The sequence below is a fragment of the Elaeis guineensis genome, chromosome 13, assembly GCF_000442705.2.
Source record: "Elaeis guineensis isolate ETL-2024a chromosome 13, EG11, whole genome shotgun sequence".
Lineage (NCBI taxonomy): Eukaryota > Viridiplantae > Streptophyta > Magnoliopsida > Arecales > Arecaceae > Elaeis > Elaeis guineensis.
Window position 1 is genome coordinate 3,324,762 of NC_026005.2, and position 144,179 is coordinate 3,468,940.

Genomic DNA, 144,179 nt, shown 5'->3' on the forward strand with positions numbered 1-144,179 from the left:
TATTTATGATGAATTTTTTTTTCATCAAAAAAATAATTTATTTATGATAAAAAATTTCATCATAAATAATGATCAATTTTTGATTTTTTTTTCGATTATTAATTTTTTTAACTATTGGTGACGAAACAAGTTTCGTTGCGAATAATCTCGTATTTATGATAAAATCTTTTTTCATCATAAAAAGAGTAAGTTACAATGAAAATTTTTTATCATAAATAATCTATAATTTTTAAAAATTTTTAATTATTTTTTAAGCTATTTGAGATGAAAATATTTTTGTCATAAATAATTCTATTTATGATGGAAATAGTGTTTTATCGTAAATACTAAAATTATTTATGATGTAATATTTTTATCATAAATAATCCATAATTTTTATATTTTTAAAATTTTTTATTTATTTCAAAATATTGATGATGAATTAATTTCATCATAAATAATTAAGAATTTATGATGAAAAATAATTTTCATCAAAAATACTCATTTATTTATGATGTAACATTTTCATCACAACTAATCTATAATTTTTAAATTTTTGAATTTTTTATTTTTTAAAATATTGATGATGAAAATATTTTCATCATAATTTATCGATTATTTATGATAAAAAATAATTTTTATCATAAATATTTAATTATTTATGATGTAATATTTTTATCATAACTAATCTATAATTTTTAAATTTTTTAAATTTTTTTTTTTAAAAATAGTGATGATAAAAATATTTTTATCATAAATAATCGATTATTTATAATTGTTGGTGCAAAAATCTGCTTGCGCCGGATAAGCTGGAGTCAGGGAAGCCGCGGTCGCCGCCGGGACCTACAAGGAAAGTCTAAACCGGAGGTGGGGTTGCTCCGGCAAGACCCTCCGATGCTCAAGTCAGTTCTCTGCCTCAACAAGAATGGAGTGCTCGAACGGAGAATTTAGCAGAGTTTTGGGATAAGAAAATGAGCTTAAAGAATAACGTATCTGGATCCCCCTTTTATAGGCGGAGGAGGCAATGGATTGATGGCGACGTTTTTAACCGCCTGGTAGTGGGCCGCCCATGGTCAGGGGAATTGATTGTGAAAGATAGTAGAGCAGACACGTGGCCATCACCGCGGCTCGCCACACGGAATCTGTTATGGGGGGTGGAGCAGCGTCCGTTGTCGTGACTTGCCAGCGGATAGGAGAATCGCATGGTATCCGTCGCAGGAGGTGGAGCAGGTTCGTGGCCGTTATTGTGGCCTGCCAGGGGATAGTGGAGCTGTGCGGAATCCGCCACAGGAAGTGGAGTAGGGTCGTGGCCGTTTTGATGGCCTGTCAGGGGGCGCGGATCTGTCGATTGAAGCTCGGCAGCGGCCGGAGCTCGGTTTCTGTAGAGGTCCGGGAGAGGTCCTCCTGGCGGTTGGGGTCATGGGTGGAGCCCGACTTCCGGGGGAGTCCGGGCGGAACCCTCTCGGAGCCGAAGTTGCGGGCGGAACCCGGCTCTCGTAGGAGTGGGCGGAGTCTGCTTGCGGCTGTAGTCGTTGGCGTCGAAGACGAAGCTCGGCTCCTTTAAGAGCACGGGCGAAGTCCTCCTGCAATTTAAAATTAAAGGCGAAGTCCGGCTCTCGTAGGAGTCCGGAGGGAGCTTACCAGCAGTTGATACTGAGAGCGGAGCCCGGCTCCTGTAGGAGTCCGGGCGGAGCTGCACTGCTGTCGGCGGTGGAGCCCGGCTCCCGTAGGAGTCCGGGCGGAGCTGCGTTGCTGTCGGCGGTGGAGCCCGGCTTTCGTAGGAGTCCGGGCGGAGCTGCGTTGCTGTCGGTGGTGGAGCCCGATTCCCGTAGGAGTCCGGGCGGAGCTGCACTGCAATCAAAGTTAAGGGTGAAGTCCGATTCTCGTAGGAGTCCGGATGGAGCTTACCAGCAGTTGATACTGAGAGCGGAGCCCGGCTCCCGTAGGAGTCCGGGCGGAGCTGTGCTGCTGTCGGCGGTGGAGTCCGGCTCCCGTAGGAGTCCGGGCGGAGCTGTTCTGATGTCGGCGGTGGAGCCCGACTCCCGTGGGAGTCCGGGCGGAGCTGTTCTGATGTCGGCGACGGAGCCCGGCTCCCGTAGGAGTCCGGGCGGAGCTGTTCTGATGTCGGCGGTGGAGCCCGGCTCCCGGAGCCCGGCACCCGTAGGAGTTCGGGCGGAGCTGTTCTGATGTCGGCGGCAGAGCCCGGCTCCCGTGGGAGTCCGGGCGGAGCTGTTCTGATGTCGGCGGCGGAGCCCGGCTCCCGTATGAGTCCAGGCGGAGCTGTTCTGATGTCGGCGGTGGAGCCCGGCTCTCGTAGGAGTCCGGGCGGAGCTGTTCTGATGTCGGCGGCGGAGCCCGGCTCCCGTGGGAGTCCGGGCGGAGCTGTTCTGATGTCGGCGGTGGAGCCCGGCTCCCGTAAGAGTCCGGGCGGAGCTGTTCTGATGTCGGCGACGGAGCTCGGCTCCCGTGGGAGTCCGGGCGGAGCTGTTCTGATGTCGGCGGCGGAGCCCGGCTCCCGTAGGAGTCTGGGCGGAGCTGTTCTGATGTCGGCGGCGGAGCCCGGCTCCCGTAGGAGTCCGGGCGGAGCTGTTCTGATATCGGCGGCGGAGCCCGGCTCCCGTAGGAGTCCTGGCGGAGCTGTTCTGATGCCGATTCCGTTGAGGGTTTCGGCTGTGGGTATTTTATACCCAACACCAGTCCCCCTACATCCAAGTTTGAATTTCAAACGAAGGAAGTACTCAGAGAGAGAGAGATGGGTACAGCCAGAACCGTCCCTTCGAATCCTGCGCACTGCTACCCCCAGATATTTTGACATTAAATGAGCGCGTGCCGGAGTCTTTTCGAATTGGAGCGGTACGAGGGGACGCTTCGAAAATCCTGCAGGTACACTGGCCTAGGTACGGTGCAATTATGATCCTGCCAACCGTCAGCCGCCTTTAGCCGTCTGCCACGGGGAGTGGGACACGCGTCAGATGCGGACTGGCCTGGGGGGATTCGCGATCATTATGGCGCCGGATCCTAGGGTCTATTTAAATCCGTCCTCCCCCCTTCAGGCGTCCTACTCCATTTCTGATTTTTTGCTGGTGTCTGTGTTCTCTTCGAGAGCCTGCTCTAGTGAACGTCTTCTCGAGCCGTAGGCGCCTCCCGTTTCTCGCTCCCCAGGTCCCCAGAGCAATATAGGTTAGTGCCAACCTTCTTCTCACCGCCTAGGGGCTTCTTCTCTCTTCATTACTTTTGCGTCTTTTCCGAGTTGGCCTTCGGCGTCTCGTTCCCCTTTCGGTCTGCCTTTTTAGGATCCTTTAGGTTCTCCCTCCAAAACTGCTCAAAATATCTTCCGACTCTTCTGCTCCCGTCAGTTCTGAGAGTTCTTCTGCTTCGAACCCCCAGGTCCCTGTCTCTGCGGACGAACCCGCATCCGGGGCAGGGCCTCGCCCGATTTTTGCACCGGGCGCCATTCCATGTTCGTCGACTCCGGATGAACTCCTTCTGATAAGGGCTCGGTACGGGGTTCCTCCGGAGTACGACCTGGAGCTACCTGGCCCCTCTGACCGGGCCAGCGCTCCTCCTCCTGGTCGCTTTTGTTTGTATCAGGAGGCATTTCGTGCCGGACTCCGGCTTCTGCTTTCTGTCTTCGTTGCCGCCTTCTTTCGCTTCTTAGACATTTCTCTCGCCTCCGTGGCCCCGAATTCTTTTAGGTTTTTGATAGGGTTTCTCTCTCTCTGCCACATAGCCGAGGTCCAGCCATCCCTCTCCTTGTTCAGGCATTTTTACACCTTCAAACGCCATCCTTCAGCGAAGGACTGGTGGTACTTCTCCCCCCAGTTTGGTAAGAAGGGGTTGCTGAAGGGCGCCCCTTCTTCGATTCACAACTGGAAGGAGAAATTTCTCTTCGTCTACTGTCCGACCCTGAAACTGGGCCTGCCCCCTTGGGGTCTCTGAGGGATTCCGTCCGCCGGGCTCCCAGCCTGGGAGAGGACGACCTCCAGGCCGCCCAGAAGCTTCTAAGTTATCCCGCTCCTTCCCTTCCTAATCTTCTGAGGGAGCAGCTTCTTTTCAACATCGGCCTGAGCCCTCAGGATCCAGCAAGTATTTATCTTTCCTTTTCTTGCCTTCTTCTTCTCTTTATTTTTTCCTTCCCGCTCTTTTCTTCCTCTTTCTTTCTCTCTTCTTTTCTCTTCTCTCTTCTTTTTTTTTTTTTTTTTTTTGACTCTGGATTGATCGGTGCCGCTTCTTCTTTCTTCTTTTTTTTTCCTGTTGTTGTTTTTTTTTTTTTTTTTTTTTTAGCAATGGACGCCGAAGCCACGCGGATGCTCTCCAAGGCCATGAGAGCTTAGAAGAGGAAGGGCGCGACGGCCTCCGAATCGGCGAAGAGGGCTAGGGTGGAGGAGACGAGCTTGGCTGCGCCCGTCCAGGCGACCCCGGCCATCGACATTCCTTCGGATGCCGAGCCAGCGGCCCCCCAGGCTTCCTCAAGGAGCCCGCCGACTGGGGCCCCCGTTCTGGGGGCTCGCCCCACGGAGGCGCCCGCCGCGGGGAGGAGGAGGAAATCGGTGGCTCGCAGGGCGAGCAGCCACCGAGCTGCTGCAGACGAGTCCGTCTGCTCCGAGGGGGGATCAGAGAACCCCTTCAACGACAAGGACCTGATCAGGCGGCTGCTTGATGGCGGCATTCTGTCCGACGTCGTGGAGAGGATCGACCGCGCCGATCCCGAGCAGCGGGCTTGGGATTCTTTGGGGTCCTTCCTTGAGGTAAGCAGATGTTTATTTGCATGGTCACTCGGCCTTTGTTGTAATTCTCTATCCGTCCTTGCAGATTGGGCACCAGCTCTTCGTCTATGTCGAGGCGTCGAGCCGCATGAGAAGGGACCTCCTTCAGGCGGAGGAGCGCTGCCAGGCCGAGGTTGCTCGCCTTCAAGCGAAGACGGCCGAAGTAGCCGCCCTCCAGGAGGCCCTGGAGAGAGAGAGGCAAGCCCGGGAAGAGGAGAGACAAGCCCGGGAGGAGGAGAGACGAAGCTTGGAGGAGTCGGTGAGGAAGGCGGAGGCCGAGGTCGCTCATTTGGCTGAGCAAACTCCGGTTCTGGTCTCGGAGGCCAGGGCCCTTGCGGTGGAGGAGTTCAAGGCCTCCGCGGAGATGAGGGAACTGAACGTCCAGTTCGGCCTGGAGGCGTTCACAAAGGGGTTTGAGCTCTGTCGAGAGAAGGTGGCCAGCAGATACCCCGACCTCGATCTCGGCTTTCTGGAGGAGTCTGAAGACGAGGCCGGCCCTTCATCCCCCGCTACCGCAGTCGCACCCCCCGCGCCGAGCTCTCCACCTCCTGCCCCTGAGGTCTGAGACCTCCGATCTTGTGTCTTTATTTTGTCGCCATATTTCTTTCTGTTTGTCTTCAAAATTAATCAATAAAGTCGAATTTCTTGTTGTGGATGGCCTCTCCTTCCCCCTCCTCCTCCTTTTCTGCCTTTCTTCTTGTAATGAGTCGGTCTTTGACGTTTGCACCTTCCGATGGCAGTGCCCTGCTGAAGCACTCCCCTTGCCCCTGGGGGTCCCGCTGAAGTCAACTATCCAACGACTGAAAAAGGAGGTCCTCCACCTGACGAAGAAGTTGAAGAAGTCGGAGGGCGAGCTCCGCAAGTCGAGAAAATGCTATTCCAAGGCCGCCGCTGAGGCCGCCCACTTTAGGAGTCTCCAAGTGAAGACAATCATGGATTACAGCCGGAGGAAGGCGAACTTCACAAAGGAGCTCGAGGAATGTAAGAAGAGTGCCAGCGACCGAACTTGGGCTCAAGAAGCCAGGATCAGCGCCCTTAAGGTGGAGCTGTCAGCTGCGAAGAGGAGGATCAGCCAGCTGGAAGGGAACTCATCCCGGCTCCCAGCGCGGGTTGATGATGAGCAGAAATGGTCGCAGAAGGTCTCCGACCTCCAGAAGCAGCTTCAAGATGCTGAGGTGAGCCACGATGTGCAGCGGGCCAGCTGGCGCCGGCAAGTGGAAGAGTACAAAGGGAGATTCCGTCAGACGGCGGACGAGGTTGTTCGTCTCCAGAGGTAGTTGGTTACTAGGGTGCAGCTTACTAACGCCCAAGATACCGAAGAGCTCCTAGCCCTGAGAGGCACTGTCGAAGGGATTTCCGTCTCCCTTGGGGAGAAGACAGCCGAACTTCAACAAGTGAAAATCCAACTGGCGCTCGAGCGGAAGGCCGTCGCGGATGCAGAGGCGGAGTCCGAAGTTCTGCGGAAGCGGCGTCGAGAAGCGGAGGCAGAGAGCCGACAACTTCGTCAGGCGCTCCAGGATACGCTGCGGAAGAAGGAAGAACTAGAAGAAGCAGTGGAGAACCTGAGACAGTCCTGGTTGAGGGATGGAGGTGATAACCCTAGGTCGGAGGGAGCAGGACCTCCTTAGAGCTCTTTTATCTTCATGTAATTACTTTTTTTTTTTGTCGTTTTGTCCTTCTTTCCCTGGCCGTCCTGGCCCTGTAGTACGCATATTGGAAATGAAAAAAAGAGCGCTTTGTGTTACCTTGTCCACGCATAACACGATATTATCGTCTGTTGACCCTTTCTTGTCGTTTGGCTTGTTCGACGTAGATGTCGTCGTGGGGGGGGGGCTCTTCCCTTTCATCCATCCTTGTTATGTGGCCAAGTTTTGCCACCATTATTAATTCTTGCTGCAGAAGTGGCAAATGGAGCTCGGCTTTCGTAGGAGTCCGGGCGAAGTCTTCCTTGGCGGCAGAACCCGGCTCCCGTAGGAGTCCGGGTGAAGTCTTCTTTAGCGGCAGAACCCGGCTCCCGTAGGAGTCCGAGTGAAGTCTTCCTTGGCGTAGGAACCCGGCTCCCGTAGGAGTCCGGGTGAAGTCTTCTTGGCGGCGGAACCCGGCTCCCGTAGGAGTCCGGGTGAAGTCTTCTTTAGCGGCGGAACCCGGCTCCCGTAGGAGTCGGGTGAAGTCTTCCTTAGCGGCAGAACCCAGCTCCCGTAGGAGTCCGGGTGAAGTCTTCTTGGCGGTGGAACCCGGCTCCCATAGGAGTCTGGGTGAAGTCTTCTTGACGGTGGAACCCGGCTCCCGTAGGAGTCCGGGTGAAGTCTTCTTGGCGGCGGAACCCGGCTCCCGTAGGAGTCCGAGTGAAGTCTTCCTTGGCGTAGGAACCCGGCTCCCGTAGGAGTTCGGACCTTCCACTTTGCTCGAGCCGGCGCGAGGTTCTCTTCTCGTTACCAGCCTGGCTTGTGGGGGTGCGTTAGGGCGCTGTAAGGCCTCTCCCCCCTCCGGTCTAAAAGAACCGGGCCTTCAACTTTGTTCATGTCAGGACGAGGTTCTCCTCCTGTTCCTGACAGGGCTGTGGGGGCACATTAGGACGTTGCCAGGCCTCTCCCCCCATCCGGTCTAAAAGAACCGGACCTTTGACTTTGCTCAAGTTAGGGCGAGGTTCTCCTCCTGTCCCTAACAGGGCTGTGGGGGCACATTAGGGCGTTGCAAGGCCTCTCCCCCCATCCGGTCTAAAAGAACCGGGCCTTTGACTTTGCTCAAGTTAGGGCGAGGTTCTCCTCCTGTCCCTAACAGGACTGTGGGGGCACATTAGGGCGTTGTAAGGCCTCTCTCTCCATCCGGTCTAAAAGAATCGGGCCTTTGACTTTGCTCAAGTTAGGGAGAGGTTCTCCTCCTGTCCCTAACAGGGCTGTGGGGGCACATTAGGGCGTTGTAAGGCCTCTCCCCCCATCCGGTCTAAAAGAACCGGGCCTTTGACTTTGCTCAAGTTAGGGCGAGGTTCTCCTCCTGTCCCTAACAGGGCTGTGGGGGCACATTAGGGCGTTGTAAGGCCTCTCCCCCCATCCGGTCTAAAAGAACCGGGCCTTTGACTTTGCTCATGTCAGGACGAGGTTCTCCTCCTGTTCCTGACATGGCCGTTGTTTTTGGAGGGGTCATATCCAGTCATAATACATCCACGTTGGGTAGGAGGGGCGCGTTAGCTAGAAAGAAAAATAGATTCAAAACGAAATAGTAAGTGATATATTTACAGTTCTCCCGCTCCTCCTTGAGGCCCTCCGACGATGGAGTCGATGGTCCCGATAGGAGGCCGGTCCCCGGGCTGCTTCTCCCTTTTCTGCAGTTCGGGCGGTGGGAGGGCTCTTGGCCGGTCTCCTCTACCCTCAGGCCTGCGGCGGATGAATCTGTCGAGTCGACCTCGCCGGATGAGCTCCTCGATCTCGTCCTGGAGCTGGATGCATTCTTCGGTGTCGTGGCCGTGGTCGCGATGGTAGAGGTAGAACTTGTTGGGGTTGCGCTTCCCGGGGTGCGTGCGCATCCTCTCCGGCCTAGGGAGCTGCTCCCTGACCTCCATCAGCACCTGGGCCTTCGAGGCGTTGAGGGGGGCGTAGTTGCGGAATTTTTCTGGCGGGAAACCCCGTCGAAACCTGTTGTCCGGGCTTCTCTGCCTGCGTGCCCGGGGGGAGTATGGGCGCGCTTATGTCCAGGAGGGGATCGGGAGCGAGGCCGGGCTTCCTTTGGCCTCTTCTCAACTGCGGGCTTACTAGAATCTCCCACCTGACGCTCCCTCGCAGTCTCTTCGTCCTTCATTTTGAAGGCCTCTTCCGTTCGGGCGTATCCTTCAGCCCGAGCCAGTAGATCAGCAAAATCCCTGGGGTACTTCTTCTCCAGGGAGTACAAGAGATCATTCTTCTGAAGGCCACCTTTCAGGGCGGCCATGGCGACTGACTGGTCCAAGTTCCGGACCTCCAATGCCGCGATGTTGAAGCGGTTGACGTAGGCCCGTATGGACTCCCCTTCCCTCTGCTTGATGTTGATGAGGGACTCCGAACCTTTCCGGGGACGTCGGCTGCTGACAAAATGAGCCACGAATTGGTGGCTCATTTGATCGAAGGAGAATATGGTACCCGGCTTCAGAGCCGAGTACCAGTTTCTTGCTGCTCCCTTCAAAGTAGACGGGAAAGCCCGGCACAAGATGGCGTCGGGAGCACCGTGAAGCAGCATCATCGTTCGGAAGGCCTCCAGATGATCAACCGGGTCCGACGTCCCGTCGTAGCTTTCGAACTGGGGAAGCTTGAAATTCGGCGGGATCGGTTCCTGCATAATCATTTGGGAGAAGGGAGGGTCAGTGCAAATATCCTCACCATAAGCGGGAGGCGCGTGGCGGAGTTCTTCGATCCGCCGGTTCATCTCCTGGAGTCTCCGGTCCAGGAAGTCCTTTCGACTTCGAGTCTCGAGGGTCCTTTGGCAGAACGGGGGCAGGGATCTCCCAGGGGTGGAGTCGTGGTCCGATTGAGGGCTCTCTACCCTCGGATTCGCCTTCCCAGGAAGGACGGGGCGGCTGGCCCAGGTGGCCCGCCCCACCGTCGGGTTCTGGCATTCCAGAGATGCCCCCTCCGGATGCGCCGATGCCTGTGGTTGCTGCTGCTGCATTGCTTGTACGGCTTCGACGAGGCCTTTGACCTGCTGCGCCAGCAAGTCAAACTGCTCCGCGCCGACCGCCGCCGCCGGAGGGGGAGGAGGAGGAGGCTGAGAAACGGGAGGGGAGGCCGGAGCTTGAGATCTGGCCGCGGAGGCCATGGACCGCCGGGTGGACGCCTTGCGCGGAGGCATCGGGTGTCGATCTCGCGGGGGAGGATTAGGAGTGGATGACGGAGAAACGGTCGGAGGCAGCTCCGTTGAACACTCCTTTAAGAACAAGGATGCTGCGAAGACACAGCCCTTTTTCTAGCGCCAATCCTGTTGGTGCAAAAATCTGCTTGCGCCGGATAAGCTGGAGTCGGAGAAGCCGCGGTCGCCGCCGGGACCTGCAAGGGAAGTCTAAACCGGAGGTGGGGTTGCTCCGGCAAGACCCTCCAACGCTCAAGTCAGTTCTCTGCCTCAACAAGAATGGAGTGCTCGAACGGAGAATTTAGCAGAGTTTTGGGATAAGAAAATGAGCTTAAAGAATAACGTATCTGGGTCCCCCTTTTATAGGCGGAGGAGGCAACGGATTGATGGCGACGTTTGTAACCGCCTGGTAGTGGGCCGCCCATGGTCAGGGGAATTGATTGCGAAAGATAGTGGAGCAGACACGTGGCCATCACCGCGGCTCGCCACGCGGAATCTGTTATGGGGGGTGGAGCAGCGTCCGTTGTCGTGACTTGCCAGCGGATAGGAGAATCGCATGGTGTCCGTCGTAGGAGGTGGAGCAGGTTCGTGGCCGTTATTGTGGCCTGCCAGGGGATAGTGGAGCTGTGCGAAATCCACCACAGGAAGTGGAGCAGGGTCGTGGCCATTTTGATGGCCTGTCAGGGGGCGCGGATCTGTCGATTGAAGCTCGGCAGCGGCCGGAGCCCGATTTCTGTAGAGGTCCGGGAGAGGTCCTCCTGGCGGTTGGGGTCGTGGGTGGAGCCCGACTTCCGGGGGAGTCCGGGCGGAACCCTCTCGGAGCCGAAGTTGCGGGCGAAACCCGGCTCTCGTAGGAGTGGGCGGAGTCTGCTTGCGGCTGTAGTCGTTGGCGTCGAAGACGAAGCTCGGCTCCCTTAAGAGCACGGGCGAAGTCCTCCTGCAATTTAAAATTAAAGGCGAAGTCCGGCTCTCGTAGGAGTCCGGAGGGAGCTTGCCAGCAGTTGATACTGAGAGCGGAGCCCGGCTCCCGTAGGAGCCCGGGCGGAGCTGTGCTGCTGTCGGCGGTGGAGCCCGGCTCCCGTAGGAGTCCTGGCGGAGCTGCGCTGCTGTCGGCGATGGAGCCCGGCTCCCGTAGGTGTCCGGGCGGAGCTGCGTTGCTGTCGGCGGTGGAGCCCGGCTCCCGTAGGAGTCCGGGCGGAGCTGCGCTGCAATCAAAGTTAAGGGTGAAGTCCGGCTCTCGTAGGAGTCCGGATGGAGCTTACCAGCAGTTGATACTGAGAGCGGAGCCCGGCTCCCGTAGGAGTCCGGGCGGAGCTGTGCTGCTATCGGCGGGGGAGCCCGACTCCCGTGGGAGTCCAGGCGGAGCTGTTCTGATGTCGGCGGTGGAGCCCGACTCCCGTAGGAGTCCGGGCGGAGCTGTTCTGATGTCGGCGGTGGAGCCGGACTCCTACGAGCGGAGCTGTTCTGATGTCGGCGGTGGAGCCCGGCTCCCGTAGGAGTCCGGACGGAGCTGTTCTGATGTCGGCGGCGGAGCCCGGCTCTCGTGGGAGTCCGGGCGGAGCTGTTCTGATGTCGGCGGCGGAGCCCGGCTCCCGTGGGAGTCCGGGCGGAGCTGTTCTGATGTCGGCGGCGGAGCCCGGCTCCCGTGGGAGTCCGGGCGGAGCTGTTCTGATGTCGACGGCGGAGCCCGGCTCCCATAGGAGTCCGGGCGGAGCTGTTCTGATGTCGGCGGCGGAGCCCGGCTCCCGTGGGCGTCCGGGCGGAGCTGTTCTGATGTCGGCGGCGGAGCCCGGCTCCCGTGGGCATCCGGGCGGAGCTGTTCTGATGTCGGCGGCGGAGCCCGGCTCCCGTAGGAGTCCGGGCGGAGCTGTTCTGATGTCGGCGGCGGAGCCCGGCTCCCGTAGGAGTCCGGGCGGAGCTGTTCTGATGTCGGCGGCGGAGCCCGGCTCCCGTGGGAGTCCGGGCGGAGCTGTTCTGATGTCGGCGGCGGAGCCCGGCTCCCGTGGGAGTCCGGGCGGAGCTGTCCTGATGTCGGCGGCGGAGCCCGGCTCCCGTAGGAGTCCGGGCGGAGCTGTTCTGATGTCGGCGGCGGAGCCCGGCTCCCGTAGGAGTCCGGACGGAGCTGTTCTGATGCCGATTTCGTTGAGGGTTTCGGCTGTGGATATTTTATACCCAACAATAACGAAAATCAATTTTCATCATAAATATTCAATTATTTCTGACATAATATTTTTATTGCACATAATCTATAATTTTTAATTTTTTTAATTTTTTTTCAAAATATGGTGGATAAAAATATTTTTATCGTAAATAATCGATTATTTATGATAAAAATTAATTTTTATCATAAATATTTAATTATTTATGATATAATATTTTTTTCATAAATATACAGTAATTTTTAAATTTTTTATTTTTTTTTAAATATTGATAATGAAAATATTTTCATCGTAAATAATCGATTATTTACGATGAAAATTAATTTTTAACATAAATTTTTTATTATTTACAATGTAATATTTTCATCATAAATATTCTATAATTTTTAAACTTTTAAATTTTTTTTATTTTTTTTAAAATATTGATGACTATAAATATTCTATTCAATTATTTATAATGAAAATTAATGTAATATTTTTTTTAAAATTTTTAAAATATTCTATAAATATTCTATTCAATTATTTATAATGAAAATTAATTTTTATTTCAAATAATTAATTATTTATGATGAAATATTTTTATCATAAATAATCTATAGTTTTTAAAATTTTTAAAATTTTTTATTTTTTTTCAAATATTAGCGACAAAATAGTTTCGTTGGGAATATGGTTAATTGCCGATAAAAAAATATTTTTCATCATAAATACTTAAATTATTTATGATGAAAATATTTTTATTGTGAATATTTTAAAATTTAAAATTAAAATAATGATGAATTATTTATAATGAAAATATTCATCGTAAATATTTTATATTTACGATGAAATTTTTTTCTATCGCTGATAGTAAACTATTTGAAATAAAAAAATATTTTTATCATAAATATTTTATTATTTATGATGAATTTAATTTTTTATTATAAATACAATTATTGACGATGAAAATTATTTACATCGTAAATAATTCTATTACAAAAGTATTCCTTTATTGTAGTGATTCATACTCTCACACTTCATTGCACACTCTCTCTCATTCTCACACACCACAATTCTCTACCATCTTTTTTTTTTCTTACATCTCTCTCTTCTTCCTCTCTTGACTAGCCCTAGGGTGGCTTCATCATGCCACATCGTGCTCCCATCCTTATGATAGGAATTAGGGTAGGGTCTCAAATTAAGCATCCACGTGATAATTATCTGAATTTTGACATCTGCTTATGATAAATGACTTAACTCTTCTTGATATATTTTTAAAATTATTTCATAATCTTTACATCAATCTATTAAATGGTCAAGCATATTATGATTTATCCCCGTATAAGAGTTAGATATATATTTTGATATTTTTATAAATAAATTACATTGAATATAAAATATATTTTGAATAATAATTATTTTAAAAAATATAAATAATTTGTAAAAATATTTTTGTATATATTTTATTTAGCTATAATCTGCGTTAGCTTTACCGATAAAGATTATATATTGTCCTATCGGTTTGTAATTTTATAATAGAATAGATGAATGGTTGAGATTGATTGAAGTGATTTGCAATCTATCTAACGTGTGATTCGGCAATTGGTACCATAAAAATAATTTATTATTTTTTTGTATGAAAGGTACAATCCGACCACCAACTTTCAGGGTGTGCTATTATTAGATTTTGGATTTGTATGCGGTGAGTCCTGGAGATTTTTTTCTCTTTTTTCTCAAGTCTTGAGGTTTTCGGGAAGTATTCTTTTATTTTCTCTATGAAAGTAACATCTCTCAGAAATCTGCCGTTTTTGGGTGGAAAAGATTTAAAGGGTATGCTTTATTTCTCCAACAGATCGGCCATCAAATTTGTAATACAAAAGACATGAAGGAGAAAAGTCCAAAAGAAGACTCTTTTTTTTATCCCCCTACATTATTATTATTTTTATTGAGAGTGTGGCTGCACCGGACACGAAGCGTCGGTCGTGCTCTCGTTGAAGGCGGCCTTTGGCACTCTCTCTCCCCACAAACCAAAAAAAAGAAAAAAAGAAAAGAAAAGTTCCAGGGGCCGGTATTGGAAGAACATCAATTGCTTGACCGCTTCTAAATTTCCGCGGCCATGCAAACGAGACGGACCGTTTAAAATCTTCTATTCAAAAGAAGAAACCCCACAAGGGAAAGTCATACGTGCATTTATGAGGCTTTGTTTTTTTTGTCTTAGAATGATTGGTCTAGACGCCATCATAATTGGATCTGACCTCTTACCACTAATCTGCATTGTTATGATTATAAACGTAGTTGGAGCCGCACTAAAAAATAATAAATAAAATTTAAAAGAAATGAGGAACCAATCGGCATCCTCCAATATTAATGGGGGGTGGGTATTTGTCGGCATCATAAATAGCCCCTAGCTAAATGGATCCGGGGTCTAAGTACCATGTCTAGATCATCCGCATGATCTAACCTTCTGGCTCAGTTCTGAGATCGACTTTCTGACTCAATTCTGAGATCGACCTTGTGACTCTTACCCATTCCTCCTCTCGTTGCCTATAAATATAAATCTAGGAATGGATTCTTCATCATACAAAAATTGAAGCCATTAAGCCTCCCTTGGTTCATAGTCTTAACTCTTGAATTGCACAGACCGAGCTTTGTTTGAAGCCCGACAGACAGCTTCATGGGTTCCCTTAGCTTGAGCCTTTCAACCGTCAGCAATGGCACCACCACGCCAAGGTCTCCACCTTCCCTTGGAAAGATGGTTACAGTGCTGAGCATAGATGGCGGGGGTGTGAGAGGCATCATCCCAGGAACTATCCTTGCCTTCCTCGAATCCAAGCTTCAGGTAGGGAAATCCTATTCCATTCAATAGATCAAGAAGTTCTACATGTAATTGATGGGTGCAATTAATATTCTTCCTCGGCAAGCAACAATAACGTTTGTTTGGCTGCATGCATACAGGAGCTTGATGGAGAGGATGCGAGACTTGCGGATTACTTTGATATTATTGCTGGAACAAGCACTTGTGGGTTGGTGACCGCCATGCTCGCTGCTCCAGATGAGAATAATCGTCCACTCTTCACGGTGAAGGAAATCAATGACTTCTACCTTCAAAATTATCCAAAGATTTTTCCCAAGAGTGGGTAAGTATGGGGAGACGTCGTCCAAACTCCTTAAAATACCGAATTTAGAGATGTTGAGAAGAGTGATTCTAGTCATACCTAGGAGTAGAAAAACCAAAAAAAAAAAAAATGAAGACCAGGTCTGATGTGTATATGAAACTCCAGACTATGATACATGCGCATGTTTATACGTAACCAAAGACCGAGGCTTAAGGAATTGAATGAAAATTTGTATATATGATAACTCTGTGATAAGAATTTATAGTTGCCCACTTACATTAAGCAATTCACGATGCTTCTCCATGCAGCAAGGGAATTTTAGGATCAGTGGCGAGCTTATTTGGCAGCATCACGGGTCCAAAGTACGACGGCAAGTATCTCCACTCCAAAGTAGAGCAATTGCTTGGTGGGACTAGACTCCATCAGACTTTAACAAATGTAGTTATTCCCACTTTTGACATCAAGCTTCTTGTAATAACCCAGAAAAAAAAAAAAAAATAGAATGAAGAAGACTCCCGCTGGGAGTCTTCTTCCACCCAAATCACCGGTAGAGAGGTCAAATCCGAGGCGGATTCGACCTCCCCTACACCCTATAAATCTCCTCTTCCTTCCCCTTCTTTCCGTAGCTCGCACACCCTTGCCGGCCGTCGGGATCGTCGGAAAAACTCATGAAAAAGGTAAGACTCTGTTTTTCCCTGTTTGGTCAAGCCCTTTCCTTTTTTTTTCCGACCGCCGGCACCGCCGTTTGCGGCGTCTTATCCCTAGGACAGCACCGCCATCCCTCTATCTCTCTTCCTCGAGAGTTCTCGACCATCGGCGATCGGCCAATGGCCGAAAATCATGAAGAAGGGGACGGATCCCCTGTTTTTCGAAAAAAAAAAAAGGAGAAAGCTCGCCGACCAAACCTAGTCGCCGGCCAGCTTGCATGGTCGGCCGTCGTTGCTGGACCTCCGGCCAAGTCACCCTCTCGCCGAAGCCCGGGCCACCAAGGGAGACCTCACGGTCCTCCCCTGTTTCAGCCAAGGGAGGCCGCGGGAAGAAAAGAAGAAGGAAGAAGAAGAAGAAAAGAAAAGAAAAGAAAAAGGAAAAAGAAAAAGAAAAGAAAAAAAGAAAAAGAAAAAAAAAGGAAAAAAAAGAGAAAGAGAAAAATAAAAATAAAAATAAAAAAAATAAAATAAAAAGAAGAAGAAGAGAGAAAAAATTTTCTCTCTCTCCTCTCTCTACCTTCTCTCTCTATATTTTCTCTCTCTAGATTCTCTCTCTAGACTTTTCTCTCTCTTTACGGATTTTGTCTCTCTAGAATCTTTTTCTACTCTCTTTCTGATTACATCACCGACCCTAGGATATATTTGAATTAAAAATATGATGAATTGAGATTGCTCCGAAATTCGTGCAGTAGGTCTGATTCCAGTTCGATCCTATTCAAAATTTGTAACACTTAATTCATATTGAGTTACCCTGATAGGACCTCTGATGATCTCGATCATGAGTGCCTCATCGGAAGGATACGAAGATTCTCTCTCCACTTTCTCTCTCTACTTTCTCTCTCTAGAATTTTCTCTCTCTTCATGAATTTTTTTTTCTCTAGAAGTCTTATGGATCAATGGAGGATCCTGATACATAGACAAGTCCTAATTTTGATTAATCCTAAGAGAGGTCCTCGATTTGTGTATTAGGATCAATTATCGATAATTTTCTCCATATATGTGATTTTTATATTGATCAGGGTTATGAAGAGATGATTGTCTGCATATGATATCGAGTGGAATATCTTGTTAGAGAAATTCATAAATCAAAGAAGAACATTGATTTCTGTGTTTGGATCAGTCATCGGTAAAGATAAGAATCTCTGTACATGATCACTATTATATATGCTATTTTACTGTTGGTCTTGCATCGTTGGTTTTGCATCGTCGGATTTGAGATCGATGAATTTATTATACTTGAGATACTGTTATTTGATTTTGAGCATGAGTATGTTATGTCAATATATATGTATCAGAGATTGATAGCATGATTATATGGGTATGATATATCTGAATTGATCATAATGCAAGACAGAATTGATTTGATGAAATCAACACAAAATGATTAAATGAAAAGAAAGAGATATATGGTATGGACTAGTCTTGTCATGTGGAACAGCCCGCCAGGAGCTTATGTCTGGGACAGTCCCCACTGGCTTACAGATGGATCAGCCGGCCAGGAGCTCATGCCTGGGACAGCCCGCCAGGAGCTTATGCCTGGGACAGCCTCTCACGGGCTTTCGTACATGGGACAGCCGGCCAGGAGCTCATCTTGGGACAGTCTTGAAAGACTTTTTAAGTGGATTCAATCCGGATGATGACTGAGGTATAGACTTGGATAGTCCAAAGCCAGAAAGAAAATGTTAAAAATCATGTGATTATGAAAAGAGAAATGAAAGATAAGACATGAAACAATTGTTGAACAAAAGTGTTTCACCTGTTAACATATGATGATGCATCTATTTTGACAAGACAGAAAATTTATGAATGTTTGCATTATTCTGGACATTGAACATTAGATTTTATATTTTATTGCTTATCCTTATTTTCAGACTATATTACTATATCAGTGTGATATGGGAATTCTTACTGGGCTGTAAAGCTCACACCCCTTCATCTTTCTTTTTCTTCTCAGAGTTACAGGATGACTTAGATTGGCTATGGCTTGGATTTACGGGTGAGCAGAAGGATAAATAGAGTGTCATAGTATCTGATCAGAGAATTGAAGAAATTTAAATTGTAATTATGCAAGGTTTTATGAATTATATTTGAAATTAATTGTTATGGATGTTAAGATTGTAATGATTTAATTTGGCCTTGCATATTTTTTAGGGCTTGCTCTAAGGAGTGTGCGGCCATCACGTCCGACCCGGATGTTAGGTTCGGGGCGTGACACTTCTCCAGCCTACCATCTTCTCCACCTTTGAGGTATATATTATATATGTTTCCCTCTCCCAAAAACACCATTTAAATTTGGCATGAACTCTTTTTCTTCCTTTGACACTATTAGGCATGCATAACGTTAAATTTACCTCTTCCCCTTCTCTACAGGCTAAGAAGGAAGCTTCAAAAGATGCTCTTCTGTCAGATATATGCATAAGTACTTCTGCAGCCCCGACATACTTCCCGCACACTATTTTCAAACCAAAGACGTCGATGGAAAGTCCCGAAGCTTTAATCTCATTGATGGAGGGGTTGCGGCAAATAATCCAGTAAGTCATCACAAGAACACCATTTCAGTTATTAATTTCTGCATTATTTTATAAAGAAAAACTAACGTGTCGATTGTAATCATCTTAAATGATTGAGAACAGACATTATTGGCCTTGAATGAAGTTACGAAAGAAATTTTCCTACAAAATGCTGACTTCTTGCCAATCAAGCCATTAGACTATGGAAAATTTCTGGTTCTCTCTTTGGGGACTGGATCAGCCAAGCAAGAAGAAAAATTGAATGCATCCAAGGCATCCAAATGGGGCGTCCTTGAATGGCTATACAACAATGGCACGACACCATTGATTGATAGTTTTAGTCAAGCTAGTTCTGATATGGTGGACATCCATGCCTCTGTCGTATTCCAAGCATTGCATTGCGAGGGCAACTATCTTCGGATACAGGTAATAATAACATTCTAGCCGCTAATTAAAGGAATGATAACGAGATTTCATTTTCTAAGTTTCTTATTGATTTGATGGACGATGGATGCATGCGACTGAACTATTTGGTTTGCTTGTAGGATGATACTTTGATCGGTGACACAGCATCTGTAGACGTATCTTCCAAAGAGAATTTAATGAAGCTCGTTCAAATTGGCAAACAACTGCTAAAGAAATCAGTATCGAGGGTGAACTTAGACTCTGGAGTGTCTGAAGCTGTCCAAATGGCAGGAACAAATGAAGAAGAACTGACTCGTTTTGCCAAGATGCTTTCAGATGAAAGACGACTCAGGCTTGGGAAGATGCATTTGAATTGATAGCATCGGCATGGTGCCAAACAAGAGAACGTCAATTAATTCCCTTCGTCTATGGAATAAAATTATTCTTTCATTCTTCTAATTTGTTCATTGAATAAAATGGGGGTAGCTTCCTGCTACTTCCTTTTTACATCAAAAAAAAAAAATCTTTTATTCTTTCTTTTCTGTTACAAAATATTCTTTTATTCTTTTATTATGATCTTTAAATAACATTTCTGAACAAAAAGTTTGGGAGATAATCTGTTCTATAATACATGCATATGATTTCTTTCTTTTGATAGAAGAATCATATCTTGTTGCTTGTCTAAATGAAGAGAGATCGTATGCTCGCACCTATTGCTGAAGAAGATCTTTTCGGAGATTGCACTGAAAAAGCAATCAAACATTTTATTGGAAGGATTGAACTTAATTGGAAAAATATCCAATTAAAGGTCCAGGGATTTATTCCTTAGCATATTCTTGATTATTCTCTAGCATATTCTTGTTATTTCCTATCTATATTTGGGTCTACATATCTGTATTTATAGGTCCTTGTACACACTCTTGATAGTAAGAAGAAAAATAAAAACAAATATCTCCTTCTCTTTTTTTCATCAAGGTATCAGAGCACTCAGGTTCTGATCCATTTTTTTCCCCTTCTTAAAACCCTTCTCTTCCAAAAAAAAAAATGAAAAACTTTTATGGCTAGATACTTAAGAAGACTGCAGTTACGGTGTGTCCGGTGATTCGTGTGTTTGGTGATTCATTGATAGTGTGTCTCCGGTGATTCATGTGTTTGGTGATTCATTGATAGTGTGTCAGTGAGATTATAGTTCGTATTTTGTTTGTCTGGCCAATCCAATTACTATGCAAGATCTTGAAGGTCTACTGGATCGACTTATTACAGTTGCCACTCGATCAGGAGATTCGTCAAGAGATAGTGGATCGCTGAATGCTCTTCAAGTGGCTGTAAAACTTGATAGCCTAGCGACATATTTATAATGGGAGAGGAGCACTCGTCTACTTGTACAAGGACGAGGTTTGGAGGGATATCTCACCGACACAAAGAGGAAACCTGCTAATAATGAGCAGGATATAGCTCAATGGAGAATGGAGAACTCTGCTATTCTGGCATTTCTTCTAAATACCATGACACCGAATGTGGCCAGAAGTATGCAACTGCTGGAGACCGCACAGGAAGTCTGGGAGACGGTGGCCCAAATGTTCTCACAAAAGCAGAATTCTGCTCAAGCATTTGAGATCCATTCTCAATTACGTCAGCTTTGTCAGGGAGATTTATCTATCACTGAATTTACCACCAAGTTGAAACATCTCTGGTCTGAAGATGATCATTATAGAACTTTTGTTCCACAATGCTCCATCGATGTTGATGGATTTCAGAAATATTTAGAAGAAGAACGGGTTCAAGACTTTCTATATGGTCTGAATCCAAAATATGAATATGTCAGAGTTCAGCTTCTCGCCAGAGATATTTTACTTAGTTTAGGTCAAGTCTTCTCTACTGTTTTAAGCGAGGAGACACGGCGACGAGTGACTTCTGACTCCAATAGTTCTATAAGATCAGCTCTTACTGTACAACCACAACAGGTAGGTGAGAAGGTATGTTTTCATTGTAAAAAGCCTGGGCACACTAAGGCATTTTGCTGGGATCTCTATGGCCGCCCAAATCAGCCTGGGCATGATAGTCGGGGCCGTGGTGGTCGTCGTAGTGATAGAAGAATTGAAGGACAGAATTATGTTCGTGGATCTACCCAAGCCAATCTCTCTGAAGAGATCGAGAGTGCTGTACACAGCTTATCTGCAGAGGAGTATCAGACCTTTCGATGAATGATAGAAAAGTATGAATCATCTTCTAACACCACACCTACTCTGGAACAGTCTAGCCATCAGGACGGATATCTTGACTCCTCTCTTTTTGCACACTCAGGTACTCCATATAAATTATCACATGCATTTACTTGCGGAATATCCAACTCTTGGGTAATAGACTCAGGAGCATCCAGTCACATGACAGGGGCACCTAATAGTTTTATTTCATATTCACCATGTTCAGGACATGACAAGGTCCAAATAGCTGATGGATCCTTTACCCCTGTCTCAGGAAAAGGATCCATTGACTGTACTCTTAATTTAAGATTATCATCAGTATTGCATATTCTATCTTTTCTTACAAATTTACTCTCTATCAGCTCTGTTACTAGAGATTTGAATTGCTCTGTCACTTTTTGGCCTTCTCATTGTCTATTTCAGGAGCTGAAAATGGGGAAGATACTTGGGGGTGGTAGACTGCACAATAGACTCTATTATTTATCAACTGATGAGAAAAGTATGAACTCTTCTTTGACGGGGTATGCATTGTCTGCTGAAGGTGCCACTTCAGAACTTATGTTACATCATCGTAGGCTGGGTCACATTCTTTTTCTATTCTTAGTCGCTTATTTCCATCTTTATCAACTAAATACAATAAAAATTTGTTAGTTTGTGATCATTGTGAGTTGGCTAAACACACTAGAGCAGTATTTCCTATATCTGGAATTAGAAGTTCTAAACCTTTTGTTTTAATTCACTCTTATGTATGGGGACCATGTAGTACTAATACTCTCATGGGCCATAGGTGGTTTGTTACCTTCATTGATTGTTTTAGTCGAGTGACTTGGGTCTATTTATTGAAGAAAAAGACAGAAGTTTTAAACTGCTTTAAAGAGTTTCATAAACTTGTAGGTACTCAGTTTGGTGTCAAAATTAAAATTCTATGTTCTGACAATGGCACAGAATATATTAATCAGGAGTTTCATGCGTATCTTCACACTCACAGAATTCTTTATTAAACCACTTGTGTTGATACTCCTGCTCAAAATGGAGTTGCCGAAAGAAAAAATCGGCACTTATTGGAAGTAGCCCGATCCTTACTTTTTACCATGCAAGTTCCTAAATTTTTGTGGGGTGAGGCTATCTTGACCGTGGCTTACTTGATCAATCGTATGCCTCTAAGAACACTCGGATTTAAGTCCCCCATACAATGTTTGAAAGGGTCTACTGATTATGTAGTCACTCCTAGGGTTTTTGGATGTGTTTGTTTTGCTCGTGATCATAGACCTTCAGTAGGAAAACTAAATCCACGAGCATTAAAATGTGTCTTTGTCGGTTATCCTGCTACTCAAAAGGGATAAAAGTGCTATTATCTCCCTGAGCGGCGAATGCTTGTTACTATGGATGTTACTTTTTGAGAAACTGAAGCTTATTATGGAAGTCGTCTATCTGATAATAAGACATCAGAATTACTTCTTTCGGGTGACTTTCTATACACACCAAAAAATTCTGATGCCCAGGAGGAGTATCATAGTAATGATGTTCAGAGAGAGCCTAGTATTGAGAAAGAAGAAGAGTCCAGTGAAGAAGAGTCCAGTGTGCATTCACCACCAACTACCCAGGTGTCTCCACCGCTTGAAGCTTCTTCTCCAGAGTCTCCTAATGGTAACAATATTTCTACTACTCCTTCCATTTCTAATCTTAATATTCCTATTGCAAAACGGAAGGGTACTTGCTCAATTGTTCCTCCTGCTCGTTATCGTTATGATATTGCTAACTATGTTTCATATAAGAATGTGTCTCCATCTTATCAAAGCTTTATAGCTGCATTAGACTCTGTCTATATTCCTAGTACCTAACAAAAGGCTATGGCAGAACCTAAGTGGAAGGAAGCAATGTTAGAAGAGATGACTGCTTTATCCAAAAATCAGACGTGGGATTTAGTCACTCTACCAGCTGGTAAGCATCCTGTAGGATGTAAGTAGGTGTACACTATAAAGCAGACTCCAGAAGGCAAGGTGGAAAGATACAAAGCTCGGTTAGTAGCAAAGGGCTACACTCAAATATATGGAGTAGACTATGATGAAACCTTTGCTCTAGTGGCCAAGATGAACTCTGTTCGAACACTGATATCATGTGCTGCTAATTTTGGCTGGGAATTACATCAGTTAGATGTGAAGAATGTATTTCTTCATGGAGATTTTCAGAAGGAAGTATACATGCAAATACCATCAGGATTTGAGATCAGAGCAACTATTGAAAAAGTCTGCAAGCTAAAGCACTCACTTTATGGCCTTAAACAGTCTCCTCAAACATGGTTTGATCGATTCAGTCGGACTGTAAAAGGAATGGGATATAAACAGAGTAATGCAGATGATACTTTATTCTATAGGCATCTCAAGGGAAAGAAAACTATACTCTTGGTTTATGTTGATGATATTGTAATAACAGGAGATGACCATCATGAGATTAAATAACTCAAAAAAAAACTAAAGCAAGCATTTGAGGTAAAAGATCTGGGTCCACTAAGATATTTTTTGGGCATAGAAGTTAGACGATCATCCAAAGGTATTTTTCTGTCACAACGAAAGTATGTACTAGATTTGCTTTCTGAGACTGGGATGTTGGGGTGTAAGCCTGCTACTACTCCAATAAATCAAAATCATCGAACAGTGACAGATGGTGGAGCTCCTGTTGATCGAGAAAGGTATTAGTGGTTGGTTGGAAGATTGATATATCTTTCACATACAAGACCAGATATAGCCTATGCTGTCAGTGTCATCAGTCAATACATGCATGATCCACGAGAATCACACATGGAGAGAGCTTTCAGAGTATTATGCTACCTGAAAGGATGTTCTGGTTGTGGTTTGTTGTTCTCACAATACAACACCTTCCAGGTAGAGGGATTCACTGATGCAGATTGGACTGGGTCATTAAATGATAGGCGATCTACTTCTGGATATTGTATATATGTAGGGGATAATTTAGTTACCTGGAGAAGTAAGAAACAGTCAATGGTGGCTAGATCATCAGCAGGAGCTAAATATAAAGCAATGGCTCTAGGCATATGTGAACTTTTTTGGCTTCAGAAGTTGCTTCAAGAATTATAACTTCTAAACAAATTTTTTCTTCGGTTGTATTGTGACAACAAAGCAGCAATTGAGATTGTAAGCAATCCGATACAGCATGATTGTACCAAACACATCGAGATTGACCATCATTTTATCAAGAAAAAGATTAATCAGGGCCAGATCTGCATTACCTATATTCGGTCTTCTGATCAGGTGGCAGACATTCTAACCAAAGGGCTTCGCTCGTTGTCTTTTTCTAGATTGATTGACAAGATGAGGCTTCGAGATATCTTCGTCTCATCTTGAGGGGGAGTATTGGAAGGATTGAACTTAATTGAAAAAATATCCAATTAAAGGTCCAGAGATTTATTCCTTAGCATATTCTCGATTATTCTCTGGCATATTCTTGTTATTCCCTATCTATATTTAGGTCTACATATCTGTATTTATAGGTCCTTGTACGCACTCTTGATAGTAAGAAGAAAAATAAAAACAAATATCTCCTTCTCTTTTTTTCATCACATTTGATGCCTAAGTGAACGAATTAGTGATATTGAAAATATTGGAACTTCAATTTCCCACTTGAGGTGTTGTTTGTAGGAGATACTAAGCGTACGTAGTGCTTTTCTAGTAAATGAATTTGGTGAAAAAGATATATAATAGAGTGTTTGGGATATCTTATAAAAATACACTATTTTTCTTTTAGACCCAATTATTCATAATTGTGAGAAGGATCGTGAATATAAATAGACAGCAGACCCCCAAGAAGACCATGGTTAAGTATGCCCGCACCTATTATTGAAGAAGACCGTGGTTAAGTATATGGACACAGTCAAAAAAGCATCCCCTCTATATGAAATAGAAAGATTTGTTTGCACCATCATTGACCTAATCATCCTTAAAAGTATTCTATTCCATCTACCTGCAACATTATTTTGTTATAAAGCTTTAAGAATGGTCAACTGTCAATGTATCTCTATCTCATTGTAGAGCATCTTAAACTGCTCAAATAAATATTCATGCTCTCGTTCAATTCTTAAAATTTTGATTATTTTATCTAGTTGATTTTCAACCAAACTCAAATATCATCAAAAGCAATCTAATACTTCTAACTAATGGGAGATTAGGTAATTAAACATGACCAAAACTTGTGAAGCCATACAGAATCATAAATTTTTAATTATTTACAATGTAATATTTTTATCATAAATATTCTATAATTTTTAAACTTTTAAATTTTTTTTTATTTTTTTTAAAATATTGAGGACTAAAATATTTTTATTATAAATAATCGATTATTTATAATGAAAATTAATTTTTATCTCAAATAATCAATTATTTATGATGAAATATTTTTATCATAAATAATCTATAGTTTTTAAAATTTTTAAAATTTTTAATTTTTTTTTCAAATATTAGCAACAAAATAGTTTCATTGGGAATATGGTTATTGACGATAAAAAAAATATTTTTCACCGTAAATACTTAAATTATTTATGATGAAAATATTTTCATCATAAATATTTTAAAATTTAAAATTAAAATAAATGATAAATTATTTATAATAAAAATATTCATCATAAATATTTTATATTTACGATAGAATTTTTTTCTGTCGCTGATAGTAAACTATTTGAAATGAAAAAATATTTTTATCATAAATATTTTATTATTTATGATGAATTTAATTTTTTATTATAAATATAATTATTGACGACGAAAATTATTTACGTCGTAAATAATTCTATTGCAAAAATATTCTTTTATTGTAGTGATTCATATTCTCACACTTTATTGCACACTCTCTCTCATTCTCACACACCACAATTCTCTGCCATCTTTTTTTTTTCTTACATCTCTCTCTTCTTCCTCTTTTGACTAGCCCTAGGGGGGCTTCATCATGCCACATCCTGCTCCCATCCTTATGATAGGAATTAGGATAGGGTCTCAAATTAAGCATCCATGTGATAATTATCTGAATCTTGACATCTGCTTATGATAAATGGCTTAACTCTTCTTGATATATTTTTAAAATTATTTCATAATCTTTACATCAATCTATTAAATGGTCAAGCATATTATGATTTATCTCCGTATAAGAGTTAGATATATATTTTGATATTTTTATAAATAAATTACATTGGATATAGAATATGTTTTGAATAATAATTATTTTAAAAAATATAAATAATTTGTAAAAATATTTTTGTATATATTTTATTTAGCTATAATCTGCGTTGGCTTTACCGATAAAGATTATATGTTTGTCCTATCAGTTTGTAATTTTATAATAGAATAGATGAATGGATGAGATCGATTGAAGTGATTTGCAATCTATCTAACGTGTGATTCGGCAATTGGTACCATAAAAATAACTTATTATTTTTTTATACGAAAGGTACAATCCAACCACCAACTTTCAGGGGTGTGCTATTATTAGATTTTGGATTTGTATGCGGTGAGTCCTGGAGAATTTTTTCTCTTTTTTTCTCAAGTCTTGAGGTTTTCGGAAAGTATTCTTTTATTTTCTCTATGAAAGTAACATCTCCCAGAAATCTGCCGTTTTTGGGTGGAAAAGATTTAAAGGGTATGCTTTATTTCTCCAACAGATCGGCCATCAAATTTGTAATACAAAAGACATGAAGGCGAAAAGTCCAAAAGAGGCTTTTTTTTTTATCCCCCTACATTATTATTATTTATTGAGAGTGTGGCTGCACCAACAAAAGCGGACACGAAGCGTCTGTCGTGCTCTCGTTGAAGGCGACTCTCTCTCCCCACGAACCAAAAAAAAAGAAAAAAAGAAAAGAAAAGTTCCAGGGGCCGGTATTGGAAGAACATCAATTGCTTGACCGCTTCTAAATTTCCGCGGCCATGCAAACGAGATGGACCGTTTAAAATCTTCTATTCAAAAGAAGAAACCCCACAAGGGGAAGTCATACGTGCATTTATGAGGCTTTGTTTTTTGTCTTAGAATGATTGGTCTAGACGCCATCATAATTGGATCTGACCTCTTACCACTAATCTGCATTGTTATGATTATAAACTTAGTTGGACCCACACTAAAAAACAATTAATAAAATTTAAAAGAAATAAGGAACCAATCGGCATCCTCTAATACTAATGGGGGGTGGTTACTTGTTAGCATCATAAATAGCCCCTAGCTAGATTGACCCGGGCCGGTCTAAGTGCCATGCCTAGATCATCCGCATGGTCTGACTTTCTGGCTCAGTTCTGGGATCGACTTTCTGACTTAGTTTTGGGATCGACCTTCTGACTCTTACCCTTTCCTCCCCATCGTTGCCTATAAATATAAATCTAGGAATGGATTCTTCATCATACGAAAACCGAAGCTATTAAGCATCCCTTGATTCATACTCTTAACTCTTGAATTGCACAGACCTAGCTTTGTTTGAAGCCCGATAGACAGCTTCATGGGTTCTCTTAGCTTGAGCCTTTCAACCGTCAGCAATGGCACCGCCACGCCAAGGTCTCCACCTTCCCTTGGAAAGATGGTTACAGTGCTGAGCATAGATGGCGGGGGTGTGAGAGGCATCATCCCAGGAACTATCCTTGCCTTCCTCGAATCCAAGCTTCAGGTAGGGAAATTCCATTCAATAGATCAAGAAGTTCTACATGTAATTGATAGGTGCAATTAATATTCTTCCTCGGCAAGCAACAATAACGTTTGTTTGGCTACATGCAGGAGCTTGATGGAGAGGATGTGAGACTTGCGGATTACTTTGATGTTATTGCTGGAACAAGCACTGGTGGGTTGGTGACCTCCATGCTCGCTGCTCCAGATGAGAATAATCGTCCACTCTTCGCGGCGAAGGACATCAATGAATTCTACCTTCAAAATTGTCCAAAGATTTTTCCCAAGAGTGGGTAAGTATGGGGAGACATCGTCCAAACTCCTCAAAAAATTGAATTTAGAGATGTTGAGAAGAGTGATTCTAGTCATACCTAGGAGTAGAAAAACCAAAAAAAAAAAAAAAATGAAGACCAGGTCTGATGTGTACATGAAACTCCAGACTATGATACATGCGCATGTTTATACGTAACCAAAGACTGAGGCTTAAGGAATTGAATGAAAATTTGTATATATGATAACTCTGTGATAAGAATTTATAGTTGCCCACTTACATTAAGCAATTCATGATGCTTCTCCATGCAGCAGGGGAATTTTTGGATCAGTGGCGAGCTTATTTGGCAGCATCACGGGTCCAAAGTATGACGGCAAGTATCTCCACTCCAAAGTAGAGCAATTGCTTGGTGGGACTAGACTCCATCGGACTTTAACAAATGTAGTTATTCCCACTTTTGACATCAAGCTTCTCCAGCCTACCATCTTCTCCACCTTTGAGGTATATATTATATATGTTTCCCTCTCCCAAAAACACCATTTAAATTTGGCATGAACTCTTTTTCTTCCTTTGACACAATTAGGCAAGCATAAAGTTAAATTTACCTCTTCCCCTTCTCTACAGGCTAAGAAGGAAGCTTCAAAAGATGCTCTTCTGTCAGATATATGCATAAGTACTTCTGCAGCCCCGACATACCTTCCCGCACACTATTTTCAAACCAAATACGTCGACGGAAAGTCCCGAAGCTTTAATCTCATTGATGGAGGGGTTGCGGCAAATAATCCAATAAGTCATCACAAGAACACCATTTCAGTTATTAATTTCTGCATTATTTTATAAAGAAAAACTAACGCGTCGATTGTAATCATCTTAAATGATTGAGAACAGACATTATTGGCCTTGAATGAAGTTACGAAAGAAATTTTCCTACAAAATGCTGACTTCTTGCCAATCAAGCCAGTAGACTATGGAAAATTTCTGGTTCTCTCGTTGGGGACTGGATCAGCCAAGCAAGAAGAGAAATTGAATGCATCCAAGGCATCCAAGTGGGGCGTCCTTGAATGGCTATACAACAATGGCACGACACCATTGATTGATAGTTTTAGTCAAGCTAGCTCTGATATGGTGGACATCCATGCCTCTGTCGTATTCCAAGCATTGCATTGCGAGGGCAACTATCTTCGGATACAGGTAATAATAACATTCTAGCCGCTAATTAAAGGAATGATAACGAGATTTCATTTTCTAAGTTTCTTATTGATTTGATGGACGATGGATGCATGCGACTGAACTATTTGGTTTGCTTGTAGGATGATACTTTGATGGGTGACACAGCATCTGTAGACGTATCTTCCAAAGAGAATTTAATGAAGCTCGTTCAAATTGGCAAACAACTGCTAAAGAAATCGGTGTCGAGGGAGAACCTAGACTCTGGAGTGTACGAAGCGGTCCCAATGGCAGGAACAAATGAAGAAGAACTGACTCGTTTTGCCAAGATGCTTTCCGATGAAAGACGACTCAGGCTTGGGAAGATGCATTTGAATTGATAGCATCGGCATGGTGCCAAACAAGAGATCGTCAATTAATTCCCTTCTTCTATGGAATAAAGTTATTCTTTCATTCTTCTTTGTTCATTGAATAAAATGGGGTAGCTTCCTGCTACTTCCTTTTTACATCAAAAAAAAAAAAAATCTTTTATTCTTTCTTTTCTGTTACAAAATATTCTTTTATTCTTTTTTTTTTAGGACCAATAGCATTTCTGAAAGTATTGATCTTAAAATAACATTTCTGAACAAAAAGTTTGGGAGATAATCTGTTCTATAATACATGCATATGATTTCTTTCTTTTGATAGAAGAATCATATCTTGTTGCTTGTCTAAATGAAGAGAGATCGTATGCTCGCACCTATTGCTAAAGAAGACCTTTCCGGAGATTGCACTGAAAAAGCAATCAAACATTTGATGCTTAAGTGAACGAATTAGTGATATTGAAAATATTGGAACTTCAATTTCCCACTTGAGGTGTTGTTTGTAGGAGATACTAAACGTACGTAGTGCTTTTCTAGTAAATGAATTTGGTGAAAAAGATATATAATGGAGTGTTTGGGATATCTTATAAAAATACACTATTTTTCTTTTAGACCCAATTATTCGTAATTGTGAGAAGGATCGTGAATATATATAGGCAGCAGACCCCCAAGAAGACCATGGTTAAGTATGCCCGTACCTATTATTGAAGAAGATCATGGTTAAGTATATGGACACAGTCAGAAAAGCATCCCCTCTATATGAAATAGAAAGATTTGTTTGCACCATCATTGACCTAACCATCCTTAAAAGTATTCTATTCCATCTACCTGCAACATTATTTTGTTATGAAGCTTTAAGAATGGTCAACTGTCAATGTATCTCTATCTCATTGTAGAGCATCTTAAACTGCTCAAATAAATATTCATGCTCTCGTTCAATTCTTAAAATTTTGATTATTTTATCTAGTTGATTCTCAACCAAACTCAAATATCATCAAAAGCAATCTAATACTTCTAACTTATGGGAGATTAGGTAATTAAACATGACCAAAACTTGTGAAGCCATACAGAAGGGCAATTACAGAAACCAAGTTTCATTAAATATCTAATACATATAGGACACCATATATGAGCATGTATAGTACGACCATCATTCAGCATTGTGGGTGCCTATACCTTTTATTCCAACTCTAGAATTATCTCCTATATATATCCATCTTGTTTCAAGATTGATTCGATGGTACTATTCTTCCATCCATGGTCAGTAATCATAATATCCTATCTCAACTCGTGGCTGATATGCCACATTTCATGCATGGTGAATTAGTCTACATGCTTTCATTTTTTTCACTTTTATAATTATGTAACATTATATTTGTCTTTCCAATAGAGGACGTATTACAATCGTACTTCAGCTTATGATAGATCAAATACAATGCTACAACTTAGTCCAAAATGGATTCAATACATACACGCATACCATATTTCTTATATGACCAATTTGTCCAAATACTGCCCATACCCTATCTATATTATTAAAATTATGATCTGATTTTTGGCATCATTATAATCACAATCATACTCTAGCCTATGGTAAATCAAACACAATGCGCACACTAGTTCGAAGCTAATCTAATATATATGCTATATTTCTTGCATGACCAACTAATCCAGATGCCGCTCAAATCCTATCAATTAAGTTATGTTTTTCCTACTCAGATATTATTAAGCACCAATTAATTATAATTCAAGCAACATTAATTCAATAATGTATAATACATGTACCGTAGTTATAAAATATACATCAATCGTACATATGCATATTTATATGATTTTTATAAACATATAGACAATCATGTTGAAAACTCTACCTCCACCGACGATTGACTCAAACACTATGAATATCGACCGACTCCTAAATCTTTGAACTCAAGGCCAGGGAGTTTGGCTTAACATCATCTTGCCTAAGCAATGCTCACCTACAAAGTTAGGCCCATCAGATCAAATGTAAATGTTCATGGTTTATGATAGAAAGTTATAAAAGACTAACCTTGACTTCACAATTCAGAGTTGGGATCTCTCCTAGGGTTGACCCACACCATAAAACACCTTTGGACCCACCACTAGGTCACTAAATATATATAGAGAGAAAGAGTATAGATGAAAGAGAAAGAAAAGAGAGGAAAGAGGGAGTTTTTTTTTAATTTTCTCTTATCTTTTTTGTTTCGGCTTTCTAAAAAAAATAAAGAAGGCAAAAAGCTTTAGGAACAACCACCTCCCCTCCCACATCGGCGATCCCCGATGGCAGCGATAACCCCCAATTGCTATAGCAGCTTTGACCCTTGGCAATCTAAGCACAGCCACATCTGACGCTAGTGGCCGACTTGACAGAAGAAGAGAACAAAACAAGGAAAGTCTTGTTCACAAACTCCAACCCCTACCTACCAACGATAATGCCCATAGAACCTCCCTACCCAAAAAAAAGGAAAAGCAGGGGTCTAATGGCCATACCTCATTTCTAGAGAAGTACTTGATCCTCTTTTCCGATCAGAACGGTGGTGGTTTGCGAATAATGCTTAATGAAAAATCAAGAAAATCTCATAGATTTCAATGGCAGTTTGATTGAGGATGCATGAGGGGCAATGCCTAAAGAGAATAGGTGGCATTGTTTTTATAGAAAAAATCCTAGGATATCATTGGAATCCCACGAGACCTAGAATTTACTTTTTGTCGGACTCGAGAGAGGAGGTGGATGCTAATCGAGAGCTCTTTTCCTAGGCTTGTGAGATTCAAAAATTTTTCTTTTCTTATCTGTTTGCTTTAAAAATTATATGAAAAAAAAATATTCTTGATGGTCAAAGAATCGGATCCCTACACCCCCACCCAATCCATCATTCTCGTGCTCATGTTCTCTCAGTCCCACTCACTACAACAAAACATGATATTAGTGATGAATATTTTCATCGCTAATAGTTATTAGCGACGAAATTTTCATCGCTAATATTTAGTTGCACATAATATCATCGTTGATAATTATTTACGATGAAAAAAAAATTTCATCGCAAACAATCAATATTACTGATGAAAAATTTTCATCATTAAAAAAATTATTTTTTAAAAAATTATTTATGATAAAAAATTTTAGTCATAAAAAAAGATAATTTACGTTGCTATTAATTTAATTAAAAAATTTTATAAAATATAAATTTAAAAAAATATTAGCGATGTAAATTTTTCATCACAAATAACGTAATTTTTGACATAAATTTTTATCACTAATAAATATTAAATTAATAGTGATAAAAATATTTTCATCATTATTAATTTAATATAAAATTTTAATATTTTTAAATATATTAAAAAAATTATTTACGATCAATTTTTTATCGCTAATATATTTTTTAACGATCAATATTTTATCAAAAATAATTCCATTGCTAATAATTTATAATTTTTTTTAAAAAAATTATAAATATTTATATTTAATTTATATTTATAATATTTTTTATAAATTAAAAATAAAAAATTCATACAATAAACTCACAAATAAATTTTATCATCTTATTATATTAAATTAAAATTATAAGAGGACTAAAATAAAAATAAAAAGCTACACAAATAGGCCATCTAGTGTCGGCATCTATAGAAGACGAATGAGCTAGGGAAGGGGAGCACTCGATGAGCTCAGACCGACCTGCTGCTGTCTCATCAGCTACATCATCTGCTCCATCTATACCATCTACTCCATCATCTGGATCTGAAGCTGCTGATACTCATCGACGCATGCAGTCAACTCATCAGCTTGCTGCTCAGCCTGCCTCTGGACCTCCGTTAGTCGAGCATTGCAAGCAACATGGTTGTCAGCCCTGGACGAGCGTGAGAATGAAGGAGCAGTGATCCCATGCCCTAGACTCCTAACACAACAGGATCTCGTACCAAATATCTAATCACAGATCTCGTTATCTGTGGATGCGGTTGAGCCCTCAGAGGTAGGCTGGGATCTGAAAATTAAAATTATAGTATTTTAATTTTGTACTGAAAATCAAATTACGAATGAAAAAAATAATTGAAAAAATTTACAAAGAGCTCCTGACTCCCCGTCGTCCATTCTCCTGACCATCATTAGTGGGTCTGCTAGTAGATATCGATCCTATCAAAAAACTCGCCACTCTCAGCATCTCTCTGTAATTTGAAAATAATTAATTAAAATTTTTTTAAATAGCTAGAGAATTATATACTAATCAGAAATTACTTACCATCTGCTCCATGTGACGAGCGAATAACTTCGAACCCCCACAATGCGGTATGGTCTGTCTAACCTGATTCACGACGTTCTGGGTATATTTTCTCTGTACAGTTAGCAGTCAAATTAGTAAATAACAAACTGAATTTAAGAATAAATGATTCAATTATTAAACTCTAAAAAAAATTTGGATGTGTAACCTGATATGTCGGATCCTCTCATAATGCTAGCATATGACAGTTCAATCATCTATAGTGATGTTGTCATAGGGTCGCTGTCACTCTGCCTCCACCCTATGATCCTGCATCATATGATATCAATGCTGATGGATGTGGTAGTGATACTCTTTGAAATGCAAAGATAAATGAGCGTCTACAGCTTGCTGCATGCGATCCTCCTCAAAATCAATAATATCAAATATATCCCATCAATAATAAATATTAGATGAATATCGTGCTATTTAAATATTCACAGTATAATTTATTTTATCTGTAACTAGATGTAGAAAATCTCTCTTTGAGCCGGTACAACGCAACTTCAATCGAAAAGCATCACGGGGGCATAGCTGCGGCATATGATGCCCAACTCGATCTGTCACGGCTCGCACCATCCCCTAATGGGCCTGATGTAGCCAGGTGGTATCTCGATACGGAGATGCTGCCCTGGGTGCTCGCGTCTTCAATGCTCTAGAGTAAAGTTTTTCGATGGATCTCGCCCTTACCTCACTACTAGTGGAGACTGACCTGAAACAATAATAAATAAATCACTAGTATTATAGCTATCCAAATAAAAAAAATTAAATTTTATTATATAAAAAGTATCATAATATCACTCGGACCCACCTCACTGGAATCTGCCAGTGCAGGATCCTCTGGCGATGGAGCTGGTGCGACAGTGAAAATCGATGAAGATGCCTCAGCCTCCGGGATAGACTGCGAATGCGAATATCATCGTCTGTCTCCTGATACCATATCTGCAATTCTTGATATATAAATGAACATAATATTGAACAATAATAATCAAAAATAAATTATATTATCATGAATAAAGTTATATCGCATACCATTATCGTAAGAGAAGATTGAACAAAGAATATAGATCTACTCATCAATATTCGTATCTTCCTCGAGGTGTAGATCCTCTTCTGAATCATAATAATCGACATATGTGTCGCCTTCTATCTCATTGTCATTTATTAACTGATCATCACACTCTGACTCATCAAGAGTACATACAAAATCAACTTCAACTTCATTGGACGGCAGATTAGCCCTATTCAAAGAAGCCATTACAAGTTCTTTATCAATAAGAAGCTCGACTAATATTTGTTCTTCTTGCTGAAAAATTTTCTCTTTATGTAAATTCAAATTTTTATCCATCTCTAATCAGGATGGTATGTTATATACGCCTCTAGGTGTTATTTTTTGTACGACATGTCAATTATCTCAATACTTTAGATCTTTCAAATATATTATTTATTTCGCTTGAGTTGCTCATATATACAGCTCATTCTGGTACCACGTTCTTGCAAAATTTACACTGATAAAGTGTAAATCGATATGAATATTGATTTTTTTATTGCTAATATCCCACCATTCACACTGAAATAAGAATACAGAATTACTGGATTCATACTTCAGTTCTATGATATCTGTCAGTACACTATAATATTCAATCTCTTCTTCTCCTTCATATCCTATCGTACGAATCTAACTATTCTGGATCCATCGTTGCATCTCAAGCTCCATTGTATGAAATCTTATTCCTCCAATGATACAGAATGCATAATGGTTAACCCTTCAATCCAGACCACATGCTAAATCCTACAACTCATCGATCATACCTTCTTCTTTATTAAAATATTTATATTTTATCTATATCATAAAATAAAAAATTATGTCGGTTTAAATAATTATTTTTATAATTATTAAAAATAACATATTACTAGTATAACTTACAAGATTACCAAATTATTTTATAAATTTTCTCCTATATCGATCATCAGCATCCGTATTATTCTTTCTATATAATATACTCTTGTGCTCACTATAACAAATTATGATTTTTAATTTTACATCGATATGAAAAAATTACTTAAAATATTAAATAATATGTTAAGATGGTACTTACTCAATAAAATCTTCAATTTTTTTATAATTATTTAGAACATAGAAGTGTACCTTGGATAGCTCATTCATGTCCATAAATTCATATCTCCTTCCACCAATGGGTCGAATCATTTATTTAAATATAGACAGCATCGATTTACTGTCACCCCATTCATGATTTACGTTACGATCTGTACGATTGAATATTATTTCGATATCGTTAAGATACATCAAGAAAAATATGACATATTCCGCAGCTACGTATGCTTACGCTATAGACCTTTCAGGTCGTGCTTTATTGCACACATATTTTTTTAGGATACCCAAGAATCTGCAAATAAAAATAAATTTAAATTTTAAAAATATATTTATATCTTATAACTGATATGACAAAGTGCGTACAATTTTTTTATCTTTCAATAGGATACATCCACCAATAGTGTACCGATCTGGCCAAAAGAGCTTCCTTCAGAAGATGAATAGCCAGATGCACCATAACATCAAAAAATGATGGTCTTTTTCTAACTTACAAAGAATGAGTATGATATCTTTCTCAAACTTCTCAAGTAAGTTAATCTTCAATTTTCGGTAGCACAGTTCTCAAAAAAATACTCCCAACTCAATCAATACAGTTTGAACATCACTATCCAAATAGCCACACATGACCACAGGAAGCAAACGTTGCATCATCACATGGGAGTCATGATTTTTCGGGATCTCAATCCGAATCCTGACCTCGATACAATTCGAATCGTGATCCAAATTTTATTTTTATCAATCAAATAATAAAATATTTAATTAATATTTTTTTTTCATTTTTTTATTTTTTTTCTTTCTTTTTTTTCTTTTTTTTCTATTTTCCCCCTTATTTCTCTCTTCCATTCCTCCCTCTCCACCGTCACCCACCCGTCTCCAGCTGACCCCCTCCCCATCGTCACCCACCCCTCCCTGCAGACCCCCTCCCTGGCTGACCCACTCCACGGCCCTATGGCATCGCCGTGTCGCGGTCGACCCCCTCACCGCCCCATTTCACCCTCGATCGCCCCCCGACCCCATCTCCACCGATCGACCCTCTACCCAGCCCTGTGGCACCGTCGACCACCCATGGCCCCGTCCCCACCCCCGTCTCACCCCCGACCACCCCTGTCTCACCCCCGGCCGCCCCCCAACCCCATCCCCGCACCAGTTTCGCCCCCGGCCGCCCCACGACCCCATCTCTATCGGTCGACCCCCTTCCCAGTCCCGTGGCGCTGTCGGCTGCCCACGGCCCCCTCGCCCCCGTCTCGCCCCCAATCGCCCCCCGAACCCATCCCCACCCCTATTTCGCTCCCGACTGTCGGCGGACTTCATCTCTGCTGATCGATCCCGTCTCCGTCGGTCGAACCCCTCTCCGGCCCTGTGATGTTGCCGGCCACCCACAGCCCCCTCTCCACCCCCATCTCACCCCCGACCGCCCCTCGAACCCATCCTCACCCCCGTCTCACCCCCGACCACCCCCCGATCCCATCTCCGCCGACTGACCCCCTCCCTAGCCCCGTGCTGCCACCGGCCACCCATGTCCCCACCCCCGCAACCCCCTTCGCCCCCTGATGGCCCGATCAACATAAAAAAAATGGGGTGGAATACCTTACCTCCGGCAGACGGCAACGGCAATAGTGGCACAGCAACGGTGCGGACGACGGACGACGACGGTGACGGTGGAGACAGGCTTGCCGGTGGGAAGAGAGGGGGCAGAGCACGGAGAGGGAGAGAGGAGAGTGGAAAGAGGAGAGGGGAGAGCACAGAGAGAGAAGAGGAGAGAGGGAGAGAGGAGAGGGGAGAGGGGGAGAGGGAGAGGAGAGGGTTTCGTGCGAAGGGACATTGAATTGATATGCATTAAATGCAAAACTATTAGTGATGAAAATTTTTATCGTAAATATAATTATTAGCGATGAAAAATTATTTTTGCCACCAACAATTCTCGTCAAAAAAAATTTTCTTACTAAAAAAATTTTTTCTCTAAAAAAAATTATTTATAATGAAAAAATAAAATTTCATCGTTAATAATATTATTAGCAACAAAAATTTAATTTTCACCACCAATAATGCCCACCAAAAAAAAATCTCCACTTAAAAATTTTTTTCTCTAAAAGAATTTTGCCTAAAAAAAATTATTGACGATGAAAATTTTTTTTATCATTAATAAACTTATTAGAATAAAAATTTTATTTTCATCATCAATAATTTTTTGCCAAAAAATTTTCTTATTAAAAAAATTTTTCCATTAAAAAAAATATTTATGATGAAAAAATAAAATTTCATCATTAATAATGCTATTAGCAATGAAAATTTAATTTTCATCACCAATAATTTTAGTCAAAAAAATAATTTTCACTAAAAAAATTTTCTCTAAAAGAATTTCATCCAAAAAATATTATTGGTGATGAAAAAAAATCATCGTTAATAAATTTATTGATAACAAAAATTTTTTTCGTCACCAATAATTTTTGTCAAAAAAAGTTTTCTCACTAAAAAATTTTCTCTCTAAAAAATTTCACAAAAAAAATTATTGATGATGAAAATAAAAAATTTCATCATTAATAAATTTATTAATAATGTAAGTTTTATTTTTATCATCAATAATTTTGGTAAAAAAAAATTTTAAATAATATTTTTGATAAAAATTTGTTTTACATCACTAATAATTAACTATCTTTTCAATAACAATTTTATAAAAAATTAATTTTAGATTTTTTCACCAAAAAAATTTTCCATCCAAAAAATTTAATAACGAAAAATGACATTAAAAAAATATTCATGATGAAAAATAAAATTAATTTTTTTTATTCTATAAAATTTTTGGTCTAAATTTTTTTAAAAATAATTTCATCAAAAAAATAATTTTTTATTAATCAAAAAATTATATAAATAGTTAATTTGTGATTGTTCCTCCAAAAAAATTACGTACATGAAAATTATAATTTCGACGAAAAGTTTAATTTACGTCGGTAATAATTGTTATAAGAACAGCTCTTCGACTTCCGCAATAGAGTAGGCACTATGGGAGATCGATAGTTTTGAGATTTTCGATCTCCAAAGAACTCGTCTTCTTCTTGAAATCCTCATTCCGAAAGTCGGAGTACGAGAATATCATGGTGATTCTGAGATCATGAGAGAAATCTATCAAGATTGAGTCATAAATTATCGAATACTTATGATGAGAATATTGGTAAAATAAGAATTATCTTTTCTATTGTGTCCATCTCATAAAGCAATACCTTAGCAAATTAACCTTCGCTGACACTGTCATGCACAAATAGCATGTCAAATGCTTCCATCACATGACAGAAGAACATAGCTCCAAAGGATATATTGATACTACAAAAACCTGTAGAATATTATTCTCTCAAACTTCTCTTTCACTATTCTTTAGAAAGAAAGCAATAATTTCTTGCAAAACAAGAGGAAAGGGGGAGCATTGAAACTCAAATTCAAAGACAGGATCTAAGTCTTAAGAGTAAACTTACCTTATCATGCCACCATATAAATAACTTTTTTGTGGATCATGTTTTAACGTATAAAGATCTTGAATTATCACCTTTCTATGTTCTTGAATAGATACAAAGCCTTTGTACTTTATGATCTCTAGTCAGTCTATAGAAGCAACAACTTATACAAAATTGAGCAATGAGATAGATTCAGAGAAACTTTGAGACGATTAATATAAAAAAGCATGCCTCATAAACCATAAAATGAACTGTTTACAAATAAAAATAAATATAATATGTATTTATGATGAATTTTTTTTCATCATAAAAATAGTTTATTTATGATAAAAAATTTCATCATAAATAATGATCAATTTTTGATTTTTTTTCTCAGTTTTCAATTTTTTAACTATTGGTGATGAAACAAGTTTCGTTGCGAATAATCCCATATTTATGATAAAATCTTTTTTCATCATAAAAAGAGTAATTTAAAATGAAAAATTTTTATCATAAATAATCTGTAATTTTTATTTTTTTAAAAAATTTTAATTATTTTTTAAACTATTTGAGATGAAAATATTTTCATCGTAAATAACACTATTTATGATGGAAATAGTGTTTTATCATAAATACTTAAATTATTTACGATGTAATATTTTTATCATAAATAATTTATAATTTTTATATTTTTATAATTTTTTATTTATTTTAAAACATTTATGATGAATCTATTTCATCATAAATAATAAAGAATTTATGATGAAAAATGATTTTCATTGAAAATACTCATTTATTTATGATGTAACATTTTCATCGCAACTAATCTATATTTTTTGAATTTTTAAATTATTTATTTTTTAAAATAATGATGATGAAAATATTTTCATCATAATTTATCAACTATTTATGATAGAAATTAATTTTTATTATAAATATTTAATAATTTATGATGCAATATTTTCATCGTAACTAATCTATAATTTTTAAAATTTTTAAATTTTTTATTTTTTTTAAAAATATTGATGATAAAAATATTTTTATCATAAATAATCGATTATTTATGATGAAAATTAATTTTCATCATAAATATTCAATTATTTCTGACATAATATTTTTATTGCAACTAATCTATAATTTTTAAATTTTTTATTTTTTATTTTTTTAAAATATGGATGATAAAAATATTTTCATTGTAAATAATTGATTATTTATGATAAAAATTAATTTTCATCATAAATATTTAATTATTTATGATGTAATATTTTTATCACAAATATACACTAATTTTTAAATTTTTTATTTTTTTTAAATATTGACAATGAAAATATTTTCATCGTAAATAATCAATTATTTATGATAAAAATTAATTTTTATCATAAATTTTTAATTATTTACAATGTAATATTTTCATCATAAATATTCTATAATTTTTAAACTTTTAAATTTTTTTATTTTTTTCAAAATATTGACAACTAAAATATTTTTATTATAAATAAATAATTATTTATAATGAAAATCAATTTTTATCTCAAATAATCAATTATTTATGATAAAATATTTTTATCATAAATAATCTGTAGTTTTTAAATTTTTTTATTTTTTTCAAATATTAGCGACAAAATAGTTTCGTTGGGAATATGGTTATTGTCGATAAAAAAATATTTTTCATCGTAAATACTTAAATTATTTATGATGAAAATATTTTCATCATGAATATTTTAAAATTTAAAATTAAAATAAATGATGAATTATTTATAATGAAAATATTCATCGTAAATATTTTATATTTACGGTGAAATTTTTTTCTGTCGCTGATAGTAAACTATTTGAAATGAAAAAATATTTTTATCATAAATATTTTATTATTTATGATGAATTTAATTTTTTATTATAAATATAATTATTGACGATGAAAATTATTTACGTCGTAAATAATTCTATTGCAAAAATATTCTTTTATTGTAGTGATTCATACTCTCACACTTTATTGCACACTCTCTCTCATTCTCACACACCACAATTCTCTGCTATCTTTTTTTTTTTCTTAGATCTCTCTCTTCTTCCTCTCTTAACTAGCCCTAAAGGGGCTTCATCATGCCACATCCTGCTCCCATCCTTATGATAGGAATTAGGGTAGGGTCTCAAATTAAGCATCCACGTGATAATTTTCTGAATCTTGACATCTGCTTATGATAAATGGCTTAACTCTTCTTGATATATTTTTAAAATTATTTCATAATCTTTACATCAATCTATTAAATGGCCAAGCATATTATGATTTATCTCCGAGTTAGATATATATTTTGATACTTTTATAAATAAATTACATTGGATATAGAATATGTTTTGAATAATAATTATTTTAAAAAATATAAATAATTTGTAAAAATATTTATATATATATTTTATATAGCTATAATCTGCATTGGCTTTACCGATAAAGATTATATGTTTGTCCTATCGGTTTGTAATTTTATAATAGAATAGATGAATGGATGAGATCGATTGAAGTGATTTGCAATCTATCTAACGTGTGATTCGGCAATTGGTACCATAAAAATAATTTATTATTTTTTTGTATGAAAGGTACAATCCGACCACCAACTTTCACGGGTGTGCTATTATTAGATTTTGGATTTGTACGCGGTGAGTCCTGGAGATTTTTTTCTCTTTTTTCTCAAGTCTTGAGGTTTTCGGGAAGTATTCTTTTATTTTCTCTATGAAAGTAACATCTCCCAGAAATCTGCCGTTTTTGGGTGGAAAAGATTTAAAGGGTATGCTTTATTTCTCCATCAGATCGGCCATCAAATTTGTAATACAAAAGACATGAAGGCGAAAAGTCTAAAAGAAGGCTCTTTTTTTTATCCCCCTACATTATTATTATTTTTATTGAGAGTGTGGCTGCACCAACAAAAGCGGACACGGTCGTGCTCTCGTTGAAGGCGGCCTTTGGCACTCTCTCTCCCCACGAACCAAAAAAAAAGAAAAAAAGAAAAGAAAAGTTCCAGGGGCCGGTATTGGAAGAACATCAATTGCTTGACCGCTTCTAAATTTCCGCGGCCATGCAAACGAGATGGACCGTTTAAAATCTTCTATTCAAAAGAAGAAACCCCACAAGGAGAAGTCATACGTGCATTTATGAGGCTTTGTTTTTTTGTCTTAGAATGATTGGTCTAGACGCCATCATAATTGGATCTGACCTCTGACCACTAATCTGCATTGTTATGATTATAAACTTAGTTGGAGCCACACTAAAAAATAATAAATAAAATTTAAAAGAAATTCAATACTAATGGGGGGTGGTTACTTGTCAGCATCATAAATAGCCCTAGCTAGATGGACCCAGTCCGATCGAAGTGCCATGCCTAGATCATCCGCATGGTCTGACCTTCTGGCTCAGTTCTGGGATTGACCTTCTGACTCAATTCTGAGATCGACCTTCTGACTCTTATCCTTTCCTCCCCTTCGTTGCCTATAAATATAAATCTAGGAATGGATTCTTCATCATACGAAAACCGAAGCTATTAAGCATCCCTTGGTTCATAGTCTTAACTCTTGAATTGCGCAGACCTAGCTTTGTTTGAAGCCCGGTAGACATCTTCATGGGTTCCCTTAGCTTGAGCCTTTCAACCGTCAGCAATGGCACCGCCACGCCAAGGTCTCCACCTTCCCTTGGAAAGATGGTTACAGTGCTAAGCATAGATGGCGGGGGTGTGAGAGGCATCATCCCAGGAACTATCCTTGCCTTCCTCGAATCCAAGCTTCAGGTAGGGAAATCCTATTCCATTCAATAGATCAAGAAGTTCTACATGTAATTGATAGGTGCAATTAATATTCTTCCTCGGCAAGCAACAATAACGTTTGTTTGGCTGCATGCAGGAGCTTGATGGAGAGGATGTGAGACTTGCGGATTACTTTGATGTTATTGCTGGAACAAGCACTGGTGGGTTGGTGACTGCCATGCTCGCTGCTCCAGATGAGAATAATCGTCCACTCTTCACGGCGAAGGAAATCAATGACTTCTACCTTCAAAATTGTCCAAAAATTTTTCCCAAGAGTGGGTAAGTATGGGGAGACATCGTCCAAACTCCTTAAAATACTGAATTTAGAGATGTTGAGAAGAGTGATTCTAGTCATACCTAGGAGTAGAAAAACCAAAAAAAAAAAAATGAAGACCAGGTCTGATGTGTACATGAAACTCCAGACTATGATACATGCACATGTTTATACGTAACCAAAGACCGAGGCTTAAGGAATTGAACGAAAATTTGTACATATGATAACTCTGTGATAAGAATTTATAGTTGCCCACTTACATTAAGCAATTCATGATGCTTCTCCATGCAGCAAGGGAATTTTAGGATCAGTGGCGAGCTTATTTGGCAGCATCACGGGTCCAAAGTACGACGGCAAGTATCTCCACTCCAAAGTAGAGCAATTGCTTGGTGGGACTAGACTCCATCAGACTTTAACAAATGTAGTTATTCCCACTTTTGACATCAAGCTTCTCCAGCCTACCATCTTCTCCACCTTTGAGGTATATATTATATATGTTTCCCTCTCCCAAAAACACCATTTAAATTTGGCATGAACTCTTTTTCTTCCTTTGACACAATTAGGCATGCATAACGTTAAATTTACCTCTTCCCCTTCTCTACAGGCTAAGAAGGCTAAGAAGGAAGCTTCAAAAGATGCTCTTCTTTCAGATATATGCATAAGTACTTCTGCAGCCCCAACATACCTTCCCGCACACTATTTTCAAACCAAAGACGTCGACGGAAAGTCCCGAAGCTTTAATCTCATTGATGGAGGGGTTGCGGCAAATAATCCAGTAAGTCATCACAAGAACACCATTTCAGTTATTAATTTCTGCATTATTTTATAAAGAAAAACTAACGCGTCGATTGTAATCATCTTAAATGATTGAGAACAGACATTATTGGCCTTGAATGAAGTTACGAAAGAAATTTTCCTACAAAATGCTGACTTCTTGCCCATCAAGCCAGTAGACTATGGAAAATTTCTGGTTCTCTCGTTGGGGACTGGATTAGCCAAGCAAGAAGAGAAATTGAATGCATCCAAGGCATCCAAGTGGGGCGTTCTTGAATGGCTATACAACAATGGCACGACACCATTGATTGATAGTTTTAGTCAAGCTAGTTCTGATATGGTGGACATCCATGCCTCTGTCGTATTCCAAGCATTGCATTGCGAGGGCAACTATCTTCGGATACAGGTAATAATAACATTCTAGCCGCTAATTAAAGGAATGATAACGAGATTTCATTTTCTAAGTTTCTTATTGATTTGATGGACGATGGATGCATGCGACTGAACTATTTGGTTTGCTTGTAGGATGATACTTTGATGGGTGACACAGCATCTGTAGACGTATCTTCCAAAGAGAATTTAATGAAGCTCGTTCAAATTGGCAAACAACTGCTAAAGAAATCAGTATCGAGGGTGAACTTAGACTCTGGAGTGTATGAAGCGGTCCAAATGGCAGGAACAAATGAAGAAGAACTGACTTGTTTTGCCAAGATGCTTTCCGATGAAAGACGACTCAGGCTTGGGAAGATGCATTTGAATTGATAGCATCGGCATGGTGCCAAACAAGAGATCATCAATTAATTCCCTTCGTCTATGGAATAAAATTATTCTTTCATTCTTCGTTGTTCATTGAATAAAATGGGGGTAGCTTCCTGCTACTTCCTTTTTACATCAAAAAAAAAAAAAATCTTTTATTCTTTCTTTTCTGTTACAAAATATTCTTTTATTCTTTTATTATGAGGACCAATAGCATTTCTGAAAGTATTGATCTTTAAATAACATTTCTGATCAAAAAGTTTGGGAGATAATCTGTTCTATAATACATGCATATGATTTCTTTCTTTTGATAGAAGAATCATATCTTGTTGCTTGTCTAAATGAAGAGAGATCGTATGCTCGCACCTATTGCTGAAGAAGACCTTTCCGGAGATTACGCTGAAAAAGCATTCAAACATTTGATGCTTAAGTGAACGAATTAGTGATATTGAAAATATTGGAACTTCAATTTCCCACTTGAGGTGTTGTTTGTAGGAGATACTAAACGTACATAGTGCTTTTCTAGTTAATGAATTTGGTGAAAAAGATATATAATGGAATGTTTGGGATATCTTATAAAAATACACTATTTTTCTTTTAGACCCAATTATTCATAATTGTGAGAAGGATCGTGAATATATATAGGCAGCAGACCCCCAAGAAGACCATGGTTAAGTATGCCCGCACCTATTATTGAAGAAGACCATGGTTAAGTATATGGACACAGTCAGAAAAGCATCCCCTCTATATGAAATAGAAAGATTTGTTTGCACCATCATTGACCTAACTATCCTTAAAAGTATTCTATTCCGTCTACCTGCAACATTATTTTGTTATGAAGCCTTAAGAATGTTCAACTATCAATGTATCTCTATCTCATTGTAGAGCATCTTAAACTGCTCAAATAAATATTCATGCTCTCGTTCAATTCTTAAAATTTTGATTATTTTATCTAGTTGATTTTCAACCAAACTCAAATATCATCAAAAGCAATCTAATACTTCTAACTTATGGGAGATTAAGTAATTAAACATGACCAAAACTGGTGAAGCCATACAGAAGGGCAATTACAGAAACCAAGTTTCATTAAATATCTAATACATATAGGACACCATATATGAGCATGTATAGTACGACCATCATTCAGCATTGTGGGTGCCTATACCTTTTATTCCAACTCTAGAATTATCTCCTATATATAGCCATCTTGTTTCGAGATTGATACGATGGTACTATTCTTCCATCCATGGTCGGTAATCATAATATCCTATCTCAACTCGTGGCTGATATGCCACATTTCATGCATGGTGAATTAGTCTCCATGCTTTCATTTTTTTCACTTTTATAATTATGTAACATTATGTTTGTCTTTTTGATAAAGGACTAATTACAATCATACTTCAGCTTATGATAGATCAAATACAATGCTACAACTTAGTCCAAAACTGATTCAACACATACACGCATACCATATTTCTTATATGACCAATTTGTCCAAATACTGCCCATACCCTATCTATATTATTAAAATTATGATCTGATTTTTGGCATCATTATAATCACAATCATACTCTAGCCAATGGTAAATCAAACACAATGCGCACACTAGTTCGAAGCTGATCTAATATATATGCTATTTCTTTCATGACCAACTAATCCAGATGCCGCTCAAACCCTATCAATTAAGTTATGTTTTTCCTACTCAGATATTATTAAGCACCAATTAATTATAATTCAAGCAACATTAATTCAACAATGTATAATACATGTACCGTAGTTATAAAATATACATCAATCGTACATATGCATATTTATATGATTTTTATAAACATATAGACGATCATGTTGAAAACTCTACCTCCACCGATGATTGACTCAAACACTATGAATATCAACCAACTCCTAAATCCTTGAACTCAAGGCCAGGGAGTTTGGCTTAACATCATCTTGCCTAAGCAATGCTCACCTACAAAGTTAGGCCCATCAGATCAAATGTAAATGTTCATGGTTTATGATACAAAGTTATAAAAGGCTAACCTTGACTTCACAATTCCGAGTTGGGATCTCTCCTAGGGTTGACCCACACCATAAAACACCTTTGGACCCACCACTAGGCCACTAAATATATAGAGAGAAAAAGAGTATAGATGAGAGAGAAAGAAAAGAGGGAGTTTTTTTTAATTTTCTCTTATCTTTTTTGTTTCGGATTTCTGAAAAAAATAAAGAAGGCAAAAAGCTTTAGGAACAACCATCTCCCCTCCCACATCGGCGATCCCCGATGGCAGTGATAACCCCCAATTGCTATAGCAGCTTCGGCCCTTGGCAATCTAAGCACAGCCACATCTGACACTAGTGGCCGACTCGACAGAAGAAGAGAACAAAACAAGGGAAGTCTTGTTCACAAACTCCAACCCCTACCTACCAACGATAATGCCCATAGAACCTCCCTACCCAAAAAAAAAGGAAAAGCAGGGGTCTAATGGCCATACCTCATTTCTAGAGAAGTACTTGATCCTCTTTTCCGACCAGAACGATGGTGGTTTGCGAATAATGCTTAATGAAAAATCAAGAAAATCTCATAGATTTCAATGGCAGTTTGATTGAGGATGCATGAGGGGCAATGCCTAAAGAGAATAGGTGGCATTGTTTTTATAGAAAAAATCCTAGGATATCATTGGAATCCTACGAGACCTAGAATTTACTTTTTGTCGGACTCGAGAAAGGAGGTGGATGCTAATCGGGAGCTCTTTTCCTAGGCATGTGAGATTCAAAAATTTTTCTTTTTTTATCTCTTTGCTTTAAAAATCATACGAAAAAAAAATATTCTTGATGGTCAAAGAATCAGATCCTTACACCCCCACCCAATCCATCATTCTCGCGCTCATGTTCTCTCAGTCCCACTCACTACAACAAAATAGGATATTAGTGATGAATATTTTCATCACTAATAGTTATTAGTGATAAAATTTTCATCGCTAATATTTAGTTGCAAATAATACCATCATTGATAATTATTTACGATGAAAAAAAAATTTCATCGCAAACAATCAATATTACTGATGAAAAATTTTTATCATTAAAAAATTATTTTTTAAAAAATTATTTATGATAAAAAATTTTAGTCATAAAAAAAATAATTTACATCGCTATTAATTTAATTAAAAAATTTTATAAAAAATAAATTTAAAAAAATATTAGCGATGTAAATTTTTCATCTCAAATAATGTAATTTTTTATGTAAATTTTTATCGCTAATAAATATTAAATTAATAGCGATAAAAATATTTTTATCACTATTAATTTAATATAAAATTTTATTATTTTTAAATATATTAAAAAATTTATTTACGATCAATTTTTCATCGCTAATATATTTTTTAGCGATCAATACTTCATCAAAAATAATTTCATCATTAATAATTTATAAATTTTTTTAAAAAGTAATTTATAAATATTTATATTTAATTTATAGTTATAATATTTTTTATAAATTAAAAATAAAAAATAAAAATAAAAAATTCACACAATAAACTCATAAATAAATTTTATCACCTTATTATATTAAATTAAAATTACAAGAGGTCTAAAATAAAAATAAAAGGCTACACAAATAGGCCGTCTAATGTCGGCATCTGTAGAAGACGAACGGGCTAGGGAAGGGGAGCACTCGGATGAGCTCAGACCGGCCTGCTGCTGCCTCATCAACTGGATCATCTACTCCATCTATGCCATCCACTCCATCATCCAGATCTGAAGTTGCTGATACTCATCGACGCATGCAGTTAACTCATCAGCTTGCTGCTCAGCCTGTCTTTGGACCTCCGCCAGTCGAGCATTGCAAGCAGCATGGTTGTCAGCCCTGGACGAGCGTGAGGATGGAGCAGTGATCCCATGCCCTAGACTCCTAACACAGCAGGATCTTATACCAAGTATCTAATCACAGATCTTATCATCTGTGGATGCAGTCGAGCCCTCAGAGATAGGCTGGGATCTGAAAATTAAAGTTATAGCTATTTTAATTTCGTACTGAAAATCAAACTACGAATGAAAAAAATAATTTAAAAACTTACAAAGAGCTCCTGACTCTTCGTCGTCCATTCTCCTGACCGTCATTGGTGGGTCTGTCGGTAGATATCGATCCCATCAAAAAACTCGTCACTCTAAGCATCTCTTTGCAATTTGAGAATAATTAATTAAAAAAATTTTAAATAGCTAGAGAATTATATACTAATCAGAAATTACTTACCATCTGCTCCATGTGACGAGCGAACAACTTCGAACCCCCACAATGCGGTATGGGCTGTCTAACCCAATTCATGACGTTCTAGGCATATTTTCTTTGTACAGTTAGCAGTCAAATTAGTAAGTAACTAACTGAATTTAAGAATAAATGATTCAATCATTAAACTCTAAAAAATAATTTGGATGTGTAACCTGATATGTCGGATCCTCTCATAATGCCAGCATATGACAGTCCAATCATCCATAATGATGCTGTCATAGGGTCGCTGCCACGCTGCCTCCACCCCATGATCCTGCATCATATGATACCAATGCTGATGGATGTGGTGGTGATACTGTTTGAAATGCAAAGATAAATGAGCGTCCACAGCTTGCTGCACGCGATCCTCCTCAAAATCAATAATATCAAATATATCCTTCCAATAATAAATATTAGATGAATATCGTGCTATTTAAATATTCATAGTATAATTTATTTTATCTGTAACTAGATGTAGAAAATCTCTCTTTGAACCGGTACAATGTGACTTCAATCGAAAAGCATCACGGGGTCATAGCTGCGGCATATGATGCCCAACTCGATCTGTCACGGCTCGCACCATCCCCTAATGGGTCTGGTATAGTCGGGTGGTATCTCAATACGGAGATGCTGCCCTGGGTGCTCACGTCTTCAATGCTCTAGAGCAAAATTTTTCGATGGACCTCGCCCTCATCTCACTACTCGTGGAGACTGACCTAAAACAACAATAAATAAATCACTAGTATGATAGCTATTCAAATAAAAAAATTAAATTTTATTATATAAAAAGTATAATAATACCACTCGGATCTGCCTCACTCGGATCCGCCTCACTGGGACCTGCCAGTGCAGGATCCTCTGGCGATGGAGCTGCTGCGGCAGTGAAAATCGATGAAGACGCCCCAGCCTCTGGGATAGACTGCGAATGCGAATATCATCGTCTGTATCCTAATACCATATCTGTAATTCTTGATATATAAATGAACATAATATTGAACAATAATAATGAAAAATAAATTACATTCTAATGAATAAAGTTATATCGCATACCATTATCACAAGAGAAGATTGAACAAAGAATATAGATCTACTCATCAATATTCGTATCTTCCTCGATGTGTAGATCCTCTTTTGAATCATAATAATCGATATATGTGTCATCTTCTATCTCATTGTCATTTATGAACTGATCGTCACACTCTGACTCATCAAGATTAAATACAAAATCAGCTTCAACTTTGTTGGACGGCAGATTGGCCCTATTCAAAGAAGCCATTACAAGTTCTTCATCCACAACAAGCTCAGCTAATGTTTGTTCTTCTTGCTGAACAATTTTCTCTTTATGTAAATTCGAATTTTGATCCATCTCTAATCAGGTTGGTAAGTCATATACGCCTCTAGATGTTATTTTTTGTACGACATATCAATTATCTCGATACTTTAGATCCTTCAAATATATTACTTATTTCGCTTGAGTTGCTCATATATACGGCTCATTCTGGTACCATGTTCTTGTAAAATTTACACTGATAAAGTGTGAATCGATATGAATACCGATCTTTTTATTGCTAATATCCCACCATTCAAACTGAAACAAAAATACAGAATTACTGGATCCATACTTCAGTTCTATGATATCTGTCAGTACACTATAATATTCAATCTCTTCTTCTCTTTCATATTCTATCGTACTAATCTCACTATTCTGGATCCGTCGTTGCATCTCAAGCTTCTTTGTATGAAATCTTATTCCTCCAATGATACAGGATGCATAATGGTTAATCCTTCGATCGGGACCACATGCTAAATCGTACAACTCATCGATCGCAACTTCTTCTTTATTAAAATATTTATATTTTATCTATACCATAAAATAAAAAATTATGTTGGTTTAAATAATTATTTTTATAATTATTAAAAATAACGTATTACTAGTATAACTTACAAGATCACCAAATCATTTTGTAAATTTTCTCCTATATCGATCATCAGCATTCGTATTATTCTCTCTATATAATATACTCTTGTGCTCACTATAATAAATTATGATTTTTAATTTTACATCGACATGAAAAAATTACTTAAAATATTAAATAATATGCTAAGATGGTACTTACTCAATAAAATTTATATTTTTTTCATAATTATTTAGAACATAGAAGTGTGCCTTGGATAGCTCGTTCACGTCCATAAATTCATATCTCTTTTCACCAATTGGTCGAACCATTTATTTAAATATAGACAGCATTGATTTATTGTCACCCCATTCACGGTCTATGTTATGATCTGTACGATTGAATATTGTTTTGATATTGTTAAGATACATCAAAAAGAACATGACATATTCTGCAGCTACGTATGCTTGCGCTATAGACCTTTCAGGCAGTGTTTTATTGCACACATACTTTTTTAGGATACCCAAGAATCAGCAAATAAAAATAAATTTAAGTTTTAGAAATGCATTTACATCTTATAACTGATATGACAAAGTGCGTACAGTTTTTTTACCTTTCAATAGGATACATCCATCAATAGTGTATCGGTCTGGCCAAAAGAGCTTCCATTAAAAGATGAATAGCCAGATGCACCATAACATTAAACAATGATGGTAGAAAATTTTTTTCTAACTTACAAAGAATGAGTACGATATCTTTCTCAAACTTCTCAAATAAGTTAATCTTCAATTTTCGGTAACACAGTTATCGAAAATATACTCCCAACTCAATCAATATAGTTTGAACATCACCATCCAAATAGCCACGCATGACCACAAGAAGCAAGCGTTGCATCATCACATCGGAGTCATGACTTTTCGGGATCTCAATCCGAATTCTGACCTCGATATAATTTGGATCGTGATCCAAATTTTACTTTTATCAATCAAATAATAAAATATTTGATTAATATTTTTCTCATTTTTTTTTCTTTTTTTTCTTTTTTTTCCTTTTTTTCTATTTTTCCCCCTCGTTTCTCTCTTCCGTTCCTCCCTCTTCGCCGTCACCCACCCCTCTCCAGCCGACCCCCTCCCCATCGTCACCCACCCCTCCCTGCGGACCCCTCCTTGGCCGACCCACTCCGCGGCCCTGTGGCATTGTCGTGTCACGGCCGACCCCCTCCCCACCCCGTTTCACCCTCGGTCTCCCCCCGACCCCATCTCCACCGATCCACCCTCTACCCGGCCCTGTGGCACCTCGACCGCCCATGGCCCCGTCCCCGCCCCCGTCTCGCCCCTGGCCAATTCCATCTCGCCCCTGACCGCCCTCCAACCCCATCCCCACACCAGTTTCACCTCCGGTCGCCCCCCAACCCCATTTCTCCCGGCCGACCCCCTTCTCGATCCCATGGTGCTGTCGGCCGCCCCCGTCTCGCCCCCAACCGCCCCCCGAACCCATCCCCGCCTTATTTCGCTCCCGACCGTCGGCCGACCCCATCTCCGTCGGTCGAATCCCTCCCCGGCCTCGTGACATCGCCGGCCACCCACGGCCCCCTCTCCACCCCCATCTCACCCCCGACCGCCCTCCGAACCCATCCTCACCCCCATCTCGCCCCCGACCGCCCTCCGATCCCATCTCCACCGACCGACCCCCTCCCCAGCACCATGGTGCCACCAGCTACCCATGCCCCCCTCCCCTCGCAACCCCCTTCGCCCTCCGATGGCCCGATCAACATAAAAAAAAATGGGGTGGAATACCTTACCTCCGGCAGACAGCAACGGCAACAGTGGCACAGCAATGGTGCGGACGACAGACGGTGGCGATGACGGTGGAGATAGGCTTGCCGGCGAGAAGAGAGGGGGTAGAGCACGGAGAGGGAGAGAGGAGAGGGGAAAGAGGAGAGGGGAGAGCACGGAGAGAGAAGAGGGGAGAGGGAGAGAGGAGAGGGGAGAGGAGAGGGTTTCGTGCGAAGGGACACCGAGTTGATATGCATTAAATGCAAAACTATTAGCCATAAAAATTTTCATCGCAAATACAATTATTAATGATGAAAATTTATTTTTGTCACCAACAATTCTAGTCAAAAAAATTTTCTCACTAAAAAATTTTTTTCTCTAAAGAAAATTATTTATGATGAAAAAATAAAATTTCATCATTAATAATACTATTAGCAATAAAAATTTAATTTTTGCCACCAATAATGCCCGCCAAAAAAAAATTCTCCACTTAAATTTTTTTTTTTTCTAAAAGAATTTCACCTAAAAAAAATTATTGACGATGAAAAAAAAAATTTATCATTAATAAACTTATTAGAATAAAAATTTTATTTTCATAATCAATAATTTTTGCCAAAAAAAATAGCCCATTAAAAAAATTTTCCATTAAAAAAATTATTTATGATGAAAAAATAAAATTTCATCATTAATAATGCTATTAGCAATGAAACTTTAATTTTCATCACCAATAATAGTCAAAAAAATAATTTTCACTAAAAAAATTTTTTCCTTAAAAGAATTTCATCCAAAAAAAATTATTGGTGATGAAAAAAAATTCATTGTTAATAAATTTATTGGCAACAAAAATTTTTTTCATCACCAATAATTTTTATCAAAAAAAATTCTCATTAAAAAATTTTCTCTCTAAAAAATTTCATAAAAAAAAATTATTGATGATGAAAATAAAACATTTTATCATTAATAAATTTATTAATAATGTAAATTTTATTTTTGTCATCAATAATTTTCATAAAAAAAAATTTTAAAGAATATTTGCGATAAAATTTATTTTACATCGCTAATAATTAACTATCTTTCCAATAATAATTTTATAAAAAATTAATTTTAGATTTTTTCACCAAAAAAATTTTCCATCCAAAAAATTTAATAACAAAAAATGACATTAAAAAAATATTCATGATGAAAAATAAAATTAATTTTTTTAATCTAAAAAATTTTTGGTCTAAAATTTTTTTTTAAATAATTTCATTAAAAAAAATAATTTTTTATTAATCAAAAAATTATATAAATAGTTAATTTGTGATTGTTCCTCCAAAAAAATTACGTACATGAAAATTATAATTTCGATAAAAAGTTTAATTTACGTCGCTAATAATTGTTATAAGAGCAGTTTTTTGACTTCCACAATGGAATGGACACTATGGGAGATTGATAGTTTTGAGATCTTCGATCTTCAAGGAGCTCATCTTCTTCTTCAAATTCTTATTTCGAAAGTCGGAGTACGAGAATATCGCGGCGATTCTGAGATCGTGAGAGAAATCTATCATGATTGAATCGTAAATTATCGAATACTTTTGATGAAAATATTGATAAAATAAGAATTATCTTTCCTATTGTGTTCATCTCATAAAGCAATACCTTAGCAAATTAACCTTCACTAACACTGTCCCTGCACAAATAGCAAGTCAAACACTTCCATCGCATGATAGAAGAATATAGCTCCAAAGGATATATTGATACTGCAAAAACCTATAGAATATTATTCTCTCGAACTTCTCTTTCATTATTCTACAGAAAGAAAGCAATAATTTCTTGCAAAACAAGAGGAAAGGGGGAGCATTTAAACTCAAATTCAAAGACAGGATCTAAGCCTTAAGAGTAAACTTATCTTATCATGCCACTATGGGAATAAATTTTTTGTGGATCATGTTTTAACGTATAAAGATCCTGAATTATCTCCTTTCTATATTCTTGGATAAATGCAAGGTCTTTGTACTTTATGATCTCTAGTCAGTCTATAGAACCAACAACTCATACAAAATTGAGCAATGAGACAGATTTAGAGAAACTTTGAGACGATTAATATAAAAAAGCATACCTCATAAACCATAAAATGAACTGTTTACAAATAAAAATAAATATAATACATATTTATGATGAATTTTTTTATCATAAAAATAGTTTATTTATGATAAAAAAATTTTATCATAAATAATGATCAATTTTTGATTTTTTTTCTTAATTTTTAATTTTTTTAACTATTGGTGACGAAACAAGTTTCATTACGAATAATCCCATATTTATGATAAAAAAAATTTTATCATAAAAAGAATAATTTACAATGAAAAATTTTTATCATAAATAATCTATAATTTTTATTTTTTAAAAATTTTTAATTTTTTTAGCTATTTGAGATGAAAATATTTTCATCGTAATTAACTCTATTTATGATGGAAATAGTGTTTTATCATAAATACTTAAATTATTTATGATGTAATATTTTTATCATAAATAATCTATAATTCTTATATTTTTAAAATTTTTTATTTATTTCAAAATATTGATGATGAATCTATTTCATCATAAATAATTAAGAATTTATGATGAAAAATAATTTTCATCAAAAATACTCATTTATTTATGATGTAACATTTTCATCGCAACTAATCTATAATTTTTAAATTTTTAAATTTTTTATTTTTTAAAATATTGATGATGAAAATATTTTTATCATAATTTATCGATTATTTATGATAAAAATTAATTTTTATCATAAATATTTAATTATTTATGATGCAATATTTTCATCATAACTAATCTATAATTTTTAAATTTTTTAAATTTTTTATTTTTTTTCAAAATATCGATGATAAAAATATTTTTATCATAAATAATTGATTATTTATGATAAAAATTAATTTTCATCATAAATATTCAATTATTTCTGATGTAATATTTTTATTTCAACTAATCTATAATTTTTAAATTTTTTATTTTTTTATTTTTTAAAAAATATGGATGATAAAATTTTTTTTTATCATAAATAATTGATTATTTATGATAAAAATTAATTTTCATCATAAATATTTAATTATTTATGACACAATATTTTATCACAAATATACACTAATTTTTGAATTTTTTAAATTTTTTTATTTTTTTAAAATATTGATAATGAAAATATTTTCATCATAAATAATCGATTATTTATGATAAAAATTAATTTTTATCATAAATTTTTAATTATTTATAATATAATATTTTCATCATAAATATTTTATAATTTTTAAACTTTTAAATTTTTTATTTTTTTAAATATTGACAACTAAAATATTTTTATTATAAATAATCAATTATTTATAATGAAAATTAATTTTTATCTCAAATAATCAATTATTTATGATGAAATATTTTATCATAAATAATCTGTAGTTTTTAAAATTTTTAAAATTTTTTATTTTTTTTCAAATATTAGCAACAAAATAGTTACGTTGGAAATATGGTTATTGTCGATAAAAAATATTTTTCATCATAAATACTTAAATTATTTATGATGAAAATATTTTCATCATGAATATTTTAAAATTTAAAATTAAAATAAATGATGAATTATTTATAATAAAAATATTCATCATAAATATTTTATATTTACGATGGAATTTTTTTCTGTCGCTGATAGTAAACTATTTGAAATGAAAAAATATTTTTATCATAAATATTTTATTATTTATGATGAATTTAATTTTTTATTATAAATACAATTACTGACGATGAAAATTATTTACATCATAAATAATTCTATTGCAAAAATATTCTTTTATTGTAGTGATTCATACTCTCACACTTCACATGAATGAGATCGATTGAAGTGATTTGCAATCTATCTAACGTGCGATTCGGCAATTGGTACCATAAAAATAATTTATTATTTTTTTGTATGAAAGGTACAATCCGACCACCAACTTTCAGGGGTGTGCTATTATTAGATTTTGGATTTGTATGTGGTGAGTCCTGGAGATTTTTTTCTCTTTTTTCTCAAGTCTTGAGGTTTTCGGGAAGTATTCTTTTATTTTCTCTATGAAAGTAACATCTCCCAGAAATCTGCCGTTTTTGGGTGGAAAAGATTTAAAGGGTATGCTTTATTTCTCCAACAGATCGGCCATCAAATTTGTAATACAAAAGACATGAAGGCGAAAAGTCCAAATACTGCCCATACCCTATCTATATTATTAAAATTATGATCTGATTTTTGGCATCATTATAATCACAATCATACTCTAGCCTATGGTAAATCAAACACAATGCGCACACTAGTTCGAAGCTGATCTAATATATATGCTATATTTCTTGCATGACCAACTAATCCAGATGCCGCTCAAACCCTATCAATTAAGTTATGTTTTTCCTACTTGGATATTATTAAGCACCAATTAATTATAATTCAAGCAACATTAATTCAACAATGTATAATACATGTACCGTAGTTATAAAATATACATCAATCGTACATATGCATATTTATATGATTTTTATAAACATATAGACAATCATGTTGAAAACTCTACCTCCACCGACGATTGACTCAAACACTATGAATATCGACCGACTGCTAAATCCTTGAACTCAAGGCCAGGGAGTTTGGCTTAACATCATCTTGCCTAAGCAATGCTCACCTACAAAGTTAGGCCCATCAGATCAAATGTAAATGTTCATGGTTTATGATAGAAAGTTATAAAAGACTAACCTTGACTTCAAAATTCAGAGTTGGGATCTCTCCTAGGGTTGACCCACACCATAAAACACCTTTGGACCCACCACTAGGTCACTAAATATATATAGAGAGAAAGAGTATAGATGAAAGAGGAAGAAAAGAGAGGAAAGAGGGAGTTTTTTTTTAATTTTCTCTTATCTTTTTTGTTTCGGCTTTCTGAAAAAAATAAAGAAGGCAAAAAGCTTTAGGAACAACCACCTCCCCTCCCACATCGGCGATCCCCGATGGCAGCGATAACCCCCAATTGCTATAGCAGCTTCGGCCCTTAGCAATCTAAGCACGGCCACATCTGACGCTAGTGGCCGACTTGATAGAAGAAGAGGACAAAACAAGGAAAGTCTTGTTCACAAACTCCAACCCCTACCTACCAACGATAATGCCCATAGAACCTCCCTACCCAAAAAAAAGGAAAAGCAGGGGTCTAATGGCCATACCTCATTTCTAGAGAAGTACTTGATCCTCTTTTCCGATCAGAACGATGGTGGTTTGCGAATAATGCTTAATGAAAAATCAAGAAAATCTCATAGATTTCAATGGCAGTTTGATTGAGAATGCATGAGGGGCAATGCCTAAAGAGAATAGGTGGCATTGTTTTTATAGAAAAAATCCTAGGATATCATTGGAATCCGACGAGACCTAGAATTTACTTTTTGTCGGACTCGAGAGAGGAGGTGGATGCTAATTGAGAGCTCTTTTCCTAGGCATGTGAGATTCAAAAATTTTTCTTTTTTTGTCTGTTTGCTATAAAAATTATATGAAAAAAAAATATTCTTGATGGTCAAAGAATCGGATCCCTACAGCCCCACCCAATCCATCATTCTCGTGCTCATGTTCTCTCAGTCCCACTCACTACAACAAAACAGGATATTAGTGTTGAATATTTTCATCGCTAATAGTTATTAGCGATGAAATTTTCATCGCTAATATTTAGTTGCACATAATACCATCGTTGATAATTATTTACGATGAAAAAAAAATTTCATCGCAAACAATCAATATTACTGATAAAAAATTTTCATCATTAAAAAAATTATTTTTTTAAAAATTATTTATGATAAAAAATTTTAGTCATAAAAAAAGATAATTTACGTCGCTATTAATTTAATTAAAAAATTTTATAAAAAAAATTTAAAAAAATATTAGCAATGTAAATTTTTCATCACAAATAACATAATTTTTGACATAAATTTTTATCACTAATAAATATTAAATTAATAGCGATAAAAATATTTTCATCATTATTAATTTAATATAAAATTTTAATATTTTTAAATATATTAAAAAATTTATTTACGACCAATTTTTTATCACTAATATATTTTTTAGTGATCAATATTTTATCAAAAATAATTCCATTGCTAATAATTTATAAATTTTTTTTAAAAAAATTATAAATATTTATATTTAATTTATATTTATAATATTTTTTATAAATTAAAAATAAAAAATTTATACAATAAACTCATAAATAAATTTCATCATCTTATTATATTAAATTAAAATTATAAGAGGTCTAAAATAAAATTAAAAAGCTAGACAAATAGGCCGTCTAGTGTCGGCATCTATAGAAGATGATCGAGCTAGGGAAGGGAAGCACTCGGATGAGCTTAGACCGACCTGCTGCTGCCTCATCAGCTGCATCATCTGCTCCATCTATGCCATCCACTCCATCATCTGGATCTGAAGCTGCTGATACTCGTCGACGCATGCAGTCAACTCATTAGCTTGCTGCTCAGCCTGCCTTTGAACCTCCGTTAGTCGAGCATTGCAAGCAGCATGGTTGTCAGCCCTGGATGAGCGTGAGAATGAAGGAGCAGTGATCCCATGCCCTAGACTCCTAACACAATAAGATCTCGTACCAAGTATCTGATCATAGATCTCATCATCTGTGGATGCGATCGAGCCCTCAGAAGTAGGCTGAGATCTGAAAATTAAAATTATAACTATTTTAATTTTATACTAAAAATCAAACTGTGAATGAAAAAATAATTGAAAAAACTTATAAAGAGCTCCTGACTCTCCGTCGTCCATTCTTCTGACCGTCATTGGTGGGTCTGCTGGTAGATATCGATCCTATCAAAAAACTCGTCACTCTCAGCATCTCTTTGTAATTTGAGAATAATTAATTAAAAAAATTTTAAATAGCTAGAGAATTATATACTAATCAAAAATTACTTACCATCTGCTCTATGTGACGAGCGAATAATTTCGAACCCCCACAATGCGGTATGGTCTGTCTAACCCGATTCACGACGTTCTGGGCATATTTTCTCTGTACAGTTAGCAGTCAAATTAGTAAGTAACAAACTGAATTTAAGAATAAATGATTCAATTATTAAACTCTAAAAAAAAATTTGGATGTGTAACCTGATATGTCGGATCCTCTCATAATGCCAGCATATGACAGTCCAATCATCTATAGTGATGCTGTCATAGGGTCGCTGTCGCTCTGCCTCCACCCTATGATCCTGCATCATATGATACCAATGCTGATGGATGTGGTAGTGATACTCTTTGAAATGCAAAGATAAATGAGCGTCTACAGCTAGCTGCATGCAATCCTCCTCAAAATCAATAATATCAAATATATCCCATCAATAATAAATATTAGATGAATATCGTGCTATTTAAATATTCACAGTATAATTTATTTTATCTGTAACTAGATGTAGAAAATCTCTCTTTGAGCTGGTAAAATGCGACTTCAATCGAAAAGCATCACGGGGCATAGCTGCGGTATCTGATGCCCAACTCAATCTGTCACAGCTCGCACCATCCCCTAATGGGCCTGGTGTAGCCAAGTGGTATCTCGATACGGAGATGCTGCCCTAGGTGCTCGCGTCTTCAATACTCTAGAGTAAAGTTTTTCGATGGATCTCGCCCTTACCTCACTACTGGTGGAGACTGACCTGAAACAACAATAAATAAATCACTAGTATGATAGCTATCCAAATAAAAAAAATCAAATTTTATTATATAAAAAGTATAATAATATCACTCGAACCCACCTCACTGGGATCTGCCAGTGCAGGATCCTCTGGCGATGGAGCTGGTGCGGCAGTGAAAATCGATGAAGATGCCTCAGCCTCCGGGATAGACTGCGAATACGAATATCATCGTCTGTCTCCTGATAACATATCTGCAATTCTTGATATATAAATGAACATAATATTGAACAATAATAATGAAAAATAAATTATATTATAATGAATATAATTATATCACATACCATTATCGTAAGAGAAGATTGAACAAAGAATATAGATCTACTCATCAATATTCGTATCTTCCTCGATGTGTAGATCCTCTTCCGAATCATAATAATTGACATATGTGTCACCTTCTATCTCATTGTCATTTATGAACTGATCGTCACACTCTGACTCATCAAGATTAAATACAAAATCAATTTCAACTTCGTTGGACGGCAGATTAGCCCTATTCAAAGAAGCCATTACAAGTTCTTTATCAACAAGAAGCTTGACTAATATTTGTTCTTCTTGCTGAAAAATTTTTTCTTTGTGTAAATCCAAATTTTTATCCATCTCTAATCAGAATGGTATGTTATATACGTCTCTAGGTGTTATTTTTTGTACGACATGTCAATTATCTCAATACTTTAGATCCTTCAAATATATTATTTATTTCGCTTGAGTTGCTCATATATACAGCTCATTCTGGTACCATGTTCTTGCAAAATTTACACTGATAAAGTGTAAATCGATATGAATATCAATTTTTTTATTGCTAATATCCCACCATTCATACTGAAATAAGAATACAGAATTACTGGATTCATACTTTAGTTCTATGATATCTGTCAGTACACTATAATATTCAATCTCTTCTTCTCCTTCATATCCTATCATACGAATCTCACTATTCTGGATCCATCGTTGCATCTCAAGCTCCATTGTATGAAATCTTATTCCTCCAATGATACCGGATGCATAATGGTTAACCCTTCGATCGGGACCACATGCTAAATCGTACAACTCATCGATCATACCTTCTTCTTTATTAAAATATTTATATTTTATCTATATCATAAAATAAAAAATTATGTTGGTTTAAATAATTATTTTTATAATTATTAAAAATAACATATTACTAGTATAACTTACAAGATCATCAAATTATTTTGTAAATTTTTTCCTATATCGATCATCAGCATCTGTATTATTCTTTCTATATAATATACTCTTGTGCTCACTATAACAAATTATGATTTTTAATTTTACATCAATATGAAAAAATTACTTAAAATATTAAATAATATGCTAAGATGGTACTTACTCAATAAAATCTTCAATTTTTTTATAATTATTTAGAACGTAGAAGTGTACCTTGGATAGCTCATTCACATCCATAAATTCATATCTCCTTCCACCAATGGGTCGAATCATTTATTTAAATATAGACAGCATCGATTTATTATCACCCCATTCACGATCTACGTTACGATCTGTACGATTGAATATTATTTCGATATCGTTAAGATACATCAAGCAGAACATGACATATTCTGCAGCTACGTATGCTTACGCTATAGACCTTTCAGGCCGTGCTTTATTGCACACATACTTTTTTAGGATACCCAAGAATCTGCAAATAAAAATAAATTTAAATTTTAAAAATATATTTATATTTTATAACTGATATGACAAAATGCGTATAATTTTTTTATCTTTCAATAGGATACATCCACCAATAGTGTACCGATCTGACCAAAAGCGCTTCCTTCAGAAGATGAATAGCCAGATGCACCATAACATCAAAAAATGATGGTAGAAAAATTTTTTCTAACTTACAAAGAATGAGTACGATATCTTTCTCAAACTTCTCAAGTAAGTTAATCTTCAATTTTCGATAGCACAGTTCTCAAAAAAATACACCCAACTCAATCAATACAGTTTGAACATCACCATCCAAATAGCCACACATGACCACAGGAAGCAAACGTTGCATCATCACATGGGAGTCATGACTTTTCGGGATCTCAATCCGAATTCTGACCTCGATACAATTCAGATCGTGATCCAAATTTTATTTTTATCTATCAAATAATAAAATATTTGATTAATATTTTTTTCATTTTTTTCATTTTTTTTTCTTTCTTTTTTTTCTTTTTTTTTCTATTTTCCCCCCTCGTTTCTCTCTTCCGTTCCTCCCTCTCCACCGTCACCCACCCCTCTCCAGCCGACCCCCTCCCCATCGTCACCCACCCCTCCCTGCGGACCCCCTCCCTGGCCGACCCACTCTGCGGCCCTGTGGCATCGCCATGTCACGGTCGACCCCCTCACCGCCCCATTTCACCCTCGATCGCCCCCTGACCCCATCTCCACCAATCGACCCTCTACCCAGCCCCGTGGCACCGTCGGCCACCCATGGCCCCGTCCCCACCCCCGTCTCACCCCCGGCCGCCCCCCAACCCCATCCCCGCACCAGTTTCGCCCCCAGCCGCCCCACAACCCCATCTCTATCGGCCGATCCCCTTCCCGGTCCCGTGGCACTGTCGGCCGCCCACGGCCCCCTCGCCCCCGTCTCGCCCCCAATCGCCCCCCGAACCCATCCCCACCCCTATTTCGCTCCCGACTGTCGGCGGACTTCATCTCCGCTGACCGACCCCGTCTCCGTCGGTCGAACCCCTCCCCGACCCTGTGACGTTGCCGGCCACCCACAGCCCACTCTCCGCCCCCGTCTCACCCCCGACTGCCCCTCGAACCCATCCTCACCCCCGTCTCGCCCCCGACTGCCCCCCGATCCTATCTCCGCCGACTGACCCCCTCCCCAGCCCCGTGGTGCCACCGGCCACCCATGCCCCCACCGTCGCAACCCCCTGCGCCCCACGATGGCCCGATCAACATAAAAAAAATGGGGTGGAATACCTTACCTCCGGCAGACGGCAACGGCAGTAGTGGCACAGCAACGGTGCGGACGACGGACGACGGACGGTGGCGGTGACGGTGGAGACAGGCTTGCCGGTGGGAAGAGAGGGGGCAGAGCACGGAGAGGGAGAGAGGAGAGGGGAAAGAGGAGAGGGGAGAGCACAGAGAGAGAAGAGGAGAGAGGGAGAGAGGAGAGGGGAGAGGGGGAGAGGGGGAGGAGAGTGTTTCGTGCGAAGGGACATCGAATTGATATGCATTAAATGCAAAACTATTAGCGATAAAAAATTATTTTTGTCACCAACAATTCTCGTCAAAAAAAATTTTCTTACTAAAAAATTTTTTCTCTAAAAAAAATTATTTATGATGAAATAATAAAATTTCATCGTTAATAAAACTATTAGCAGCGAAAATTTAATTTTCGCCACCAATAATGCCCGCCAAAAAAAAATTCTCCACTTAAAAAATTTTTTCTCTAAAAGAATTTTGCCTAAAAAAAATTATTGACGATGAAAAAAAATTTTATCATTAATAAACTTATTAGAATAAAAATTTTATTTTCATCATCAATAATTTTTTGCCAAAAAAATTTTTTTATTAAAAAAAATTTTCCATTAAAAAAAATTATTTATGATGAAAAAATAAAATTTCATCATTAATAATGCTATTAGCAATGAAAATTTAATTTTGATCACCAATAATTTTAATCAAAAAAATAATTTTTACAAAAAAATTTTTCTCTAAAAGAATTTTATCCAAAAAAAATTATTGGTGATGAAAAAAATTTATTGTTAATAAATTTATTGACAACAAAAGTTTTTTTCAAAAAATTTTTGTCAAAAAAGTTTTTGTCAAAAAAATTTGCAATCTATCTAACGTGTGATTCGGCAATTGGTACCATAAAAATAATTTATTATTTTTTTGTACGAAAGGTACAATCCGACCACCAACTTTCAGGGGTGTGCTATTATTAGATTTTGGATTTGTATGCGGTGAGTCCTGGAGATTTTTTTCTCTTTTTTCTCAAGTCTTGAGGTTTTCGGGAAGTATTCTTTTATTTTCTCTATGAAAGTAACATCTCCCAGAAATCTGCCGTTTTTGGGTGGAAAAGATTTAAAGGGTATGCTTTATTTCTCCAACAGATCGGCCATCAAATTTGTAATACAAAAGACATGAAGGCGAAAAGTCCAAAAGAAGGCTCTTTTTTTTATCCCCCTACATTATTATAATTTTTTTTGAGAGTGTGGCTGCACCAACAAAAGCGGACACGGTCGTGCTCTCGTTGAAGGCGGCCTTCGGCACTCTCTCTCCCCACAAACCAAAAAAAAGGAAAAAAAGAAAAGAAAAGTTCCAGGGGCCGGTATTGGAAGAACATCAATTGCTTGACCGCTTCTAAATTTCCGCGGCCATGCAAACGAGATGGACCGTTTAAAATCTTCTATTCAAAAGAAGAAACCCCACAAGGAGAAGTCATACGTGCATTTATGAGGCTTTGTTTTTTGTCTTAGAATGATTGGTCTAGACGCCATCATAATTGGATCTGACCTCTGACCACTAATCTGCATTGTTATGATTATAAACTTAGTTGGAGCCACACTAAAAAACAATAAATAAAATTTAAAAGAAATGAGGAACCAATCGGCATCCTCCAATACTAATGGGGGATGGTTACTTGTCAGCATCATAAATGGCCCCTAGCTAGATGGACCCAGTCCGATCTAAGTGCCATGCCTAGATCATCCGCATAGTCTGATCTTCTAGCTCAGTTCTGGAATCGACCTTCTGACTCAGTTCTGGGATCGACCTTCTGACTCTTACCCTTTCCTCCCCTTCGTTGCCTATAAATATAAATTTAGGAATGGATTCTTCATCATACGAAAACCGAAGCTATTAAGCATCCCTTGGTTCATAGTCTTAACTCTTGAATTGCGCAGACCTAGCTTTGTTTGAAGCCCGATAGACATCTTCATGGGTTCCCTTAGCTTGAGCCTTTCAACTGTCAGTAATGGCACCGCCACGCCAAGGTCTCCACCTTCCCTTGGAAAGATGGTTACAGTGCTGAGCATAGATGGCGGGGGTGTGAGAGGCATCATCCCAGGAACTATCCTTGCCTTCCTCGAATCCAAGCTTCATGTAGGGAAATCCTATTCCATTCAATAGATCAAGAAGTTCTACATGTAATTGATAGGTGCAATTAATATTCTTCCTCGGCAAGCAACAATAACGTTTGTTTGGCTGCATGCAGGAGCTTGATGGAGAGGATGTGAGACTTGCGGATTACTTTGATGTTATTGCTGGAACAAGCACTGGTGGGTTGGTGACCGCCATGCTCGCTGCTCCAGATGAGAATAATCGTCCACTCTTCACGGCGAAGGAAATCAATGACTTCTACCTTCAAAATTGTCCAAAGATTTTTCCCAAGAGTGGGTAAGTATGGGGAGACATCGTCCAAACTCTTTAAAATACTGAATTTAGAGATGTTGAGAAGAGTGATTCTATTCATACCTGGGAGTAGAAAAACCAAAAAAAAAAAAAAATGAAGACCAGGTCTGATGTGTACATGAAACTCCAGACTATGATACATGCGCATGTTTATACGTAACCAAAGACCGAGGCTTCAGGACTTGAATGAAAATTTGTATATATGATAACTCTGTGATAAGAATTTATAGTTGCCCACTTACATTAAGCAATTCATGATGCTTCTCCATGCAGCAAGGGAATTTTAGGATCAGTGGCGAGCTTATTTGGCAGCATCACGGGTCCAAAGTACGACGGCAAGTATCTCCACTCCAAAGTAGAGCAATTGCTTGGTGGGACTAGACTCCATCAGACTTTAACAAATGTAGTTATTCCCACTTTTGACATCAAGCTTCTCCAGCCTACCATCTTCTCCACCTTTGAGGTATATATTATATATGTTTCCCTCTTCCAAAAACACCATTTAAATTTGGCATGAACTCTTTTTCTTCCTTTGACACAATTAGGCATGCATAACGTTAAATTTACCTCTTCCCCTTCTCTACAGGCTAACAAGGAAGCTTCAAAAGATGCTCTTCTGTCAGATATATGCATAAGTACTTCTGCAGCCCCGACATACCTTCCCGCACACTATTTTCAAACCAAAGACGTCGACGGAAAGTCCCGAAGCTTTAATCTCATTGATGGCGGGGTTGCGGCAAATAATCCTGTAAGTCATCACAAGAACACCATTTCAGTTATTAATTTCTGCATTATTTTATAAAGAAAAACTAACGCGTCGATTGTAATCATCTTAAATGATTGAGAACAGACATTATTGGCCTTGAATGAAGTTACGAAAGAAATTTTCCTACAAAATGCTGACTTCTTGCCAATCAAGCCAGTAGACTATGGAAAATTTCTGGTTCTCTCGTTGGGGACTGGATCAGCCAAGCAAGAAGAGAAATTGAATGCATCCAAGGCATCCAAGTGGGGCGTCCTTGAATGGCTATACAACAATGGCACGACACCATTGATTGATAGTTTTAGTCAAGCTAGTTCTGATATGGTGGACATCCATGCCTCTGTCGTATTCCAAGCATTGCATTGCGAGGGCAACTATCTTCGGATACAGGTAATAATAACATTCTAGCCGCTAATTAAAGGAATGATAACGAGATTTCATTTTCTAAGTTTCTTATTGATTTGATGGACGATGGATGCATGCGACTGAACTATTTGGTTTGCTTGTAGGATGATACTTTGATGGGTGACACAGCATCTGTAGACGTATCTTCCAAAGAGAATTTAACGAAGCTCGTTCAAATTGGCAAACAACTGCTAAAGAAACCAGTGTCGAGGGTGAACTTAGACTCTGGAGTGTATGAAGCGGTCCAAATGGCAGGAACAAATGAAGAAGAACTGACTCGTTTTGCCAAGATGCTTTCCGATGAAAGACGACTCAGGCTTGGGAAGATGCATTTGAATTGATAGCATCGGCATGGTGCCAAACAAGAGATCGTCAATTAATTCCCTTCTTCTATGGAATAAAATTATTCTTTCATTCTTCTTTGTTCATTGAATAAAATGGGGGTAGCTTCCTGCTACTTCCTTTTTACATCAAAAAAAAAAAAAAAAATCTTTTATTCTTTCTTTTCTGTTACAAAATATTCTTTTATTCTTTTATTATGAGGACCAATAGCATTTCTGAAAGTATTGATCTTTAAATAACATTTTTGAACAAAAAGTTTGGGAGATAATCTGTTCTATAATACATGCATATGATTTCTTTCTTTTGATAGAAGAATCATATCTTGTTGCTTGTCTAAATGAAGAGAGATCGTATGCTCGCACCTATTGCTGAAGAAGACCATACCGGAGATTGCGCTGAAAAAGCAATCAAACATTTGATGCTTAAGTGAACGAATTAGTGATATTGAAAATATTGGAACTTCAATTTCCCACTTGAGGTGTTGTTTGTAGGAGATACTAAACGTACGTAGTGCTTTTCTAGTAAATGAATTTGATGAAAAAGATATACAATGGAGTATTTGGGATATCTTATAAAAATACACTATTTTTCTTTTAGACCCAATTATTCGTAATTGTGAGAAGGATCGTGAATATATATAGGCAGCAGACCCCCAAGAAGACCATGGTTAAGTATGCCCGCACCTATTATTGAAGAAGACCATGGTTAAGTATATGGACACAGTCAGAAAAGCATCCCCTCTATATGAAATAGAAAGATTTGTTTGCACCATCATTGACCTAACTATCCTTAAAAGTATTCTATTCCATCTACCTGCAACATTATTTTGTTATGAAGCTTTAAGAATGGTCAACTGTCAATGTATCTCTATCTCATTGTAGAGCATCTTAAACTGCTCAAATAAATATTCATGCTCTCGTTCAATTCTTAAAATTTTGATTATTTTATCTAGTTGATTTTCAACCAAACTCAAATATCATCAAAAGCAATCTAATACTTCTAACTTATGGGAGATTAAGTAATTAAACATGACCAAAACTGGTGAAGCCATACAGAAGGGCAATTACAGAAACCAAGTTTCATTAAATATCAAATACATATAGGACACCATATGTGAGCATGTATAGTACGACCATCATTCAGCATTGTGGGTGCCTATACCTTTTATTCCAACTCTAGAATTATCTCCTATATATAGCCATCTTGTTTCAAGATTGATTCGATGGTACTATTCTTCCATCCATGGTCGGTAATCATAATATCCTATCTCAACTCGTGGCTGATATGCCACATTTCATGCATGGTGAATTAGTCTACATGCTTTCATTTTTTTCACTTTTATAATTATGTAACATTATGTTTGTCTTTTCGATAAAGGACTAATTACAATCGCACTTCAGCTTATGATAGATCAAATACAATGCTACAACTTAGTCCAAAACTGATTCAACACATGCATGCATATCATATTTCTTATATGACCAATTTGTCCAAATACTGCCCATATCCTATCTATATTATTAAAATTATGATCTAATTTTTGGCATCATTATAATCACAATCATACTCTAGCCTATGGTAAATCAAACACAATGCGCACACTAGTTCGAAGCTGATCTAATATATATGCTATTTCTTGCATGACCAACTAATCCAGATGCCGCTCAAACCCTATCAATTAAGTTATGTTTTTCCTACTCAGATATTATTAAGCACCAATTAATTATAATTCAAGCAACATTAATTCAATAATGTATAATACATGTACCGTAGTTATAAAATATACATCAATCGTACATATGCATATTTATATGATTTTTTTAAACATATAGACGATCATGTTGAAAACTCTACCTCCACCGATGATTGACTCAAACACTATGAATATCGACCGACTCCTAAATCCTTGAACTCAAGGCCAGGGAGTTTGGCTTAACATCATCTTGCTTAAGCAATGCTCACCTACAAAGTTAGGCCCATCAGATCAAATGTAAATGTTCATGGTTTATGATAGAAAGTTATAAAAGGCTAACCTTGACTTCACAATTCTGAGTTGGGATCTCTCCTAGGGTTGACCCACACCATAAAACACCTTTGGACCCACCACTAGGCCACTAAATATATAGAGAGAAAAAGAGTATAGATGAGAGAGAAAGAAAAGAGGGAGTTTTTTTTAATTTTCTCTTATCTTTTTTGTTTCGGATTTCTGAAAAAAATAAAGAAGGCAAAAAGCTTTAGGAACAACCATCTCCCCTCCCACATCGGCGATCCCTGATGGCAGCGATAACCCCCAATTGCTATAGCAGCTTCGGCCCTTGGCAATCTAAGCATGGCCACATCTGACACCAGTGGCCGACTCGACAGAAGAAGAGAACAAAACAAGGAAAGTCTTGTTCACAAACTCCAACCCCTACCTACCAACGATAATGCCCATAGAACCTCCCTACCCAAAAAAAAGGAAAAGCAGGGGTCTAATGGCCATACCTCATTTCTAGAGAAGTACTTGATCCTCTTTTCCGACCAGAACGATGGTGGTTTGCGAATAATGCTTAATGAAAAATCAAGAAAATCTCATAGATTTCAATGGCAGTTTGATTGAGGATGCATGAGGGGCAATGCCTAAAGGGAATAGGTGGCATTGTTTTTATAGAAAAAATCCTAGGATATCATTGGAATCCGACGAGACCTAGAATTTACTTTTTGTCGGACTCGAGAAAGGAGGTGGATGCTAATCGGGAGCTCTTTTCCTTGGCATGTGAGATTCAAAAATTTTTCTTTTTTTATCTGTTTGCTTTAAAAATCATATGAAAAAAAATATTCGTGATGGTCAAAGAATCGGATCCTTACACCCCCACCTAATCCATCATTCTCACGCTCATGTTCTCCCAGTCCCACTCACTACAACAAAATAGGATATTAGTGATGAATATTTTCGTCGCTAATAGTTATTAGCAATAAAATTTTCATCGCTAATATTTAGTTGCAAATAATACCATCATTGATAATTATTTACGATGAAAAAAAATTTTCATCGCAAACAATCAATATTACTGATGAAAAATTTTTATCGTTAAAAAATTATTTTTTTTGAAAATTATTTATGATAAAAAATTTTAGCCATAAAAAAAATAATTTACATCATTATTAATTTAATTAAAAAATTTTATAAAAAATAAATTTAAAAAAATATTAGCGATGTAAATTTTTCATCGCAAATAACATAATTTTTTATGTAAATTTTTATCGCTAATAAATATTAAATTAATAGCGATAAAAATATTTTTATCATTATTAATTTAATATAAAATTTTAATATTTTAAAATATATTAAAAAATTTATTTACGATCAATTTTTCATCGCTAATATATTTTTTAGCGATCAATACTTCATCAAAAATAATTTCATCGTTAATAATTTATAATTTTTTTAAAAAAGTAATTTATAAATATTTATATTTAATTTATATTTATAATATTTTTTATAAATTAAAAATAAAAAGTAAAAATAAAAAATTCACATAATAAACTCATAAATAAATTTTATCACCTTATTATATTAAATTAAAATTACAAGAGGTCTAAAATAAAAATAAAAAGCTATACAAATAGGTCGTCTAGTGTCGGCATCTGTAGAAGATGAACGGGCTAGGGAAGGGGAGCACTCAGACCGGCTTGCTGCTGCATCATCAGCTGCATCATCTGCTCCATCTATGCCATCCACTCCATCATCCAGATCTGAAGTTGCTGATACTCGTCGACGTATGCAGTTAACTCATCAGCTTGCTGCTCAACCTGTCTCTGGACCTCCGCCAGCCGAGCATTGCAAGCAGCATGGTTGTCAGCCCTGGATGAGCATGAGGATGAAAGAGCAGTGATCCCATGCCCTAGACTCCTAACACAGCAGGATCTCGTACCAAGTATCTGATCACAGATCTCGTCATCTGTGGATGCAGTCGAGCCCTCAGAGATAGACTGGGATCTGAAAATTAAAGTTATAGCTATTTTAATTTCGTACTGAAAATCAAACTGCGAATGAAAAAATAATTAAAAAACCTACAAAGAGCTCCTGGCTCTCCATCATCCATTCTCCTGACCGTCATTGGTGGGTCTGTCGGTAGATATCGATCCCATCAAAAAACTCATCACTCTAAGCATCTCTCTGCAATTTGAGAATAATGAATTAAAAAATTTTTAAATAGCTAGAGAATTATATACTAATCAAAAATTACTTACCATCTGCTCCATGTGACGAGCGAACAACTTCGAACCCCCACAATGCGGTATGGGCTGTCTAACCCAATTCACGACGTTCTAGGCATATTTTTTATACAGTTAGCAGTCAAATTAGTAAGTAACTAACTGAATTTAAGAATAAATAATTCAATCATTAAACTTTAAAAAATAATTTGGATGTGTAACCTGATATGTCGGATCCTCTCATAATGCCAGCATATGACAGTCCAATGATCCATAGTGGTGCTGTCATAGGGTCGCTGTCACGCTGCCTCCACCCCATGATCCTGCATCATATGATACCAATGCTGATGGATGTGGTGGTGATACTCTTTGAAATGCAAAGATAAATGAGCGTCCATAGCTTGCTGCACGCGATCCTCCTCAAAATCAATAATATCAAATATATCCTTCCAATAATAAATATTAGATGAATATCATGCTATTTAAATATTTATAGTATAATTTATTTTACCTGTAACTGGATGTAGAAAATCTCTCTTTGAGCCGGTACAATGTGACTTCAATTAAAAAGCATCACAGGGGCATAGCTGCGGCATATGATGCCCAACTCGGTCTGTCACGGCTCGCACCATCCCCTAATGGGTCTGGTGTAGCCGGGTGGTATCTCAATACGGAGATGCTGCCCTGGGTGCTCACGTCTTCAATGCTCTAAAGCAAAATTTTTTGATTGACCTCGCCCTCACCTCACTACTCGTGGAGACTGACCTGAAACAATAATAAATAAATCACTAGTATGATAGCTATTTAAATAAAAAAAATTAAATTTTATTATATAAAAAGTATAATAATACCATTTGGATCTATCTCACTCGGATCCGCCTCACTGGGACCTGCCAGTGCAGGATCCTCCGACGACGGAGCTGCTGCGGCAGTGAAAATCGATGAAGACCCCTCAGCCTCTGGGATAGACTGCGAATGCGAATATCATCGTCTATCTCCTGATACCATATCTATAATTCTTGATATATAAATGAACATAATATTGAACAATAATAATGAAAAATAAATTACATTCTAATGAATAAAGTTATATCGCATACCATTATCACAAGAGAAGATTGAACAAAGAATATAGATCTACTCATCAATATTCATATCTTCCTCGATGTGTAGATCTTCTTTTGAATCATAATAATCGATATATGTGTCGTCTTCTATCTCATTGTCATTTATGAACTGATCGTCACACTCTGACTCATCAAGATTAAATACAAAATCAGCTTCAACTTTGTTGGACGGCAGATTAGCCCTATTCAAAGAAGCCATTACAAGTTCTTCATCCACAAGAAGCTCGGCTAATGTTTGTTCTTCTTGCTAAAAAATTTTCTCTTTATGTAAATCCTAATTTTGATCCATCTCTAATCAGGTTGGTAAGTCATATACGCCTCTAGATGTTATTTTTTGTACGACATATCAATTATCTCGATGCTTTAGATCCTTCAAATATATTACTTATTTCGCTTGAGTTGCTCATATATATGGCTCATTCTAGTACCATGTTCTTGCAAAATTTACACTGATAAAGTGTGAATCGATATGAATATCGATCTTTTTATTGCTAATATCCCATCATTCAAACTGAAACAAGAATACAGAATTACTGGATCCATACTTCAGTTCTATGATATCTGTCAGTACACTATAATATTCAATCTCTTCTTCTCTTTCATATTCTATCGTACCAATCTCACTATTCTGGATCCGTCGTTGCATCTCAAGCTCCTTTGTATGAAATCTTATTCCTCCAATGATACAGGATGTATAATGATTAACCCTTCGATCGGGACCACATGCTAAATCGTACAACTCATCGATCGCACCTTCTTTTTTATTAAAAAATTTATATTTTATCTATACCATAAAATAAAAAATTATGTTGGTTTAAATAATTATTTTTATAATTATTAAAAATAACATATTACTAGTATAACTTACAAGATCATCAAATTATTTTGTAAATTTTCTCCTATATCGATCATCAGCATCCGTATTATTCTCTCTATATAATATACCCTTGTGCTCACTATAATAAATTATGATTTTTAATTTTACATCGACATGAAAAAATTATTTAAAATATTAAATAATATGCTAAGATGGTACTTACTCAATGAAATCTATAATTTTTTCATAATTATTTAGAACATAGAAGTGTGCCTTGGATAGCTCGTTCACGTCCGTAAATTCATATCTCCTTTCACCAATTGATCGAACCATTTATTTAAATATAGACAGCATCGGTTTATTGTCACCCCATTCACGATCTACGTTATGATCTGTATGATTGAATATTATTTCGATATCGTTAAGATACATCAAGAAGAACATGACATATTCCGCAGCTACGTATGCTTGCGCTATAGACCTTTCAAGCAGTGCTTTATTGCACACATACTTTTTTAGGATACCCAAGAATCAGCAAATAAAAATAAATTTAAGTTTTAGAAATGCATTTACATCTTATAACTGATATGACAAAGTGCATACAATTTCTTTACCTTTCAATACGATACATCCACCAATAGTGTATCGGTCTGGCCAAAAGAGCTTCATTTAAAAGATGAATAGCCAGATGCACCATAACATTAAACAATGATGGTAGAAAATTTTTTTCTAACTTACAAAGAATGAGTACGATATCTTTCTCAAACTTCTCAAGTAAGTTAATCTTCAATTTTCGATAACATAGTTGTCAAAAATATACTCTCAACTCAATCAATACAGTTTGAACATCACCATCCAAATAGCCACACATGACCACAAGAAGCAAGCGTTGCATCATCATATGGGAGTCATGATTTTTCGGGATCTCAATCCGAATTCTGACCTCGATATAATTTGGATCGTGATCCAAATTTTACTTTTATCAATCAAATAATAAAATATTTGATTAATATTTTTCTTACTTTTTTCTTTTTTTTCTTTTTTTTTTCTTTTTTTCCCTTTTTTTCTATTTTCCCCCCTCGTTTCTCTCTTCCGTTCCTCCCTCTCCGCCGTCACCCACCCCTCTACAGCCGACCCCCTCCCCATCGTCACCCACCCCTCCCTGCGGACCCCCTCCTTGGCCGACCCACTCCGCGGCCCTGTGGCATCGCCGTGTCGCGGCCGAACCCCTCCCCACCCCGTTTCACCCTCGGTCGCCCCCCGACCCCATCTCCACCGATCGACCCTCTACCCGGCCCTGTGGCACCTCGGCCGCCCATGGCCCCGTCCCTGCCCCCATCTTGCCCCTGGCCAATTCCGTCTCGCCCCCGACCGCCCTCCAACACCATCCCCACACCAATTTCGCCCCTGGTCACCCCCCAACCCCATCTCTCCCAGCCGACCCCCTTCTCGATCCCGTGGTGCTGTCGGCTGCCCACGGCCCCCTCCCCGCACCGGTCTCGCCCCCAACCGCCCCCCGAACCCATCCCGTCCCTATTTCGCTCCCGACCGTCGGCCGACCCCATCTCCGTCGGTCGAATCCCTCCCCAGCCCCGTGACGTCGCCGGCCACCCACGGCCCCCTCTCCGCCCCCATCTCACCCCCGACCGCCCCCCGAACCCATCCTCACCCCCATCTCGCCCCCGACCGCCCTCCGATCCCGTCTCCACCGATCGACCCCCTCCCCAGCCCCATGGTGCCACCGGCTACCCATGCCCCCCTCCCCCCGGAACCCCCTTCGCCCTCTAATGGCCCGATCAACATAAAAAAATGGGGTGGAATACCTTACCTCCAGCAGACAGCAATGGCAACAGTGGCACAACAACGGTGTGGACGACGGATGGTGGTGGTGACGGTGGAGACAGGCTTGCCGGCGGGAAGAGAGGGGGTAGAGCACGGAGAGGGAGAGAGGAGAGGGGAAAGAGGAGAGGGGAGAGCACAGAGAGAGAAGAGGGGAGAGGGAGAGAGGAGAGGGGAGAGGAAGAGAAGAGGGTTTCGTGCGAAGGGACACCGAGTTGATATGCATTAAATGCAAAACTATTAGCGATGAAAATTTTCATCGCAAATACAATTATTAGCGATGAAAAATTATTTTTGTCACCAACAATTCTAGTCAAAAAAAATTTTCTCACTAAAAAATTTTTTTCTCTAAAAAAAATTATTTATAATGAAAAAATAAAATTTTATCGTTAATAATACTATTAGCAACGAAAATTTAATTTTCGCCACCAATAATGCCCGCCAAAAAAAAATTCTCTACTTAAATTTTTTTTTTCTAAAAGAATTTAGCCTAAAAAAAATTATTGATGATGAAAAAAAATTTTATCATTAATAAACTTATTAGAATAAAAATTTTATTTTCATAATCAATAATTTTTGCCAAAAAAAATTGCCCATTAAAAAAAATTCCATTAAAAAAATTATTTATGATGAAAAAATAAAATTTCATCATTAATAATGCTATTAGCAATGAAAATTTAATTTTTATCACCAATAATCTTAGTCAAAAAAATAATTTTCACTAAAAAATTTTTTTCTTTAAAACAATTTCATCCAAAAAAATTATTGGTGATGAAAAAAAATTCATCGTTAATAAATTTATGGGCAACAAAAATTTTTTCATCACCAATAATTTTTGTCAAAAAAAATTTTCTCATTAAAAAATTTTCTCTCTAAAAAATTTCACAAAAAAAAATTATTGACGATGAAAATAAAAAATTTCATCATTAATAAATTTATTAATAATGTAAATTTTATTTTTGTCATCAATAATTTTTGTAAAAAAAAATTTTAAAAAATATTTGCAATAAAAATTTATTTTACATCGCTAATAATTAACTATCTTTCCAATAATAATTTTATAAAAAATTAATTTTAGATTTTTTCACCAAAAAAATATTCCATCCAAAAAATTTAATAACAAAAAATGACATTAAAAAAATATTCATGATGAAAAATAAAATTAAATTTTTTAATCTAAAAAATTTTTGGTCTAAAAAATTTTTTAAAATAATTTCATCAAAAAAATTAATTTTTTATTAATCAAAAAATTATATAAATAGTTAATTTGTGATTGTCCCTCCAAAAAAATTACGTACATGAAAATTATAATTTCGATGAAAAGTTTAATTTACGTCGCTAATAATTGTTATAAGAGCAGCTCTTCGACTTCCACAATGGAATGGACACTATAGGAGATTGATAGTTTTGAGATCTTCGATCTTCAAGGAGCTCGTCTTCTTCTTGAAATTCTGATTTCGAAAGTCGGAGTATGAGAATATCGCAGCGATTCTGAGATCGTCGAGAAATCTATCATGACTGAATCATAAATTATCGAGTACTTTTGATGAAAATATTGATAAAATAAGAATTATCTTTCCTATTGTGACCATCTCATAAAGCAATACCTTAGCAAATTAACCTTCATTGACACTGTCCCTACACAAATAGCAAGTCAAACACTTCCATCACATGACAGAAGAATATAGCTCCAAAAGATATATTGATACTGCAAAAATCTGTAGAATATTATTTTCTCGAACTTCTCTTTCACTATTCTACAGAAAGAAAGCAATAATTTCTTGCAAAACAAGAGGAAAGGGGGAGCATTTAAACTCAAATTCAAAGACAAGATCTAAGTCTTAAGAGTAAACTTACCTTATCATGCCACCATGTGAATAACTTTTTTCTGGATCATGTTTTAACGTATAAAGATCCTGAATTATCTCTTTTCTATATTCTTGGATAAATACAAGGTCTTTGTACTTTATGATCTCTAGTCAGTTTATAGAACCAACAACTCATACAAAATTGAGCAATGAGGCAGATTCAGAGAAACTTTGAGACGATTAATATAAAAAAGTATGCCTCATAAACCATAAAATGAACTGTTTACAAATAAAAATAAATATAATACATATTTATGATGAATTTTTTTTTCATCATAAAAATAGTTTATTTACGATAAAAAAATTTTGTCGTAAATAATGATCAATTTTTGATTTTTTTTCTTAATTTTTAATTTTTTTAACTATTGGTGACGAAACAAGTTTCGTTGCGAATAATCCCGTATTTACGATAAAAATTTTTTTCATCATAAAAAGAGTAATTTACAATGAATATTTTTTATCATAAATAATCTGTAATTTTTATTTTTTAAAAATTTTTAATTTTTTTTAGCTATTTGAGATGAAAATATTTTCATCGTAAATAACTCTATTTATGATGGAAATAGTGTTTTATCATAAATACTTAAATTATTTATGATGTAATATTTTTATCATAAATAATCTATAATTTTTATATTTTTAAAATTTTTTATTTATTTTAAAATATTGACGATGAATCTATTTCATCATAAATAATTAAGAATTTATGATGAAAAATAATTTTCATCAAAAATACTCATTTATTTATAATGTAACATTTTCATCGCAACTAATCTATAATTTTTAAATTTTTAAATTTTTTATTTTTTAAAATATTGATGATGAAAATATTTTTATCATAATTTATCAATTATTTATGATAAAAATTAATTTTTATCATAAATATTTAATTATTTATGATATAATATTTTCATCATAACTAATCTATAATTTTTAAATTTTTTAAATTTTTTATTTTTTTTCAAAATATTGATGATAAAAATATTTTTATCATAAATAATTGATAAAAATTAATTTTTATCATAAATATTCAATTATCTCTGATGTAATATTTTTATTGCAACTAATCTATAATTTTTAAATTTTTTATTTTTTTATTTTTTACAAAATATGGATGATAAAAATATTTTTATCATAAATAATCAATTATTTATGATAAAAATATTTTTATCATAAATAATCAATTATTTATGATAAAAATTAATTTTCATCATAAATATTTAATTATTTATGATATAATATTTTTATCACAAATATACACTAATTTTTAAATTTTTAAATTTTTTATTTTTTTAAAAATATTGATAATGAAAATATTTTCATCATAAATAATTGATTATTTATGATGAAAATTAATTTTCATCATAAATTTTTAATTATTTATAATGTAATATTTTTGTCATAAATATTCTATAATTTTTAAACTTTTAAAATTTTTTTGTTTTTTTTAAATATTGACAACTAAAATATTTTTGTTATAAATAATCGATTATTTATAATGAAAATCAATTTTTATCTCAAATAATCAATTATTTATGATGAAATATTTTTATCATAAATAATCTATAGTTTTTAAAATTTTTAAATTTTTTTATTTTTTTTCAAATATTAGCAACAAATAGTTTCATTGGGAATATGGTTATTGCCGATAAAAAAATATTTTTCATCGTAAATACTTAAATTATTTATGATGAAAATATTTTCATCATGAATATTTTAAAATTTAAAATTAAAATAAATGATGAATTATTTATAATGAAAATATTCATCATAAATATTTTATATTTACGATGGAATATTTTTCTGTCGCTGATAGTAAACAATTTGAAATGAAAAAATATTTTTATCATAAATATTTTATTATTTATGATAAATTTAATTTTTTATTATAAATATAATTATTGACGATGAAAATTATTTACATCATAAATAATTCTATTGCAAAAATATTCTTTTATTGTAGTGATTCATACTCTCACACTTCATTGCACACTCTCTCTCATTCTCACACACCACAATTCTCTGCCATCTTTTATTTTTCTTACATCTCTCTCTTCTTCCTCTCTTGACTAGCCCTAGGGGGGCTTCATCATGCCACATCCTGCTCCCATCCTTATGATAGGTATTAGGGTACGGTCTCAAATTAAGCATCCATGTGATAATTATCTGAATCTTGACATCTGCTTATGATAAATGGCTTAACTCTTCTTGATATATTTTTAAAATTATTTCATAATCTTTACATCAATCTATTAAATGGTCAAGCATATTATGATTTATCTCCGTATAAGAGTTAGATATATATTTTGATATTTTTATAAATAAATTACATTGGATATAGAATATGTTTTGAATAATAATTATTTTAAAAAATATAAATAATTTGTAAAAATATTTTTGTATAAATTTTATTTAGCTATAATCTGCGTTGGCTTTACCGATAAAGATTATATGTTTGTCCTATCGGTTTGTAATTTTATAATAGAATAGATGAATGGATGAGATCGATTGAAGTCATTTGCAATCTATCTAACGTGTGATTCGGCAATTGGTACCATAAAAATAATTTATTATTTTTTTGTACGAAAGGTACAATCCGACCACCAACTTTCAGGGGTGTGCTATTATTAGATTTTGGATTTGTATGCGGTGAGTCCTGGAGATTTTTTTCTCTTTTTTCTCAAGTCTTGAGGTTTTGGGGAAGTAATCTTTTATTTTCTCCATGAAAGTAACATCTCCCAGAAATCTGCCGTTTTTGGGTGGAAAAGATTTAAAGGGTATGCTTTATTTCTCCAACAGATCGGCCATCAAATTTGTAATACAAAAGACATGAAAGCGAAAAGTCCAAAAGAAGGCTTTTTTTTTATCCCCCTACAATATTATTATTTTTATTGAGAGTGTGGCTGCACCAACAAAAGCGGACACGGTCGTGCTCTCGTTGAAGGCGGCCTTTGGCACTCCCTCTCCCCACAAACCAAAAAAAAAAGAAAAAAAGAAAAGAAAAGTTCCCGGGGCCGGTATTGGAAGAACATCAATTGCTTGACCGCTTCTAAATTTCCGCGGCCATGCAAACGAGATGGACCGTTTAAAATCTTCTATTCAAAAGAAGAAACCCCACAAGGGGAAGTCATACGTGCATTTATGAGGCTTTGTTTTTTGTCTTAGAATGATTGGTCTAGACGACATCATAATTGGATCTGACCTCTGACCTCTGACCACTAATCTGCATTGTTATGATTATAAACTTAGTTGGAGCCACACTAAAAAACAATAAATAAAATTTAAAAGAAATGAGGAACCAATCGGCATCCTCCAATACTAATGGGGGGTGGTTACTTGTCAGCATCATAAATGGCCCCTAGCTAGATGGACCCGGTCCGGTCTAAGTGCCATGCCTAGATCATCCGCATGGTCAGACCTTCTGGCTCAGTTCTGGAATCGACCTTCTGACTCAGTTTTGGGATCGACCTTCTGACTCTTACCCTTTCCTCCCCTTCGTTGCCTATAAATATAGATCTAGGAATGGATTCTTCATCATACGAAAACCGAAGCCATTAAGCACCCTTGGTTCATAGTCTTAACGCTTGAATTGTGCAGACCTAGCTTTGTTTGAAGCCCGATAGACATCTTCATGGGTTCCCTTAGCTTGAGCCTTTCAACCGTCAGCAATGGCACCGCCACGCCAAGGTCTCCACCTTCCCTTGGAAAGATGGTTACAGTGCTGAGCATAGATGGCGGGGGTGTGAGAGGCATCATCCCAGGAACTATCCTTGTCTTCCTCGAATCCAAGCTTCAGGTAGGGAAATCCTATTCCATTCAATAGATCAAGAAGTTTTACATGTAATTGATAGGTGCAATTAATATTCTTCCTCGGCAAGCAACAATAACGTTTGTTTGGCTGCATGCAGGAGCTTGATGGAGAGGATGTGAGACTTGCGGATTACTTTGATGTTATTGCTGGAACAAGCACTGGTGGGTTGGTGACCGCCATGCTCGCTGCTCCAGATGAGAATAATCGTCCACTCTTCGCGGCGAAGGAAATCAATGACTTCTACCTTCAAAATTGTCCAAAGATTTTTCCCAAGAGTGGGTAAGTATGAGGAGACATCATCCAAACTCCTTAAAGTACTGAATTTAGAGATGTTGAGAAGAGTGATTCTAGTCATACCTAGGAGTAGAAAAACCAAAAAAAAAAAAAAAAATGAAGACCAGGTCTGATGTGTACATGAAACTCCAGACTATGATACATGCGCATGTTTATACGTAACCAAAGACCGAGGCTTAAGGAATTGAATGAAAATTTGTATATATGATAACTCTGTGATAAAAATTTATAGTTGCCCACTTACATTAAGCAATTCATGATGCTTCTCCGTGCAGCAAGGGAATTTTAGGATCAGTGGCGAGCTTATTTGGCAGCATCACGGGTCCAAAGTACGACGGCAAGTATCTCCACTCCAAAGTAGAGCAATTGCTTGGTGGGACTAGACTCCATCAGACTTTAACAAATGTAGTTATTCCCACTTTTGACATCAAGCTTCTCCAGCCTACCATCTTCTCCACCTTTGAGGTATATATTATATATGTTTCCTCTCCCAAAAACACCATTTAAATTTGGCATGAACTCTTTTTCTTCCTTTGACACAATTAGGCATGCATAACGTTAAATTTACCTCTTCCCCTTCTCTACAGGCTAAGAAGGAAGCTTCAAAAGATGCTCTTCTGTCAGATATAAGCATAAGTACTTCTGCAGCCCCGACATACCTTCCCGCACACTATTTTCAAACCAAATACGTCGACGGAAAGTCCCGAAGCTTTAATCTCATTGATGGAGGGGTTGCAGCAAATAATCCAGTAAGTCATCAAAAGAACACCATTTCAGTTATTAATTTCTGCATTATTTTATAAAGAAAAACTAACGCGTCGATTGTAATCATCTTAAATGATTGAGAACAGACATTATTGGCCTTGAATGAAGTTACGAAAGAAATTTTCCTACAAAATGCTGACTTCTTGCCAATCAAGCCAGTAGACTATGGAAAATTTCTGGTTCTCTCGTTGGGGACTGGATCAGCCAAGCAAGAAGAGAAATTGAATGCATCCAAGGCATCCAAGTGGGGCGTCCTTGAATGGCTATACAACAATGGCACGACACCATTGATTGATAGTTTTAGTCAAGCTAGTTCTGATATGGTGGACATCCATGCCTCTGTCGTATTCCAAGCATTGCATTGCGAGGGCAACTATCTTCGGATACAGGTAATAATAACATTCTAGCCGCTAATTAAAGGAATGATAACGAGATTTCATTTTCTAAGTTTCTTATTGATTTGATGGACGATGCATGCATGCGACTGAACTATTTGGTTTGCTTGTAGGATGATACTTTGATGGGTGACACAGCATCTGTTGACGTATCTTCCAAAGAGAATTTAATGAAGCTCGTTCAAATTGGCAAACAATTGCTAAAGAAACCAGTATCGAGGGTGAACTTAGACTCTGGAGTGTATGAACCGGTCCAAATGGCAGGAACAAATGAAGAAGAACTGACTCATTTTGCCAAGATGCTTTCCGATGAAAGACGACTCAGGCTTGGGAAAATGCATTTGAATTGATAGCATCGGCATGGTGCCAAACAAGAGATCGTCAATTAATTCCCTTCTTCTATGGAATAAAATTATTCTTTCATTCTTCTTTGTTCATTGAATAAAATGGGGGTAGCTTCCTGCTACTTCCTTTTTACATCAAAAAAAAAAAAAAACTTTTATTCTTTCCTTTCTGTTACAAAATATTCTTTTATTCTTTTATTATGAGGACCAATAGCATTTCTGAAAGTATTGATCTTTAAATAACATTTCTGAACAAAAAGTTTGGGAGATAATCTGTTCTATAATACATGCATATGATTTCTTTCTTTTGATAGAAGAATCATATCTTGTTGCTTGTCTAAATGAAGAGAGATCGTATGCTCACACCTATTGCTAAAGAAGACCTTTCCAGAGATTGCGCTGAAAAAGCAATCAAACATTTGATGCTTAAGCGAACGAATTAGTGATATTGAAAATATTGGAACTTCAATTTCCCACTTGAGGTGTTGTTTGTAGGAGATACTAAACGTACGTAGTGCTTTTCTAGTAAATGAATTCGGTGAAAAAGATATATAATGGAGTGTTTGGGATATCTTATAAAAATAATTATTTTTCTTTTAGACCCAATTATTCATAATTGTGAGAAGGATCGTGAATATATATAGGCAGCAGACCCCCAAGAAGACCATGGTTAAGTATGCCCGCACCTATTATTGAAGAAGACCATGGTTAAGTATATGGACACAGTCAGAAAAGCATCCCCTCTATATGAAATAGAAAGATTTGTTTGCACCATCATTGACCTAACCATCCTTAAAAGTATTCTATTCCATCTACCTGCAACATTATTTTGTTATGAAGCTTTAAGAATGGTCAACTGTCAATGTATCTCTATCTCATTGTAGAGCATCTTAAACTGCTCAAATAAATATTCATGCTCTCGTTCAATTCTTAAAATTTTGATTATTTTATCTAGTTGATTCTCAACCAAACTCAAATATCATCAAAAGCAATCTAATACTTCTAACTTATGGGAGATTAAGTAATTAAACATGACCAAAACTTGTGAAGCCATACAGAAGGGCAATTACAGAAACCAAGTTTCATTAAATATCTAATACATATAGGACACCATATATGAGCATGTATAGTACGACCATCATTCAGCAATATGGGTGCCTATACCTTTTATTCCAACTCTAGAATTATCTCCTATATATATCCATCTTGTTTCAAGATTGATTCGATGGTACTATTCTTCCATCCATGGTCAGCAATCATAATATCCTATCTCAACTCGTGGCTGATATGCCACATTTCATGCATGGTGAATTAGTCTACATGCTTTCATTTTTTTCACTTTTATAATTATGTAACATTATGTTTGTCTTTCCGATAAAGGACTAATTACAATCGTACTTCAGCTTATGATAGATCAAATACAATGACTACAACTTAGTCCAAAACTGATTCAATACATACACGCATACCATATTTCTTATATGACCAATTTGTCCAAATACTGCCCATACCCTATCTATATTATTTAAATTATGATCTGATTTTTGGCATCATTATAATCACAATCATACTCTAGCCTATGGTAAATCAAACACAATGCGCACACTAGTTCGAAGCTGATCTAATATATATGCTATATTTCTTGCATGACCAACTAATCCAGATGCCGCTCAAACCCTATCAATTAAGTTATGTTTTTCCTACTCAAATATTATTAAGCACCAATTAATTATAATTCAAGCAACATTAATTCAACAATATATAATACATGTACCGTAGTTATAAAATATACATCAATCGTACATATGCATATTTATATGTTTTTTATAAACATATAGACAATCATGTTGAAAACTCTACCTCCACCGACGATTGACTAAACACTATGAATATCGACCGACTCCTAAATCCTTGAACTCAAGGCCAGGGAGTTTGGCTTAACATCATCTTGCCTAAGCAATGCTCACCTACAAAGTTAGGCCCATCAGATCAAATGTAAATGTTCATGGTTTATGATAGAAAGTTATAAAAGACTAACCTTGACTTCACAATTTAGAGTTGGGATCTCTCCTAGGGTTGACCCACACCATAAAACACCTTTGGACCCACCACTAGGTCACTAAAAATATAGAGAGAGAAAGAGTATAGATGAAAGAGAAAGAAAAGAGAGGAAAGAGGGAGTTTTTTTTTAATTTTCTCTTATCTTTTTTGTTTCGGCTTTCTGAAAAAAATAAAGAAGGCAAAAAGCTTTAGAAACAACCACCTCCCCTCCCACATCGGCGATCCCCGATGGCAGCGATAACCCCCAATTGCTATAGCAGCTTCGGCCCTTGGCAATCTAAGCACGGCCACATCTGACGCTAGTGGCCTACTTGACAGAAGAAGAGAACAAAACAAGGAAAGTCTTGTTCACAAACTCCAACCCCTACCTACCAACGATAATGCCCATAGAACCTCCCTACCCAAAAAAAAGGAAAAGCAGGGTTCTACTGGCCATACCTCATTTCTAGAGAAGTACTTGATCCTCTTTTTCGATTAGAACGGTGGTGGTTTGTGAATAATGCTTAATGAAAAATCAAGAAAATCTCATAGATTTCAGTGGCAGTTTGATTGAAGATGCATGAGGGGCAATGCCTAAAGAGAATAGGTGGCATTGTTTTTATAGAAAAAATCCTAGGATATCATTGGAATCTGACGAGACCTAGAATTTACTTTTTGTCAAACTCGAGAGAGGAGGTGGATGCTAATCGAGAGCTCTTTTCCTAGGCATGTGAGATTCAAAAATTTTTCTTTTTTTATCTGTTTGCTTTAAAAATTATATGAAAAAAAAAATATTCTTGATGGTCAAAGAATCGGATCCCTACACCCCCATCCAATCCATCATTCTCGTGCTCATGTTCTCTCAGTCCCACTCACTACAACAAAATAGGATATTAGTGATGAATATTTTCATCGCTAATAGTTATTAGCGATGAAATTTTTATCACTAATATTTAGTTACAAATAATACCATCATTGATAATTATTTATAAAAAAAAAAATTTCATCGCATACAATCAATATTACTGATGAAAAATTTTCATCATTAAAAAAATTATTTTTTTAAAAATTATTTATGATAAAAAATTTTAGTCATAAAAAAAGATAATTTACGTCGCTATTGATTTAATTAAAAAATTTTATAAAAAATAAATTTAAAAAATATTAGATTAAATTTTGACATAAATTTTTAAAAAATAAATTTAAAAAATAAATTTAAAAAATAAATTTTGACATAAATTTTTATCGCTAATAAATATTAAATTAATAGCGATAAAAATATTTTCATCATTATTAATTTAATATAAAATTTTAATATTTTTAAATATATTAAAAAATTTATTTATGATCAATTTTTTATCGCTAATATGTTTTTTAGCGATCAATATTTTACCAAAAATAATTCCATTGCTAATAATTTATAGATTTTTTTAAAAAAATTTATAAATATTTATATTTATAATATTTTTTATAAATTAAAAATAAAAAAATTCATACAATAAACTCACAAATAAATTTTATCATCTTATTATATTAAATTAAAATTATAAGAGGTCTAAAATAAAAATAAAAAGCTACACAAATAGACCGTCTAGTGTCGGCATCTATAGAAGACGAACGAGCTAGGGAAGGGGAGCATTCGGATGAGCTCAGACCGACCTACTGTTGCCTCATCAGCTGCATCATCTGCTCCATCTATATCATCCACTCCATCATCTGGATTTGAAGCTGCTGATACTCGTCGATGCATGCAGTCAACTCATCAGCTTGCTGCTCTGCCTGCCTCTGGACCTCCGTCAGTCGAGCATTGCAAGCCGCATGGTTTTCAGCCCTGGACGAGCGTGAGGATGAAGGAGCAGTGATCCCATGCCCTAGACTCCTAACACAACAGGATCTCGTACCAAATATCTGATCACAGATCTCGTCATCTGTGGATGCGATCGAGCCCTCAGAGGTAGGCTGGGATCTGAAAATTAAAATTATAGCTATTTTAATTTTGTACTGAAAATCAAACTGTGAATGAAAAAAATAATTAAAAAAACTTACAAAGAGCTTCTGACTCCCCGTCGTCCATTCTCCTGACCGTCATTGGTGGGTCTACTGGTAGATATCGATCCTATCAAAAAACTCGCCACTCTCAACATCTCTCTGTAATTTGAGAATAATTAATTAAAAAAATTTTAAATAGCTAGAGAATTATATACTAATCAGAAATTACTTACCATCTGCTCCATGTGATGAGCGAATAATTTCGAACCCCACAATGCGGTATGGTCTGTCTAACCCGATTCACGATGTTCTGGGCATATTTTCTCTGTACAGTTAGCAGTCAAATTAGTAAGTAACAAACTGAATTTAAGAATAAATGATTCAATTATTAAACTCTAAAAAAAATTTGGATGTGTAACCTGATATGTCGGATCCTCTCATAATGCCAGCATATGACAGTCCAATCATCTATAGTGATACTGTCATAGGGTCGCTGTCGTTCTGCCTTCACCCTATGATCCTGCATCATATGATACCAATACTGATGGATGTGGTAGTGATACTCTTTGAAATGCAAAGATAAATGAACGTCTACAGCTTGCTGCATGCGATCCTCTTCAAAATCAATAATATCAAATATATCCCATCAATAATAAATATTAGACAAATATCGTGCTATTTAAATATTCACAGTATAATTTATTTTATCTGTAACTAGATGTAGAAAATCTCTCTTTGAGCCGGTACAATGCGACTTCAATCGAAAAGCATCACGGGGGCATAGCTGCGGCATATGATGTCCAACTCGATCTGTCACGGCTCGCACCATCCCCTAATGGGCCTGGTGTAGCCGGGTGATATCTCGATACGGAGATGCTGCCCTGGGTGCTCGCATCTTCAATGCTCTAGAGTAAAGTTTTTCGATGGATCTCGCCCTTACCTCACTACTAGTGGAGACTGACCTGAAATAACAATAAATAAATCACTAGAATGATAGCTATCCAAATAAAAAAAATTAAATTTTATTATATAAAAAGTATAATAATATCACTCTGACCCGCCTCATTGGGATCTGCCAGTGCAGGATCCTCTGGCGATGGAGCTGGTGCGGCAGTGAAAATCGATGAAGATGCCTCAGCCTCCGGGATAGACTGCGAATGCGAATATCATCGTCTGTCTCCTGATACCATATCTGCAATTCTTGATATATAAATGAACATAATATTGAACAACAATAATAAAAATTAAATTACATTATAATGAATAAAGTTAAATCGCATACCATTATCGTAAGAGAAGATTGAACAAAGAATATAGATCTACTTATCAATATTCGTATCTTTTTTGATGTGTAGATCTTCTTTCGAATCATAATAATCGACATATGTATCACCTTCTATCTCATTGTCATTTACGAACTGATCGTCACACTCTGACTCATCAAGATTAAATATAAAATCAACTTCAACTTCATTGGACGGCAGATTAGCCCTATTCAAAGAAGCCATTACAAGTTCTTTATCAACAAGAAGCTCGACTAATATTTGTTCTTCTTACTGAAAAATTTTCTCTTCATGTAAATCCAAATTTTTATCCATCTCTAATCAGGATGGTATGTTATATACGCCTCTAGGTGTTGTTATTTTTTGTACGACATGTCAATTATCTCAATACTTTAGATCCTTCAAATATATTATTTATTTCACTTTAGTTGCTCATATATACAGCTCATTCTGGTACCATGTTCTTGCAAAATTTACACTGATAAAGTGTAAATCGATATGAATATCGATTTTTTTATTGCTAATATCCCACCATTCATACTGAAATAAGAATACAGAATTACTGGATTCATACTTCAGTTCTATGATATCTGTCAGTACACTATAATATTCAATCTCTTCTTCTCCTTCATATCCTATCATACGAATCTCACTATTCTGGATCCATCGTTGCATCTCAAGCTCCATTGTATGAAATCTTTTTCCTCTAATGATACAGGATGCATAATGGTTAACCCTTCGATCGGGACCACATACTAAATCGTAAAACTCATCGATCATACCTTCTTCTTTATTAAAATATTTATATTTTATCTATATCATAAAATAAAAAATTATGTTGGTTTAAATAATTATTTTTATAATTATTAAAAATAACGTATTACTAGTATAACTTACAAGATCACCAAATTATTTTATAAATTTTCTCCTATATCAATCATCAGCATCCGTATTATTCTTTCTATATAATATACTCTTGTGCTCACTATAACAAATTATGATTTTTAATTTTACATCTATATGAAAAAATTACTTAAAATATTAAATAATATGCTAAGATGGTACTTACTCAATAAAATCTTCAATTTTTTTATAATTATTTAGAACATAGAAGTATACCTTGGATAGCTCATTCACGTCCATAAATTCATATCTCCTTCCACCAATGGGTCGAATCATTTATTTAAATATAGATAGCATCGGTTTATTGTCACCCCATTCACGGTCTACGTTACGATCTGTACGATTGAATATTGTTTCAATATCGTTAAGATACATCAAAAAGAACATGACATATTCCGCAGCAACGTATGCTTACGCTATAGACCTTTCAGGCCGTGCTTTATTCCACACATACCTTTTTAGGATACCCAAGAATCTGCAAATAAAAATAAATTTAAATTTTAAAAATATATTTACATCTTATAACTGATATGATAAAGTGCGTATAATTTTTTTATCTTTCAATAGGATACATCCACCAATAGTGTACCGATCTGGCCAAAAGAGCTTCCTTCAGAAGATGAATAGCCAGATGCACCATAACATCAAAAAATGATGGTAGAAAAATTTTTTCTAATATACAAAGAATGAGTACGATATCTTTCTCAAACTTCTCCAGTAAGTTAATCTTCAATTTTCGGTAGCACAGTTCTCAAAAAAATACTCCCAACTCAATCAATACAGTTTGAACATCACCATCCAAATAGCCACACATGACCACAGGAAGCAAACGTTGCATCATTACATGGGAGTCATGACTTTTCGGGATCTCAATCGAATTCTGACCTCGATACAATTTGGATCGTGATCCAAATTTTATTTTTATCAATCAAATAATAAAATATTTGATTAATATTTTTTTCACTTTTTTCTTTTTTTTTCTTTCTTTTTTTTCTATTTTCTCCCCTCGTTTCTCTCTTCCGTTCCTCCCTCTCCACCGTCACCCACCCCTCTCCAGCCGACCCCCTCCCCATCGTCAAAACCCACCCCTCCCTGCAGACCCCCTCCCTGGCCGACCCACTCCGCAGCCCTGTGGCATCGCCATGTCGCGGTCGACCCCCTCACCGCCCTATTTCACCCTCGATCGCCCCCCGACCCCATCTCCACCGATCGACCCTCTACCCAGCCCCGTGGCACCGTCGGTCGCCCATGGCCCCGTCCCCACCCCCGTCTCACCCCCGGCCAACCCCATCTCACCCCCGACCGCCCCCCAACCCCATCCCCGCACCAGTTTCGCCCCCGGCCGCCCCACGACCCCATCTCTATCGGTCGAGCCCCTTCCCGGTCCCGTGGCGCTGTCGGCCGCCCGCAGCCTCCTCGCCCCCAATCGCCCCCCGAACCCATCCCCACCCCTATTTCGCTCCCGACTGTCGACGGACTTCATCTCCGCTGACCAACCCCATCTCCGTCGGTCGAACCCCTCCCCAGCCCCATGACGTTGCCAGCCACCCACAGCCCCCTCTCCGCCCCCGTCTCACCCCCGACCGCCCCTCGAACCCATCCTCACCCTCGTCTCGCCCCCGACCGCCCCCCGATCCCATCTCTGCCGACCGACCCCCTCCCCAGCCCCGTGGTGCCACCGGCCACCCATGCCCCCACCCCCGCAACCCCCTTCGCCCCCCGATGGCCCGATCAACATAAAAAAAAATGGGGTGGAATACCTTACCTCCGACAGACGGCAACGGCAATAGTGGCACAGCAACGGTGCGGACAACGGACGGCGGCGGTGATGGTGGAGACAGGCTTGCCGGTTGGAAGAGAGGGGGCAGAGCACGGAGAGGGAGAGAGGAGAGGGGAACGAGGAGAGGGGAGAGCACAGAGAGAGAAGAGGAGAGAGGGAGAGAGGAGAGGGGAGAGGGGGAGAGGGAGAGGAGAGGGTTTCGCGCGAAGGGACATCGAATTGATATGCATTAAATGCAAAACTATTAGAAATAAAATTTTTTATCATAAATATAATTATTAGTAATGAAAAATTATTTTTGTCACCAACAATTCTCGACAAAAAAAAAATTCTTACTAAAAAATTTTTTTCTCTAAAAAAAATTATTTATGATGAAAAAATAAAATTTCATCGTTAATAATACTATTAGCAATGAAAATTTAATTTTTGCCACCAATAATGCCCGTCAAAAAAAAATTCTCCACTTAAAAAATTTTTTCTCTAAAAGAATTTTGCTTAAAAAAAATTATTGATGATGAAAAAAATTTTATCATTAATAAACTTATTAGAATGAAAATTTTATTTTCATCATCAATAATTTTTTGCCAAAAAAAATTTCTCATTAAAAAAATTTTTCCATTAAAAAAGTTATTTATGATGAAAAAATAAAATTTCATCATTAATAATGCTATTAGCAATGAAAATTTAATTTTTATCATCAATAATTTTAGTCAAAAAAATAATTTTCACTAAAAAATTTTTCTCTAAAAGAATTTCATCCAAAAAAAATTATTGGTGATGAAAAAATTCATCGTTAATAAATTTATTGACAACAAAAATTTTTTTCATCACCAATAATTTTTGTCAAAAAAAATTTTCTCACTAAAAAATTTTCTCTCCAAAAAATTTCACAAAAAAAATTATTGATGATGAAAATAAAAAATTTCATCATTAATAAATTTATTAATAATGTAAATTTTATTTTTATCATCAATAATTTTGGTTAAAAAAAATTTAAAGAATATTTTTGATAAAAATTTGTTTTACATCATTAATAATTAACTATCTTTTCAATAACGATTTTATAAAAAATTAATTTTAGATTTTTTCACCAAAAAAATTTTCCATCCAAAAAATTTAATAACAAAAAATGACATTAAAAAAATATTCATGATGAAAAATAAAGTTAATTTTTTTAATCTAAAAAATTTTTGGCCTAAAAAATTTTTTTAAATAATTTCATCAAAAAAAATAATTTTTTATTAATCAAAAAATTATATAAATAGTTAATTTGTGATTGTTCCTCCAAAAAAATTACGTACATGAAAATTATAATTTTGACGAAAGGTTTAATTTACGTCAGTAATAATTGTTATAAGAACAGCTCTTCGACTTCCGCAATAAAGTGGGCACTATGGGAGATCGATAGTTTTGAGATTTTCGATCTCCAAAGAACTCGTCTTCTTCTTGAAATCCTCATTCCGAAAGTCAGAGTACGAGAATATCACGGTGATTCTGAGATCATGAGAGAAATCTATCAAGACTGAGTCATAAATTATCGAATACTTATGATGAAAATATTGATAAAATAAGAATTATCTTTCCTATTGTGTCCATCTCATAAAGCAATACCTTAGCAAATTAACCTTCGCTGACACTGTCCCTGCACAAATAGCAAGTCAAATGCTTCCATCACATGACAGAAGAACATAGCTCCAAGGGATATATTGATACTGCAAAAACCTGTAGAATATTATTCTCTCGAACTTCTCTTTCACTATTCTATAGAAAGAAAGCAATAATTTCTTGCAAAACAAGAGGAAAGGAGGAGCATTGAAACTCAAATTCAAAGACAGGATCTAAGTCTTAAGAGTAAACTTACCTTATCATGCCACCATTTGAATAACTTTTTTGTGGATCATGTTTTAACATATAAAGATCTTGAATTATCACCTTTCTATGTTCTTGAATAGATACAAGGCCTTTGTACTTTATGATCTCTAGTCAGTCTATAGAACCAACAACTTATACAAAATTGAGCAATGAGATAGATTCAGAGAAACTTTGAGACGATTAATATAAAAAAGCATGCCTCATAAACCATAAAATGAACTGTTTACAAATAAAATAAATATAATACATATTTATGATGAATTTTTTTCATCACAAAAATAGTTTATTTACGATAAAAAATTTCATCTTAAATAATGATCAATTTTTGATTTTTTTTCTCAGTTTTTAATTTTTTTAACTATTAGTGACGAAACAAGTTTCGTTGCGAATAATCCCGTATTTACGATAAAATCTTTTTCATCGTAAAAAGAGTAATTTACAATGAAAAATTTTTATCATAAATAATCTGTAATTTTTATTTTTTAAAAAAATTTTATTATTTTTTTAACTATTTGAGATGAAAATATTTTCATCGTAAATAACTCTATTTATGATGGAAATAGTGTTTTATCATAAATACTTAAATTATTTACGATGTAATATTTTATCATAAATAATCTATAATTTTTATATTTTTAAAATTTTTTATTTATTTCAAAACATTGACGATGAATTTATTTCATCATAAATAATTAATAATTTATGATGAAAAATGATTTTCATCAAAAATACTTATTTATTTATGATGTAACATTTTCATCACAACTAATCTATAATTTTTGAATTTTTAATTTTTTTATTTTTTAAAATATTGATGATGAAAATATTTTCATCATAATTTATCAATTATTTATGATAGAAATTAATTTTTATTATAAATATTTAATAATTTATGATGCAATATTTTCAACGTAACTAATCTATAATTTTTAAAATTTTTAAATTTTTTATTTTTTTTAAAAATATTGATGATAAAAATATTTTTATCATAAATAATCAATTATTTATGATGAAAATCAATTTTCATCATAAATATTCAATTATTTCTGACATAATATTTTTATTGCAACTAATCTATAATTTTTAAATTTTTTATTTTTTTATTTTTTTAAAATATGGATGATAAAAATATTTTCATCATAAATAATCGATTATTTATGACAAAAATTAATTTTTATTATAAATATTTAATTATTTATGATGTAATATTTTTATCACATATATATACTAATTTTTAAATTTTTTAAATTTTTTATTTTTTTAAAATATTGACAATGAAAATATTTTCATCGTAAATAATCAATTATTTATGATGAAAATTATTTTTCATCATAAATTTTTAATTATTTACAATGTAATATTTTCATCATAAATATTCTATAATTTTTAAACTTTTAAAACTTTTTATTTTTTTCAAAATATTGATGACTAAAATATTTTTATTATAAATAAATGATTATTTATAATGAAAATCAATTTTTATCTCAAATAATCAATTATTTATGATGAAATATTTTTATCATAAATAATCTGTAGTTTTTAAAATTTTTTATTTTTTTTCAAATATTAGCGACAAAATAGTTTCGTTGGGAATATGGTTATTGTCGATAAAAAAATATTTTTTATCATAAATACTTAAGTTATTTATGATAAAAATATTTTTATCGTGAATATTTTAAAATTTAAAATTAAAATAAATGATGAATTATTTATAATGAATATATTCATAGTAAATATTTTATATTTACGATGGAATTTTTTTCTATCGCTGATAGTAAACTATTTGAAATGAAAAAATATTTTTATCATAAATATTTTATTATTTATGATGAATTTAATTTTTTATTATAAATATAATTATTGACCACAAAAATTATTTACGTCGTAAATAATTCTATTACAAAAATATTCTTTTATTGTAGTGATTCATACTCTAACACTTCATTGCACACTCTCTCTCATTCTCACACACCACAATTCTTTGCCATCTTTTTTTTTTCTTACATCTCTCTCTTCTTCCTCTCTTGACTAGCCCTAGGGGGGCTTCGTCATGCCACATCCTGCTCCCATCCTTATGATAGGAATTAGGGTAGGGTCTCAAATTAAGCATCCACATGATAATTATCTGAATCTTGACATCTGCTTATGATAAATGGCTTAACTCTTCTTGATATATTTTTAAAATTATTTCATAATCTTTACATCAATCTATTAAATGGCCAAGCATATTATGATTTATCTCCGTATAAGAGTTAGATATATATTTTGATATTTTTATAAATAAATTACATTGGATATAGAATATGTTTTGAATAATAATTATTTTAAAAAATATAAATAATTTGTAAAAATATTTTTGTACATATTTTATATAGCTATAATCTGTATTGGCTTTACCGATAAAGATTATATGTTTGTCCTATCGGTTTGTTATTTTATAATAGAATAGATGAATGGATGAGATCGATTGAAGTGATTTGCAATCTATCTAACGTGTGATTCGGCAATTGGTACCATAAATATAATTTATTATTTTTTTGTACGAAAGGTACAATCCGACCACCAACTTTCAGGGGTGCACTATTATTAGATTTTGGATTTGTATGCGGTGAGTCCTGGAGATTTTTTTCTCTTTTTTCTCAAGTCTTGAGGTTTTCGGGAAGTATTCTTTTATTTTCTCTATGAAAGTAACATCTCCCAGAAATCTGCCGTTTTTGGGTGGAAAAGATTTAAAGGGTATGCTTTATTTCTCCAACAGATCGGCCATCAAATTTGTAATACAAAAGACGTGAAGGCGAAAAATCCAAAAGAAGGCTTTTTTTTTATTCCCTGTATTATTATTATTATTATTATTATTGAGAGTGTGGCTGCACCAACAAAAGCGGACACGGTCGTGCTCTCGTTGAAGGCGGCCTTTGGCACTCTCTCTCCCCACAAAAAAGAAAAAAAGAAAAGAAAAGTTCCAGGGGCCGGTATTGGAAGAACATCAATTGCTTGACGGCTTCTAAATTTCCGCGGCCATGCAAACGAGACGGACCGTTTAAAATCTTCTATTCAAAAGAAGAAACCCCACAAGGGGAAGTCATACGTGCATTTATGAGGCTTTGTTTTTTGTCTTGGAATGATTGGTCTAGACGCCATCATAATTGGATCTGACCTCTGACCACTAATCTGCATTGTTATGATTATAAACTTAGTTGGAGCCACACTAAAAAACAATAAATAAAATTTAAAAGAAATGAGGAACCAATCGGCATCCTCCGATACTAATGGGGGGTGGTTACTTGTCAGCATCATAAATAGCCTCTAGTTAGATGGATCCGGTCCGGTCTAAGTGCCATGCCTAGATCATCCGCATGGTCTGACCTTCTGGCTCAGTTCTAGAATCGACCTTCTGACTCAGTTCTGGGATCGACCTTCTGACTCAGTTCTGGGATCGACCTTCTGACTTTTACCCTTTCCTCCCCTTCGTTGCCTATAAATATAAATCTAGGAATGGATTCTTCATCATACGAAAACCGAAGCTATTAAGCATCCCTTGGTTCATAGTCTTAACTCTTGAATTACGCAGACCTAGCTTTGTTTGAAGCCCGGTAGACATCTTCATGGGTTCCCTTAGCTTGAGCCTTTCAACCGTCAGCAATGGCACCGCCACACCAAGGTCTCCACCTTCCCTTGGAAAGATGGTTATAGTGCTGAGCATAGATGGCAGGGGTGTGAGACGCATCATCCCAGGAACTATCCTTGCCTTCCTCGAATCCAAGCTTCAGGTAGGGAAATCCTATTCCATTCAACAGATCAAGAAGTTCTACATGTAATTGATAGGTGCAATTAATATTCTTCCTCGGCAAGCAACAATAACGTTTGTTTGGCTGCATGCAGGAGCTTGTTGGAGAGGATGTGAGACTTATGGATTACTTTGATGTTATTGCTGGAACAAGCACTGGTGGGTTGGTGACCGCCATGCTCGCTGCTCCAGATGAGAATAATCGTCCACTCTTCGCGGCGAAGGAAATCAATGACTTCTACCTTCAAAATTGACCAAAGATTTTTCCCAAGAGTGGGTAAGTATGGGGAGACATCGTCCAAACTCCTTAAAATACTGAATTTAGAGATGTTGAGAAGAGTGATTCTAGTCATACCTAGGAGTAGAAAAACCAAAAAAAAAAAAAATGAAGATCAGGTCTGATGTGTACATGAAACTCCAGACTATGATACATGCGCATGTTTATACGTAACCAAAGACCGAGGCTTAAGGAATTGAATGAAAATTTGTATATATGATAACTCTGTGATAAGAATTTATAGTTGCCCACTTACATTAAGCAATTCATGATGCTTCTCCATGCAGCAAGGGAATTTTAGGATCAGTGGCGAGCTTATTTGGCAGCATCACGGGTCCAAAGTACGACGGCAAGTATCTCCACTTCAAAGTAGAGCAATTGCTTGGTGGGACTAGACTCCATCAGACTTTAACAAATGTAGTTATTCCCACTTTTGACATCAAGCTTCTCCAGCCTACCATCTTCTCCACCTTTGAGGTATATATTATATATGTTTCCCTCTCCCAAAAACACCATGTAAATTTGGCATGAACTCTTTTTCTTCTTTTGACACAATTAGGCATGCATAACGTTAAATTTACCTCTTCCCCTTCTCTACAGGCTAACAAAGAAGCTTCAAAAGATGCTCTTCTGTCAGATATATGCATAAGTACTTCTGCAGCCCCGACATACCTTCCCGCACACTATTTTCAAACCAAAGACGTCGACGGAAAGTCCCGAAGCTTTAATCTCATTGATGGAGGGGTTGCGGCAAATAATCCAGTAAGTCATCACAAGAACACCATTTCAGTTATTAATTTCTGCATTATTTTATAAAGAAAAACTAACGCGTCGATTGTAATCATCTTAAATGATTGAGAACAGACATTATTGGCCTTGAATGAAGTTACGAAAGAAATTTTCCTACAAAATGCTGACTTCTTGCCCATCAAGCCAGTAGACTATGGAAAATTTCTGGTTCTCTCGTTGGGGACTGGATCAGCCAAGCAAGAAGAGAAATTGAATGCATCCAAGGCATCCAAGTGGGGCGTCCTTGAATGGCTATACAACAATGGCACGACACCATTGATTGATAGTTTTAGTCAAGCTAGTTCTGATATGGTGGACATCCATGCCTCTGTCGTATTCCAAGCATTGCATTGCGAGGGCAACTATCTTCGGATACAGGTAATAATAACATTCTAGCCGCTAATTAAAGGAATGATAACGAGATTTCATTTTCTAAGTTTCTTATTGATTTGATGGACGATGGATGCATGCGACTGAACTATTTGGTTTGCTTACTTTGATGGGTGACACAGCATCTGTAGACGTATCTTCCAAAGAGAATTTAATGAAGCTCGTTCAAATTGGCAAACAACTGCTAAAGAAACCAGTATCGAGGGTGAACTTAGACTCTGGAGTGTATGAAGCGGTCCAAATGGCAGGAACAAATGAAGAAGAACTGACTCGTTTTGCCAAGATGCTTTCCGATGAAAGACGACTCAGGCTTGGGAAGATGCATTTGAATTGATAGCATCGGCATGGTGCCAAACAAGAGATCGTCAATTAATTCCCTTCTTCTATGGAATAAAATTATTCTTTCATTCTTCTTTGTTCATTGAATAAAATGGGGGTAGCTTCCTGCTACTTCCTTTTTACATCAAAAAAAAAAAAAACTTTTATTCTTTCTTTCCTGTTACAAAATATTCTTTTATTCTTTTATTATGAGGACCAATAGCATTTCTGAAAGTATTGATCTTTAAATAACATTTCTGAACAAAAAGTTTGGGAGATAATCTGTTCTATAATACATGCATATGATTTCTTTCTTTTGATAGAAGAATCATATCTTGTTGCTTGTCTAAATGAAGAGAGATCGTATGCTCGCACCTATTGCTAAAGAAGACCTTTCCGGAGATTGCGCTGAAAAAGCAATCAAACATTTGATGCTTAAGTGAACGAATTAGTGATATTGAAAATATTGGAACTTCAATTTCCCACTTGAGGTGTTGTTTGTAGGAGATACTAAATGTACGTAGTGCTTTTCTAGTAAATGAATTTGGTGAAAAAGATATATAATGGAGTGTTTGGGATATCTTATAAAAATACACTATTTTTCTTTTAGACCCAATTATTCGTAATTGTGAGAAGGATCGTGAATATATATAGGCAGCAGACCCCCAAGATTGTACTTAAGTCAGGTTTTCTACCTATCCATAATTCATAAAGTATGGAAGAGATTGATTTAGAAGTCACATGATTAAGTATATGGGCAGTAGTCAGAAGAGCATCCCTCCAATATCAAATAGAAAGATTCTTTTGCACCATTATTGACTTAACCATCCCTAAAAATATTCTACTTCTACTTCCTGTGACACCATTTTATTATGGAGTTTCAGGAATGTCAACTATCGATGTATTTCTTTCTCATCTCAGAGCATCCTAAAGTGCTCAAATAAACATTCATGCTCTCAATCAATTCTTAAAATTTTGACTATTTCATCTAGTTGATTTCAACCAAACTCAAATATCATCTAAAGCAATCTAATGCTTCTAACTTTTGGAAGATCAAGTAAACATGATCAAAACTTATGAAATCATCTATAAATGTAATGAAATATGAGGCCTCATGCCTTATCTTTCTATTTATTGGACCACAAATATCAGAGTGGATTAATTACAATAATGTTTTCGCTCTAGTTTCTTTATCAAATGATTATCTAGTCATTTTTCTATAGGTAATATCATAAGTGGACAATTCTATTTTAGCGAGTGAGCCCAAAAGATCTTTTCTAGCTAATCTATTCATTCTCTGATATCTGATATATACTAATCTAGTATAACATACATTTACATCATCATTCACATTGTTTGGTAAACTAATTAATAAAAAATTATCATCATAATTAACAAAAGCATTGTAATCAACATCCAATGCCATAAAACCATCTAATAAATATCTAAATCCATAATAAGTTGTCCCTAAATACAAATTTACACAAATACCATGGAAGTTCAAACTATATCCCAAACCAAAAAGGATAATTATATAAACCAAGTTCCATCAAATATTTGATACATATAGGACACAATGTAAAAGAATAGTACGACCACCATTCAACATTAACTTATAAATACCTATACCTTTTACTCAAACTCTGAAATTATCTCCTATATATATCCATCTTGTATTGGGATTGATTCGACGGTACTCTACAAAAGCTCCTATATCACTAGCTATATGATTTGTGGCTCATGAATCTATAGCCCACACAGAACGTGTTTTATTAAGCAAAAAAAAATTTAAAAACATAAGAATAATTTAATATAATAGAGCAAAGATATACCTTCTTTGGCTCAGTGCACTCATGAGCAAAGTAACTTGGTTTGCTACAATTGCAGTAGCACATCTTAGGCTTGTCCGATTAGTCTTACCAAATTCAGATACTTGTCCTTTCTTTTTATTTATTTTAGAGAATTTTCAAACTTTTTATGCTTGAAGCTAGGAACCTTGTGTGAGCTAAATTCAGCTACATAAGCTAATCTGAAAGATTTAGCTACCTCAAGGTGCTCATAAAAAATCTTCATATTATCATTATGCATCATAGTAATTATCATATATATGTCCTCCCAGCTCTTGCATAAGGATCTAATTACAACCTGAATAGATAATTCATAAGTGAGGGCGTGGCCAACTACTTTTAATTCTCTTATCATGTTTGATAGCTCCCTAAGATGCTGCCTCATAGTATTATTTGGGTGCTTCTTATAGGAGTCAAATTTAATAGTTACCCTCCTCAACTTAGTAGCTAAAGTACCCCTAAACTTCTCTTTCAAGGCAAGCCATATTTTTTGAGCTGTCATACTCCTCGGTCTAACACATGATATCATCTTGTATACTGCTTAGCAACATGATGCAAGTAATGTTGTTTTTTTCTTTTTCAAGCTAAATAAATCACCTGATCTTTTTTGTATTGAGCAGAAGTACCCTGCTCAGGCTCAGTGATGGTATAGTTGAGTGCCTCCAGAACCTTTTGTTCATTAAAGATGTATTGAATTTTTCGATACCAAATATCATAATTATCATCGTTCAACTTATCATCCTTATTTAAGTTAGCCATAATATTCTTGGACATATATGTCATATTCACTACTATTCCATAGAGATACAATATACAATAAATAGCAGCATAAAATAATATCCAACATGATACACACAGACACATATATTATTCTTTTTAAGCAAAAATGAACTGAACTAAGGATAACCTAACACAAGATACAATGTCAAAAGTTTGCTATGCTCCCAATCATCTTTGATATTCACATGTTGAGTTATCATCGACTTAGAACTATTTGCTAAAAGATTTTAGGTTCTAAATGAGAACTTTCTTCGAGTTCTACCAACCTTAGAACTCACACCTAACAATATAAAGTTAAGTATGTTATAACAATAATGAATAAACAAATATAAGCTATAATATATAACATGCCATTAACGAACTATAAATTAAGTTCATATATAGTCATATATGCAAGAGACTATTTACAAGAGCAAAAAGCTTAATAAACAAATTTATAATATATTTTTTACAACTAAATAAAGCATATTCCAGTTAGGCTTTCATTTCAAAGCATAATTCCTACTTAGTCTTCTATGCTTTTGATATGACAAGGTATCTTCTATATCGAAAACAAACTGATTTAGGATAATCTTGTATCCCACTTTGTCTATCCAAGGATCACTAGGTTCCTGATTTCATCTATAATAACCCAAGTGTCTTGCATTTTGAAGATTTGAAAACTGAGACAATACTATGGTTTATCTAATCTCAAATAATCCATGGCGCTCCTCAACCACCTCAGACTGACAGGCCATTTGTAAAAAGATTTAATTTTTTTCTTATATTTTTTTCGTAGAGCAAGTGCTACATTTTTTCATTTTATTTGTAGAGAGTTGAGCAAAGTAATAATTTATTCTCAAATAAAAATATTAATCCTATCACACCTAAGAGATCTTATTAAATTATCCAATAGTCCTATGTTCACTTGTATGGTGTATCTGAAATATCCATCTTATAATTTTTGAATTCTTCATAAAGCATTTGCATATATCTATCATCCATTTTACACTACATGAACATAAGAGAAAAACTATTAAAAATATGCATGGTATATGTTAGGTTATCATTATTATATTAATCAAATGCATATTTTTTTTTAAATAAAGGGTTCATGCATTTTTGATTATTCAAGCTAGTTCTGAATTTTTTATAATTTTATTAGATTTTTTTTGAACTTTGAATACAAATTGCCAACTATATTATTGTTCCATAACACCAAATTTATGGATCATGAACATATGGCCAATAGTCTAGAGTGGCTTTGCATGGTCTCATGAAGAAATTACAACCATTGTTACCCTTCCTTTGCATAGCTTCTTAGGGAAATGATAACCATTCAACTAGAAAAGAATATATATATATATATATATATATATACATGATTTAACATGCATAGATGGTAAAGAAAGGACATTGCATCTAGAAGAAAATTTTAGGAAGTATACGCGTAAGATCAACAAAAGTTTTTAAGCAGCGAAAGAAAAACATCAGATCAAGCATGCAACATTGAGATCACATCTCAATAATCAGATCGATCATATCCTTAAAATTATAATCTATAAAATAAAATATGATGATCAAATCATCACCTTAGCATGGGTAAAAATTCATCGCTGTTCGATGATTGTAGATATTAGGTTCCTTGAATATTTGTATTGAAGGAACTAGATCTAGGATTTCAGGGTTAGATCTTGAAACTTTTTCAAGATCAGACAGCGGAAGACTAAAATAAATCAAAATTTATCTTATAAAATTAAAAAATCCCTAGATCGAAGATTCTATTACATGATTATTATATGATATTAAATAAAAAATTAAAATATAAAGAGCAAGAACTACATGTTGATCATATCAACATATTTCTATACTACATCTAATGTATGTAAAATATAATAGATCAGATCTATTACCTTGCAAGTTAGACATTCTAACTTTGTTGATCCAGACTTGAGGATGATGTTGTGAGCCGCACATGCGTTCGACCTCTAGGAGTCATCCACACGAGCCCACGAATCATGATCAGAAGTCTTGGTCCAGAAAATCAACACAGTATGCTAGTACTGCGCTGATCCTTCTTCGATGGTCGATCAGATGCCTCCTTCTTCTTGATTTGGACTCTTATAAAGATGAGAAGTAGGAGAAGTAGTTTTAGATAAGACACTCTCATAAAACTTATAGATGGAGGAAGAGAAGAGATGAACCCAGCAACTCTAGAAGAAGACCCTCTTCTTCTTCTCTTTGCTCTAACCCAGACACCTAGTTTTGTGTCCATTAGATCTCCACGTCCCAAGACTCTTTCTCCTTGATTTTTGGATGCCCCAAAGGTCTCTCAATGCTCTATGTTCTATAAAAATTTTATAAAAAAATTTATTTTAAATATAGAGATAAGAAGAGTCCTTGTCTAGGTCAAATATCTAGTCAAGGATTATCCAAACAAGGTAAGACAAGGAGCGCCCAACTCTTGGGTGTCCCCTCCTTCTTTTTCTATCGTGGACCACCAGCAAAGGGCGTGCATATTATGTACCATAAAAGTCATAAAAATTTCAAAAAAAATTTGGATAAAATTAGTGCCATAAGGAAAGAGTTTTGATTTTCTAAAACTCTATCTCATAGAATTTGTAATCCAAACTAATTCCTATTTTGACTTGATCCACAACCACATTCCATGTAAGAGAGAAAGAGAGAAAAACTTTGGGTATGCGTGAAGATCTGGGAGAGAGGATTTTGTTGCATAAAATAAGAAAGAGTGGGCGTGGGGGGCTAAGGTGGCACAAGGTGGAATCCTAGTCTTACTATGATTCAATCTATGACTTGTTCCAATTTGATTTCTCAAACCAAATCAAACCAAAACTAAATCAATCCAATTAAAATAGATCTTAACCTAATTAAGAATCTAATTTAATCAGATTAAATTAGATTTAAATCTGATTTAATTTTTTAATCAAATTAGAAATTAGGTTGACCCAAGTCCTATTTGAACTAGGACTAGTTTTTTCTTGCACTTGACTTATCCAATAAACCAATTGGACTTGATCCAATCAAGCCCAAACTAAATATAATTCAATCATATTTAATTAGACTTAATCTCAGTCCATTGACTTAATCAAATTAAGCCAATTAGCAATCGAATTGCTAATCGATCCTCCTGCAACACTTGCACTAGTTTAAATATCAATCGTATTGATTGTTTAACCCTAGAACGATTATTAATCGTTGATCAACCATTCGATCGGATCGTGAACTCTAATGTGTGTGATCTCATAAGTCCGAACCTAAGTCAGTAGCACAGGAATAAAGTTTTGTACCAATCAAAGTGATCATCTAGCAATGGTACCCGACGGTCGGATAGGTCGAATGTATAGAACAACATCTTAGAATCCATGCGGATATGGTTTTCATATAATTCATCCCCTTGACCAAAATGCTCATAGGACTTCTCAGAGTTCAACTGTTAACTCTGATCAGATTGTCCACATTGTATTTCAAAATATCAAATCCATCTGATGGATTATCCTGGCCAAGGTTTTGCTAAATTGAAATACAGCGACTCATTCTTCTTTAACTCTTGAAGTGGTCAATCCCATCTTGATCACGCTCCGACTTCGCAAGTACTTGACTGTGCCTAGAAGCCTTCTGACATTGAATTAAAAATTCAGTTAGTCCAGTACCAAAGCACAGTGAGTTGCTTGCAAGTCACTAAGATGATCTCAGATCTAAGGGACACTTATACCTATATCCCATCAGAGACATTCTCGACAGCAGAATGCTCTGAAGTTGGCCACGTTCAATGACGATGTATCCTTACAGCTCACCTGTATGCCATACCAGTGTCTCTACAGTCCTTGGTTAAGAGGACAACCAACCCATATGGCCTACAGCGATCTATGCTCGATAGAAGCTGTCGTCCTTATTAACAGCCTATCATTTGGTTGTGAACAGTTTTAAAAACTAATCGATAAATCTTCTCTTTATCAAATCTAAATAGTCCTAAGGACTTCATCACAACAATGGAGTTCATTAGAAGATGAGAACTTATGATAAAAATTTTAAAAATATATTTTATTTATTAACAAATCAATTACAATACAAGGTTGCTCAACCGTCAACAGGTTGACGATTGACTTTTGAGACATATTTTTCAACAACTCTCACTTGTCCTAAAGCCACTCGGCACAGTATCTAATACCTATCTTCGACTTGTGGTTGTCGAACTCCTTTATCGTCATGGCTTTAGTGAAGGGATCGGCCAGATTCTTCTTTCCGTCGATCTTCTGAAGGTCGACATCATCTCGATCCACGATCTCCCAGATCAGATGGAAGCGGCGCAAAATGTACTTCGTCCGCTGGTGTGCTTTGGGTTCCTTCGCCTGAGCAATGACACCAGTACTGTCGAAGTAGAACAGGACCAAACCATAGAGAGAGGGTGCTACTCCGAGCTCGGTGATAAATTTTCTCAGCCACACAGCTTCCTTCGCGGCATCCGATGCTGCGATGTACTCCATCTCACAAACAGAGTCTGCCACAGTATGCTGCTTGAAATTCTTCCAGCAGATGGCTCCACTATTCAGAATAAAGATATAACCCGACACGCTTCTGCTGTCATCATGGTCAGATTGAAAGCTGGAGTCTGTGAACCCCACAAGTTTCAGATCTGACTCGTCATAAACCAACCATTGGTCCTTAGTAAACCACTTTTCAGTAGTTTTCTCCAGGATCAGATTGGTATATACTCACTACTCCTAGTGAGTATGTCATATCTGGCTTTGTACATGTCATGATGCACATGATAGATCCTACGGTCGAAGCATATAGAACTCTACTCATACGTTCTCTCTCTCTTCAGGAGTTGTCAGATAATCTTTCTTAGAGAGAGAAATTTCATGGCCTATCAATAGATAGCCCTTCTTGGAATTCTCTATGCTGAACCTCTTCAGCACAGTATCTATATACGTGGACTGAGATAATCCAAGCATCCTTTTAGATCTATCCCTATAGATCTTCATCCCTAGGATGTAGGATGCTTCACCCAAGTCCTTCATGGAGAACTACGATGACAACCAAACTTTTATTCCCTATAGTGCGGGGATGTCATTCCCGATTAAGAGAATGTCATCCATGTACAAGACAAAGAATACCACAACTGGATCATTTGCCCATTTATAGATGCAGGGCTCTTCTCTATTCTTAACGAAGCCATACATTTTGATCACCTTATCAAAATGCATGTTCCAACTCTGAGAAGCTTGCTTCAATCCATAAATGGATTTCTGAAGCTTGCACACCTTGGATATATCTGTGGATGTAAATCCCTTAGGTTGTATCATATACACCTCTTCGGTCAGCTCTCCATTCAGAAAAGCTGTCTTTACATCCATCTGCTAGATCTCATAATCTAAATGGGCAGCTATTGCAAGCATTATCCAAATAGATTTGAGCATTGTCACAGGGGAGAACGTCTCGTCATAGTCAATAACATAACGCTGACGATACCCTTTGACAATCAGACGGACTTTATAGGTCTCCACCTTTCTGTCTTCGCCCCTCTTCCTTTTGAAGACCCATTTACACCCAATAGATTTAACTCCTTCAGGTGGGTCAATCAATGTCCATACATCGTTGACCTTCATGGACTCCATTTCGGATTGCATGGCTTCAAGCCATTTTTCGAAATCAGATCTCTGCATTGCATCCATATAGGTGATTGGATCCTCATCGTTCTCATCGAGTTCGATGGGATCACCGTCCCAGATCAAAAAACCATAGTATCTGTCCAGCTAATGCGGTACTCTATCGGATCGCTTTAATGGTGCAGGTACATTGGGCTCCAGATCTGATCTAATCAAATCTGACTCAGGTTTAGCTATTGGTGTCGGTCCTTCTACTCGTTGAACTTCATTAAGTTCAATCTTAGAGGCAACAGTTCCTTCACCAAGGAACTCTTTTTCTAAAAGTGTTGCCTTAAGGCTGACGAACACCTTTTGTTCATCAGTATGGTAGAAAAAATATCTTTTGATCTCTTTGGGGTATCCTATGAATGTGCATTTGTCAGACCTAGATCAAAGTTTATCTGTAATTAACCGTTTGACATAAACCGGACACCCCCAAACCCTAAGGTGTGAAAGTGCAGGCTTACGTCCTATCCATATTTCATATAGAGTCTTAATTACAAACTTACTTGGGATCCTATTTAACAGATAACAGGTCGATTCGAGTGCATATCCCCAGAAGGATATCGGTAAGCTGACAAAATTCATCATGGATCGGACCATGTCTAACAGAGTCTGATTTCTCCTTTCAGACACACCATTATGCTGTGGTGTCCTAGAGGAGTCCATTGAGAGAGAATTCCATTCTCTCCTAGATATGTGAGAAACTAATTAGAAAGGTATTCCCCTCCTTGGTCAGACCGAAGAGTTTTAATACTCTTCCCAGTTTGTTTTTCTACTTCACTTCGAAATTATTTGAACATTTCAAATGAATCCAACTTATGTTTTATCAAATAGACATATCCATATTTGGATAGATCATCCGTGAAAGTGATGAAGTAGAAATATTCACCTCCAGCACTTCTGCTCATGGGTCCGCATACATCAGTATGTACTAGGCCCAAGAGCTCAGTTGCTCTCTCACTTTTTTTAGTAAAAGATGACTTGGTCATTTTATCAAGAAGATAGGACTCACAGGTTGGAAGTGATTCATAATCATTAACTTCGAAGATTCCCTCTTGAGTCAATCTGTTTATCGTGTTCTTGTTTATATGACCTAGCCTATAGTGCCATAAGTAGATATCTGATACACTATCTAATCTAAGGTGCTTGCCTGTAGAATAGACTACGTTAACAGGTTGTGATAACATATACACACCATTGTTCAAATATTCATAAAAAATAGTAACACCATTCATAATGATATTACAAACTTATTTCTTTATTGAAATTTTTATAATCATTTTTGGCCAGAAGGCCTACAGAAATAATATTTAAAAAGAAACTGGGACAGAAATGACAATCATTAAGAATAACGGTATGGGACTCAAATACAAGTTTCAAGATTCCTAATGCTAGAACTAGAACTAGTCTTTCATCTCCAATGTTCAGGAACCTCTCGTCTTGCTCGAATCTCCTACTGACTTGCAACCCCTGCAACGAATTGCAAATATGGTAAGGGCTATTGGTATCCAATACCCAGTCAGTTATATCACAAATAGAGAAATTGCAAGGAGTTATCATATAAATACCTTGCTTAGCGACAGCTTGCTTTTTTCTCTGCCTGTTCGGATCCAGAGAGGCAATGTACTGAGGACAGTCCCTCTTTCAGTGCCCCCATTTTTTGCAAAAGAAGCATTCAGCTTGACTCTTATCGGGCTTGATCTTTCTGGTCTGGCCCTGCACTGATGTCCCAACCTGAACTTGCACCTTCTTCACTTTCTTCTTCTTGTTCTTCTTCCCTTTCTCAAAAGGTCGAGAACCAGAAGACGAATCTCCCACTAAGTTCACCGACTCCTTGTGGAGTTGGTGATCCTTCTCAAAGTTCTGAAGCAACCCCAGTAATCCATGGTAGTTTACTTCAGACTTTGTCATTCTATAATGTGTGAGAAATGGGAGATAAGACTTGGACAGTGAGTTCAGTATTGCATCTTTTCCAAGCTGCTCATGCAAGAAAAAGTCAAGCTTGCTCAAATACTCCATCAGCTCGATCATATACAATACATGATCAGTGACAGAGGCACCATCCTGCATTTTGGCGTTGAAGATGGCACAACTAGTTTTGTGCCTCTCCACGTCATCGGGTGTGCCAAAGGCATCCTCCAACACTTGAAGCATGTCCTTTGGCTGAACTGTCTCGAATCTGCGACTGAACTCGTTGCTCATGGCAACCAGCATGATGCAGCGCACCGTGGTTCGGTCACTGAGCCATTTCTGGTAAGTATCTCTAATTGTTCCACATGCATTGGCAGCTGGCTCCTCAGGTGCAGGATCCGTTATCACATATAGGATCCGTTCATGCTCCAGGACTATCTTCAACTTTCGGTACCAGCTATCGAAGTTGGATCCCACCAACTTATCATTGTCCAACAATGATCGGAGCGATAGGAAAGTGGCCATATTTGCTCAAAGAAAAATCATAACCTAATTAGTAATTGATTCATTAAACCTAAAGATTTGAATTTTAATCAAAAGGTTTCTTTCACTATTTTATTCGAATTGGTAGTCTCTATCTTCAATTCGAGGAATTACCCTAATTTCTTAATGGGTACTAGAATCCACTTAGACTGCACACAAGCCCAACTTTGGTTGGCCGGCCCATGTACATCTAAGGGTAGGTTCATAACCAATTATTTTTATAAATAATTTTTAGTAATTTTAATTTTATCCCAGTCCCTAATCAGTAGGCTTTGGCCTCCACTGAAAAGGTCTGGTTAGGTCCAACCATTAACATGACTATACTTGGTCCATCTAGCCAATGAGGTCCAACTTTGGTTGGCTAACCTAACCACCATTTAGAAAGATATAGTCAAGAAATCATATTATGAATGATAATTCCATCAGCCGATAAGCACCAGGCCTTTGGGCCTCCAATGATTATCCAACTGATGGACCCATTATCATCCACTTAATGGGAGGCTATGATCTAGTTATCACCATAACTATATCATTTTAAGGACCTAATAATTTTAGAGGACTTAATTGATTTAGAGGATGAGGTCAGATGAACCAGCTTATCATGATCCTCCCACTGACTTCACCAAGTCAGCTTAAGGGAGACCATTAAAAGGGCTGGTCTAGGAGTACCTAAATCAGTCGCACTGATTTACCTAGCTAACATGGGTCAACTCGAATAGTCAAGTGATCTGATCAAAACATAATTTCACCAAGAGGCCAGATAAGTTCGATCGGTGGGAGGATCTGTCAAAGTTTGCCTTAGACACCATCAAAAATGGTCAGGTAAGCGGGCTGCCAATTAAAAACCACCGATCTGGTTTACCTTAGACACCAACTGGTTTAATTAGTCTCGATTAGATCAACCTAACAGTTCGTGCTAGACCGCTTAGCCAAGAATCAAGTCAATTTGGTTCTCGTTAAAGATATGGACTTGACCAACTACAACTATTGTAATTGATCTAGAGAATCCTTGACCTGATCTAAGACAATAATTGATTAAATTTAGTCAATTCTCTAATTAAGTCCATCTTTAACTTAACCTTAGGTCTAATCCAATTAATGGACCTAATTCTCACTAACCCATTAACCCAATGTGTTATGGTTTGTGTCTTAGGTTCTTCAATTCACAATCTTAGAACCTAATCATACAGCTTCTTAATTCTTAATTAAGTTTTGAGCTGAGGGTTGGGGTTCGGCTTTTCGAAAATAATTTTCATGTTTGTAAAATATTTTTATAACATGGTTCTACCAATCAAGTTACATGTTTAATTCATAATCAAAATGCAAGTGAAATAACCATGAAACTACTTTAGATCTAATCTAAACAGCTTCATGTAATTGAAACAATTTTAACTTTAAATGCGCAAATTTCTCAGATAAATATATGATGGTTCTTTGCATGAGAATTATTAACAAAGAGATTTTATTTTAGATTTAAACATCTTTTAAATCTAATAAATTATAAATTTAATCTAGTTTATATCTAACAAAATTATGATTAAAGATAGATCTACACGAACTAGGACAACCTTTGCACTGTAAGGGGTAAACCTTACAGCAGGACAATCTACAGTTCGTGATTGATCTAAAAATTTTAACTTTAGATTTAATAATCAGATTATAAATTAGATCTAATCTGAAAAATAATCTAAGCATGTATAAATAATTATGTAATAAATAACTGGGCTCTGATACCAATTGAAGGAACAAGATCTAGGATTTCAGGGTTAGATCTTGAAATTTTTTTAAGATCAGACAGTGGAAGACTAAAATAAATCAAAATTTATCTTATAAAATTAGAGAATCCCTAGATCTAAGATCTTATTATATGATTATTACATGATATTAAATCAAAAATTAAAATATAAAGAGCAAGAACTACATGTTGATCATATCAACATATTTCTATACTATACATCTAATGTATATAAAATATAATAGATCAGATCTATTACCTTGCAAGTTAGACGTTCTAACTTTGTTGATCTGGGTTTGAGGATGATGTTGTGAGCCGCACATGTATCCGACCTCTAGGAGTCGTCCATATGAGCCGATGAATCACGATCAAAAGTCCTGGTCCAGAAAATTAGCATAGTATGCTAGTACTGCACTGATCCTTCTTCGATGATCGATCAGATGTCTCTTTCTTTTTGATTTGGACTATTCCAAAGATGAGAAGTAGGAGAAGAAGTTTTAGATGAGATACTCTCAGAAAACTTACAGATGGAGGAAGGGAAGAGATGAACCCAGCAACTCTAGAAGAAGACCCTTTTCTTTTTCTCTTTGCTCTAACCCAGACACCTAGTTTTGTGTCTATTAGATCTCCACACCCCAAGACTCTTTCTTCTTGATTTTTGGATGCCCCAAAGGTCTCTCAATACTCTATGTTCCACAAAAATTTTATGAAAAAATTTATTTTAAATATAGAGATATGAAGAGTCCTTGTCTAGGTCAAATACCTAGTCAAGGATTATCCAAACAAGATAAGACAAGGAGCACCCAACTCTCCTTCTTTTTCTACTGTGGACTACCAGCAAAGGGCGCATATTATGTGCCATAAAAATCACAAAAATTTCAAAAAAAAATTGGATAAAATCAGTGCCATAAGGAAAGAGTTTTGATTTTCTAAAATTCTATCTCATAGAATTTGTAATCTAAACTAATTCCTACTTTGACTTGATCCACAACCACATTCTATGTAAGAGAGAAGGAGAGAAAAATTTTGGGCATGCGTGAAGATCTGGGAGAGAGGGTTTTGTTGCACAAAATAAGAGAGAGTGGGCGTGGGATAAGAGAGAGTGGGCATGGGGGGCTAAGGTGGTGCAAGATGGAATCCTAGTCTTACTAGGATTCAATCTATGACTTGTTCAAATTTGATTTCTCAAACCAAATCAACTCAATTAAAATAGATCTTAACCCAATTAAAAATCTAATTTAATCATATTAAATAATATTTAAATATGATTTAATTTTCTAATCAAATTAGAAATTAGGTTGACCCAAGTCCTATTTGAACTATGACTAGTTTTTTATTGCACTTGGCTTATCCAATAAATCAATTGGACTTGATCCAATCAAGTTCAAATCAAATCTAATTAAATTATATTTAATTAAACTTAATCTCAGCCCATTGGCTTAATCAAATTAAGCCAATTAGCAATCGAATTGTTAATCAATCCTCTTGCAACACTTGTACTAGGTTAAATGTCAATCGTATTGATCGTTTAATCCTAGAACGATTCTTAATCATTGATCAACCATCCGATCGGATCGTGAACTCTAATGTGTGTGACCTCATAGGTCCGAATCTAAGTCAGTAGTACAGGAATAAATTTTTGTATCAATCAAAATGACTATCTAGCAATGATATCCGACGGTCGGATAGATCGAATGTATAGAACAACATCCTTAGAACTCATGTGGATATAGTTTTTATATAATTCATCTCCTTGACCAAAATGCTCATAGAATATCTCAGAGTTCAACTATCAACTCTGATCAGGTTGTCCACATTATATTTTAAAATATCAAATCCATCTGATGGATTATCCTAGCCAAAGTTTTGCTAAATTGAAATACAGCGACTCATTCTTCTCCAACTCTTGGAGTGGTCAATCCCATCTTGATCACACTTCGACTTCACAAGTACTTGACTATGCCCAGAAGCCTTCCGTCACTAAATTAGAAATTCAGTTAGTCCAGTACCAAAACACAGTGAGTTGCTTGCAAGTCACTGAGACGATCTCAGGTCTAAGGGATACTTATACCTATATCCCATCAGAGACATTCTCGACAGTAGAATGCTCTGGAGTTGGTCATGTTTAATGATGATGTACCTTTATATCTCACCTGTATGCCATACCAGTATCTCCACACTCCTTGGTTAAGAGGACAACCAACCCATATGACCTACAGCGACCTATGCTTGATAGAAGCTGTCGTCTTTATTAACAGCCTATCATTTGGTCGTGAACAGTTTTAAAGACTAATCGATAAATCTTTTCTTTATTGAACCTAAATAGTCCTAAGAATTTCATCACAACAATGGAGTTCATTAGAAGATGAGAACTTGTGATGAAAATATCAAAAATATATTTTATTTATTAATAAATTAATTATAATACAAGGTTGCTCAACCATCAACAGGTTGACGATTAGCTTTTGGGATATATTTTCTAACATGTATATGCATCCGACCTCTATAGGTATCCACAAAAAAGATCTAAGATGTCCCTCTTATCTTTCTTTTCTAAGAAACTAGCATGCATAAGCACTCTTGATCAGCCTTTAGATCTAGAAATGCTCCTGAATCAGATGCGCGATAGAGGAAGAGAGAATTTTTCTCTGGTGGTGTGGAGATGGGACACCCAACTAGTCTTAGGCATGGAGAAGAAGGGGCGGTGTGGAGATGGATAGGATGCTCAACTTTTGGGCATGAGGGAGAGAGAGAGGGGGGCATGAGGCTATAGAGAGAGCATAAGGCTAGGGTTCTCTATCTTAAGGCTTTGAGATCTCATCTTAAGGGGTTTATATAGAGCGATAAGACTTTCATCTGGCTTAAAACTTTTGATCAAATCAAAAATTCAATTAGATAAGAATTTTGATAAGGTCAAAACTCTCTTACAGAAGAACTTTGGATGCCCCTTTAGTGTCTCTCTTTGGGGATAAAATCAGGTGGGGCATGCACCCCATCTGCTCTCTTTTTCATGCAAAAATGAGATGGGGCGTGCGCCCCATCTTTCTTCCCTTCCTCATTTTGTCGCACAAGATAGGGGGCGCCAAATGGATCTAATCTAGATGGGCACGAGCCCAATCTCCTCCGCACTCAATTCAGATCGGATCTCAATTCTTGATGCCTCATCATGCATGCTTTTCACTTGATCCAATCACCATCAAATAGTGATTTCGAGCCTCAAAAAGAATTTGGGTTTAACTATGTGCTAGCATGGTATTCCTATATCTAATAGAATTTCATAAATTGTAACCCAATCAGAACTGTATGAGCCCAATTGCATAATTCTAGACCAATTTTCTTTGTGTGTGATCCCATAGATTCAATTCTGTCTGGTAATGAGATATATTGTAATCACTATCACTAATATTATTGAAACTCTTTTCAATGGATTGGAACACTTTCAATTCAGTCAATTGAGAATTATTAAACATTGAAATAATTCTCATTGATCCCATAATCTACTAGTGATATCTAGCAGTATGTAGTGGCAATCTAGTAAAACTGAATGGATGAACCTTTAAGTATAATTATTGTGTAATTTAGTTCTTCTATCGTGAATCCTGATAAGACAGAGGTTATGGATAACTCATCAAACATCATCTCTGTCATATATTAGATTCAATCGACTTGAGTTCTTTGTGAAATCTTATGAAAACTCCTTTCTATGATTCACACTGCCATAATCGTGGATATCAGACCTCAGTGTCATGATCCATATAGGACTTCTCTTTATCTACTAAGATCGATAAATCTTATTTAGGCATATATTCTATTTCTACAATGAATCTACTGCAACCAATATATACCTCAAGATTCTATATGACTAGAAAATTAAGTTATAGTATAGTCAAACTACAGCAGTCTTATTGTGAATAGCTAAGGCAGCAAGTCAGAGAACTATTAATAATACTACAGCATCGAGTATGTCACTGATGAGAAGATAGATATCCAATTGACTACTCATGTTGGTCATGCTCAATATTCTTATTCTCTAACAACCACCTGCACTCTCACTCCAGTATCTCTACACTATAGATTTGAGATCCATCTATCTCAAAAAAAATCGATCCATATACCAATCTATCTGGATCAATCACCATCCCCGTGATGATCCAACGATCGGAGGCAATTTATGAATTAATCATTAATACCATATATTTCAAATTTTTAACTCTTAAGAATACGTGTCGTTACTCTTATTAATTCATTGGACGATTCATAGACACATTACACAATATGAATAAAAAAATCAACCCAATTTTATTTCATTAATAAGTCAAAATTATAAATTATGTCTTTAAAAATATTATATGTGTCAGTCTAATTGACTTCTAGAGCATACATCTAATGCACCCACTATTAAGATTAGTATCAGTAGTCAAAAAATAAAAACATGATTTGTTTCGATGTGATTTAGAAGGTCGGTAATAAATATATAGAAAAATTCATATGCTTAGGAGACCCCAAACTTGTGTCTAGTCAACCCAAATATATTGTTGTAAGGAATATTATAGTTTATTTATTTGGAAGCAACATAATGCATTGTGTCGAGGTCTAGAAAAATATACTGGCATGCCTCATATCCGAACGGCCTTATTGACATCATTCAGCTAACCATTAGCAGCTCGCCACACGGCGACCATTAAAAGCACCATAAGGCTATCTAAATCTCCTCCAATTAGTGATCATTACAGCTTGGCCCACGATCATGTGTAGTTAAGCCTGATGATATGAATAATGCATGAGTGGTTATCAAGCAGTTAAGATGCATGTTCGCACGAGTGGTTATCAGGCAGTTAAGATGCCTCATATTAGTGGGTCCCTGATTTGATGATCATCAATGATAAATAGCACCAGAATCAAGGGAATATGGGAGGAAAATAGGGATCTGATTTTTTTTTAAGAAAAATCAGCAATAATCCATTGAAAGCCAATCTTATAAACAAAGAGGAATTGGGATAGAAAGATTGTTTGAGAGATCTTAGCTTGTTCCTAGTGGTGTTTGGGTCATGATTTCATCGGGCATGGTGATGATCAATTGGGAACAAGAAAGGAGATAGAAGGAGAAAGATGAACAGAAAAGAAGGAATCTCGGTGATGAATGGTTGTGGAAGGGAGGGGATCTCTTCTTATAAATGGATGCCTTATAATCCAGCTCCAAACCAATTTCCTTTAGAGAAGGAGAAGACTCTCATCAGGAGTCTTCTTCCTCTGTTTCCTTTTTTTTTTCGATGCTTTAAAATTGTGCAGACCCTTTGGGCCACAATTAGCATGTAGGTCGGGTCAAGTGGACAAGCCTAAGTTATTTGAGCTGGACAATTACATGTTCAATCACGGAAATGGGAAACAAATTGCATTCTGGAATAATCATTGGATTAGTGAATACCTATTAAAATCAAGCTTCCCAACACTTTATCACCTCTCCAAAAACCAAAGTGTGTCTATTGTAGATTTCTTAGGCCCAGAGATCAGGAGAAACTTTTCCTCTCCCCACTTCCTAGTAGAGGGAGGAATTGCAGGAGCTCAAAAATCTCCTCTACACAGCAAACTAGCTTGATACTAATGATAAAATTTGTAGGACACGAGTAGTTCAAGGATGTTCCCTACTAAAAAGTGCTACTTGGCCATTAAGGTATAACGTCACAATTGTCCAACGATAATCTAGAAGACACCTTTGCCGGAGAAAGTGAAGGCTTTCAACTAGCTTGCTACCAAAAAGGATTCTTACGGCTGACAATATGAAGAAAAGGAACTGCCCCAGCCCCTCTATATGTCTACCATGTGGAAGTGAAGAGAGGAAATTGTGGACCACTTATTTCTCAAGTGAAATTTCTCTTGTCTCATATGGGACAGATGGGATACTATCTATTTAGTTCACACCAGCCATAACTGAAGATATTGGACAAAATAAAGGGAGCTAATCTTAGACAAGAAGCGGAGATAGGCTACTGTATTACTTCTTTTTGACCTTTCTCTGGTGCATATGGAAAGAGAGAAACAACTTAGCATTCAGATTGAAGCTATATCAACTAGGAAAGTCCTAGACCACTCTACTAAATAGTTGGTCTATCCTTCATAAGAACATCCAAGAGTCTATGCAACAGCTGGTGAGCATGTTACGTACGTATTAAGCATGCTCATGCAAAAAAGCTGACCCCCACAAGAGAACATACAAACTCTATGCTAAAATATATTTCATCTTCTCGTCCACTCTGGAGCAATTGACATGCACAAATGAAAGGAGTGGACAGGTGAATATCTCCGATACCTATGCTTCACATTAGCCTGATTCATGTGCTCTTGTTCCAGCCTCTTCTTGTACAAACCTACTTTTCCACATTCTTTAAGCCAATTCATGTATCATGTGGACGATATCTCCACGTCAACACGGACATGCACTTCTTCAGCTTCTACCTATATATATCCTCCTCTTTTAATAAATTGGTGGGTGGCAATACCTCGCTTTCAATCAAGAAAGAAAAAAAAAAAAAATGTGTGACACTTCATGACCACAATTCTTGGTTGTTACCGTGAGTACCGCAAGCGAGGACCACTACCTATTTATTATTTCAGGGGTATGTTGTGGTATTCATGTACATCTCTTTCCCCATTAAATTAATCTTGCGTTGGCCCACCCTTTTACATCTAGAAAATGACTATGAAACTATGAGAAAAATGAGAGCGGACAAAGCTTGTGAAATGAACGAGCGCTTCCATGAGGCCGAAGGTATTGTCGTCGTCGGAGGCCACCATGGAATGGCAGTACCAGATTCCCTGGACTTGCACTCGTCACTAGGGTTAGTTGGGTCTCAATGATGAATTTTTACATGGTAGGAGGAATTCAACCCCTGGTCCCATGGATTTGGATCAAAATCCTAAATTGGCTTGTAATCTAGGGTTAAGAGGTGTAGGTTAAGGCTCCTTAGTGTGTTCTAAGGATAGAATCATAGAGGTTCAAAGAATCTAACCTTAAAATAGACCAACCCTCTTCATTTGAAGAAATTTCAAGAAAATTCAAGAAGATGCATAAATGATTTAAGAAAGTAAAAGGAGGAAAAATAGTAAAAACTAGTAGGGAAAAAAAAAGCTACCATACTAAAAATTGATGTAATCCAAAACAAATTGTTTATTAAGCATGGAGAAATTTATTTACATAAGTTGAATTTACATTAATTTGCAAATTTATAGGGCAATGCAACATAGACAAATGTTGAGGTCCTCATTTCTTAGGAGAACTCCATGGAGGGCCTCTTTTTGCTTGGGACTTTTCATATAGTCTCTTTCTCGTTGTTGCTTAAGTAGATCTTGATGAATTTTGGTTTATTTTGGCATTTCTTCAATGTAGGTTGGATGTTCCTTGTAGGGAAGTGAGGAATGTGGGAATAGAAAGAGTAGAAGGCTAACTAAAGGGTGATCTTATGTTTCAAAAGGTCAACCCTCGAGTTCATCAAAAGGAGGGTCTTTGAAGTTAAGATTAGAGATGGTTTGATGGCTAGGATTATTTCTTCTTATTCAAGTTTTCATTTGATATCTGGGATTAGTTGACACCAAAAATATTGACGATCCAAATTGTTGGATATCATTCGCTACTTCTCGACTTTTTGCACATTGAAAATTATGTGATTTGAAGGCCGCTAATATATGAATCAAGTGGTCAAATTTAAAAAAAAAAAAAGATACATAGACAAAGGGTCTCAAAATCTCATTATTCAATTTAAACTTGATCAAATCAAAATAGAGGTCCGCACGAGGGTAGCAAGTCAAGCTCTCTCTCTCTCTCTCTCTCTCTCCCTCCCTCCTTGTATGTGTGTGTGTGTGTGTAAAAATATATATATTGAGAGTTAAAGTGTATGAGTGTAGGAGGCTCACCAAACTTCCATTGCTAACAAACTTGGGAGTTTTTTAAATATGAATACTTTGTACAAAAAGAATTGTTCATATATGGTATAAGTTGTTTATATTGTAAGTTGGTGAACAAAAGATCTAATTGATTGATCAATCCTGTTAGCTATTTATTTATTAGCATAAGTTGCATGATATTTTACTATATTATTTATACAAGGAAGAACAACAGCAAGTGAATTCAAATCATTTGAGTTCAACCGATCGAGATTGCCCACTACATTACTGGCAAAATTATTGAACTTGTTGAAACTTACAACTTCTTCCTATTGATGAATACTTTGAGAAATTCCCATAAATATTCTCTATTGATCGTCCATTAATTATCTAATCAAACAAATCATAGTCTTTGTTGTTCTATCCTCCCCCTCCCCTCTCCTTCTGACATAAACACAACTATCGCAGGATTAGGAGGTTATTGTGCTCCAAGCAATCTTAGAATTACAACTTGGTAATGGAAAAATATTTAAGACATAAACCATCATAAAGCAAGGCTAAGCCATAGTCAGTAGTCGAGCATTTTCCCACATCTCAACCGCCTTTCATCAGAGAGAAGCTTGGCGAAACGTGTGAGCGCTTCTTCATTGGTCACCTCTCTTTGAACCTCCTCAAACAAGCCAGTCTCCAAGTTCACCCTCGACACATGCTTCTTGAGAAGGTTGCGGCAAATAATCCAGTAAGTCATCACAAGAACACCATTTCAGTTATTAATTTCTGCATTATTTTATAAAGAAAAACTAACGCGTCGATTGTAGTCATCTTAAATGATTGAGAACAGACATTATTGGCCTTGAATGAAGTAACGAAAGAAATTTTCCTACAAAATGCTGACTTCTTGCCAAGCAAGCCAGTAGACTATCGAAAATTTCTGGTTCTCTCGTTGGGGACTGGATCAGCCAAGCAAGAAGAGAAATTGAATGCATCCAAGACATCCAAGTGGGGCGTCCTTGGATGGCTATACAACAATGGCACGACACCATTGATTGATAGTTTTAGTCAAGCTAGTTCTGATATGGTGGACATCCATGCCTCTGTCATATTCCAAGCATTGCATTGCGAGGGCAACTATCTTCGGATACAGGTAATAATAACATTCTAGCCGCTAATTAAAGGAATGATAACGAGATTTCATTTTCTAAGTTTCTTATTGATTTGATGGACGATGGATGCATGCGACTGAACTATTTGGTTGGCTTGTAGGATGATACTTTGATGGGTGACACAGCATCTGATGTATCTTCCAAAGAGAATTTAATGAAGCTCGTTCAAATTGGCAAACAACTGCTAAAGAAACCAGTATCGAGGGTGAACTTAGACCCTGGAGTGTATGAAGCAGTCCAAATGGCAGGAACAAATGAAGAAGAACTGACTCGTTTTGCCAAGATGCTTTCCGATGAAAGACGACTCAGACTTGGGAAGATGCATTTGAATTGATAGCATCGGCATGGTGCCAAACAAGAGATCGTCCATTAATTCCCTTCGTCTATGGAATAAAATTATTCTTTCATTCTTCTTTGTTCATTGAATAAAATGGGGGTAGATTCCTGCTACTTCCTATTCACATCAAAAAAATATATATATCTTTTATTCTTTCTTTTCTGTTACAAAATATTCTTTTATTCCTTTATTATGAGGACCCATAGCATTTCTAAAAGTATTGATCTTTAAATAACATTCCTGTAAGAAAAGTTTGGGATATTATTTGCTCTATAATATATTTATATGATTTCTTTCTTTTGATAAAAGAATCATATCTAGTTGCTTATCTAAATGAAGAGAGATCGTATGCTCGCATCTATTATTGAAGAAGACCATGGTTAAGTATATGGACACAGTCAGAAAAGCATCCCCTCTATATGAAATAGAAAGATTTGTTTGCACCATCATTGACCTAACCATCCTTAAAAGTATTCTATTCCTTCTATCTGCAACATCATTTTGTTATGAAGCTTTAAGAATGGTCAACTGTCAATGTATCTCTATCTCATCGTAGAGCATCTTAAACTGCTCAAATAAATATTCATGCCCTCGTTCAATTCTTAAAATTTTGATTATTTTATCTAGTTGATTCTCAACCAAACTCAAATATTGCCTAAAGCAATCTAATACTTCTAACTTATGGGAGATTAAGTAATTAAACATGACCAAAACTTGTGAAGCCATCTATAAATGTGATGAAATATGAAGCCCCATGTCTTGCCTCTTTATTTATTGGATCACAAATATCAAAATGCATTAATTGCAATGGAGCTTCCTCTCTAGTTCCTTTATCAAATAGTTTTCTAATTATTTTTTCTATAGACAATACTCGCAAGTGGGCCATTTTATTTTAGTGAGTGATCTCAAAAGATATTCTCTAACTAATCTATTCATTCTCTCTTGTCCGATATGTACTAATCTAATATGCCATGCATTTACATCATCATTCATGTTGTTTGATAAAGCAATTAATAAAAATAATTATCATCATAATCAACAAAAGCATTGTAATCAATATTCAATACCCATTCAATACCATAAAATCATCTAATAAATATCTAGAGCCATAATAAGTTATCCCTAAATACACATCAATACAAGTACCATGGAAGTTTAAACTATATCCTAAATCTAGAAGGGCAATTACAGAAACCAAGTTTCATTAAATATCTAATACATATAGGACACTATATATGAGCATATATGGTACAACCATCATTCAGCATTGTGGGTGCCTATACCTTTTATTCCAACTCTAGAATTATCTCCTATATATATCCATCTTGTTCCAAGATTGATTCGATGGTACTATTCTTCCATCCATGGTCAGTAATCATAATATCCTATCTCAACTCGTGGCTGATATGCCACATTTCATGCATGGTGAATTAGTCTACATGCTCTCATTTTTTTCACTTTTATAATAATGTAACATTATATTTGTCATTCCGATAAAGGACTAATCACTACAAGGGAAGAGATTTTTAGTGACGAAATTATTTATGATGGATAGACTTTTCATCGTAAATAACAATATCAACGACGGTAAAAAATTTTAGCCGATAATAAAAAAATATTTACGATGAATAAATTTCTTCGTCACAAATAAAAATAATTAGCGATGAAAACATTGCTTACGTCGTAATAAACAGAATATTTATGATGAAAATTTTCATCATAAATAAAAAAATATTTTTTAAATAAAAAATATAGAGATATTATCGATGAAATTATTTTCATCAAAAATATTAAAAAAATTTTTGATGAAACCAGATTTTGCGTCGTCAACAATATTATTTACGATAAATTTTTTCCATCACTAATAAGTCAAAAAAAATTAAAAATTAAATATTTTTAATTATTTATGATGTAAATTTTAGTTGCAAATAATTTGACTATTTGCGATCAATAAAGATTTTTTGTCGCAAATTAAAAATATTAACGATGGATAATTTCATCATTAATAGTTTAAAAATTAGATAAATTTAAAATTTAAAATAAAATAATTATTTATGATAAAAATATAACATCATAGATAATAAAATATTTGTGATGGAAAATAAATTTTTCATCAAAAAATATGGGACATTTACGATGAAATATTTCATCGCTAATAATTAAAAAATTAAAAAAAAATTAAAAAGTAAGTTATTTGCGATGCTAATAAGCTTTTTTTCATGATAAATTTTTAGATGAAAATAATTTTTAAACAAAAAACTAGTCATTTTCTTAACGATAAAAATATTTTCATCGCTAATATGAATATTAGCGATAAAAAAATATTTTTTATCATAAATATTTAAATTTTAAAAATTTAAAAATAAAAAATAATTTATGATGAAATATTTTTATCATAAATAATGAACTATTTGCGATGATAAATCATATTATCATCGCAAATCTATGATTATTAAAGATGAATTATTTTTATCACTAATATTTAAAAAACTAAACTATTAGCGACGTAATAAGCTTTTTTCATCGCTAGAATGAGTTCTAACAATGGAATATTTCATTGCTAATGGTTAAAAAATTTTAAAAATTTAAAAAAACTTTTATATTAAAGGATATATATTATAATAAATATTATTATATTTATAAAAAATTATAAGATAGTTTTAAAAAATAATATATGTAAAATAAAGTTATGTAGAATATCAAGATATGTGTATATAAAAGGCACGTGAAAAATCATGGCTATATTGTCTCAAATGTTGGGGCATGGGAGAGTTGAAGTGGATGGAGTTGATGAAGGCATGCTCGAGGTGATTACTTTTATTTCTATTCCTACTTTTTATCATGATATTTTTTCTTGTAGTTTTTGTCATTCTAATATGCCTTTCTCGAGTCTCTAATTGTTTACATTCAAAAGTTATATTTTCAACCTTTAGTTTTGATCCAGAAATAAGATAGATAAATATTAATTTATTTAGTACAAGATATAAAATATTGTTCTATTTATATTATATAAAGTAACATATAATTTTGTATATATAAATTAATATATAATATTGGTTTGGAGTAAAATGAGTATGTCGATTAAAATCTTTTTCTATCTTTGTTTGATTAGTCCATTTTGTGTTTTGAGGTTGCCCTCTCCAAAATACCCCTAGACCCCCAAAAGCGGAGGTAAGATTTGATCCCACTTCAGTTGATCCAACAACCAAAGACTTTACCAACTTAATATGTGTATATATATACATATATACATACACACACACACATATATATAGACACACACATATACATACACACATATATATATATATATATATATATATATATATATATGTTTGTATATATACATATATCACATATATCATTGCATTATCTAAATTAAAAAAAAATATTTTGAACGATTATTAGCGATGGAATAAAATTTTCGTTGCTAATTATATAAATAGCCACGAAACAACTTATTTTCATCATAAATAATATTTTTTAGGAGCATAAATTTTTTCAGTGAAAAATTTTTTTATGGCGAGAATTATTAGTGACGAAAAAATTTTTCCATCGCTAATAACGTTATTAGAGACGAAAATATATTTTTCATCACAAATATTTTTTTATTCAATTTATTTGCAACGAAAATTAGTTATTGGCGACGAAAAATTACGTCGCTAATATCCCGCATCCCTTCACATCCCATTAGAAACTCATTTCTCTTCCTCTTCCTCCCACGGCATTCGGCCTCCCGCGTTCTTCTCCCGGCCTCCCTGCCTCCCGCATCTCCTCCGGCTTCCTCCGCCGTCTGGAGCTCTTCCGCCGTCGCCGCCGTCGAGGTGAGTCGGGTTGAGCTTTTTTTTTTTCGATTGTGTTTGGGCCGGAGATGGGCACGGGGATGGGCCAGCATGCCGTGGCCGGCATCCTGGGCATGGCGCCAGCGTGTCGGGGACGGCCGTTTGGGTCGGGACGGCGGTTCGCAGCCGCATGGGGCCTGCGGGCATGCGGGCGTGTGGGCCACGGCCACACGTCGGCTGGCGTGCCATTGACGGCCGCCTGGGCCGGGACAGCGGGCCTGCATGCCGGGATCGGCATGTCGGTGACGGTCGCCTGGGTCAGGATGGCAGCACGCGGCCACATGGGGCCTGCAGGCCGCAGCCACACGGTGGCGGCATTCCATGGCCGGCGTGCCAGGGACGGTCGCTTGGGCCTGGATGACGGGCCTGCGTGCCGCGGTCGGCGTGCGTGCCGGGGCTTGGGGCTGGGGCGGGGTGGGTTGGGCTGGGGCTGGTGGGGTGGAGTCGGGTTAGGTCGGGTTGGGCAGAGTCAGGCCGGGATGGGATGGGTCGGGCAGAGTTGGGTCGGGCTGTGGCGAGTTGGGTGGAGTCGGGTCCGATCGGGTCGGGCTGGGGCGAGTCGGGTGGAGCCGAGTCGGGTTGGGCTAGGGCGGGTCGGGTGGAGCTAGGGTGGGTCGGGTCGGGGATGGTAGGGTCTGGGTCGAGTCGGTTTCGGGTCGGGCCGGGATGAAGTGGGTCGGTCCGGGTCGAGTCGGGTGGAGTCGGGTCGGGTCAGGCTGGGGTGGGTCGGGTGGAGCTAGGGCGGGTCGGGTCGGGTCTGGTCTAATCCGTGTCGAGTCGGGGATGGTAGGGTCTGGGTCGGGTCGGTTCCTGATCAGGCCGGGATGAGGCAGGTCGGGCTGGGTGGAGTCGGGCTGGGGCGAGTCAGGTGGAGCCGAGTCGGGTCAGGGTAGGTTAGGTGGAACCGAGGTGGGTCGGGTCAGACTGGGGTTGCTCGGGTGGAGCCGAGTCGGGTTGGGCTGGGGCGGGTTGGGTCGTGTGGAGTTAGGGTGGGTCGAGTCCGGTCCAATCCGATCCGTGTCGGGTCGGGGATGGTAAGGTCCGGGTCGAGTCGGTTCTGGGTCGGACTGGGATGAGGGGGGTCGGGCCGGTTCGGGTCGGCCTGGGGTGAGTCAGGTGGAGCCGGGTCGGGTCGGGGCAGATCGGGTGAAGCCAGGGTGGGTCAGGTCCGGTCCGGTCCGTGCTGGGTCGGGTCGGGTCCGGGGAGTGTCGGGCTGGGCTAGGGCACCCAAATTATTATAATTGTTGCATATGATTATAATTATTGCATATTATTATAATTGTTGCATATTATTTTTTAGTGCTACTGCTGAAGTTAATTATTTGACTGATTATTTTTTCACTAACACAAAGCACATTGCTGTTACTTGTTACAATTAAATTATTTTATGTACTATTTTGTATACCGCTGAAATTATAAAAAAATATATTTTTATTTTAGAAAAAAATTTATTAAAATTTTTGATCAAAAAGTTTCAATACGAAGTTATTCCTTTTTGATAAATTAGAAATCCATCTTCGAATACACGTTCAAAGATGGTACTTAAATTACATTGAGCCATAGATTCTCGTTTAAGTTTCAATCTTCATCGAGATCGAAACTTGGATGTCCCGTATTTAGATTTTTTGAAAAAAGAATAATATTATTATTGTTAATAGTTGATATTTCATTTCATTATGTGGTATTCAGTAGTTATCTGTCCATTATTCTCCGGATATGTGGTGGATAGAGTGCGTGGGCACCATATCCATAACATATACTTGGAGAACCATGGAGAGATGCTGTTGAAATTTTCATAAAAATAAGATGAAATATTCACTAATAACAATAATGAGATTATTACTTTTTTGAAAGGGATAAGGCCACACCTGTTAGTAATGATTTGAAAAAGATAGAATCATGCATTTTTACTTCATAAAGGGATAGGACCACACATTTTTTATGTTAATGTTTAGTTTGCATGTCTTTTTTAATATGTGTTATTTTGTATGAAGTGATCCGAATCTGGATCCGAGTCGAAATTTTGCCTGAAATTCGGAACACGATTCAGTAAGAAATTTGGATCGTGATTTTGTGTTTGTTGTTAGATGAATATCAACAAAAGTTGGATGAATGCTAGAGAAATTTTTTTGCCTGAATATCGCAAAGGAGTTCGAGATTTCATTGCCTTTGCACGGCATAAGGCTGACAGTGCTAGTCGGATAAAGTATCCATGTAAGAGATGTGTCAATATGATATATCATCACATAATACTTGTTGAAGAGTATTTGCTACAATATGGTATGGATAAGAATTATACTTGTTGGACATGGCATGGAGAGGGTGATCCGAATGAAGTGGTGCACGATGATGACGATACTGAAGATAATAGTGATGCTGATGGACCTGTCGAACATAGTGGTATAAAAAATTTGTTAGATGATTTACATCAAGGTGCTTGTTCGAATGTATGGATGAATCTGCTGCATCTGAAAGCAATTCTGATCATGAACATAATATCCAGCTTGAAGTAGAAGGGACTTCTGAACAGTTTGCAAAGTTGCAAGGGATGCACGAGAGTCACTTATCCAAATTGTACAAAGTTTTTCAAGTTAGAATTTTTGATAAAATTACTTCATATTAAAATCGTGAACCGATGGATTCAGAAGTCATTTGACCAAAATGTTAAGTTTAACATTGATTAAAGCAGCTCTGTCCGATGGAGAGAGACTGCCGAAATCATATTCTGAAGCAAAAATATACATGCAAAAAATTAGACTTGGCTATACTCCTATGCATGCCTGCAAAAATGACTGCATATTATTTTATAAGGATAACGAACAAACAACAGAATGTTCAAATTGCGATGAGCCTAGATACAAAATCGATAATAGGAGAGGAAAGAAGATACCTCAAAAAATTTTGAGATATTTTCTATTGATTCCAAGACTTCAAAGGTTGTATATGTCCACAAAAACAGTTGAAGAAATGAGATGGCATTATAAGCAGTGGATTTCAGAGAAAAATATACTTAGCCATCCGATCGGCTCTTTAGTGTGGAAAGACTTCGATGCAAAGCATCTGCACTTTACAAGTGACCCGCACAATATCAGGCTTGGTCTAGCGATAGATGGATTTAATCCCTTTGGCAATATGAGTACCTCTTATAGCATGTGGCCTATGATGCTAGTTGTATACAATGTGTCACCTTGGAAGTGCATGAAAGAACCATTTATTTTTATATCACTATTGATTTCGGGTTCGAAAGCATCAGATAATGAAATTGATGTATATCTACGACCTTTGAATGATGATCTGAAGGAGTTATGAGAAAATGAGGTTCAGATATATGATTCTGTGAGTCGAAGTAATTTTAAGTTGCATGCTTCAATTTTATAGACTATAAATGATTTTTCGACATATAAAAATTTATCTGGATGGAGTACCAAAGAAAATCTGACATGTCCAATATGCAATAGGGATGCATCCTCCTTACATTTAAAGCACGGATGGAAAATATGTTTCATGGGTCATCGACAGTTTCTTCCTGCTAATCATTCTTAGAGGATCCGTTATAATCAATTCTTTGATGGTAAGTCCGATCAACGTCTGCCACCCAAGGAGTTAAGTAGATCAAAAATTTTAGAACAACTTGAAATCATTGAAAATATATGATTTGAAAAAATATCGAGTACTCACAAGTGGAAGCGTACTGAAGTTGAGCTGAATTGGACGAAGCGAAGCATCTTTTTCGAACTACCATATTGGAAGCAGCTACTACTTCGTTATAATCTAGATGTAATGTACATTGAAAAAAATATTTGTGATAATATCATCGGTACTGTATTGAATATTTTAAAAAAAATAAAAAATGATACAAAAGCTCATCTTGATCTATAGAAAATAGGAATCTGATCGGAGTTGCATTTAGTTCGTCGAGGTGAGAGATTTTTTATGCCACCGGCATGTTATTCACTGTTTGAAAAGAAAAAGAAGAATTTCTGTGCATGGTTCAAAACTGTAAAGTTTTCTGATGCATACGCTTCAAATGTATCGCGGTGTGTTGGAAACAACAACAGCAATATCTCTGACATTAAAAGTCATGACTCTCATGTGATGATGTAATATTTGCTTCCTGTGGTCATGCGTGGCTATTTGAGTAGTGATGTTCAAACTGTATTTATTGAGCTGGGAGTATTCTGTCGAGAACTATGTTGCCAAAAATTGAAGATTAACTTACTTGAGAGATCAAAAAAAGATATCGTACTCATTCTTTGTAAGTTAGAAAAAAAAATTTCATCATCATTTTTTAATATTATGGTGCATCTGACTGTCCATCTTCCAAATGAAGCTCTTTTGGTCGGATCGATATATTATCGATGGATGTATCCTATTGAAAGGTAAAGAAGTTATACATATTTTATCATATCAATTATAAGATATAAATATAATTATAAAATTTAAATTTATTTTTGTTTGTAGATTCTTGTGTACCTTAAAAAAATATATGCGCAATAAAGTAAGGCCTGAAAGGTCTATAGCGGAAGCATATGTAGGTACCAAGTCTGTCACATTTTGCTCGATGTATCTTGATGATAACGAAATAAGATTCAATCATGCAGATCGTAATATAGACCATGAATGGGGTGACAATGAGCCAACATTGTCTATATTTAAACAAACGATTCGACCTATTGGTGCAAGAAAATTTAAATTTATGGACGTGAACGAGCTATCCAAGGCACATTTTTACATTGTAAATAATTGTAAAGAAATTAAAGATTTTATTGAGTAAGTATCATCTTACGATACTATTTAATGATCAAAAAAAATTTTTATGTCGGTGTAAAATTAAAAATTATAACTTCTTGCAGTGAGCACAAGAGTATACTACATAGAGAGAATAATACAGATACCGATGATCGATATAGGAAAAAATTTATAAAATAATTTGATGATCTTGTAAGTTGTATTAGTGATACATTATTTATTTACTTATAAATAATATTATTTCAATCAATATAATTTTTGATCTTATAATGCAGATGAAACATAAGTATTTCAATAAAGAAGTAGGTGCAACCGATGAGTTGCACGATTTAACACGTGGTCTCGATCGAAGGGTTAATCACTACACATTCTGTATCATTGAAGAAATGAGATTTCACATAAGAGAGCTTGAGATGCAACGACAGATCCAAAATAGTAGAATTGCTACAACAGGATATGAAGGAGAAGAAGAGATTGAATATTATAGTGTACTGGTAGATATCATAGAACTGAAGTATGGGTCCAGTAATTCTGTATTTTTGTTTCAGTGTGAATGGTGGGATATTAGTAATAAAAAGATCGAGATTCATATCGATTCACAATTTATCAATGTAAATCTTGCATGAACATGATACCAAAATGAGCCATACATATTAGCAACTCAAGCGAAATAAGTAATATATTTGAAGAACCTCAAGTATCGAGGTAATTGGCATGTCGTACAAAAAATAACACCTAGAGGCGTATATAACATACCAACTCGATTAGAGATGGATGAAATTTTGAATTTACGTGAAGAGAAAGCTTTTCAGTAAGAAGAACAAACATCAGCCGAGTTTTTGGTTGATGAAGAACTTATAACGGTACCTTTGAATAGGGCTGATCTCCCATCCAACGAAGTTGAAGTTGATTTTGTATCTAATCTAGATGAGTCGGAGGGCGACGATCAATTCATAAATGACAATGAGATAGAAGATGATACATATATCGATTACTATGATTCGGATGAGAATCTACACATCGAGGAAGATACGAATATTGATGAGCAGATCTTTATTCTTCATTCAATTTTGTGTTGCAATAATGGTATGCAATATAATTATATTCATTAGAATGGTATTTAATTTTTATTATTATTATTATATAATATTATATTTATTTACATCTCAATTCTTACAGATCTGGCACCAGGAGATAGACGACGATGGTCACGTTCACAGTTATCTGCAGACAGCTCGAAGGTTGAGGCATCTTCATCGATCTCCATGGCCTCACTGGCTCCAGTGTCAGAGGGTCTTGCACTGGTAGGTCCCAGTGAGCCGACTACGATCGAGCTGGATCCCAGTAAGGTGGGTCTCAGTGAGGCTTATCTCAGTGGTATTAATCATTATACTTTATATATAATCAAATTTGATTCTTTTATTTAGATCATACTAATGATTTATTTATTATTATTTCAGATCAGTCTACATCGATGGTCAGGCGAGGGTGAGGTCCATCGAAGAATCTTACTTTAAAGCATTGGAGACGTGAGCACCCGGGATAGCATCTCTGGATAGAGATACCAGTCGGCTATACCAGACCTATTAAGGGATGGTGTGAGCCATGGCAGACCGAGCTGGGCATTATATGCTGCAGCTATGCCCCGGTGATGCTCTTCGATTGGCGTCATGTTGTCTCAGCTCAGAGACAGATTTTCTACATCCACTTACAGATAAAATAAATTATATTACGAATATTTAATTTACATAGTATTCTTTTAATGTTTGTTATTTGCAGGGTGTATTTGACATCATCGATTTTGAGGATGATCGTGTGAGGCGAGCGATCGATATCCATCTATCCTTGCACTTCAAGGATTATCGCAGTCACATGCATCAGCATTGGTACCGGATGGTGCAGGCTGATGGACAGGAGGCAGCATGGCTGCAGCCCTACGACAGTATCACCATCGATAATTGGACTACCATATGCCGGCATTACGAGGATCCGGCATATCAAGTTACATATCTAAATTTTTTTTAGATTTTGATGATTTAATCATTTATTCTTAAATTATATTTGTTATCTATTAAGTTTACTGCAAATTTTACAGAGATGATGTGTCCAGAATGCGACGAACCGGACGAGATAGATCGTGTCGCATTGTGGGAGTTCGAGATCATTTGCTCACCACATGGAGCATATGGAACGTATTTTTTAAATTTTTAATTATGATATATTTCTTTAATTATTTAATTTTTTTTAAATAATTCTCAAATTGTAGAGAGATACTGAGAGTGGCGAGCTTCCTGGTAGGATCGATATCTACCAGCGGACCCACCAGCGACGGTCAGGAGAGTGGACGACGGGGAGCCAGGAGCTCTTTGTAAATTTTTTCAATTAATTTTTTATTCATAATTTGATCTTTATTAAAAAATTAAAATAACTCTAATTTTTATTTTTAAGATTGTATGACCGATATGAGATCCCAGCCTAACCCTGAGGGCTCGATCGCAACCATAGATGATGAGATCTGTAATCAGGTGCTCGGTATGAGATCCTGTTATGTTAGGGGTCTAGGATATGGGATCACTGCTCCATCTTCACAATCATCTAGGGCTGAGATCCATTCTACATGCTAGGTTCGATTGATGGAGGTACAGAGATAGGCTGTCGAGAATCAACAGCAGATTATTGAGGATCGACAGCAGGCTGAGCAGCGAGCTCAAGAGCTAACTGAATGCATCAACCAGTATCAGCAGTTTCAGATCCAGATAATAGATCGGATGGTGCAGATGGAGCAGACGATCTAGATGCTGAGGCAGCAGCAGGTCGGTCCGAGCTCCATCATCGGTCCGAGCTCCGTCAAGCATTCCCCATCCCCACCTCGTTCTCCACATGTCGATTTATGATGGCTCTTTGATGTATTTTTTTTAAACTCTTATAATTTTAATTTAATATAATAAAATAATAAAATTTATTTATCATTTTATTATGCAAATTTCTTATTCAAATTTTTTAATTTATAAAAAATATTATACATATAACTTAAAAAAATATATCTAAAATTTAAAAAAAATAATTAGCGATGAAATTATTACCGACTAAATATTCATCATAAAAAAATTATAAAAATAATTTAATTCTTCAAAAAATATATATAATTAACAGCAATAAAAAATTTTCATCGCAAATACTTATTAGCATCGTAAAGGTCTGTCAAAAAAATATTTATTTATGATGAAATATTAGTCGCTAAAGTTTTTTAATTATTATTTTTTTATTAAATAAAATTTTTTACAACAGAAAATTTTCATCACTAAAAGTGAGTAATAGCGATGAGTATATTTTCATCGCTATTAATTATTATTAGCGACTATTATTTTCATCATAAATTATTTTTTTTATTCATAAATTTTTTTATTTTTTATTTTTTATGACTAAAATTTTTCATCATAAATTAATGTTATTTGCGACAAAAATAATCTTTTCATCATAAAATATTATCAATGATGATATTTTTTGTGATGAAATTGTAGCGACGAAATTTGCGTCACTAATTATTATTAGTGATGAATTTGGCTTATTAGCGATGAAAATTTTTTGTAGCTAATAACTTATTTTTTTGTAGTGAATTACAATCGTACTTTAGCTTATGATAGATCAAATACAATGCTACAACTTAGTCCAAAACTGATTCAACAAATACACGCATACCATATTTCTTATATGACCAATTTGTCCAAATACTGCCCATACCCTATCTATATTATTAAAATTATGATCTGACTTTTTGGCATCATTATAATGATAATCATACTCTAGCCTATGGTAAATCAAACACAATGCGCACACTAGTTTGAAGCTGATCTAATAAACATGCTATATTTCTTGCATGACCAACTAATTCGGATGCCGCTCAAATCCTATCATTTAAGTTATGTTTTTTCTACTCAGATATTATTAAGCACCAATTAATTATAATTCAAGCAACATTAATCCAACAATGTATAATACATGTACCGTAGTTATAAAATATACATCAATCGTACATATACATATTTATATGATTTTTATAAACATATAGACGATCATGTTGAAAACTCTACCTCCACTGGCGATTGACTCAAACACTATGAATATCGACCAACTCCTAAATCCTTAAACTCAAGGCCAGGGAGTTTGGGTTAATATCATCTTGCCTAAGCAATGCTCATCTACAAAGTTAGGCCCATCAGATCAAATGTAAATGTTCGTGGTTTATGATAGAAAGTTATAAAAGACTAACCTTGACTTCACAATTCCGAGTTGGGACCTCTCCTATGGTTGACCCACACCATAAAACACCTTTGGACCCACCACTAGGCCACTAAATATATAGAGAGAGAAAGAGTATAGATGAGAGAGAAAGAAAAGAGAGGAAAGAGGGAGTTTTTTTTAATTTTCTCTTATCTTTTTTGTTTCGGCTTTCTGAAAAAAATAAAGAAGGCAAAAGGCATTAGGAGCAACCACCTCCCCTCCCACATCGGCAATCCTCGATGGCAGCGATAACCCCCAATCGCTACAACAGCTTCGGCCCTTGGCAATCCGAGCATGGCCACTATAGAAGAAGAGAAGAAAATAAGGGAAGTCTTCTTCACAAACTCGAACCCCTACCTTCCGACGATAATGCCCATAGAACCTCCCTACCCAAAAAAAAGGAAAAGCGGGGATCTAATAGCCATACCTCATTTCTGGAGAAGTACTTGATCCTCTTTTCCGACCAGAATGGTAGTGGTTTGCTAATAATGCTTAATGAAAAATCAAGAAAATCTCATACATTTCAATGGCAGTTTCATTGAGGATGCATGAGCGGCAATGCCTAAAGGGAATAGGTGGCATTATTTTTACAGAAAAAATCCTAGGATATCATTGAAATCTGACGAGACCTAGAATTTACTTTTTGTCGGACTCGGGAGAGGAGGTGGATGCTAATCGGGAGCTCTTTTCCTAGGCATGTGAGATTCAGAAATTTTTTTTTATCTATTTGCTTTAAAAATCATATGAAAAAAAATTATTATTGATGGTCAAAGAATTGGATCCTTACACCCCCACCCAATCCATCATTCTCGTTCATGTTCTCTCAGCTCCACTCACTACAAGAAAATAGGATATTATCGATGAATATTTTTATCGCTAATATTTAGTTGCAAATAATACCGTCATTGATAATTATTTATGATGAAAAAAAAATTTATCATAAACAATCAATATTATGGATAAAAAATTTTCATCGTTAAAAAAATTATTTTTTTTGAAAACTATTTATGATAAAAATTTTTAGTTATAAAAATAGATAATTTATGTCGCTATTAATTTAATTAAAAAATTTTATAAAAATTAAATTTAAAAAAAATATTAGCTACATAAATTTTTCATCACAAATATCATAATTTTTGATATAAATTTTTATCACTAATAAATATTAAATTAATAGTGATAAAAATATTTATATTATTATTAATTTAATATAAAATTTTAATATTTTTAAATATATTAAAAAATTTATTTATGATTAATTTTTCATCACTAATATATTTTTTAGTGATCAATATTTTATCAAAAATAATTCCATTGCTAATAATTTATAAATTTTTTAAAAAAATAATTTATGAATATATATATTTAATTTATATTTATAATATTTTTTTATAAATTAAAAATAAAAATAAAAAATTTATATAATAAATTTATAAATAAATTTTATCATTTTATTATATTAAATTAAAATTATAAAAAATCTAAAATAAAAATAAAAAGCTACACAAATAGGCCGTCAAGTGTCGGCATCTGTAGAAGGAGAACGGGCTAGGAAAAGGGAGCACTCAAATGAGCTCGGACCGACCTGCTGCTGCCTCATCAACTGCATCATCTGCTCTATCTGTGCCATCTACTCTATTATCTGGATCTAAAGTCGCTGGTACTCATCGACATGTGTAGTCAACACATCAGCTTGCTGCTCAGCCTGTCTCTACATCTCTGCCAATCGAGCATCGCAGGCAGCATGGTTGTCAGCCTTGGACGAGCATGAGGATGAAGAAGCAGTGATCCCATATCCTAGATCTCTAACATAATAGGATCTCATATCAAGCACCTGATCACAAATCTAGTCATCTGTGGATGCGGTCGAGCCCTCAGGGGTAGGTTGGGATCTAAAAATTAAAGTTATAGCTATATTAATTTCATACTAAAAATTAAACTGTGAAAGAAAAAAATAATTAAAAAAACTTACAAAGAGCTCTTGGCTCCCCATCGTCCATTCTCCTGACCGTCATTGGTGGGTCTGCTAATAGATATCGATCCTATCAAAAAACTCACCACTCTCAGCATCACTCTATAATTTGAGAATAATTAATTAAAAAAATTTTAAATAGCTAAAAAATTATATACTAATTAAAAATTATTTATCATCTGCTCCATGTGACGAGCGAACAACTTCGAACCCTCACAATGCGATACGATCTGTCTAGCCCGATTCACGACGTTCTGGGCATATCTTCTCTATACAGTTAGCAGTCAAATTAGTAGGTAACAAACTGAATTTAAGAATAAATAATTTGATCATTAAACTCTAAAAAAAAATTTGAACGTGTAACCTAATATGTCGGATCCTCTCGTAACGTCGGCATATGACAATCCAATCATCCATAGTGATGCTGTCATAGAGTCGCTATCGTGCTGCCTCCACCCCATGATCCTGCATCATATGGTATCAATGCTGATGAATGTGATGGCAATACTCCTTGAAATACAAAGATAAATGAGCATCCACAGGTCGCCGCACACGATCCTCATCAAAATCAATAATATCAAATACATCCTGCCAATAATAAATATTAGAAGAATATCGTGCTAATTTAATATTCACAGTATAATTTATTTGACCTATAACTGGATGTAAAAAATCTCTCTGTGAGCCGATACAACGTGACGCCAATTGAAAAACGTCACGGGTGCATAGCTGTGGCATATGACGCCCAACTCAATCTGTCACAGCTCGCACCATCCCCTAATGGGCCTGGTGTAGTCGGGTGGTATCTCGATATGGAGATGCTGTCTTGGGTGCTCATGTCTCCAATGCTCTAGAGTGAGGTTCTTTGATGGATCTCGTCCTCATCTCACTACTGGTGGAGACTGACCTGAAATAATAATAAATAAATCACTAGTATGATAGCTATCCAAATAAAAAAATTTAAATTTTATTATATAAAAAATATAATAATACCACTCGAATCCACCTCACTCAAACCCGCCTCACTGGGACCTGCCAGTGCAGGATCCTCTGGCGACGGAGCTGGTACGATAGTGAAAATCGACGAAGGCACCTCAGCCTCTGGGATAGACTGTAAATGTGAATATCATCGTCTGTCTCCTGATGCCATACCTGCAATTCTTGATATATAAATGAACATAATATTGAACAATAATAAAAAATAAATTATATTCTAATGAATAAAATTATATCGCATACCATTATCGCAAGAGAAGATTGAACAAAGAATATAGATCTACTCATCAATATTCATATTTTCTTCGATGTGTAGATCCTCCTCCGAATCACAATAATCGACATATATGTCATCTTCTATCTCATCATCATTTATGAATAGATCGTCGCTCTCTGACTCATCAAGATTAAATATAAAGTAGCTTTAACTTCGTTGGACGGCAGATCAGTCCTATTCAAAAGAGCCGTTACAAGTTCTTCATCAATAAGAAGCTCGGCTAATATTTATTCTTCTTGCTGAAAAATTTTTTCTTTATGTAAATCCAAACTTTCATTCATCTCTAATCAGGTTGGTATGTCATATATATCTCTAGATATTATTTTTTGTACGACATGCCAATTATCTCGATACTTTAGATCCTTCAAATATATTACTTGTTTCGCCTGAGTTGCTAATATATATGGCTCATTTTGATACCATGTTCTGGCAGAATTTACACTGATAAAGTGTGAATCGACATGAATACTGATCTTTTTATTGCTAATATCCCACCATTCACACTGAAACAAGAATACAAAATTACTAAATCCATACTTCAGTTCTATGATATCTATCAGTATACTATAATATTCAATCTATTCTTCTCCTTCATATCCTATCGTACCAATCCTACTTTTCTGGATCTGTTGTTGTATCTCAAGCTCTCTTGTGTGAAATCTCATTCTTCTAATGATACAGGATGTGTAATGGTTAATCCTTCGATCGAAACCATATGTTAAATCGTATAACTCATCGATCACACCTTTTTCTTTATTGAAATACTTATATTTCATCTACACCATAACATAAAAAATTATATTGGTTCAAATAATTATTTCTAAAATTATTAAAAATAATGTATTACTAGTGCAACTTACAAGATCACCAAACTATTTTACAAATTTTCTCCTATATCAATCATCAGCATCCGTATTATTCTCTCTACATAGTATACTCTTGTGCTCACTATAATAAATTATAATTTTTAATTTTACATCGATATGAAAAAATTGTTTAGAATATTATACAGTATGCTAAGATGGTACTTACTCAATGAAATCTTCAATTTCTTCACAATTATTTAGAACATAGAAGTATGTCTTGGATAGCTCGTTCACGTTCATAAATTCATATCTTCTTCTACCAATGGGTCGAACCATTTATTTAAATATAGATGACATCGATTTATTGTCACCCCATTCACGATCTACATTACGATCTATGTGATTAAATCTTGTTTTGATATTGTTAAGATACATCGAATGGAATATGACATATTCTGTAGCTACGTATGCTTGCACTATAGACCCTTCAGGCCATGCTTTATTGCACACATACTTTTTTAAGGTACATAAGAATCTGCAAATAAAAATAAATTTGAATTTTAGAAATATATTTACATCTTGTAACTGATATGACAAAGTGCATACAATTTCTTTACCTTTCAACAGGATACATCCACCAATAATGTATCGGTCCGGCCAAAAGAGCTTTTTTTGAAAGATGAATAGCCAGATGCACCATAACATCAAATGATGATAGAAAAATTTTTTCTAACTTACAAAGAATGAGTACGATATCCTTCTCAAACTTCTTAAGTAAGTTAATCTTCAATTTTTGGCAACACAGTTTTCAAAAGAGCACTTCCAACTCAATCAATGCAGTTTGAACATCACTACCCAAATAACCACACATGACCACAAGAAGCAAGCGTTGCATCATCACATGGAAGTCATGACTTTTTGAGATCTCGATCAGAATTCTAACCTCGATCCAATTTGGATCGTGATCCAAATTTTATTTTTATTAATCAAATAATAAAATATTTGATTAATATTTTTTTTACTTTTTTTTTGCTTTTTATTTCTTTTTTTCCCCCTCATTTCTCTCTTCTCTTCCTCCCTCCCCGCCGTCACCCACCCCTTCCTGACCAACCCCCTCCCCGTCGTCACCCACCCCTCCCGATGGACCCCCTCCCTAGCCGACCCACTCTGCGGCCCTATGGCATCGCCGTGTCGTGGCCGACCCCCTCCCCACTCCGTTTCGCCCTCGGTCACCCTCCGACCCCATCTCCGTCGGTCGACCCTCTCTCCGACCTCGTGGCACTGTCAGCCGACCACGACCCCGTCCCCACCCCCGTCTCACCCCCCGACCCCATCCCCGCCTCCGTTTCATCCCCGATCGCCCCCCGACCCCGTCTCTGCCAGCTAACCCCCTTCTCGGCCCCGTGGCGCCATCGGCCGCCCACGGCCCCCTCCCCACCCCCGACTGCCCCCAAACCCATCCCCACCCCTATTTCACCCCCGACCACCCCCCAACCCCATCTTCATCGGCCAACCCCATCACCGTCGATCGAACCCCTCCTCAGCCCTGTGATGCCGTCGGCCACCCATGGCCCCTCCCCACCCCTGTCTCACCTCCGACCACCTCCCGAACCCATCCCCGCCCTCGTCTTGCCCCTAACCGCCCCCCGATTCTGTCTCTACCGGCCGACCCCCTCCCCAACCCTGTGGCACCGTCGGCCGCCCGCCCATGCCCCCCCCCCTCAACCCCCTTCGCCCCCCGGTGGCCCGATCAATACAAAAAAAAATGGGTTGGAATATCTTACCTCCAACGAACGGCAACGGCAGCAGTGGTGCAGCAACGGCACGGATGACGGACGGTGGCGGCGACGGTGGAGAGAGGCTCGCCGGCGAGAAGAGAGGGGGCAGAGCACAGAGAGGGAGAGAGGAGAGGGGAGAGCACGGAGAGAGAAGAGGGGATAGGGAGAGAGGTGAGGAGAGAGGGGGAGAGGGAGAGGAGAGGGTTTCACATGAAAGGATATCGAGTTGATATGCATTGAATGTAGAACTATTAGCAATAAAAATTTTCATTGCTAATATAATTATTAGCGATGAAAAATTATTTTTATCGCTAATAATTCTCATCAAAAAAAATTTCTCACTAAAAAATTTTTTCCTCTAAAAAAAATTATTTACGATGAAAAAAATAAAATTTCATCATTAATAGCACTATTAGCAATGAAAATTTAATTTTCATCACAATAATGCCTGCCAAAAAAAAATTCCCCACTTAAAAAATTTTTCCTCTAAAAGAATTTCACCTAAAAAAATTATTGGTGATGAAAAAAAAATATCGATAATAAATTTATTAGAACAAAAATTTTATTTTCATCATCAATAATTTTGGCCAAAAAAATTCCCCATTAAAAAAAATTCCTTTAAAAAAAATTATTTACGATGAAAAAATAAAATTTCATCATTAATAATGCTATTAGCAATGAAAATTTAATTTTCTTCACCAATAATTTTTGTCAAAAAAAAATTCACTAAAAATTTTTTTTTCTAAAAGAATTTCATCCAAAAAAAATTATTGGTGATGAAAAAAAAATTATTAGCAATAAAAATTTTATTTTCATTGCCAATAATTTTTGTCAAAAAAAATTTTCTCACTAAAAAATTTTCTCTCTAAAAAACTTTGCAAAAAAATTTATTGATGATGAAAATAAAAAATTTCATCATTAATAAATTTATTAACAACGTAAATTTTATTTTCATCATCAATAATTTTTGTAAAAAAAATTTAAAAAATATTTATGATAAAAATTTATTTTACGTCGCTAATAATTAACTATCTTTTCAATAATAATTTCATAAAAAATTAATTTTTAATTTTTCTCACCAAAAAATTTTTCATCCAAAAAATTTAACAACAAAAAATGACATTAAAAAGATATTCATGATGAAAAATAAAATTAATTTTCTTTAATCTAAAAAATTTTTGATCTAAAAAATTTTCAAAATAATTTCATCAAAAAATTATTTTTTTATAAATCAAAAAATTATATAAATAATTAATTTATGATTATTCCTCTAAAAAAATTATGTACATAAAAAATATAATTTTGATAAAAAATTTAATTTATGTCGCTAATAATTGTTATAAGAATAGCTTTTCGATTTTCGCAAGAGAATAGACACTATGGAAGATCAATAGTTTTGAGGTCTTTGATCTCCAAGAAGCTCGTCTTCTTCTTGGAGTGTTCATTCCGAAAATCAGAGTACGAGAATATCACGACGATTCTGAGATCACGAGAGAAATCTATCAAGATTAAGTCATAAATTATCGAATACTTACGATAAAAATATTGATAAAATAAGAATTATCTTTTGTATTACATCCATCTCATAAAGCAATACCTTAGCAAATTAACCTTCGCTGACACCGTCCCTACACAAATAGCAAGTCAAATGCTTCCATCGCATGATAGAAGAACACAGCTCCAAAGGATATATTGATACTGCAAAAACCTGTAGAATATTATTCTCTCGAACTTCTCTTTCACTAATTTATAGAAAGAAAGCAATAATTTTCTACAAAACAAGAGAAAAGGGGGGAGCATTTAAACTCAAATTCAAAGACAGGATCTAAGCCTTAAGAGTAAACTTACCTTATCATGCCATTATATGAATAACCTTTTTGTGGATCATATTTTAACGTATAAAAATCCTGTATCATCTTCTTTCTATGTTCTTGGGTAGATATAAGGTTATTGTATTTTACGATCTCTGATCAGTCCATAGAACCAACAACTTACACAAAATTGAGCAATGAGACAGATCCAGAGAAACTTTGAGATGATTAATATAAAAAAGCATGCCTCATAAATCATAAAATGGACTGTTTACAAATAAAAATAAAAATAATACGTATTTATGATAAAAAAAATTTCATCAAAAAAATAATTTATTTACGATAAAAAAAATTTCATCACAAATAATGATCAATTTTTAATTTTTTTTAATTTTTGATTTTTTTTAACTATTGATGACGAAACATGTTTCGTTGTGAATAATCCCGTATTTACGATGAAATCTTTTTTCATCATAAAAAGAGTCATTTACAATGAAAAATTTTTATCATAAATAATCTGTAATATTTAATTTTTTTAAATTTTTGATTTTTTTTAGCTATTTGCAATGAAAATATTTACATCATAAATAACTCTATTTACTATAAAAATAGTATTTTATCATAAATACTTAAATTATTTATGATGTAATATTTTTATCATAAATAATCTATAATTTTTATATTTTTTAAAATTTTTTATTTATTTCAAAATATTGGTGATGAAACTATTTCATTGTAAATAATTGAGAATTTATGATGGAAAATAATTTTCATTGAAAATACTCATTTATTTATGACATAATATTTTCATCATAACTAATCTATAATTTTTAAATTTTTTAAATTTTTTATTTTTTTTGAAATATTGGTGATGAAAATATTTTCAATATAATTTATTAATTATTTATGATAAAAATTAATTTTTATCATAAATGTTTAATTATTTATGACATAATATTTTCATCATAATTAATCTATAATTTTTAAATTTTTAAATTTTTTCAAAATATTGATGATGAAAATATTTTTATCATAAATAATTAATTATCTATGATAAAAATCAATTTTCATCATAAATATTCAATTATTTTTGATGTAATATTTTTATCGCAACTAATCTATAATTTTTAAATTTTTTAAATTTTTTATTTTTTTTCTAAATATGGATGATAAAAAATTTTTATCATAAATAATCGATTATTTATGATAAAAATTAATTTTTATCATAAATATTTAATTATTTATGATATAATACTTTTACCATAAATATTTTCTAATTTTTTAAATTTTTTAAATTTTTTATCTTTTCAAAATATTGATGATGAAAATATTTTCAACATAAATAATTGATTATTTATGATGAAAATTGATTTTTATCATAAATATTCAATTATTTATGATGTAATATTTTCATCATAATATTTTATAATTTTTAAATTTTTTATTTTTTAAAAATATTGATGACTAAAATATTTTTGTTGTAAATAATTGATTATTTATGATGAAAATCAGTTTTTATCTCAAATAATCAATTATTTATGATGAAATATTTTCATCATAAATAATCTATAATTTTTGAAATTTTTTAGATTTCTCATTTTTTTTCAAATATTAGCGACGAAATAATTTTGTTAGAAATATGGTTATTGTCGATAAAAAAATATTTTTCATCATGAATACTTAAATTATTTATGATGAAAATATTTTTATCATGAATATTTTAAAATTTAAAATTTAAATAAATGATAAATTATTTATGATAAAAATATTCATCGCAAATAATTCATATTTACGATAAAAAAATTTTCCATCGCTGATAGTAAACTATTTACGATGAAAAAATATTTTCATCATAAATATTATATTATTTATGATAAATTTAATTTTTTTATTATAAATATAGTTATTGACGATAAAAATTATTTACATCACAAATAATTTCTTCATAAAAATACTCTTTTCTTATAGTGACTCATACTCTCACACTTCATTGCACACTCTCTCTCATTCGCACACACCACAATTCCCTACCATCTTTTTTTTTCTTACATCTCCCTCTTCTTTCTCTTTAGACTTGCCCTAGAGGGGCTTCATCATGCCACATCCTACTCCCATCCTTATGATAGAAATTAGGGTAGAGTCTCAAATTAAGCATCCGCATGATAATTATCTGAATTTTAAAATCTGCTTATGATAAGTGACTTAACTCTTCTTGGTATATTTTTAAAATTATTTTATAATCTTTACATCGGTCTATTAAATGGTCAAGCATATTATGATTTATCTCTATATAAGAGTTAGATATATATTTTGATACTTTCATAAATAAATTACATTGGATATATGATATATTTTAAATAATAATTATTTTAAAAAATATAAGTAATTCATGAAAATATTTTTATATATATTCTATTTAGCTATAATCTGCATTGGTTTTACCAATAAAGATTATATGTTAGTTCTATCGATTTGTAATTTTATAATAGAATAGATGAATGGATGAGGTCGATTGTAGTGATTTGTGATCTATTTAACATGTGATTCGATAATTGGTACCATAAAAATAATTAATTATTTTTTTGTATGAAAGGTACAATCCGACCACCAACTTTTAGGGGTGTGCTATTATTAGATTTTGGATTTGTATGCGGTGAGTCCTCGAGGTATATGTATCAGTGTATGTGGTGCTATTATCAGTGTAAATTTTGCACGAACATGGTACCAGAATTAGTCATATATATTAACAACTCAAGCGAAATAAGTAATATATTTGAAGGGTCTAAAGTATCAAGGTAATTGGCATATTGTACAAAAAATAACATCTAGAAGCGTATATGACATACCAACTCGATTAGAGATGGATAAAAATTTGGATTTATATAAAGAAGAAGCTTTTCAGCAAGAAGAACAAACATTAGTCAAGTTTTTTATTGATGAAAAATTTGTAACGACACCTTTGAATAGGACTGATCTGCCGTCCAATGAAGTTGAAGCTAATTTTGTATTTAATATTGATGAGTTGGACGGCGACAATCAATTGATAGATAATGATGAGATAGAAGATAACACATATATCGATTATTATGATTCGAAGGAAGAACTACACATCGAGAAAGATACAAATATTGATGAGTAGATCTATATTCTTCGTTCAATCTTCTCTTGCAATAATGGTATGCGATATAATTATATTCATTAGAATATAATTAATTTTTTATTATTATTATTTAGTATTATATTTATTTATACGTCAAAAATTACAGATATGATATCAAGAGACAGACGATGATGTTCACATTCACAGTCTACTCCAGAGGTTGAGGCACCTTCACCGATCTTCATTGTCGCACCATCTCCATTGCCAGAGGATCCTGCACTGGCAGGTCCCAGTGAGGTGGGTCCCAGTGAGGCGGATCCGAGTGAGGTGGGTTCAAGTGAGATAGGTTCGAATGATATTATTATATTTTTTATATAATAAAATTTAATTCTTTTATTTGGATAGCTATCATAGTAATGATTTATTTATTATTGTTTCAGGCCAGTCTTCATTGATAGTGAGGCGAAGGTGAGGTCCATCGAAGAATCTCGCTCTAGAGCGTTGAAGATGAGAGCATCCAGGATAACATCTTCATATCGAGATACCATCCGGATATACCAGACCCATTAGAGGATGGTGCGAGCCGTGGCAGACTAAACTGAGCATCATATGCCGCAGCTATGCCTCTGTGATGCTTTTCGATTGGCGTCACATTCTACCGACTCAGAGAGAGATTTTTTACACTCACTTATAGATAAAATAAATTATATTATGAATATTTAATTTGCATAGTATTCTCCTAATATTTATTATTGACAGGGTGTATTCGACATCATTGATTTTTAAGAGGATCGTATGCGGCGAGCCA

At 36.0% G+C, this 144,179-nt stretch overlaps 5 protein-coding genes and 3 pseudogenes across 5 annotated transcripts; all 8 read left to right on the top strand.

The window, feature by feature from the left end:
• The first annotated feature begins 14,326 nt into the window (after window positions 1–14,326).
• LOC105037168 (patatin-like protein 2) lies at window positions 14,327–18,810 on the top strand (annotated as a pseudogene).
• Window positions 18,811–19,899: 1,089 nt separating this feature from the next.
• Window positions 19,900–20,637, top strand: LOC140853311 (uncharacterized). Its single transcript, XM_073247773.1, has one exon. It carries the CDS (start codon window positions 19,900–19,902, stop codon window positions 20,635–20,637), a length of 738 nt encoding a protein of 245 aa, XP_073103874.1.
• A 6,414-nt stretch (window positions 20,638–27,051) lies between these two features.
• LOC140853312 (patatin-like protein 5) lies at window positions 27,052–27,582 on the top strand. Its single transcript, XM_073247774.1, has 2 exons — window positions 27,052–27,289; window positions 27,397–27,582. Exons 1-2 carry the CDS (start codon window positions 27,125–27,127, stop codon window positions 27,580–27,582), a joined length of 351 nt encoding a protein of 116 aa, XP_073103875.1. The 5' UTR covers window positions 27,052–27,124.
• A 152-nt stretch (window positions 27,583–27,734) lies between these two features.
• Window positions 27,735–29,197, top strand: LOC140853313 (patatin-like protein 2; annotated as a pseudogene).
• A 13,240-nt stretch (window positions 29,198–42,437) lies between these two features.
• LOC140853337 (patatin-like protein 2) lies at window positions 42,438–44,495 on the top strand. The gene is made up of 6 exons (XM_073247839.1): window positions 42,438–42,670; window positions 42,783–42,964; window positions 43,251–43,440; window positions 43,573–43,734; window positions 43,837–44,139; window positions 44,259–44,495. Exons 1-6 carry the CDS (start codon window positions 42,506–42,508, stop codon window positions 44,493–44,495), a joined length of 1,239 nt encoding a protein of 412 aa, XP_073103940.1. The 5' UTR covers window positions 42,438–42,505.
• Window positions 44,496–64,978: 20,483 nt separating this feature from the next.
• LOC140853323 (patatin-like protein 2) lies at window positions 64,979–67,111 on the top strand. Its single transcript, XM_073247816.1, has 6 exons — window positions 64,979–65,209; window positions 65,322–65,503; window positions 65,792–65,981; window positions 66,105–66,266; window positions 66,369–66,671; window positions 66,791–67,111. Exons 1-6 carry the CDS (start codon window positions 65,045–65,047, stop codon window positions 67,025–67,027), a joined length of 1,239 nt encoding a protein of 412 aa, XP_073103917.1. The 5' UTR covers window positions 64,979–65,044; the 3' UTR covers window positions 67,028–67,111.
• Window positions 67,112–80,486: 13,375 nt separating this feature from the next.
• Window positions 80,487–82,639, top strand: LOC140853329 (patatin-like protein 2). Its single transcript, XM_073247833.1, has 6 exons — window positions 80,487–80,672; window positions 80,785–80,966; window positions 81,257–81,446; window positions 81,569–81,730; window positions 81,833–82,135; window positions 82,255–82,639. Exons 1-6 carry the CDS (start codon window positions 80,508–80,510, stop codon window positions 82,489–82,491), a joined length of 1,239 nt encoding a protein of 412 aa, XP_073103934.1. The 5' UTR covers window positions 80,487–80,507; the 3' UTR covers window positions 82,492–82,639.
• A 13,396-nt stretch (window positions 82,640–96,035) lies between these two features.
• LOC105060623 (patatin-like protein 2) lies at window positions 96,036–119,755 on the top strand (annotated as a pseudogene).
• The last annotated feature ends 24,424 nt before the right edge of the window (window positions 119,756–144,179 follow it).

Excerpts from the sequence above, each read along its gene's own strand:
- LOC140853337 (XM_073247839.1), top strand. The coding sequence starts at position 42,506 with ATGGGTTCCCTTAGCTTGAGCCTTTCAACCGTCAGCAATGGCACCGCC. Across the intron at positions 43,735-43,836 it reads GGGTTGCGGCAAATAATCCA|ACATTATTGGCCTTGAATGA; the intron begins GTAAGTCATCAC and ends GATTGAGAACAG. Across the intron at positions 44,140-44,258 it reads GCAACTATCTTCGGATACAG|GATGATACTTTGATGGGTGA; the intron begins GTAATAATAACA and ends GTTTGCTTGTAG.
- LOC140853323 (XM_073247816.1), top strand. The coding sequence starts at position 65,045 with ATGGGTTCCCTTAGCTTGAGCCTTTCAACTGTCAGTAATGGCACCGCC. Across the intron at positions 65,504-65,791 it reads AAGATTTTTCCCAAGAGTGG|CAAGGGAATTTTAGGATCAG; the intron begins GTAAGTATGGGG and ends TTCTCCATGCAG. Across the intron at positions 66,267-66,368 it reads GGGTTGCGGCAAATAATCCT|ACATTATTGGCCTTGAATGA; the intron begins GTAAGTCATCAC and ends GATTGAGAACAG.
- LOC140853311 (XM_073247773.1), top strand. The coding sequence starts at position 19,900 with ATGGAGAACTCTGCTATTCTGGCATTTCTTCTAAATACCATGACACCG.
- LOC140853329 (XM_073247833.1), top strand. The coding sequence starts at position 80,508 with ATGGGTTCCCTTAGCTTGAGCCTTTCAACCGTCAGCAATGGCACCGCC. Across the intron at positions 80,673-80,784 it reads TCCTCGAATCCAAGCTTCAG|GAGCTTGATGGAGAGGATGT; the intron begins GTAGGGAAATCC and ends GGCTGCATGCAG. Across the intron at positions 81,447-81,568 it reads CCATCTTCTCCACCTTTGAG|GCTAAGAAGGAAGCTTCAAA; the intron begins GTATATATTATA and ends CCTTCTCTACAG.
- LOC140853312 (XM_073247774.1), top strand. The coding sequence starts at position 27,125 with ATGGGTTCTCTTAGCTTGAGCCTTTCAACCGTCAGCAATGGCACCGCC. Across the intron at positions 27,290-27,396 it reads TCCTCGAATCCAAGCTTCAG|GAGCTTGATGGAGAGGATGT; the intron begins GTAGGGAAATTC and ends GGCTACATGCAG.